We start from the raw sequence: 143,842 nt of genomic DNA on the forward strand, positions 1-143,842 counted from the left end.
ACAAAGGTTTTATCACAGCTTGCTTTAAGCTGGCTGGAAATATGCCTTCCCGGAGGGAGGCATTAACCACCACCTTAACTCACTCGGCCAATCCCCCTCTGGCCTCCTTTAGAAGCCAGGATGGGCAGGGGTCTAGGATGCATGTGGTAGGTCTCATTCCTCCAAGCACCTTGTCCACATCCTCGGTTTGATCCAATTGAAATGAATCCATCAAAATTGGACAAGCAGCTGCTCGTGTTACATCCTCAGAGACTGCCGTTAATATGGTGTCCAGTCCAGAGCGGATCAAAGCGACTTTGTCTGCAAAGAACTGAGCAAAGGCTTCACAGCGAGCTGCCGAGTCATCAGGGCACCCATCCAAAGTGGATGTATAGGATGTGGGCAAGCTTCCCCTGTACAAAAGCTTCAACCCTTAAGACCTTCCTGGGGAGAAAGGTCTTAAGAGTCTCCAAAGAATTTCCAGGAAAACAGCCCTAAAGACCAAAGAACTCCAGCTGGAGAACATCTACTGCCTTGCTGGTAGGTCCACTCGGCGTTCGAGACGCAGTTCGACCCGGTAGCGGAGCCCACCTCAGTAAGGGTTAGATTACAGTCAGCCTGGGAGAAGTTAAAACGGGGATTTTCCTTTAAAGAAGAAGTTATTGAAGACAGTTGCCTGTCCTTCGTGGGCAAGATTAGGAATTCACCAGTTGCCTAAAAGCTTGGAATCATTTGCTTAACTTTACTGAAGACAAGAGAAGTTTCTGTTTGATTGTTCATTCATAAAAGACTTTGTTGGACTTCTCAAGCCATCTGAAGACTGTTTGTGGTGGAAACCTCTGAGAACTTCTCTTTAGGCCCCCTGGCTTCCCGCTGGGCAAAGGTTGCACACCCTGTTCGAAAGACAATTATTTACAGGCCCAGCGCACGACAGAACAGTAGTGAAGCAACCAAGTTGGGGGGGGGGGGGAGGGATGTTGAATGCTCTCATTAAGGAGGCCAGACTTGGTGGAGGTGGTTGACAAGGGCGGAGCTGCAGGCTATGGAAGGCTGCTCTGCCCTCTGCTGTGCTCTTGGCTTCAGCATGAGCTAGGAAGCAGGTTTCAACCCCCCCCCCCAGCGAAATTTTCAACCCCCCCCCCCCGAAAATTTCAACCCCTCCCAATTTTTTTTTCTGGCTACGGCCCTGCTACTTTGTCAGTGTTGATGTGGAGATTGTCTGGTTTGCCAACTCTGGAACAGGCAACATATCATTGTCCTTCTTTAAGGATCCCTTTCAAATCTATGATACTACATCTCTGCGTGTGTGAATCATATCTATCCATCTATATCTATGGCTGGATGGCTCTTCATCAGGAGGGCTTTGATTACGTTTTCTTGCCCTGGTGAAGGGAGTTGGCCTGGGTGGCCTTAAGTATGGTAGTTCTGTGTGGGAATTTTGGGAACACCTCAGCAAGCGAGAGTCCAAAAGTGGCAGGCTCAAACCCAGAACCTCAACCAATGGCTGATACCAAATGAGAGACTCCCTCCTGGGCACACAGAAGACTGGGTTTTGCAGTTAGTTGCAACAATCATAGAATCATAGAATCAAAGAGTTGGAAGAGACCTCCTGGGCCATCCAGTCCAACCCCATTCTGCCAAGAAGCAGGAATATTGCATTCAAATCACCCCTGACAAATGGCCATCCAGCCTCTGCTTAAAAGCTTCCAAAGAAGGAGCCTCCACCACACTCCGGGGCAGAGAGTTCCACTGCTGAACGGCTCTCACAATGTAGCTGTGTAGTTTTTGCATAAACTATTATGAACATCATCACACTAGGGAATGAATCCGCTTTAAATCCGGTTTCTGCCTCCTGCAGAATTCTGGGGTTTGTAGTTTAGGGAGGAGTCTTGAAAAGCCTCACTAAACTACAAATCCCAGGATTCTGCAGGAGGCAGAAACCGGATTTAAAATGGATTGTGATAAAGTAGTGTCGAAGGCTTTCATGGCTGGAATCACTAGGTTCTTGTGGGTTTTTCCGGTCTATATGGCCATGTTCTAGAGGCATTTCTCCTGACGTTTCGCCTGCATCTATGGCAAGCATCCTCAGAGGTAGTGAGGTCTGTTGGAATTAGGACAATGGGTTTGTATATCTGTGGAATGGCTAGGGTGGGGCAAAGAGCTCTTCTCTGCTGAAGCTAAGTGTGAATGTTTCAGCTGATCACCTTCATTAGCATTTGAAGGCCTGCCTGAGCCTGGGAAAATCTCTTGCTGGGAGGTGTTAAGATGTGCCTGGTTGCTTCCTCTCTGTTGTTTTGCTATAGAGGACAATTGTGGACAATTTCAACAGAAAGGAAGAGACCATGAAAATGAACAAAATCTGGCTACCAGTATTAAAAAACTCTAAAATTACAACAGCAAAACAGCAGAGAGGAAACAACCAGGCACAGATTAACACCTCCCAGCAAGAGATTTTCCCAGGCTCAGGCAGGCCTTCAAATGCTAATAAAGGTGGTCAGCTGAAACATTCACACCTAGCTCCAGCAGGGAAGAGCTCCTTGCCCCACCCCAGCCATTCCACAGATATATAAACCCATTGTCCTAATTCCAACAGATCTCACTACCTCTGAGGATGCTTGCCATAGATGCAGGCGAAACGTCAGGAGAGAATGCCTCTAGAACATGGCCCTATAGCCCGAAAAAACCCACAAGAACCTTGTGATAAAGTAGGTTTGTAGTAGTACGACCCTTTCCCTTGCAATGCATTGCACACCATGCAACAGCACGCCTCTCTGCTTCTGCGTAGTTCTACCCAGTCAAAGCCCCGCCCTTCCCAAAACTACAAATCCCAGAGTGCACCTCGGCTGACCCCGCCTCTTCCGCTTTGCTCGCTCGCGTGGGGTGCATCTGCAGCCGGAGCAAGAGAAAGGTAAGCAAGCCCAATACAGAGACCACTAGTGAGTGACCTTGCAATGGGAGATCCCTTCCTCCTCCCAAGGGAAGCCCTTCCATTGAATCCTAGAGTTGGAAGGGATCCCCAAGGGCCATCCAGTCCATCCCCATTGTGTTAGAAAGGACACCATCAAAGCCCTCCCAATAGATGGCCAGCCTGTTGGAAAGAGCAAGCCTCTACTAGTTTGTATATTATTCAGATGGCTCATTGTATTGTATATGTGTGTGTTGGTATGCAGTTTTCCTTAACTCTTACGTTGTGAGAGGAGCTGCAGACCATATGATCAGATCTGGGACTATTCAGAGCTCAGACTCCATTTTTTAGAAACTGTATGAGTTACAGAAGTCAATAGAAACATAATGCTTTAGTGACTCCATTAGACTCTCAGACCTATACTTTGGACAATATGCTAATAATATAATATATTGTGTTGCTATGAGTTTTCCAGGCTGTCTGGCCATGTTCCAGAAGCATTCTCTCCTGATGATTGAGGTACAAAGGAAGGCCGAAACTAAGACAAGTCAAACCCGCATTTTGGACTTTAGGAGAGCTGATTTCCAAAAAATGAAGGAAACGCTGAGCAGCATTCCGTGGACACAGATACTAAAAGACAAGGGAGTTACGGATGGATGGGAATTTCTCAAGAGTGAAATACTCAAGGCGCAATTGCAAACTGTGCCAACAAAGAGAAAAAATAGGACAAGTGCAAAGAAGCCAGAATGGATGTCCAAAGAACTTCTAACTGTGCTAAGACACAAAAGAGACATGCACAAGAAGTGGAAAAAGGGAGAAATCACCAAAGAAGAATTCAAACAAATAGCCAACACCTGTAGGGAAAAGGTCCGCAAGGCTAAAGCAAAAAACGAGCTCAGACTTGCCAGGGACATTAAAAACAATAAAAAGGGCTTCTATTCTTATGTCAGTAGAAAAAGGAAAAACAAGGAGGCCATAGGACCTCTTCGAGGAGAGGATGGGGCAATGCTGACAGGGGATAGGGAAAAGGCAGAACTACTTAATGCCTTCTTTGCCTCGGTCTTCTCACAAAAAGAGAGTCTTCAACCTCAGCAAGATGGAGTGGATGAGGGTTTGGAGGACATTCAACCCCAAATTGGGAAAGAAGTCGTCCAGGAATACCTGGCCGCTCTTAATGAGTTCAAGTCCCCAGGGCCAGATCAACTACACCCAAGAGTATTGAAGGAACTAGCGGAAGTCATTTCGGAACCATTGGCAACCATCTTTGAGAGTTCTTGGAGAACGGGAGAAGTTCCAGCAGATTGGAGGAGGGCCAATGTGGTCCCAATCTTCAAGAAGGGAAAAAAGGATGACCCAAACAACTACCGTCCGGTCAGCCTCACGTCGATACCGGGCAAGATTCTGGAAAAGATTGTTAAGGAAGTGGTCTGCAAACACTTAGAAACAAATGCAGTCATCGCTAATAGTCAACATGGATTTATCAAAAACAAGTCATGTCAGACTAATCTGATCTCTTTCTTCGATAGAGCTACAAGCTGGGTAGATGCGGGGAATGCCGTGGATGTAGCATACCTGGATTTCAGTAAGGCCTTCGACAAGGTCCCCCATGACCTTCTGGCAAGGAAACTTGTCCAATGTGGGCTAGGCAAAACTATGGTGAGGTGGATCTGGAATTGGTTAAGTGGACGAACACAGAGAGTGGTCACTAATGCTTCCTCTTCATCTTGGAAAGAAGTGACAAGTGGAGTGCCGCAGGGTTCCGTCCTGGGCCCGGTCCTGTTCAACATCTTTATTAATGACTTAGATGAAGGGCTAGAAGGCAGGATCATCAAGTTTGCAGACGACACCAAATTGGGAGGGATAGCCAATAGTCCAGAGGACAGGAGCAGAATTCAAAACGATCTTGACAGATTAGAGAGATGGGCCAAAACTAACAAAATGAAGTTCAACAGCGACAAATGCAAGATACTCCACTTTGGCAGAAAAAACGAAATGCAAAGATACAGAATGGGTGACGCCTGGCTCGAGAGCAGTACGTGTGAAAAAGATCTTGGAGTCCTCGTGGACAACAAGTTAAACATGAGCCAACAATGTGACGTGGCGGCAAAAAAAGCCAATGGGATTTTGGCCTTCATTAATAGGAGCATAGTGTCTAGATCTAAGGAAGTAATGCTACCCCTCTATTCTGCTTTGGTTAGACCACATCTGGAATATTGTGTCCAATTCTGGGCGCCACAATTCAAGAGAGATATTGACAAGCTGGAATGTGTCCAGAGGAGGGCGACTCAAATGATCAAGGGTCTGGAGAACAAGCCCTATGAGGAGCGGCTTAGGGAACTGGGCATGTTTAGCCTGAAGAAGAGAAGGCTGAGAGGAGATATGATAGCCATGTATAAATATGTGAGAGGAAGCCACAGGGAGGAGGGAGCAAGCTTGTTTTCTGCTTCCTTGGAGACTAGGACGCGGAACAATGGCTTCAAATTACAAGAGAGGAGATTCCATCTGAACATTAGGAAGAACTTCCTGACTGTGAGAGCCGTTCAGCAGTGGAACTCTCTGCCCCGGAGTGTGGTGGAGGCTCCTTCTTTGGAAGCTTTTAAACAGAGGCTGGATGGCCATTTGTCAGGGGTGATTTGAATGCAATATTCCTGCTTCTTGGCAGGGGGTTGGACTGGATGGCCCATGAGGTCTCTTCCAACTCTTTGATTCTATGATTCTATGATTCTATGATTCTATGACGTTTCTCCCACATTTATGGCAGGCATCCATAGAGGTTGTGAAGTGTATACATACTAGATGCTATGGTAATCTATATAAATAAATATAATATTATAATGTAGTACAATTAGATTGTTATTATTATTACTAGCTTTACCCGCCACGCGTTGCTGTGGCCAACTTTCTCTCCTTCTTTCACTCCTTCCTTCATTTCCTTTTCTTCTTTCCTTTCTTCCTTCTCTACCTGTTTACTTCCTTCCTTAGCTTTTTGCTCCCATCCTTCCTTCTCTTTATTTCTTTCCTTCCCTCCCTCTTTCTCTCCTTCTTTCTCTTCTTCCTTTGCTCCGTCTTTCCTCCCCTTTTTCTTTCCTTCCCTCCCTCTTTCTCTCCTTCTTTCTCTTCTTCCTTTCCTCCGTCTTTCCTCCCTTTTTTCTTTCCTTCTCTCCTTCCTTCTCTTCCTCTTTCCTTCCTCCTCCCTTTTTATTTTCCTTCCTCTTTCTCTCCTTTCTTCCCTCTCTATCTCTTTCCTTCCTTCCTTCGCTCTGTAGTTCCATGCTTCCTTTTCTTTCTTTCTTTCTTTTCTTCCCTCCCTTTCTCTTCTTCCTTCACTTTTTACCCTCTCTTCCCCTTCCCAAATTCCCCTTCCTTTCTTCCTTTTGACACCTTCCCTTCCCTTTCTTCTTTTTTTCTATCTTTCTTTCCTTTCCTCCTTCCTTCCTTTCTCCCTTCTTTCCCATCCTCCTTCTCTCTCTTTATTCTTTCTTTCCTACCTTTTTATATATATATAGATTACTATAACAGTATAGTGCAATATAGTAATATATAATACTGATATTGTACTATGTACTATGCTAATAATATAATATATTGTATGAAAATATATCTTGTAAGCCGCTCTGAGTCCCCTTCAGGGTGAAAAGGGCAGCACATAAATGCCGTAAATCTATATAAATAAAAATGTAATGTTTGTTTGTGGGATTGACATAACTCAAAATCCACTGGACGAATAGACACCAAATTTGGACACAAGGCACCTAACAACCCAATGTATGTCCTTCACTCAAAAAATTGATTTTGTCATTTGGGAGTTGTAGTTGCTGGGATTTATAGTTCACCTACAATCGAAGAGCATTCTGAACCCCACCAACAATGGAATTGAACTAAACATGGCATACAGGACTTCCATGACCAACAGAACACACTGGAAGGTTTTGGTGGGCATGGACCTTGAGTTTGGGAGTTGTAGTTCGTGGAATTCAGAATGCTCTTTGATTGTAGGTGAACTATAAATCCCAGCAACTACTATTCCCAAATGTCAAGGTCTATTTCCCTTAAACTCCATCTGTGTTCATATTTGGGCATATGGAATATTCGTGCCAAGTTTGGTCCAGATCCATCATTGTTTGAGTCCACAGTGCTCTCTGGATGTAGGTGAACTACAACTCCCAAACTCAAGGTCAATGCCCACCAAACCATTCCAATGTGTTCTGTTGGTCATGGAAGTCCTGTATCCCATGTTTGGTTCAATTCCATCATTGGTGGAGTTCAGAATGCTCTTTGATTGTAGGTGAACTATAAATCCCAGCAACTACTACTCCCAAATGTCAAGGTCTATTTCCCTTAAACTCCATCTGTGTTCATATTTGGGCATATGGAATATTCGTACCAAGTTTGGTCCAGATCCGTCATTGTTTGAGTCCACAGTGCTCTCTGGATGTAGGTGAACTACAACTCCCAAACTCAAGGTCAATGTCCACCAAACACTTCCAGTTTTTTCTGTTGGTCATGGGAGCCCTGCGTGCTAAGTTTGGCCCAATTCCATCATTGGTGGAGTTCAGAATGCTCTTTGATTGTAGGTAAACTATAAATCCCAGCAATGACAATTACCAAATGACAAAATCATTTGTTTTTTTTGAGTGGAGGACATACATTGGGTTGTTAGGTGTCTTGTGTCCAAATTTGGTGTCAATTCCCCCAGTGTTTTTTGAGTTCTTATGGTATCACGGCTTTCGATACCATCGATCATGGTATCCTTCTGGGTCGCCTCTCTGGGATGGGTCTCGGGGGCACGGTTTTGTCGTGGCTTCGGTCCTTCCTGGAGGGACGAACCCAGATGGTGAAACTGGGAGATGCCTGCTCGGACCCCTGGCCTTTGACCTGTGGGGTCCCGCAAGGCTCTATTTTATCTCCCATGCTCTTTAACATTTACATTAAACTGCTGGGAGAGGTCATCCAGAGTTTTGGAGTTGGGTGCCATCTCTACACAGATGACACACAACTCTACTACTCATTTCCACTGAACTCCAAGGAAGCCCCTCGAGTGCTGGACGAGTGCCTGGCCGCTGTGTCTATCTGGATGAGGAGGAACAAGCTGAAGATCAATCCCGACAAGACAGAGGTCCTCCTGGTTGATCGCAAACCGGATCGGGGTATAGGGTGGCAATCTGTGCTGGACGGGGTTACACTCCCCCTGAAGCCACAGGTCCACAGTTTGGGAGTCCTCTTGGATTCATCACTTACGCTTGAGGCTCAGGCGTCAGCGGTGTCCGGGAGGGCTTTTGCACAATTAAGACTCGTGCGCCAACTGCGACCGTACCTCGCAAAGGCTGATCTGGCCGGGGTGGTCCATGCCTTAGTCACCTCTAGATTGGACTACTGTAATGCGCTCTACGTGGGGCTGCCCTTGAAAACGGTTCGGAAGTTCCAACTGGTCCAACGGGCAGCAGCCAGGATGTTAACTGGGGCCCATTACAGAGAGAGGCCAACCCTCCTGTTCAAGGAGCTCCGCTGGCTGCCGTTTATTTTCCGAGCCCAATTTAAGGTGCAGATGCTTACCTACAAAGCCCTGAACGGTTTGGGACCACCCTACCTGCGAGACCGCATCTCCGTTTATGAACCCACGCGCTCATTTCGATCATCCGGAGAGGCCCTGCTTGTGATTCCACCTGCGTCACAGGTGCGTTTGGTGGGGACGTGAGACAGGGCCTTTTCCGTGGTGGCCCCCCGACTCTGGAACACCCTCCCCAAAGATCTTAGACAGGCCCCTACACTGGCAGTCTTTAGAAAGAACTTGAAGACCTGGCTGTTCCGATGTGCCTTCCCCGAATAAGAATCTCCAACAACAAGTCCCAGAAGCACTTTACTAGAATTGAGATTGCCACACACCGCACACTGCACTTACACTATAATCCTTGCATATCACCTGTCACATCAGCACTTTTAATCTTGTACCCATTACTCTGGCCCGTCCCAGTTTTATAGTGTCTTGTTGTATTAGGTTCTTGTGGGTTTTTTCGGGCTATAGAGCCATGTTCTAGAGGCATTTCTCCTGACGTTTCGCCTGCATCTATGGCAAGCATCCTCAGAGGTAGTGAGGATGCTTGCCATAGATGCAGGCGAAACGTCAGGAGAAATGCCTCTAGAACATGGCTCTATAGCCCGAAAAAACCCACAAGAATCTTATTTATTTATTTATTTTTTATTAATACACTTGTATACCGCTAATATCTCAGCCTAAATCGGCGACTCATTGCGGTTTACAACACTTAAAAAACAACAATATTCAGATTAAAAACATAAAACACATATACAGTACACAGTATTGGGCCACCAATACAGACCAATGCATCTCTTAACTAAAATCATAATCCAATTTCGTTGTCTGTGATTGCCAGTCCTTGATCATCAACTTCATCGCACCGGATTAGCCGAATGCTTGTTCAAACATCCATGTCTTCAGTCTTTTTCGAAATACCATCAGCGAGGAGGCTGATCTTATCTCTATAGGGAGGGCATTCCAAAGCCGCAGGGCCACCACAGAAAAGGCCCTGTCTCTCGTTCCCGCCAGCCGCACCTGTGAAGCAGGTGGAATGGAGAGCAGGGCCTCCCCCGAAGATCTTAGGGTCCTGGTGGGCTGATAGGCCGAGATACGTTCGGATAGATATGTTGGGCCGGAACCGTTTAGGGCTTTAAAGGTCAACACCAGCACTTTGAATTGGGCCCGGTAGCAGATCGGCAGCCAGTGGAGCTGGTGCAGCAGAGGAGTTGTATGCTCCCTGCGCCCTGCTCCTGTTAGTACCATGGCTGCCGCCCGTTGGACTAGTTGGAGCTTCCGAGCCGTCTTCAAAGGCAACCCCACGTAGAGAGCGTTGCAGTAGTCAAGACGGGATGTAACCAGAGCGTGGACTACCGTGGCCAAGTCAGACTTCCTAAGGTACGGTCGCAGTTGGCGCACGAGTCTTAACTGTGCGAATGCTCCCCTGGTCACCGCCGAAACCTGGGGTTCCAGGCTCAGCGATGAGTCCAGGATCACACCCAAACTGCGAACCTGCATCTTCAGGGGGAGTGCGACCCCATCCAACACAGGCTGTAACCCTATACCCTGTTCGACCTTGCAACTGACCAGGAGGACCTCTGTCTTGTCTGGATTCAGTTTCAATTTGTTCGCCCTCATCCAGACCGTCACAGCGGCCAAGCACCGGTTCAGGACCTGGACAGCCTCCTTAGTAGCAGGTGGAAAGGAGTGACAGAGTTGGACATCGTCTGCGTACAGATGACATCGCACTCCGAAACTCCGGATGATCTCGCCCAGCGGCTTCATGTAGATGTTAAACAACATGGGGGACAGTATTGAACCCTGAGGAACCCCACAAGACAAACCCTTGTTGTATTGTTTATTGCTTGTTGTTTAATATTGCTTTAACTGATTTTAATTTACTTTAGGTGTTGTATTGTTATGTTGTGTTTTGAGGCCTTGGCCTTTGTAAGCCGCATCGAGTCCTTCGGGAGATGCTAGCGGGGTACAAATAAAGTTTAATAATAATAATAATAATCACAAACGAACATTACATTTTTATTTATATAGATAATATTATATTATTTTAATATTATTATAATAATATATTATTATGAGATATAATATTTATATATTATATAAAATAAATAAATAGATAAAATATTATTACCAAAGTGATATTGTTAAAGGACATACCTGACAGTTTCCACTCTCTATCCCACATGGTAGGTGTTACCTCTGAGCCTACCCTGCAATATTGTGGATGGCAACGCAATGGCTAACCTTCTCCCCTTTTTGCCAGGAGCCATGAGGCTATCGGCCGTCCTTGCCATGGCTGAGAAATTCGTGCCGTGGCCTGGCTACCGCTACGGCATGAACCGGCCCGGATCCTTCGCCGACAAGATCAAGAACCCCCCTGGGACTCGACGGAAGAAGATCTTTGTGGAGCCCTTGAAGGAGGAGGACTGGAAGGTCTTCAAGGGTGACATGGTGAGTCTCTCGGGGGCCTTCCTGCTTTGGCCACAACGTTCTTGCACATATCAGAGTTGCACTGAGTTAGATGTGGGAAGTGGAGGTTGGACTGCTACCACACTCTCTTCAAGGTGCATCCATTTCTGCCTGCAGGTCCAGATCTTGAAAGGGAAGGATACCGGCAAGCAAGGCCAGGTGGTGCAGGTCATCAAGGAGCGGAACTGGGTCGTCCTGCAGGGCCTGAACGTGGTGAGTGGGCAGCAGATGGAGGATGGAGTTAAGCGGGAAAGGGAGGGACAGTAGGGATGATTGTCTGCATTATTATCAGGGATGCAAAATGCATTAATTGAGGCATCAGTAGGTTCAATGTTTTTGAATATTTACATCAAACTGTAATTTAAGATAAGACCGTCCAACTCAGATTAAACTATTATTCTAACCTTCTTCAAGGAAAATGTGCTTCCGTACCATTCCAATGATAATAAAGAGAGTAAAATGATGGAATTGTAATAATAATAATAATAATAATAATAATATAACAATAATAAATAGAGTAAAATAATAAATGTAGTATAACAATAATAATAAATTAAAATAATTAATATAATAATAAATAGAGTAAAATAATATAATAATATAATATAATAATAAATAGAGTAAAATAATATAATACTATAATATAATAATAAATAGAGAAAAATAATAATAATAATAAATAGGGTAAAATAAATGTAATAATAAAGGGTAAAATAAAGGGTAAAATAATAAATGTAATAATAGAGTAAAATAATAAATGTAATAATAATAGAGTAAAATAATAAACATATAATAATAAATTAATAATAATAAATAATAAATAAATAAATAATAAATAAATTAATAATAATAAATTAAAATAATTAATATAATAATAAATAGAGTAAAATAATAAACGTAATAATAATAATAAATAGAGTAAAATAATAAATGTAATATAATAACAACAATAATAAATTAAATTAATTAATATAATAGAGTAAAATAATAAATAATAACAATACGAGTAAAATAATATGTGCAATAATAATAATAGAGTAAAATAATAAATGCATTAATAACAATAATAATAAAGTAAAATAATAAATGCAATAATAATAAGAGTAAAATAATACATGCAACAACAATAATAAAATAATAAATGTAATACAAATAATAATAGAGTAAAATAATAAATGTAATAATAATAGTTAATGAGCAGAATAATAAACATAATAATAATAGAGTAAAATAGTAAAATAATAAATAATTTTGACTTGCGTATAAGCCGAGGAGGGGCTTTTTCAACCTAAAAAGGGGCTGAAAAACTCGGCTTATACATGAATATATGCAGTAGATTCAAGTAAATACAGTAATAGAGTTGAAAGAGACAAAATGGGCCCCTGCCCTGCAGAAAAAGCTCACTCAAATAATAATAATTAATTAATAAAAAAATGAATTTATATCCCACCACCATTTCCCTGAAGCACTCCAAAGTGCAGCACGCATAAAATACACAATACATTAGCATATAAAAACATGACAATCCACATTTACACAACGATTTTACATAAAACGAGACATAAACCCTTACTAATAAGATTTAAAATCTGTGGATATAAAATAAGCTGTATTAAATTGACCTATTGCTTATTGTTTGCCTCCAAACCCAAATGTGTGTGTGTGGTGTTTTTTTTTTCATATTGAGTTTTCTTCCCACAACAGCCTTACGAGGTAGTCCAGGCGTCACCGAGAGAGTGTTGAGACTGAATGGGAACTCGAACCTGAGTTGCCTTTGCTTTTAGTACGATGGGGAGATAGGAAAAGAGCTGCCAAAGGGTGTGCAGGGGAGATGGGTGAGAGACTGTGTTTGGCGATCAGAGCTTCCCTGTCCGCTGTGGCTGATGGGCTTTGTAGTCTCGCACCCTCAGGTCTCATCCCAGCTCTCTTTCTCCCCCAGCATTACCGCTACCTGGGAAAGACCAGCACCCACCCGGGGATCTACATACCCAGCGAAGCCCCACTGCTGCTGCGAGAGGTAGCCCTCATCGATCCCACAGACAGGTATGAATCTGGGTTGCTGCGTGTTTTCCGGGCTGTCTGGCCATGTTCCAGAAGCATTCTCTCCTGATGTTTCACCAACATCTATGGCAGGTATAACGAAGCCTCTCACCAAAAAGCTTCTTTTAGCAGGGAGAAGGAACAGGGAATTCTGAAATAGTGAATCCCACAAGCTACCAACAATTATAAGGAATTTCAAACTAAGGATCACACTACTGTGCCATCAATTACAAGGAATATCACAGGAGGGAAATTGCTGCTGCGTTTTATTATAGTTAACACTTTACAACAGCCTGTGTGCGAACGTCATTGGTATTTAAACCCTCTGAAGAAAATAAACACTATAGTAAGGGTGTCAGAAGGGTGTTACTAAGTATCCTCTCCACACATATAACTCAGCCTGAACACTAAACAATAAGGTGGCAGCGTACCCAATTGAAGAAGCCTTTTGAAATCCTCTCAGTTCAGACGTCATTCAAATATATCTATACACAGTTATATCTCCCTGTTTTATCAATTTCCCTCCTGTGATATTCCTTGTAATTGGTGACACAGCGATGTCACCAATTCTACATCAATTGTACATGATAAAACAGGGAAAGATATAACTGTGTATAGATATATTTGAATGACGTCTGAACTGAGAGGTTTTCAATCATGGAAGACGATCTTACTCGGTTTTCAAAAGGCTTCTTCAATTGGGTATGCTGCCACCTCATTGCTTAGTGTTCAGGCTGAGTTGTATGTGTGGAGAGGATACTTATTAACACCCTTCTGACTGTTACTATAGTGTTTATTTTCTTCAGAGGGTTTAAATACCAATTACATTCACACAGGCTGTTATAAAGTGTTAACTATAATAAAATGTTTATTTAACAGGCTTAAACTCTTCTGGTACAAATGTGTAATGGTTTCTGTAAGTTAATGGCACAAAAGCTTTTGGTTACGTTTGATGTACAATTGGTGACACCGCTGTGTCACCAATTACAAGGAATATTACAGGAGGGAAATTGATGAAACAAGGAGATATAACTGTGTATAGATATATTTGAATGACGTCTGAACTGAGAGGATTTCAAAAGGCTTCTTCAATTGGGTACGCTGCCACCTTATTGTTTAGTGTTCAGGCTGAGTTGTATGTGTGGAGAGGATACTTAGTAACACCCTTCTGACTGTTACTATAGTGTTTATTTTCTTCAGAGGGTTTAAATACCAATGACGTTCACACAGGCTGTTATAAAGTGTTAACTATAATAAAACATTTATTTAACAGGCTTAAACTCTTCTGGTACAAATGCGTAATGGTTTCTGTAAGTTAATGGCACAAAAGCTTTTGGTTACGTTTGATGCACAATTGGTGACACCGCTGTGTCACCAATTACAAGGAATATCACAGGAGGGAAATTGATAAAACAGGGAGATATAACTGTGTATAGATATATTTGAATGACGTCTGAACTGAGAGGTTTTCAAAAGGCTTTCAATTGGGTACGCTGCCACCTTATTGCTTAGTGTTCAGGCTGAGTTGTATGTGTGGAGAGGATACTTAGTAACACCCTTCTGACTGTTACTATAGTGTTTATTTTCTTCAGAGGGTTTAAATACCAATGACGTTCACACACAGGCTGTTGTAAAGTGTTAAATATAATAAAACGTTTATTTAACAGGCTTAAACTCTTCTGGTACAAATGCGTAATGGTTTCTGTAAGTTAATGGCACAAAAGCTTTTGGTTACGTTTGATGTACAATGCTTAGATGGATACTGGGTTCAAATCTAGAGTTAACAAACAAGAGATTATCTCAGGAAACTAATCTCTGATCATAGAATCATAGAATCAAAGAGTTGGAAGAGACCTCATGGGCCATCCAGTCCAACCCCCTGCCAAGAAGCAGGAATATTGCATTCAAATCACCCCTGACAAATGGCCATCCAGCCTCTGCTTAAAAGCTTCCAAAGAAGGAGCCTCCACCACAATCTGGGGCAGAGAGTTCCACTGCTGAACAGCTCTCACAGTCAGGAAGTTCTTCCTAATGTTCAGATGGAATCTCCTCTCTTGTAGTTTGAAGCCATTGTTCCGCGTCCTAGTCTCCAAGGAAGCAGAAAACAAGCTTGCTCCCTCCTCCCTGTGGCTTCCTCTCACATATTTATACATGGCTATCATATCTCCTCTCAGCCTTCTCTTCTTCAGGCTAAACATGCCCAGTTCCCTAAGCCGCTCCTCATAGGGCTTGTTCTCCAGACCCTTGATCGTTTTAGTTGCCCTCCTCTGGACACATTCCAGCTTGTCAATATCTCTCTTGAATTGTGGTGCCCAGAACTGGACACAATATTCCAGATGTGGTCTAACCAAAGCAGAATAGAGGGGTAGCATGACTTCCTTAGATCTAGACACTATGCTCCTATTGATGCAGGCCAAAATCCCATTGGTTTTTTTTGCCGCCACATCACATTGTTGGCTCATGTTTAACTTGTTGTCCACGAGGACTCCAAGATCTTTTTCACACGTACTGCTCTCGAGCCAGGCATTGTCCCCCATTCTGTATCTTTGCATTTCATTTTTTTCTGCCAAAGTGGAGTATCTTGCATTTGTCACTGTTGAACTTCGTTTTGTTAGTTTTGGCCATTCATCTCTCTAATCTGTCAAGATCGTTTTGAATCCTGCTCCTGTCCTCTGGAGTATTGGCTATCCCTCCCAATTTGGTGTCGTCTGCAAACTTGATGATCCTGCCTTCTAGCCCTTCATCTAAGTCATTAATAAAGATGTTGAACAGGACCGGTGATCATTCCAAACCAAATTCCCACTTTCTGGAATCTAGTCAAACCACCTTGATCTAGCCTTTCTCAGGAATAAAAGAAACAGACCATAAGCAAGGTCCTGTTCCCACTGTCAGTATTCCTGGCTAATTCCTATAGCCCTTGAATACTACAAAAGATTAACCCAATTCTCCTATCCAATTGTGAACACCAACTGACTTATTTATTTATCGTGTCATCTGCAACCAGAACATTGTACTACATTTCTAACAGAACAAAACAAACAAACAGATAAAAAAACACAAATTTTGCAAACTTGGTAGCTGATTAAATGTCCTTTGACCAGTATCTGGCCACTTGGAGTGCCTCTGGGGTTGCCGCAAGACGGTCCTCCATCGTGCATGTGGCAGGGCTCAGGTTGCATTGCAGTAGGTGGTCAGTGGTTTGCTCTTCTCCACACTCGCATGTCGTGGATTCCACTTTGTGGCCCCATTTCTTAAGATTGGCTCTGCATCTCGTGGTGCCAGAGCGCAGTCTGTTCAGCACCTTCCAAGTCGCCCAGTTTTCTGTGTGCTCAGGAGGGAGTCTCTCATTTGGTATCACCCACGGATTGAGGTGCTGGGTTTGAGCCTGCCACTTTTGAACTCTCGCTTGCTGAGGTGTTCCAGCGAGTGTCTCTGTAAATCTTAGAAAACTATTTCTAGATTTAAGTCGTTGACGTGCTGGCTGATACCCAAACAAGGGATGAGCTGGAGATGTCTCTGCCTTGGTCCTTTCACTATTGGTTGCTACTTCCCGACGGATGTCAGGTGGTGCAATACCAGCTAGACAGTGTAATTTCTCCAGTGGTGTAGGGCGCAGACACCCTGTGATAATGCGGCATGTCTCATTAAGAGCCACGTCCACTGTCTTAGTGTGGTGAGATGTGTTCCACACTGGGCATGCATACTCAGCAGCAGAGTAGCACAGTGCAAGGGCAGATGTCTTCACTGTATCTGGTTGTGATCCCCAGGTTGTGCCAGTCAGCTTTCGTATGATATTGTTTCTAGCACCCACTTTTTGCTTGATGTTCAGGTAGTGCTTCTTGTAGGTAAGAGAAGCGACCAGCATTGCAACTCATTGCCTTAAATGGACGACAAGGGATGTTGCTTGGATTTTGTCGAATGCTGTTGCTCTTTGTGCAGATATGGAAGTGGGGTGAAAGGGGGTCTAACTTGAAGAAGTAATCACTTGGACCCTTTTGTTTGCTTTCTATCATTTCCCCCCTCTCCAGAAAGCCTACAGAAGTGGAATGGCGCTACACGGAAGAAGGGGAGCGAGTGCGAGTCTCTCTCAGGACGGGCCGGATCATCCCCAAACCGGTGGAACAACGGGAGGACGGCATTATCCCAGAGCAATGGAAAGGTGAAGGAGGGGCCTTAAAGGTGGAGTGGGAGCCGGTGGAGTGTTTCTTTGAGTCTCCTTGCAGGATATAATTAAACATAAACATAAAAAAACAACTTGTGGGGGTGGATCCAGGATACCATCCACTTCCCCCTAACACAGCAATTCTCAACCTGGGGGTCGCAAACCCCAGAGGGGTCGCTTGGCCATTTTGGAGGGGTTTTAAGTCCTTTCTGCTGTTTTATTTTGGGGGGGGGTATGTGTAATGGTCACTCATTGGTCTGTTAGGAGAGTTGTGTCCAAATTTCGTGTCATTTTGTCCAGTGGTTTTTGAGTTACGTTAATCCCACAAACGAACATTACATTTTTATTTATATAGATTATTATTATTATTATTATTATTATTATTATTATTATTACTTCTATTAGGGGGGTGGGTACTTTCCCACATCCATTCCCACATCCATCCCCACATCCATTTCCATCAATGCTATGAGAACTGGTGGAACGTGGTAGGGGAAAATGCTTCTGGAACATGGCCAGACAGCCCAGAAAACTCACAGCAACCCTATTATTATTATTATTATTATTATTATTATTATTATTATTATTACATCATGTTATATTATTATATTATACTACTTTAGAGATAAAAAGTCCCGAACGCACACCTTCAGAGTGCAAAGATGGGTTCATGTTTTTGTCTCTTTTCCCCTACTACGTGCCACCAAGACGTGGGCGAAATGTCAGGAGAGAATGCTTCTGGAACATGGCCAGACAGCCCAGAAAACTCACAGCAACCCTATTATTATTATTATTACATCATGTTATATTATTATATTATACTACATTATATAATAATAATAATAATAATAATAATAATAACAACTTCTATTAGGAGGGAGTGGGACTTTCCCACATCCATCCCCACAAGTTGTTTTCCATCAATGCTATGAGAACTATCACCTTAAGAGATAAAAAGCCGTAAACGCTCGCCTTCAGAGTGCAAAGATGGACTCATGTTCCTGTCTGTTTTCCCCTACCACGTTCCACCAAGACATGGGCGAAATGTCAGGAGATAATGCTTCTGGAACATAGCCAGACAGCCCAGAAAACTCACAGCAACCCTATTATTATTATTATTATTATTATTATTATTATTATTATTACATTATATTACATTATACAATAATAATAATAATAGTAACTTCTATTAGGAGGGAGTGGGTATTTTCCCAAATCCATCCCCACAAGTTGCTATGAGAACTATCACCTTAGAGATAAAAAATCACCTTCAGAGTGCAAAGATGGGCTCATGTTTTTGTCTCTTTTCCCCTACCACGTTCCACCAAGACGTGGGTGAAATGTCAGGAGAGAATGCTTCTGGAACATGGCCAGACAGCCCAGAAAACTCACAGCAACCCTATTATTATTATTATTACATCATGTTATATTATTACATTATACTACATTATACAATAATAATAATAATAATAATAATAATAATAATAATAATAACTTCTATTAGGAGGGAGTGGGTACTTCCCCACATCCATCCCCACAAGTTGTTTTCCATCAATGCTATGAGAACTATCACCTTAGAGATAAAAAGTCACCTTCAGAGTGCAAAGATGGGCTCATGTTTTTGTCTCTTTTCCCCTGCTGCGTTCCACCAAGATGGCCCCAAGGACACCTCGGTGGAGGACGCCTTGGAGAACACCTACACCCCATCCTTGAAGACATTCCAAGAGGAAATCATGGAGATGAAGGGGATCGTGGAGACGCGGCGCTTCCGGAAGTCCTACTGGTATTAGCACTCCTCTTCCGCCTCCCCGACCGGGACGGTCACGCTTTGGACCTCGAGACTGCTCAGGAGCTCCATCCTTGAAGGCTCTTCTCCTTTTCTCCTCCGAGTCTCTATTCCCCAGGATGGAAATTATACCAGTAGTCTCCCATATTTCAGCCTGGAGTTTTATCAACGGGAAGTTGTGCCTTTTGTAAAAATAGAGTCTGGATCATCCAGGGAGAAGTATGCTCTAATACGGATTTCCAGGAGGCCTCTCTCGGAAGAGGAGATGTTTCAGAAGTCCAGACCTAACTAGGTCTAGCTATTCGTGTCCCTTCACTTGGACATCTTCCACAGGGAGAGGGAAGGAAACTCTTCGTCGTCTGTATTACGTTTCCATTGCCAAGGAGGGAGAATGCAGCAAAATAAAAATAGATACCAATAAAATTACATTAATTGAGTAGTTTTTGAATATTTACATAAAACTGTCATTTAAGATAAGACTGTCCAGCTCTTATTAAACCATTATTCTAACCTGCGTCAATATAAATGTACTTATGTATCCTTCCAATAATAATAATAATAATAAAGAGAATAGAATAATGTAATAATAATAATAATAATAATAATAATAATAATAGAGTAAAATAATGGAAATCTAATAGAGTAAAATAATAATAACAGTAATAATATAGTAAAATAATAATAATAGAGTAAAATAATAATAAAAGTAATAATAGAGGATTGTGGCACAGCTGGCTGAGTGTCAGCTGCATTAAGATCACTCTGACCAAAAGGTCATGAGTTCGAAGCCAGCCCGGGTTGGAGTGGGTTTCCAACCAATTGTGTAGCCTGTTGTCGACCTTTGCAACCCGAAAGACAGTTGCATCTGTCAAGTAGGAAAATTAGGTACCACCTTAAAGTGTGGGGAGGCTAAATTAACTGATTTATGAGGCCATAAAGAAGACTCCAGCAAAGCATTCCAGCGGGGAAGCATGCGGGGAATGCGGAAGTGCTTCATCAGCGTCGCAGATGGACGAGGAAAGCAACAGCTCCCCTGGCGGCCAAAATTGGCATTGAATGTTTGCCATATATGTGTACACTGTAATCCGCCCTGAGTCCCCTGCGGGGTGAGAAGAAGGGCCGGAATATAAAAGCTGTAAATAAATAAATAATAGAGTAAAATAATAAATGTAATAATAAAAAGAGAAAAATAATAAATATAATAATAGAGTAAATAATGGAAATGTAATAATAATAATAATAATAATAATAATAATAATAATAATCTTTATTTATACCCCGCCACCATCTCCCCAATGGGGACTAGGAGCGGCTTACATGGGGTCAAGCCCAGGACAACATATTACAGCAAAATAAAATCAAAACATAAACAACAAGCAACATAATCAAAATTACATAGACGAAAAAAAGGAAAAAAAAGTATAAACTTCCACGATGCCAGGCCTCGCGCGGAGGCTTCCTGGCCTGCTTTGCACTGTCGAGAGAGTCCCCTTCCACACAGCTGAATGAAATCCCACATTGTCTGCTTTGAACTGGATTATCTGTGTCCACACAGCCAGATAATCCACTTCAGTGTGTATTTTATGCAGCTGTATGGATGGAGCCCCAGATAATTATTTATTTATTTTATTTATTTGCTTTATTTCTATACCGCGTTTCTCAACCTATAATAGGTGACTCAATGCGGTTTACACAATATTAATTACCACAACAATAACAATTAAAACACAGCATACCCAATAACAAACACACAACCATTCATACAGTGCCTCGATCGCAACCAAGATCCAGTCTCATATCCTTATACCGTTCCTATGTTCAGTTTACCGTCATTCTGTGTACAATTGCGCTGATTAGCCAAACGCTTGCTCAAAAAGCCAGGTTTTGAGCTTCTTCCTAAATGCCAGCAACGAAGGGGCCTGTCTGATGTCGCTTGGTAGGGCATTCCATAACCGAGGGGCCACCACCGAGAAGGCCCTGTCTCTCGTTCCCGCCAACCGTGCCTGTGACGCAGGCGGAACCGAGAGCAGGGCCTCCCCGGACGATCTTAATGTCCGTGTCGGTTCATAGGAGGAGATGCGTTCGGAGAGGTAGGTGGGGCCGGAACCGTTTAGGGCTTTGTAGGCTAATGCCAGCACCTTGAATTGTGCCCGGTAGGGAATTGGCAGCCAGTGGAGCTGGCTCAACAGAGGAGTGGTATGCTCCCTGAGAGCTGCTCCTGTTAGCAACCTGGCTGCCGAGCGCTGGACCATCTGGAGCTTCCGGGCAGTCTTCAAGGGCAGCCCCACGTAGAGCGCGTTGCAGTAATCTATGCGGGATGTGACCAGAGCGTGGACTACCGTGGCCAAGTCCGACTTCCCGAGGTACGGGCGCAGCTGGCGCACGAGCCGAAGCTGTGCAAATGCTCCCCTGGCCACCGCTGAGACCTGAGGCTCCAGGCTCAGCGATGAATCCAGGGTCACACCCAAGCTGCGAACCTGCGTCTTCAGGGGGAGTGTAACCCCGTCCAACACAGGCTGTAACCCTATGCCCCGTTCGGCCTTTCGACTGACCAGGAGTGCCTCTGTCTTGTCTGGATTCAACTTCAATTTGTTCACCCTCATCCAGTCCGACACAGCAGCCAAGCACCGGTTCAGGACCTGAACAGCCTCCTTAGAAGTAGGTGGAAAGGAGTGACAGAGTTGGACATCATCTGCGTACAGATAACACCGCACCCCGAAACTCCGGATGATCTCTCCCAACGGCTTCATGTAGATGTTAAACAACATGGGGGACAGTATTGAACCCTGCGGGACCCCACAAGACAAAGGTTGTGAGGACGAGCAGCTGTCCCCCATCAACACCTTCTGGGTACGACCCTCTAGGAAGGACCCGAGCCACTGTAAAACAGTGCCACCAAGGCCCATTCCCGCGAGGCGTCCCAGAAGGATACCGTGGTCGACGGTATCGAAGGCCGCTGAGAGATCCAGCAGGACCAACAGGGACACACTCCCCCTGTCGAGCTCTCTGCGGAGATCATCCACTAAGGCGACCAGGGCTGTCTCGGTACCATGTCCCGGCCTAAAGCCAGACTGTGCCGGATCCAGATAATCAGTGTCTACCAAGAATACCTGGAGTTGTGAGGCCACCACACGTTCCAGGACTTTGCTCAAAAAGGGAAGATTGGAAACAGGCCGATAGTTGACGAATTGAGTGGGGTCTAGTGATGGTTTTTTCAACAGCGGTTTTATTACAGCTTGTTTTAAGCTGGCTGGAATATTGCCTTCCCGAAGGGAGGCATTAACCACCACCTCCACCCACTCGGCCAATCCCCCTCTGGCCTCCTTTAGAAGCCAGGATGGGCAGGGGTCTAGGATGCATGTGGTAGCTCTCATTCCTCCAAGTATCTTGTCCACATCCTCGGGTTTCACCAATTGAAATGAATCCATCAAAATCGGACAAGCAGATGCTCGTGTTACATCCTCAGAGACTGCCGTTAACGTGGTATCCAGGCCAGAGCGGATCAAAGCGACTTTGTCCGCAAAGAACCGAGCAAATGCTTCACAGCGGGCCGTCGAGTTGTCAGGGTTCCCATCCAGAGTGGTGGGGTTCAATAGCCCTCTGACAACTCGAAACAACTCCGCCGGACGGTTCTTTGCGGACGCAATATTGGCCGCAAAGAAAGCTTTCTTTGCCGCCTTTATTGCCACGGCATATGCCCTTAATAGGGCAACAAACCGTGTTCGATTTAACTCGCTCGGGTCCGAACGCCACACGCGCTCTAGTCTCCTCTTCCTTCGCTTCATCGCTGCCAGCTCCTCGTTGAACCAAGGTGCTGGTTTAGCTCGGCTACTTGAGAGGGGACGTTCCGGAGCAATCGTGTTTATGGCCCTAGTCATCTCCCCATTCCAGAGAGACACCAGGGCTTCAACAGAATCACCAACCGAGGTGGCAGGAAAATCCCCAAGAGCCGTCAGGAATCCGTTCGGATCCATAAGCCTCCTGGGGCGGACCATCTTAATGGGTCCCCCACCTCTGCAGAGGTTGGAAGGTGTGGTGAGTCTAATAACCCAGTCCCCTTCCACACAGCTGAATGAAATCCCACATTGTCTGCTTTGAACTGGATTATCTGTGTCCACACAGCCAGATAATCCACTTCAGTGTGTATTTTATGCAGCTGTATGAAAGGGGACCCAGATAACCCAGTCCCCTTCCACACAGCTGAATGAAATCCCACATTGTCTGCTTTGAACTGGATTATCTGTGTCCACACAGCCAGATAATCCACTTCAGTGTGTATTTTATGCAGCTGTATGGATGGAGCCCCAGATAACCCAGTCCCCTTCCACACAGCTGAATGAAATCCCACATTGTCTGCTTTGAACTGGATTATCTGTGTCCACACAGCCAGATAATCCACTTCAGTGTGTATTTTATGCAGCTGTATGGATGGAGCCCCAGATAACCCAGTCCCCTTCCACACAGCTGAATGAAATCCCACATTGTCTGCTTTGAACTGGATTATCTGTGTCCACACAGCCAGATAAACCACTTCAGTGTGTATTTTATGCAGCTGTATGGATGGAGCCCCAGATAACCCAGTCCCCTTCCACACAGCTGAATGAAATCCCACATTGTCTGCTTTGAACTGGATTATCTGTGTCCACACAGCCAGATAATCCACTTCAGTGTGTATTTTATGCAGCTGTATGGATGGAGCCCCAGATAACCCAGTCCCCTTCCACACAGCTGAATGAAATCCCACATTGTCTGCTTTGAACTGGATTATCTGTGTCCACACAGCCAGATAATCCACTTCAGTGTGTATTTTATGCAGCTGTATGGATGGAGCCCCAGATAACCCAGTCCCCTTCCACACAGCTGAATGAAATCCCACATTGTCTGCTTTGAACTGGATTATCTGTGTCCACACAGCCAGATAATCCACTTCAGTGTGTATTTTATGCAGCTGTATGGATGGAGCCCCAGATAACCCAGTCCCCTTCCACACAGCTGAATGAAATCCCACATTGTCTGCTTTGAACTGGATTATCTGTGTCCACACAGCCAGATAATCCACTTCAGTGTGTATTTTATGCAGCTGTATGGATGGAGCCCCAGATAACCCAGTCCCCTTCCACACAGCTGAATGAAATCCCACATTGTCTGCTTTGAACTGGATTATCTGTGTCCACACAGCCAGATAATCCACTTCAGTGTGTATTTTATGCAGCTGTATGGATGGAGCCCCAGATAACCCAGTCCCCTTCCACACAGCTGAATGAAATCCCACATTGTCTGCTTTGAACTGGATTATCTGTGTCCACACAGCCAGATAAACCACTTCAGTGTGTATTTTATGCAGCTGTATGGATGGAGCCCCAGATAACCCAGTCCCCTTCCACACAGCTGAATGAAATCCCACATTGTCTGCTTTGAACTGGATTATCTGTGTCCACACAGCCAGATAAACCACTTCAGTGTGTATTTTATGCAGCTGTATGGATGGAGCCCCAGATAACCCAGTCCCCTTCCACACAGCTGAATGAAATCCCACATTGTCTGCTTTGAACTGGACTATCTGTGTCCACACAGCCAGATAATCCACTTCAGTGTGTATTTTATGCAGCTGTATGGATGGAGCCCCAGATAACCCAGTCCCCTTCCATACAGCTGAATGAAATCCCACATTGTCTGCTTTGAACTGGATTATCTGTGTCCACACAGCCAGATAAACCACTTCAGTGTGTATTTTATGCAGCTGTATGGATGGAGCCCCAGATAACCCAGTCCCCTTCCACACAGCTGAATGAAATCCCACATTGTCTGCTTTGAACTGGATTATCTGTGTCCACACAGCCAGATAATCCACTTCAGTGTGTATTTTATGCAGCTGTATGGATGGAGCCCCAGATAACCCAGTCCCCTTCCACACAGCTGAATGAAATCCCACATTGTCTGCTTTGAACTGGACTATCTGTGTCCACACAGCCAGATAATCCACTTCAGTGTGTATTTTATGCAGCTGTATGGATGGAGCCCCAGATAACCCAGTCCCCTTCCACACAGCTGAATGAAATCCCACATTGTCTGCTTTGAACTGGATTATCTGTGTCCACACAGCCAGATAATCCACTTCAGTGTGTATTTTATGCAGCTGTATGGATGGAGCCCCAGATAACCCAGTCCCCTTCCACACAGCTGAATGAAATCCCACATTGTCTGCTTTGAACTGGATTATCTGTGTCCACACAGCCAGATAAACCACTTCAGTGTGTATTTTATGCAGCTGTATGGATGGAGCCCCAGATAACCCAGTCCCCTTCCACACAGCTGAATGAAATCCCACATTGTCTGCTTTGAACTGGATTATCTGTGTCCACACAGCCAGATAATCCACTTCAGTGTGTATTTTATGCAGCTGTATGGATGGAGCCCCAGATAACCCAGTCCCCTTCCACACAGCTGAATGAAATCCCACATTGTCTGCTTTGAACTGGATTATCTGTGTCCACACAGCCAGATAATCCACTTCAGTGTGTATTTTATGCAGCTGTATGAAAGGGGACCCAGATAACCCAGTCCCCTTCCAAACAGCTGAATGAAATCCCACATTGTCTGCTTTGAACTGGATTATCTGTGTCCACACAGCCAGATAATCCACTTCAGTGTGTATTTTATGCAGCTGTATGGATGGAGCCCCAGATAACCCAGTCCCCTTCCACACAGCTGAATGAAATCCCACATTGTCTGCTTTGAACTGGATTATCTGTGTCCACACAGCCAGATAATCCACTTCAGTGTGTATTTTATGCAGCTGTATGGATGGAGCCCCAGATAACCCAGTCCCCTTCCACACAGCTGAATGAAATCCCACATTGTCTGCTTTGAACTGGATTATCTGTGTCCACACAGCCAGATAATCCACTTCAGTGTGTATTTTATGCAGCTGTATGAAAGGGGACCCAGATAACCCAGTCCCCTTCCACACAGCTGAATGAAATCCCACATTGTCTGCTTTGAACTGGATTATCTGTGTCCACACAGCCAGATAATCCACTTCAGTGTGTATTTTATGCAGCTGTATGGATGGAGCCCCAGATAACCCAGTCCCCTTCCACACAGCTGAATGAAATCCCACATTATCTGCTTTGAACTGGATTATCTGTGTCCACACAGCCAGATAAACCACTTCAGTGTGTATTTTATGCAGCTGTATGGATGGAGCCCCAGATAACCCAGTCCCCTTCCACACAGCTGAATGAAATCCCACATTGTCTGCTTTGAACTGGATTATCTGTGTCCACACAGCCAGATAATCCACTTCAGTGTGTATTTTATGCAGCTGTATGAAAGGGGACCCAGATAACCCAGTCCCCTTCCACACAGCTGAATGAAATCCCACATTGTCTGCTTTGAACTGGATTATCTGTGTCCACACAGCCAGATAATCCACTTCAGTGTGTATTTTATGCAGCTGTATGGATGGAGCCCCAGATAACCCAGTCCCCTTCCACACAGCTGAATGAAATCCCACATTATCTGCTTTGAACTGGATTATCTGTGTCCACACAGCCAGATAAACCACTTCAGTGTGTATTTTATGCAGCTGTATGGATGGAGCCCCAGATAACCCAGTCCCCTTCCACACAGCTGAATGAAATCCCACATTGTCTGCTTTGAACTGGATTATCTGTGTCCACACAGCCAGATAATCCACTTCAGTGTGTATTTTATGCAGCTGTATGGATGGAGCCCCAGATAACCCAGTCCCCTTCCACACAGCTGAATGAAATCCCACATTATCTGCTTTGAACTGGATTATCTGTGTCCACACAGCCAGATAAACCACTTCAGTGTGTATTTTATGCAGCTGTATGGATGGAGCCCCAGATAACCCAGTCCCCTTCCACACAGCTGAATGAAATCCCACATTGTCTACTTTGAACTGGATTATCTGTGTCCACACAGCCAGATAAACCACTTCAGTGTGTATTTTATGCAGCTGTATGGATGGAGCCCCAGATAACCCAGTCCCCTTCCACACAGCTGAATGAAATCCCACATTGTCTACTTTGAACTGGATTATCTGTGTCCACACAGCCAGATAAACCACTTCAGTGTGTATTTTATGCAGCTGTATGGATGGAGCCCCAGATAACCCAGTCCCCTTCCACACAGCTGAATGAAATCCCACATTATCTGCTTTGAACTGGATTTCTGAGCCCACACAGCCAGATAATCCACTTCAGTGTGTATTTTATGCAGCTGTATGGAAGAGGCCTCAGAGAACCCAGTCCCCTTCCACACAACTCAAGTTTGGTCCAATTTAATTGTGGTTGGATTTCAGAATGCTCTTTGATGGCTGGGGAACTAAACACCCCAAGTCCCAAATGCCAAGATCTATTTTTCCAAAATCTCTCCAGTGTTTTCTGTTGGTCGTGAGAGTTCTGCAGGCCAAGTTTGGTCCAATTTAATTGTTGGAGTTCAGAATGCTCTTTGATGGCTGGGGAACTACATCCCAATAACTCCCAAATGCCAAGGTCTATTTTCCCCAAACTCCACCAGTCTTCAGATTTGGGCATACTGAGTATTTGTGCCAAGTTCTGTCCAGATCCATAGTAATTTGGGTTCACAGTGCTCTCTGGATGTAGGTGAACTACCTCTCCCATAATTCACTATCAATTCCTCCCAACCCCCTCCAGAGCTTTGAGATGGTAGAACAGAAGCTCTCCGAAGCTCTAAGTGCTCTTACTGCCTATTACAGGAAAAACCATCTGATCCCTAATCCATCTAAAACACAGACATGCGCCTTTCACCTTAAGAACAGACAAGCATCCCGAGCTCTGAGGATTACCTAGGAAGGAATCCCACTGGAGCATTGCAGCACACCCAAATACCTGGGAGTCACTTTGGACCGTGCTCTGACCTACAAGAAGCACTGCCTGAACATCAAACAAAAAGTGGGCGCTAGAAACAACATCATACGAAAGCTGACTGGCACAACCTGGGGATCACAACCAGACACAGTGAAGACATCTGCCCTTGCGCTATGCTACTCTGCTGCTGAGTATGCATGCCCAGTGTGGAACACATCTCATCACACTAAAACAGTGGATGTGGCTCTTAATGAGACATGCTGCATTATCACGGGGTGTCTGTGACCCACACCACTGGAGAAATTACACTGCTTAGCCGGTATTGCACCACCTGACATCCGCCGGGAAGTAGCAGCCAATAGTGAAAGGACCAAGGCAGAGACATCTCCAGCTCATCCCCTGTTTGGGTATCAGCCAGCACGTCAACGACTTAAATCAAGACATAGTTTTCTTAGAACTACAGAGACACTCGCTGGAACACCCCAGCAAGCGAGAGTCCAAAAGTGGCAGGCCCAAACCCAGCACCTCAATTCATGGGTGATACCAGATGAGAGACTCCCCCCTGGGCACTCAGAAGACTGGGCGACTTGGAAGGCGCTGAACAGATTGCGCTCTGGCACCACGAGATGCAGAGCCAATCTTAAGAAATGGGGCTACAGGGTGGAATCCTCGGCATGCGAGTGCGGAGAAGAACAAACCACTGACCACCTGCTGCAATGCACCCTGAGCCCTGCCACATGCACGATGGAGGACCTTCTTGCGGCAACCCCAGAGGCACTCCAAGTGGCCAGATACTGGTCAAAGGACATTTAACCAAATACCAAATTTACAAAATCTGTGTGGGTTTTTTTCTTTCTTTTTTTTCTTTTTCTTTTTAATCTCTGTGTTTGTTTTGCTCTGTTGGAATTGTAATACAATGGTTGCTGATGACACGATAAATAAATAACCCCCTCCAGTATTTTCTATTGGTCATTAGGGTTCTGTGTGCCAAGTTTGGTCCTGGTCTGTATTTCGGGGGGGGGGGGGGGTGTCTCAGTGGTCTCTGGAAGTCAGAGCTGCATCGGTTGAAGGTACTTCACATCCCATCATCCGTTGCCCACACTCCCCCAAACATATTGTTTTTGTGATTAATCACTATGCTTTAATTATGTTCAATTTGTAACAATGAAAATGCATCCTTCATATCAGACATTTACATTACATTTCATAACAGTAGCAAAATTACTGTTATGAAGTAGCAACGAAAATGTGGTGGGGGTCACAACAACATGAGGAACTTTATTTATTATTATTATTATTATTATTATTATTAACTTTATTTGTACCCCGCGAGCATCTCCCGGAGGACTCGATGCGGCTTACACAGGCCGAAGCCATAAACACAATACAATAGGAAACATAACAACAATAAACAAGCAAATTTATTATTATTTATTTATTTATTACTTGCACTTATTTACCGCCACTCTCAGCCCAGGGGGCGACTCGTGGCGGTGAACAACAACATAGAAAAGACAATTTACAGTAATCAGAACAATACATAACATGCTACTACTACTTGACATATACTTATACTAAAAATCCGCTTCGTCATATCATGGGTCATAGTCAGTCTCATAGTCGTGGTCCATTCCGGTCATCATTGCCAAGATATAGCACTCAGTTAAAGGCCAACTCGAAGAGCCATGTTTTCAGGCTCTTACGAAAGGCCATAAGGGAGGGCGCCTGTCTAACTTCAGCAGGGAGGGCGTTCCACAGCCGGGGGGCCACCACCGAGAAGGCCCGCTCTCTCGTCCCCGCCAGGCGTGCCTGTGAGGCAGACGGGATCGAGAGAAGGGCCTCCCCGGATGATCTCAAGGTCCTCGTGGGCTCGTAGGCCAAGATGCGGTCTGCAAGGTATTTTGGGCCGGAACCGTTTAGGGCTTTGTAGGATAGTACCAGCACCTTAAATTGGGCCCGGTAGCAAATCGGCAGCCAGTGGAGCTGGGACAGCAAGGGCGTTGTGTGCTCCCTACGCCCTGCTCCTGTTAACAACATGGCTGCCGCGCGCTGGACTAGCTGGAGCTTCCGGGCCGTTTTCAAGGGCAGCCCCACGTAGAGAGCGTTGCAGTAGTCGAGGCGGGATGTGACCAAAGCGTGTACCACCGTGGCCAAGTCAGACTTCCCAAGATACGGGCGCAGCTGGCGCACGAGCCTGAGCTGTGCAAAACAAATCAAATCAAAATTAACAATACAACAGCAACTATACATCAGGACATATTAAAACTGGTTCGGCCGGTGAGAGGTACAAGGTTAAAAGTGCTGAAAAAATGGTAGGAGGGGCGTCGGGGATTAAAGTATGGTGTGCAGCAATATTAACTGTGCTAAAGTGCTATTAGGACTTGGGATGGGGGTTCCTAATCCGGGAAGGCACAATGGAACAGCCAAGTTTTCAGATTCCTTCTGAAAACTGCTAGTGTGGGGGCCTGTCGGAGATCTTTTGGGAGGGCGTTCCAGAGTCGGGGGGCCGCTACGGAGAAGGCCCTGTCCCGCGTCCCCACCAAACGCGCTTGCGACGTAGGCGGGATCACGAGCAGGGCCTCCCCAGATGATCGAAGCGAGCGTATAGGTTCGTAGATGGAGATACGGTCACGCAGGTAGGGTGGTCCCAAACCGTTTAGGGCTTTATAGGTAAGCACCTGCACCTTGAATTGGGCTCGGAAGATGAAAGGCAGCCAGTGGAGCTCCTTGAACAGAGGGGTAGACCTCTCTTGATAATGAGCTCCAGTTAGCATTCTGGCTGCTGCACGTTGGACCAGCTGCAGTTTCCGAGCCGTCTTCAAGGGTAGCCCCACGTAGAGCGCATTACAGTAGTCCATTCTAGAGGTGACCAAGGCATGGACCACCCCGGCCAGATCAGCCTTCACGAGGTATGGTCGCAGTTGGCGCACGAGTCTCAGTTGCGCAAAAGCCCTCCCGGATACCGCCGACACCTGAGCCTCAAGTGTAAGCGAAGAATCCAGGAGGACACCCAAACTGCGGACCTGAGGTTTCAGGGGGAGTGTAACCCCGTCCAACACAGGTAACCACCCTATACCCCGATCCAGCTTACGATCGACCAAGAGGACCTCTGTCTTGTCGGGATTGATCTTCAGCTTGTTCCTCCTCATCCAGGTCGACACAACGGCCAGGCACTTGTCTAGCACCTGAGAAGCCTCCTTTAGGGGTCACGGCATTAGAAAGGTTGAGAACCACTGGTATAAACACAGTAACAAAATAACATTCCAATAAACACATAATAATAAAGTAAAATAATAATAAAAAGAGAAAAATAATAAATGTAATAAAATAATAGAGTAAAATAATGGAAATGTAATAACAGTAATAATCGAGTAAAATAATAAATAAAAATAATAGAATAAAATAATGGAAATCTAATAATTACAGTAATAATAGAGTGAAATAATAAAAGTAAAGTAATAATAACTAGAGTAAATTTATTTATTTATTTATTTGCTTTACTTCTATACTGCCTTTCTCAGCCGAATGGCGACTCAAGGCGGTTTACACAGTAAAGATCAACACAACAGCATCAAAAGGCAATTAAAACACATTATACAAACATATCAATTCAAAAACAATCATTATCATAGACGTGCGCCTCAGCAAACGAATCAGAATCCGCAATCATAATCCTTTATACCAATTCCTATGTTCAGTTGTACCATCTTACTGTATTTCGTTGCACTATTTAGCCAAACACTTGTTCGTAAAGCCAAGTCTTGACCTTCCTCCGGAATGCCAGCAGTGATGGGGCCTGTCTGATGTCCACAGGTAGGGTGTTCCACAGCCGAGGGGCCACCACCAAGAAGGCCCTGTCTCTCGTCCCCGCCAAGCGCGCCTGCGATGCGGGCGGGACCGAGAGCAGGGCCTCCCCAGACGATCTTAATGTCCTAGTCGGTTCATAGGAGGAGATGCGTTCGGAGAGGTAAGTAGGGCCAGAACCGTTTAGGGCTTTATAGGCTAAAGCCAGCACCTTGAATTGTGCCCGGTAGCAAATTGGCAGCCAGTGGAGCTGGCGCAACAGAGGAGTGGTGTGCTCCCTGAGTGCCACTCCTGTTAGCAACCTGGCTGCCGAACGTTGGACCGTTTGAAGCTTCCGAGCAGTCTTCAAGGGCAACCCCACGTAGAGAGCGTTGCAGTAGTCTAAGCGGGATGTAACCAGAGCGTGGACTACCGTGGTCAAGTCAGACTTCCCAAGGTACGGTCGCAGCTGGCGCACGAGTTTTAACTGTGCAAATGCTCCCCTGGTCACCGCCGAAACCTGGGGTTCCAGGCTCAGCGATGAGTCCAGGGTCACACCCAAGCTGCGAACCTGCTCGGCCTTGCGACTGACCAGGAGTACCTCTGTCTTGTTTGGATTCAATTTCAATTTGCCGCTCCTGTTAGCAACCTGGCTGCCAAACGTTGGACCATTTGAAGCTTCCGAGCAGTCTTCAAGGGCAACCCCACGTAGAGAGCGTTGCAGTAGTCTAAGCGGGATGTAACCAGAGCGTGGACTACCGTGGCCAAGTCAGACTTCCCAAGGTAAGTAAAATAATAAATGGAATAATAAAAGAGAAATAATACATGTAATTACAATAATAAATACAGGAAAATAATAAATGTAATAATAGAGTAAAATAATAAATGGAATAATAAATAGAGAAAAATAATAAATGGAAAAATAATAGAGTAAAATTATAAATAAACTAGGTGTAGCCATTCATGTCCCTTCACCTAGGCATCTTCCATAGGGAAAGGGAAGGCAACTCTCCTTCATCTGTATTGCGTTTCCATTGCCAGGTCTCTGAGATCGGATCCTGCCTTAGCCTTTGCCGCTAGCAGCACCAGGTTTCTGGGGGAGAAGTGGGGGTCGAACAGAGGGAGGAGCTCACAGTGGAAACCTGTGGGAGGCAACACACCAGTGGTCAAGGTCCTCAGCAGGTCACTCCTTCCTCCTGGTCATGGATGGAAGTGAGCCCCGCTAGAACAACCAGTGACCTCTCCAAGCCCACCCCCCCACCCCCCCAAATCCAGGCTCACCTTGCTCTTGCAGGTAGATCATGCGGTCAAGCAGCAGGAGGGTCTCCACCACAGGCGCCAGGAGCAGGGCAAGGCTGAAGAAGGCTACCACCTTCTGCTCTTGGGCCAACATGGCCGCTAAAGATTCAGGCAGCACGTGGGCTAGGCTGGGCTCCATCCCCAGGCGCTCCAAGCCAAGGCGGGCATACCTGCAAAAGGGGAGAGGAGTTGGAGCGAGAGTTGAGACCACTTCCAAAGATGAACAGTTTAGTGATAAACCGTTACCTTATATACCGTATATAGGTATATAAGGTAACCTATAGTCCCCTGACATTAAGTCCAGTCATGTCTGACTCTGGGGTGTGGTGCTCATCTCCATTTCTAAGCCGAAGAGCCAGCGTTGTCCGTAGACGCCTCCAAGGTCATGTGGCCGGCATGACTGCATGGAGCGCCGTCTACTCACATTTGCATGTTTTCGAACTGCTAGGTTGGCAGAAGCAAGGGCTGACAGCGGAAGCTCACGCCGCTCCCCGGAATCGAACCTGCGACCTTTCGATCAACAAGCTCAGTAGCTCAGTGCTTTAACCCACTGCGCCACCGGGGGCTCCATATATACGCTAGTATAAACCGACCCTAGACCACACCTGGAATATTGTGTCCAATTCTGGGCACGACAATTCAAGAGAGATATTGACAAGCTGGAATGTGTCCAGAGGAGAGCGACTAAAATGATAAAAGGTCTGGAGAACAAGCCTTATGAGGAGCGGCTTAAGGAGCTGGGCATGTTTAGCCTGAAGAAGAGAAGGCTGAGAGGAGATATGATAGCCATGTATAAATATGTGAGAGGAAGTCACAGGGAGGAGGAGGGAGAAAACTTGTTTTCTGCTTCCTTGGAGACTAGGACGCGGAACAATGGCTTCAAACTACAAGAGAGGAGATTCCATCTGAACATGAGGAAGAACTTCCTGACTGTGAGAGCCGTTCAGCAGTGGAACTCTCTGCCCCAGAGTGTGGTGGAGGCTCCTTCTTTGGAAGCTTTTAAGCAGAGGCTGGATGGCCATCTGTCAGGGGTGATTTGAATGCAATATTCCCGCTTCTTGGCAGAATGGGGTTGGACTGGATGGCCCATGAGGTCTCTTCCAACTCTTTGATTCTATGATTCTATGATTTATACATGGCTATCATATGTCCTCTCAGCCTTCTCTTCTTCAGGCTAAACATGCCCAGATCCTTAAGCTGCTCCTCATAGGGCTTGTTCTCCAGACCCTTGATCATTTTCGTCGCCCTCCTCTGGACACATTCCAGCTTGTCAATATCTCTCTTCAATTGAACATAGGATATTTTTCTTGGCTGCTGTGTTAAGGTCTGAATCCCGCTCCACCCTGTTTCTGGCCCAAACAAACCTATCTCAGACTTTGCACCTGAACATTTTCCAGGGTCTCCCTCAATGGGCTGCAGTGGCTACCCAAACTCCACCCTGGCCATTCTGCTGACCCAAAGGGCCAGCAAAGCCATCGCATGGACTCACTCTTGGAAGGAGAGTGTGTGGACCTTCTTGATGGTCTGGACCCCCAACCGCTTCTTGCTTGGGTCCGCAGCCCGAATCACCACCTCCAGCGCGGCACGGAAGCAGTGGGTCCGGAGCGTGGGGCTCTGATGCCGGAGCCGCTGGACGTAGTCCTCAATGGCATGGCAGGCCACTTCACGGGCCTTGTAGGAGAGCCGATATCCTGGCAGGGAGGAGACCCAACTGCTCAGTGGGTAGCCCCATTCGGAGGGCTGGGGGCCAGGAGCAAGGGCCAACTCATCTTCTGTGGTGAGCTTCATGTAGCAGCAACCGACTGAGGTGATGCCCACTACTTGTGGGCAGCGGGCAAAATACCGCAAAAGGGCCACACTCAGATCACCGCAGGCATGGAGTCCAGTGAGGAGGAGGTTATGGAGTCTAACAAGAGAGTCACTTGGCTCCTCTATGAAGCCCGCATCTTCTTGGGCAGCTTCTGCTCTTCTTTCACAAAGCACTACAGCAGGTGGGCATCCTTCCTTTTCAAAGTCTGTGTCCAAAGCTGACCATTTAGGGGGCACTCCAGCTGCTCCTCCTTCGCGACTTCGGTCCTTCCCAGGCTGCAGCAAGCGCACAAACTCTGGCCACGGTGCCCTGGGATCAACCCAGCCTACCACGTGGCATGGCGCTTTGTGAGAGATGCCATCTTGAGCCTGCAAGAAGGAGAGAGAAATAGAGTCAAGGGCCGCACCTGAATCTGACAATACCTGGGCAAGGCCAGGCACTCTTTGGCACAAGCTGGAATGTGTCCAGAGGAGGGCGACTAAAATGATCAAGGGTCTGGAGAACAAGCCCTATGAGGAGCGGCTTAGGGAACTGGGCATGTTTAGCCTGAAGAAGAGAAGGCTGAGAGGAGATATGATAGCCATGTATAAATATGTGAGAGGAAGCCACAGGGAGGAGGGAGCAGATCAGGGGTCTGGAAAACAAGCCCTATGAGGAGCGGCTTAAGGAGCTGGGCATGTTTAGCCTGAAGAAGAGAAGGCTGAGAGGAGATATGATAGCCATGTATAAATATGTGAGAGGAAGCCACAGGGAGGAGGAGGGAGCAAGCTTCCTTTCTGCTTCCTTGGAGACTAGGACGCGGAACAATGGCTTCAAACTACAAGAGAGGAGATTCCATCTGAACATGAATCATAGAATCATAGAATCATAGAGTTGGAAGAGACCTCCTGGGCCATCCAGTCCAACCCCATTCTGCCAAGAAGCAGGAATATTGCATTCAAATCACCCCTGACAGATGGCCATCCAGCCCCTGTTTCAAAGCTTCCAAAGAAGGAGCCTCCACCACACTCCGGGGCAGAGTTCCACTGCTGAACGGCTCTCTCAGTCAGGAAGTTCTTCCTCATGTCCTCTCTTGTAGTTTGAAGCCATTGCTCCATTGCGTCCTAGTCTCCAGGGAAGCAGAAAGGAAGCTTGCTCCCTCCTCCTCCCTGTGACTTCCTCTCACATATTTATACATGGCTATCATATCTCCTCTCAGCCTTCTCTTCTTCAGGCTAAACATGCCCAGCTCCTTAAGCCGCTCCTCATAGGGCTTGTTCTCCAGACCCCTGATCTGCTCCCTCCTCCCTGTGGCTTCCTCTCACATATTTATACATGGCTATCATATCTCCTCTCAGCCTTCTTTTCTTCAGGCTAAACATGCCCAGCTCCTTAAGCCGCTCCTCATAGGGCTTGTTCTCCAGACCCCTGATCTGCTCCCTCTTCCCTGTGGCTTCCTCTCACATATTTATACATGGCTATCATATCTCCTCTCAGCCTTCCCTTCTTCAGGCTAAACATGCCCAGCTCCTTAAGCCGCTCCTCATAGGGCTTGTTCTCCAGACCCCTGATCTGCTCCCTCCTCCCTGTGGCTTCCTCTCACATATTTATACATGGCTATCATATCTCCTCTCAGCCTTCTCTTCTTCAGGCTAAACATGCCCAGCTCCTTAAGCCGCTCCTCATAGGGCTTGTTCTCCAGACCCCTGATCTGCTCCCTCCTCCCTGTGGCTTCCTCTCATAGAATCATAGAATCATGAGGAAGAACTTCCTGACTGTGAGAGCCGTTCAGCAGTGGAACTCTCTGCCCCGGAGTGTGGTGGAGGCTCCTTCTTTGGAAGCTTTTAAGCAGAGGCTGGATGGCCATCTGTCAGGGGTGATTTAAATGCAATATTCCTGCTTTTTGGCAGAATGGGGTTGGACTGGATGGCCCATGAGGTCTCTTCCAACTCTTTGATTCTATGATTCTATGGCTCAAGAGACATCTAAAGCCTGTCGAGGAATAATTCCCCCCCCTAGCAGAAACCATTTAATAAAAGTACTCAGTGATCCAGAGGGAAGAATTAAATAAATTAAATAAACCAAAGGTGTTACATTTCTAGATAATAATAATAATAATAATAATAATAATAATAATAATACACCGCAATGAGTCGCCCCTGGGCTGAGAATTGCGGTATATAAGCGAAGTAAATAAATAAATAAATAAATAATGGGTTGTCGGTTTTTTCGGGCTATATTTATTTTTATTTATTTACGACATTTATATGCCGCCCTTCTCACCCCGAAGGGGACTCAGAGCGGCTTACAAGATATATATACATACAATATATTATTAATTGTCGAAGGCTTTCATGGCTGGAATCACTAGGTTCTTGTGGGTTTTTTCGGGCTAGTTAGGTGTGAATGTTTAGCTGATCACCTTCATTAGCATTTGAAGGCCTGCCTGAGCCTGGGAAAATCTGTTGCTGGGAGGTGTTAATCTGTGCCTGGTTTTTTCCTCTCTGTTGTTTAGCTGTTATAATTTGGGTCACACCGTCTACAGAAAACCCACACACACAGATAGATATCTACATAAAAACTCCAACCATCACCCAAGTCAAAAAAGAAGCACCATTAAAGCTTTGGCAGACCGTGCAAGAAGAATCTGCGAAGCCCACCTTCTCCTCCAAGATGAACTGAACCACCTCAACCGGGCTCTCCAGGCCAATGGAGACTCCACCTCAGACATCAGAAGAGCTGCAAGACAACCGAGAAGAAGCCACGAGAGTCAAGATGAAGATCCACCCAGAGGAAAAGTGTTCCTGCCAGACATCAAGGGAACCACTGACTGCAGAGGGAAGCTGATGAGGAAACACAACATACACACAATCTACAAACCCACCAAGAAAATCCAACAAATGCTACGTTCAGCAAAGGACAAGAGGGATCCTCTCACCTCTGCAGGAGTCTACCGTGGACCATGCAGCTGTGGACAAGTCTACAGAGGGACCACCAAACACAGCAGCATTGCCCAGACACGCATCAAGGAACATGAAAGGCACTGCAGACTACTCCAACCAGAGAAGTCAGCCATAGCAGAGCACCTGATGAACCAGCCTGGACACAGCATATTATCTGAGAACACAGAAATGCTGGACCACACCAACAACCACCATGTCAGACTACACAGAGAAGCCATTGAAATCCACAAGCATGTGGACAATTTCAACAGAAAGGAAGAGACCATAAAAATGAACAAAATCTGGCTACCAGTATTAAAAAACTCTAAAATTACAACAGCAAAACAACAGAGAGGAAACAACCAGGCACAGATTAACACCTCCCAGCAACAGATTTTCCCAGGCTCAGGCAGGCCTTCAAATGCTAATGAAGGTGATCAGCTAAACATTCACACCTAACTGCAGCAGAGAAGAGCTCTTTGCCCCACCCCAGCCATTCCACAGATATATAAACCCATTGTCCTATTTCCAACAGACCTCACTACCTCTGAGGATGCTTGCCATAGATGCAGGCGAAACGTCAGGAGAAATGCCTCTAGAACATGGCTCTATAGCCCGAAAAAACCCACAAGAACCTAATATATTATTAACATAGCACAATATCAGTTTTAAATATTGCTACATTGCACTATATCAATTATACTGTAATATTATTAGTAATATTACATGTAATATAAATATATAATTATAATATCATATTATTATTAGTAGTATTATATTGCATTACATTACAATATTATAAATATTGGTCTAGAGGCATTCTCTTCTGACGTTTTGCCTGCATCTATATGGCAAGCATCCTCAGAGGTAGTGAGGTGGATGCTTGCCATAGATGCAGGTGAAACGTCAGGAGAAAATGCCTCTAGTCCATGGCCATATAGCCCAAAAAAACCTACAACAACCCAGTGTTTCCGGCCATGAAAGCCTTCGACAATAATAATAATAATAATAATAATAATTCTGGCAGCCCAAGAACAAGCCATTCGAACCAATGCCAGCAAGGCCAGACAACAGATCCCAAATGTAGACTCTGCAAGGAAGCAGATGAAACAATAGATCCCATCCTCAGCTGCTGCAGGAAGATCGCACAGACAAACTACAAGCAGAGGCACAACACAGTTGCTCAGATGATTCATTGGAACTTGTGCCACAAATACCATTTGCCTGTGACAAAGAACTGGTGGGATCACAAGCCGGAAAACATTACAGAGAATGAACACGCCAAATTTATTTATTTATTTCGGGCACTTCTACTCCGCCCTTCTCAACCCCCAAGCGGGGACTCAGGGCGGCTTACAACCGGCACAATTCGATGCCAACAATTCAACAGATAAAATACATAACAACAGTAGCCACAATAGTTAAAAACAATCAATTAATACAATAACAACTAAAAAGCCAATCTAGTGGCCAAATGTTCACCAAGTTCTAAAATCCATAAGTCCATTCAGCATTACCATAGCCCTTTCCAAATTCTGGTCATCATTACCTTGTCAGTCTGCCAGATTACCCAAAGGCCGGGTCCCATATCCATGTTTTCAGCTTCCTTCTGAAGGAGAGGAGGGATGTTGATGACCTAATTTCCCCGAGGAGTGAATTCCACAGGCGAGGGGCCACCACTGAGAAGGCCCTGTCCCTCGTCCCTACCAACCTCACTTGTGATAGAGGCTGAGCCGAGAGCAGAGCCTCCCCAGAAGATCTTAAACTCTGAGATGGGAAATGGAAGGAGATACGTTCGGACAGGTACGCTGTGCCCCTGGGACTTCCAGATTCAGACAGACAGAGTTTTGGAGCACAATACTCCTGACCTCACAATCATGTTAAAAAACAAAGTATGGATCGTCAATGTCGCAATCCCAGGCGACAGCAGGATTGCAGAGAAACAACAGGAAAAGCTGACATGATATGAGGATTTAAAGATGGAACTGCAAAGACTCTGGTAAAACCAGTAAAGCTGGTCCCAGTGGTGATCGGCACACTGGGTACAGTGCCTAAAGACCTTGGCCTGCACTTAAACACAATAGGCGCTGACAAAATTACCATCTGCCAGCTGCAGAAGGCCATCTTACTGGGATCTACACGCATTATTCACCGATACATAACACAGTCCTAGACACTTGGAAAGTGTCCGACATGTGATCCAATTCAACAACCAGCAGAGTGTCTGCTGTGGACTCATCTTGTTGTGTTTCAAATAATAATAATAATAATAATAATAATAATAATAATAATAATAATGCACTTTATTTATATTCCACTCTATCTCCCCAAGAGGACTCAGAGCAGATTATAGTATACACTAGTCATGGATAGAGCTGCGTCAGATTACTCGTTACTCATAATAATTTCATTAAAGTTTATTTATTTATTATTATTTATTTATTTATTTACAGCTTATATATTCCGCCCTTTTCACCCCGCAGGGGACTCAGGGCGGATTACTGTGTACACATATATGGCAAACATTCAATGCCAGTTTTGACCTACAACATATACAGACATAGACAGAGGCTATTTAACTTTTTCTGGCCACCAGGGGAGCTGTCGCTTTCATTGTCCATCTGTGACACTGATGAAGTACTTCCGCATTCCCCGCATGCTTCCCCGCTGGAGTGCTTTGCTGGAGTCTTTCTTTACGGTCTCATAAATTAGTTAATTTAGCCTCCCCATACTTTAAGGTTGTGCTGTCGCGCACTGGGCTCCTATAAAAAACTATAAACAGGACTTAATTTCTGTGAGCCCAACAGGACGCCGGGGTTGTCTCAGAAAGAGTTTTTTTGGGATTTTCCAGAAAAGATGGGCTTCAAAGTCTTTAAAGATGCAACAAAATCTTTATTATTGAACAAATAACAAGGCTTCAACTACTGACTTCAAGGTTTTCTTATCAAACTATTAGCTTTCTTGATCTTGCCCCCAAGGGCAAGCAACTGTTCCTTCACGGACGGGAAAATCCCCGACCTCTCCCTGGGCAATCTGTCTTCTCTTTTGTTGGCGTGGGGCCCCTACACCCGGTCCAAAATGCTTTATGGTTTCTGCGAAGGGCTCTTACGAAAACAGAGTCCGGTGCAGAACTTCCAGGAGGAAGATGTTCACTTCCCAGTGATGGCTGGCTGAAGCGCTGTGGGACTGGATCCCTAGCAAGAGCTGCGAGGCTGCAAGTTCCTCAACAAACTGTAAAGTCCTCAGCAAAGGCTGTGCTGAGACTGTATATCCCTGGCCAAGCTATGGGGCTATTTCTCCCCGGCCAAGCTGTAAATGATGAAGTCTTTTACAGGAGGTCCTGGTTTAAGTCCTGTAACAAAGACTTCTCTGTGTGGACTAACTCAAAATGGCTCCTGTTCCCTCCAAAACTCAAAAAGGGGCGGGACAAGGGAACCTAACTATTATTGACAGGTGGCTTGCCCTATGATTGCAGCCAAAAGAAGCCACCTATTTGCAGGGTCCCTGAAACTTAGGACTGCAATAAACATTAAATGCAAAAGCAAACAGAAATGGAGCTCCTGGTACAACTGTACCACAGGTAGGTACCTCCTGGTACAACTGTACCACAAAGGTGGTACCTAATTTTCCTACTTGACAGATGCAACTGTCTTTCAGGTTGCAAAGGTCGACAACAGGCTACACAATTGGTTGGAAACCCACTCCAACCCGGGCTGGCTTCGAACTCATGACCTTTTGGTTAGAGTGATCTTAATGCAGCTGACACTCAGCCAGCTGCGCCACAATCCCGGTGCAAAAAGTTACCTTTTTGAAGTGATTTCAAAGCATTTTAAGAACCCGGAAGTCCCTTTGCCCTTCCAAAGCTTTCTCTGCCATTTTTGTTCCGACTCAGGAAGTGAGTCGGAAATTATTCAGTGTATTTTCAGCCCTCTGGCCTGCTGGGAGGCTGAAAGGCTCCTTGCAACACAGACCCTCATATCAGACTTACTCGGCTGCAGTTCTCCCTGTCTATTCTCTGCCCCATCTTTGGATCCTCACCTGAGTGCCGTTGCAATCTTTCTCCAACGCTTGAAGTAACTCCTGGTCAAACTTGGTAGCCTGACTGGCCAGCCGGGCATCACCCTCGAGCGCAGTGACTGGCAGATTGAGACCAAAGGCCAGGAAGCGGGAGAGATGGCCCTGGCAGGGCAGAAAAGGGAATACAGTTATTATTTTATTTATTTTATTTACTGCACTTGTAGACCGCCGTTCTCAGCCCTAGGGCGATTCACGGCGGTGTACAACATGTAAAAACAGGTACAATTTACAGCATAAGCAATATCACAACAACATTAAACAACATCACTATCAATAATACAATTACACTAAATCATTCGCGACGTCTCATTGTTGAATCACAATCCAAATCTCGTTATCCATGTTCCGTTCCAATCGTCATTGCCAGTTATTGCAGCACTTACTCAAACGCCTTCTCAAACAACCACGTCTTTAGTCTCTTGCGGAATGACATAAGGGAGGGCGCCAGTCTGATGTCCACAGGGAGGGTGTTCCACAGCCGGGGGGCCACCACCGAGAAGGCCCTATCCCTCGTCCCTGCCAGGCGTGCCTGTGAGGCAGGCGGGATCGAGAGAAGGGCCTCCCCGGACGATCTCAAAGTCCTCGTTGGCTCGTAGGCCGAGATGCGGTCAGACAGGTATTTTGGGCCGGAACCGTTTAGGGCTTTGTAGGCCAACACCCGCACCTTGAATTGGGCCCGGTAGCAAATCGGCAGCCAGTGGAGCTGGTACAACAAGGGCATTGTATGCTCCCTGCGTCCCGCTCCTGTTAGTAACATGGCTGCCGCGCGCTGGACTAGCTGGAGCTTCCGGGCCGTCTTCAAGGGCAGCCCCACGTAGAGAGCATTGCAGTAGTCAAGGCGGGATGTGACCAGAGCGTGTACTACCGTGGCCAAGTCAGACTTCCCAAGGTACGGGCGCAGCTGGCGCACGAGCCTGAGATGTGCAAATGCTCCCCTGGTCACCGCTGAAACCTGGGGATCCAGGCTCAACGATGAATCCAGGATCACAACCAAGCTGCGAACCTGTGCCTTCAAGGGGAGTGCGACCCCATCCAGCACAGGCTGTAACCCTATACCCTGTTCGGCCTTGCGACTGATCAGGAGTACCTCTGTCTTGTCTGGATTCAATTTCAATTTGTTCACCCTCATCCAGACCGTCACAGCGGCCAGGCACCGGTTCAGGACCTGGACAGCCTCCTTAGTAGCAGGTGGAAAGGAGTGACAGAGTTGGACATCATCTGTGTACAGATGACACCGCACCCCGAAACTCTGGATGATCTCACCCAGCGGCTTCATGTAGATATTAAATAGCATGGGGGACAGTATAGAGCCCTGTGGAACCCCACAAGTCAAAGGATGTGGTGTTGAACAGGTGTCCCCCAATAACACCTTCTGGGTGCGGCCCTCCAGAAATGACCGGAGCCACTGTAGCACAGTGCCCCCGAGGCCCATTTCCGCAAGACGCCCCAGAAGGATACCGTGGTCGACGGTATCGAAGGTCGCTGAGAGGTCCAGGAGCACCAACAGGGACACACTCCCCCTGTCTAGCTCCCGGCGCAGATCATCCACTAAGGCGACCAAGACAGTCTCAGTTCCATGTCCCGGTCTGAAACATCTCACACCATGTAGGGTTTTAAAAGAGGCTGACTAGTTGTGTCGGACTTTTCCACAATCGAGAACCTCAAATGAGGCCTAGTTGAGATATTTTTGAGAAAAGCTGCCAGTACCCCCAAGACCAACTGCTCAGGGAAAATCACGAGATACTTGGAGACTGCAACAAAGACGAAAGACGGGAGGGCAGCACTTGCAGCAAGCACACCACACACAAGATGGAGAACAAAGGACAAAACTACAAGGCAAAGCTGTGACTACAAGGCAAAGCTTTTATCTTGAGTTTCATAAAACAAAGTTACACACGCAGAAATCCAAACAGGATCTTTTAAACCTTTTGATTCTCCCTTCCTTCTACAGCACTCTAAACACTATAGAGGCCAATTAACTATTATCCTTAAAGAGGTATCTTTCATATAACAAACAGTTCCCAATTCTCTTCCTTCCTTCCCCCTTCAAAACTCCTAACCCTTCTTCCACATCAAGCTCCTAACTAACACACCCTCCTAATTAACACACCCTAACTAACACACCCTCGCACACAGGGCCAGGCCAGACAGTAGGGAGTTACTACTGTATTTTATATTTTGCCTTTGCTGCCTCCAATTATTTATTAAAGGTTTCTTTTGTTACTACCAGTTTATTATTTTATAGGTCACCTCCTTCAATTGAATGTCTTAAAAGCCACATGAAGACTTCATTTGGAATAACACAGGAATATGTTGTTTATTTGGAACAGTCAATATGCATAATGGTTATTATTTAGTATTTATTATTATTTAAAACTTTTATATCCCGATCTTCTCAACCTCCGTAGAGGATTCAATGCTAATGGTACAATCTAAAAACATCATATAATAACGAGTTAAAATACATATCAATTAAAATTACAAATAAGCCAAATTGCCAAGATAAAATCATGTTTCAATTAACTTGTCAGGCATTACTTCTTACAGAGGATGGTACTTTTATCTCGAGTTTCTTAAAACAAAGTTACATGCGCAGAAATCCAAACAGGATCTTTTAAACCTTTTGATTCTCCCTTCCTTCTACAGCACTCTAAACACTATAGAGGCCAATTAACTATTATCCTTAAAGAGGTATCTTTCATATAACAAACACTTCCCAATTCTCTTCCTTCCTTCCCCTTTCAAAACTCCTAACCCTTCTTCCACATCAAGCTCCTAACTAAGTATAAAATGCCTGCCTCAGCTTCTTCTCTATGCCTCTGGCTCCACAGTTCATAGAATCATAGAATCAAAGTGTTGGAAGAGACCTCATGGGCCATCCAGTCCAACCCCCTGCCAAGAAGCAGGAATGTTGCATTCAAAGCACCCCTGACAGATGGCCATCCAGCCTCTGTTTGAAAGCTTCCAAAGAAGGAGACTCCACCACACTCCGGGGCAGAGAGTTCCACTGCTGAACGGCTCTCACAGTAGAATCATAGAACCATAGAATCAAAGTGTTGGAAGAGACCTCAAGGGCCATCCAGTCCAACCCCCTGCCAAGAAGCAGGAATATTGCATTCAAATCACCCCTGACAGATGGCCATCCAGCCTCTGTTTAAAAGCCTCCAAAGAAGGAGCCTCCACCACACTCCGGGGCAGAGAGAGGGTTCAAGAGAGATATTGACAAGCTGGAATGTGTCCAGAGAAGGGCGACTAAAATGATCAAGGGTCTGGAGAACAAGCCCTATGAGGAGCGGCTTAAGGAGCTGGGCATGTTTAGCCTGAAGAAGAGAAGGCTGAGAGGAGATATGATAGCCATGTATAAATATGTATAAATATGTGAGAGGAAGCCACAGGGAGGAGGGAGCAAGCTTGTTTTCTGCTTCCCTGGAGACTAGGACACAGTGGAACAATGGCTTCAAACTACAAGAAAGGAGATTCCATCTGAACATGAGGAAGAACTTCCTGACTGTGAGAGCCGTTCAGCAGTGGAACTCTCTGCCCTGGAGTGTGGTGGAGGCTCCTTCTTTGGAAGCTTTTAAACAGAGGCTGGATGGCCATCTGTCAGGGGTGATTTGAATGCAATATTCCTGCTTCTTGGCAGAATGGGGTTGGACTGGATGGCCCATGAGGTCTCTTCCAACTCGTTGATTCTATGATTCTATGATTCTATGATTATGCATTTTCTAATGGGACTATTCATTTTTTAAAAAAACCAAAAAAGTAAGACTGTATTTTCCCTAAGAAATAGCATTACACATTACCAAACTGATATTACCAAACTTCACAAAACAAACAATGCCTTCTCAAATAACCCGGGCACCGCCTGGTCCCCAAGCTAGTAAATAAATAAATTTCATCAACCAATCAGACTGCACTTCTAGATAAGAGGCTGCCTGAAGGCTCCACCCCTCGGCTCTCCATAGCTTTCATAAGCCGGACCTGTTTTCTGCCTTTTACACCAACCCTTGAAGGTAGGCCAATCCATTACAGAGACCTACCTGCCCGGAACCCACATCGACAACATGGCGGCACCCAGTGAGATCGCTCAGCCTCTTCACCACCTGCAGGGAAGAGGAAACATCTGCCGTGATGAATCTCCTTCAACTGGGAGAAGAAGGAAACAGGGATTGGGGGTGATCACATACAGAGGCATTGGTAGCTCCCCTTCCTTAAGGAGCCCTGAGAGTGCCATCTCAGGTCAAAGGACTCTCGCACCTTGTTTTCCCTTGCTGCTGACCCACAGCAGGCAGATGTGATGCTTCTGCCTCGGCCCATGCAGAGCCCCTACCTGCCCCAGCTGTTGGATTTCGTGTTGCTTCTTGGGCTTGACATGCTTCCGGAAGAGGGGGTGCAGCCTGGCGCTCTGGCAGGGGTTCTCCTGGAACTCTTCTGGCCTCCCAAGCCCCACGGTGCCCCCTTGCCCCTTGGCTCTTCTAGGGAATGTCAAAGAGTGAGCGGTGGCTTTGAAGGCCAGCAGTGAGAGTGGCCAAACGGAGCTGTAGCTGGATGACAAGAGAGTCAATACATAGAGGGGAAGCTCTTACAGCCAGAGAAGGGAAGGAGACAACAAGTGGGGTGGGGGTCATAGAGGGGCTCCTTGCTCCAGTATAAAGACGGAACAGTCCCCTTGGCTTGGAACTCAGTTGCACATATTTATCGTGTCAGAAGCAAATTGAGAATACAGTTATATGAGGGTTGAATGAAAAGTAATGCCTCCACCTTTGTAACTCCTCAACAGATGGCAGTACTGGTATGCGGCAGGTACTGGCTTGTTCAGTAGACTCTCCTCTATTGTTCCATTTTGGCGGGAAGCCTTAGCATTGAATGGTTGTGTTGTTAAAGTGCGAAGTATGGAACCCTGTGCAGACGGTCGCTCAATGCGACTTAAGCAAGGTGCAGTCATTTAATTCTTGACAGCAGAAGGTGTCACCCCAAAGGAGATTCATCAGAGAATGCAAGCTGTTTATGGGGATTCTGTTGATGTGAGTACTGTGCATCGTTGGGCAAGTAAGATGTTGTGATGGGAACATCTGACTTGCATGACAAACAAAGTTGGACGTCCTGTGACAGCAACCACCGAGTTTCACAAGCAAAAGGTTGACAGATTGATTCAGGACAATAGTCGTATCACTCAGAGAGAAATTTCAAGCATAATCGGAATTTCACAAGAACGTGTGGGTCACATTATTGCTCTGCCTGGCTATCGGAAGATCTGTGCACAATGGGTTGTGGAAACAGAGTGTTGACTTCTTCCGTGACGGCTTCAGAAAACTTGTTAATCGTTGGCAGAAATGTATCCAATTGTTTGGTGATTATGTGGAAAAGTGAATAGTGGTAGTTAAAGAGCACATTCTAAGGATTATTTCTGCATTTGATTTATTAAAATATTCCCATCCAAACCCAAGTAGCGAAGGTGGAGGCATTACTTATCATTCAATCCACATAATTTTGGGACCTTCAATACTACAACAGGAGCCCCCAGTGGCGCAATGGGTTAGAATCATAGAATCATAGAATCAAAGAGTTGGAAGAGACCTCATGGGCCATCCAGTCCAACCCCATTCTGCCAAGAAGCAGGAATATTGCATTCAAATCACCCCTGACAAATGGCCATCCAGCCTCTGCTTAAAAGCTTCCAAAGAAGGAGCCTCCACCACACTCCGGGGCAGAGAGTTCCACTGCTGAACGGCTCTCACAGTCAGGAAGTTCTTCCTAATGTTCAGATGGAATCTCCTCTCTTGTAGTTTGAAGCCATTGTTCCGCGTCCTAGTCTCCAGGGAAGCAGAAAAGAAGCTTGCTCCCTCCTCCCTGTGGCTTCCTCTCACATATTTATACATGGCTATCATATCTCCTCTCAGCCTTCTCTTCTTCAGGCTAAACATGCCCAGTTCCCTAAGCCGCTCCTCATAGGGCTTGTTCTCCAGACCCTTGATCATTTGAGTCGCCCTCCTCTGGACACATTCCAACTTGTCAATATCTCTCTTGAATTGTGGTGCCCAGAATTGGACACAATATTCCAGATGTGGTCTAACCAAAGCAGAATAGAGGGGTAGCATTACTTCCTTAGATCTAGACACTATGCTCCTATTGATGCAGGCCAAAATACCATTGGCTTTTTTGCCGCCACATCACATTGTTGGCTCATGTTTAACTTGTTGTCCACGAGGACTCCAAGATCTTTTTCACACGTACTGCTCTCGAGCCAGGCATTGTCCCCCATTCTGTATCTTTGCATTTCATTTTTTCTGCCAAAGTGGAGTATCTTGCATTTGTCACTGTTGAACTTCATTTTGTTAGTTTTGGCCATTCATCTCTCTAATCTGTCAAGATCGTTTTGAATTCTGCTCCTGTCCTCTGGACTATTGGCTATCCCTCCCAATTTGGTGTCGTCTGCAAACTTGATGATCCTGCCTTCTAGCCCTTCATCTAGGTCGTTAATAAAGATGTTGAACAGGACCGGGCCCAGGACGGAACCCTGCGGCACTCCACTTGTCACTTCTTTCCAAGATGAAGAGGAAGCATTAGTGAGCACTCTCTGTGTTCGTCCACTTAACCAATTACATATCCACCTCACCGTAGTTTTGCCTAGCCCACATTGGACTAGTTTCCTTGCCAGAAGGTCATGGGGGTCCTTGTCGAAGGCCTTTCTGAAGTCCAGGTACGCTACATCCACGGCATTCCCCGCATCTACCCAGCTTGTAGCTCTATTGAAGAAAGAAATCAGATTAGTCTGGCATGACTTGTTTTTAAACCCTTGTGCTGGCAGGACTGCTGACCGAAAGGTCAGCGATTCAAATTCGTGGAGTTCCTGAATTCAGGGTGAGCTCTCATCTGTCAGCTCCAGCTTCACATGCAGGGACATGAGAGAACCCATCCCACAGGATGAGAAAACCAAAACATCCAGTCAACGTTCCCTGGGTGACGTCCTTGCAGGAGGCCAATTCTCTCACCTCAGAAGCGACTTGCAGTTTCTCAAGTTGCTCCTGACACAGAAAAATACTCCTTTACATCTTTACGCAGGGTGTGTATGTATGTGTGTATATATATAGAGGGGGGGGGAGTAAGCCGCTCTGAGTCCCCTTCAGGGTGAGAAGGGCGGCATATAAATGTCGTAAATAAATAAACACAATATGTAATGAAAGGGCAAGGTGTGCTGGGTTGACAGGACCTATAAAGCTTACCTGGCCTCTGGGGTGGTCCTGTTTTCCAGCAAGAGAGCAGCCAACTGTGGGGAGCTGAGACCATCCAGAGCCGCCTGCCAGGAAAGAGGGAGGCTGCCCCACAAGCTGTCTGTGAAAAACTCCTGCAAGACAGAAAGAAAACAGAGGCAGCAAAGAAGATGGAGGTGGCGTCCCAAAGGCCCACCACTCTCCAACCCCCAAACGACGTGACATACGTACAATGATGTAGGCATCCGCAATGTGGTTGTAAAGGGAGAGGAAGCGAGTAATGTCTGCCGCTAAGCGTTTCTGCTCCTCCAGCGAGGTCTTCATGGCAGAAGCCCACTGAAAACAAGGAAAGAGGGTCTACGAGAGGACAAAGAAATGCTAAGGCGAAAGAAGCCACCCAGAAGGTCCCATGCCATGTATATATGTGTGTGTGTATATATAGTTGCAATATATATGTCCAATACTATTTGCACATAGGTCCCATTCCATATATGTGTGTGTGTTTGTATATAGTTGCAATATATATGTCCAATACTATTTGCACATAGGTCCCATTCCATATATATGTGTGTGTTTGTATATAGTTGCAATATATATGGATGTGGATATATAGTTGCAATATATATGTCCCATACTATTTGCACATAGATTCCATACCATATATGTGTGTGTGTGTGTATAGTTTCAATATATATGTCCCATACTATTTGCAAATAGGTCCCATTCCATATATATGTGTGTGTTTGTATATAGTTGCAATATATATGGATGTGGATATATAGTTGCAATATATATGTCCCATACTATTTGCACATAGATTCCATAACATATATGTGTGTGTGTGTATAGTTTCAATATATATGTCCCATACTATTTGCAAATAGGTCCCATTCCATATATGTGTGTGTGTTTGTATATAGTTGCAATATATATGGATGTGGATATATAGTTGCAATATATATATCCCATACTATTTGCACATAGATTCCATACCATATATGTGTGTGTGTGTGTGTGTATAGTTTCAATATATATGTCCCATACTATTTGCACATAGGTCCCATTCCATATATGTGTGTGTGTTTGTATATAGTTTCAATATATATGTCCAATACTATTTGCACATATGTCCCATTCCATATATATGTGTGTGTTTGTATATAGTTGCAATATATATGGATGTGTATATATAGTTGCAATATATATGGATGTGTATATATAGTTGCAATATATATGTCCCATACTATTTGCACATAGATTCCATACCATATGTGTGTGTGTGTGTGTATAGTTTCAATATATATGTCCAATACTATTTGCACATAGGTCCCATTCCATATATATGTGTGTGTTTGTATATAGTTGCAATATATATGGATGTGGATATATAGTTGCAATATATATGTCCCATACTATTTGCACATAGATTCCATACCATATATGTGTGTGTGTGTGTATAGTTTCAATATATATGTCCAATACTATTTGCACATAGGTCCCATTCCATATATATGTGTGTGTTTGTATATAGTTGCAATATATATGGATGTGTATATATAGTTGCAATATATATGTCCCATACTATTTGCACATAGATTCCATACCATATATGTGTGTTTGTGTGTGTGTATAGTTTCAATATATATGTCCCATACCATTTGCAAATAGGTCCCATTCCATATATGTGTGTGTGTTTGTATATAGTTGCAATATATATGGATGTGGATATATAGTTGCAATATATATGTCCCATACTATTTGCACACTCCAGCAAAGGATCACCGCCTTGTCGGGGCGCTGGAGCTTGAGCACCTCAATGATGTCATGAGCGAAACCGTGAAGGGCCACCCAAGACGGGACGGTTGTGGCAGAGAGGTCAGACCAAGCGTGATCCCTGGGGAAGGCAATGGCAAACCACTCCAGTATCCTTGCCAAGAAAACTAAATGGACCAGTACAACCAGAGATATGTCGGTATGCCATTGGAAGATGGGACTCCCAGGTCGGAAGATGGCCAAAATGCTACTGGGGAGGAGCAGAGGATAAGTTCAACTAGCCCCAGATGTGATGACGCAGCTAGCTCAAAGCCGAAAGGAAGGCTAGCGGCCGACGGTACTGGAGGCGAACGACGAATCCGATGCTCTAAAGATCAACACACCATAGGAACCTGGAATGTAAGATCTATGAGCCAGGGCAAATTGGATGTTGTTATTGGTGAGATGTCAAGACTAAAGATAGACATTCTGGGGGTCAGCGAACTGAAATGGACTGGAATGGGCCACTTCACATCAGATGACCACCAGATCTACTACTGTGGACAAGAGGAACATCGAAGAAATGGAGTAGCCTTCATAATTAATAAGAAATTTGCTAAAGCGGTGCTTGGATACAACCCAAAAAATGACAGAATGATCTCAATTCGAGTGCAAGGAAAGCCTTTCAACATCACAGTGATCCAAATATACGCCCCAACCACAGCTGCTGAAGAAGCAGAAGTAGATCAGTTCTATGAAGATCTGCAGGACCTACTGGATAATACACCAAAAAGAGACATTATTTTCATTACAGGAGACTGGAATGCCAAGGTGGGAAGTCAAATGACAACTGGGATCACAGGCAAGCATGGTCTGGGAGAACAAAATGAAGCGGGACGCAGGCTGATAGAATTTTGCCAGGAAAACTCGCTGTGTATTACAAACACTCTCTTCCAACAACCTAAAAGACGGCTTTATACATGGACCTCACCAGACGGTCAGCACCGAAATCAGATTGACTACATCCTTTGCAGCCAAAGGTGGCGGACATCCATCCAGTCGGTGAAAACAAGACCTGGGGCTGACTGTAGCTCAGATCACGAACTTCTTATTGCCCAATTTAGAATAAAACTAAAGAGATCAGGGAAAATACACAGACCAGTTAGATATGATCTCACTAACATTCCTAGCGAATATACAGTGGAAGTGAAGAACAGATTTGAAGGACTAGATTTAGTAAACAGAGTCCCAGAAGAACTATGGACAGAAGTCCGCGACATTGTTCAGGAGGCGGCAACAAAGTACGTTCCAAAGAAAAAGAAAACCAAGAAGGCAAAATGGTTGTCTGCTGAGACACTGGAAGTAGCCCAAGAAAGGAGGAAAGCAAAAGGAAACAGTGAAAAGGGGAGATATGCCCAGTTAAATGCGCAATTCCAGAGGTTAGCCAGAAGAGATAAGGAACTATTTTTAAATAAGCAATGCATGGAAGTGGAAGAAGACAACAGAATAGGAAGGACAAGAGACCTCTTCCAGAAAATTAGAAACATTGGAGGTAAATTTCAGGCAAAAATTGGTATGATAAGAAACAAAGATGGCAGGGACCTAACAGAAGCTGAAGAGATCAAGAGAAGGTGGCGAGACTATGCAGAAGATCTGTATAGGAAGGATAACAATATCGAGGATAGCTTTGACGGTGTGGTGAATGAATTAGAACCAGACATCCTGAGGAGTGAGGTTGAATGGGCCTTAAGAAGCATTGCTAACAACAAGGCAGCAGGAGACGACGGGATCCCAGCTGAACTGTTTAAAATCTTAAAAGATGATGCTGTCAAGGTGATGCATGCCATTTGCCAGCAAATATGGAAAACACAAGAATGGCCATCAGACTGGAAAAAATCAACTTATATCCCCATACCAAAAAAGGGAAATGCGAAAGATTGCTCAAACTTCCGTACAGTGGCCCTTATTTCTCATGCCAGTAAGGTAATGCTCAAGATCCTGCAAGGAAGACTCCAGCAATACATGGAGAGAGAGTTGCCAGATGGTCAAGCTGGGTTTAGAAAAGGCAGAGGAACCAGAGACCCGATTGCCAATATCCGGATGCTGGAGAATGGAGAAAGGCAGGGAGTTTCAGAAAAACATCTACTTCTGCTTCATTGACTATTCTAAAGCCTTTGACTGTGTGGATCATAATAAATTGTGGCAAGTCCTTGGTGGGATGGGCATCCCAAGCCCCCTTCCCTCTCTCCTGAGGAATCTGTACAAGGACCAAGGAGCAACAGTCAGAACTGAACACGGAACAACAGACTGGTTCAAGATTGGGAAAGGCGTCCGGCAAGGCTGCATCCTCTCACCCAACCTTGTTAACTTGTATGCAGAACACATCATGCGAGGATGTGCGGGGCTGGATGAATGCAAAGCTGGGGTGAAAATTGCTGGAAGAAACATTAACAACCTCAGATATGCAGATGACACCACTCTGATGGCCGAAAGCGAGGAGGAGCTGAGGAGCCTTCTAATCAAGGTGAAAGAAGAAAGCGCAAAAGCCAGGTTGCAGCTAAACGTCAAAAAAACCAAGATTATGGCAACAAGAATGATTGACAACTGGAAAATAGAGGGAGAAACCGTGGAGGCCGTGACAGACTTTGTATTTCTAGGTGCAAAGATTACTGCAGATGCAGACTGTAGCCAGGAAATCAGAAGACGCTTCCTTCTTGGGAGGAGAGCAATGTCCAGTCTCGATAAAATAGTGAAGAGTAGAGACATCAGACTGGCAACAAAGATCCATTGCCTAGTCAAAGCCATGGTCTTCCCTGTAGTCACCTACGGATGTGAGAGCTGGACCTTAGGGAAGGCTGAGCGAAGGAAGATCGATGCTTTTGAGCTGTAGTGCTGGAGGAAAGTGCTGAGAGTGCCTTGGACTGCGAGAAGGTCCAACCAGTCCATCCTCCAGGAAATAAAGCCCAACTGCTCACTGGAGGGAAAGATACTAGAGACAAAGTGGAAGTCCTTTGGCCACATCATGAGGAGACAGGAAAGCCTAGAGAAGACAATCATGCTGGGGAAAGTGGAAGGCAAAAGGAAGAGGGGCCGACCAAGGGCAAGATGGATGGATGGCATCCTTGAAGTGACTGGACTGACCTTGAAGGAGCGGGGGGTGGTAACGGCCGACAGGGAGCTCTGGCGTGGGCTGGTCCATGAGGTCACGAAGAGTCGGAGACGACTGAACGAATGAACAACAACAACAATAATAATAATAATAATAATAATAATAATAATAATAACTTCTATTAGGAGGGGGTGGGTACTTTCCCACATCCATCCCACAAGTTGCTATGAGAACTATCACCTTAGAGGTAAAATGTCACCTTCAGAGTGCAAAGATGGGCTCATGTTTTTGTCTCTTTTCCCCTACCACGTTCCACCAAGACGTGGGCGAAATGTCAGGAGAGAATGCTTCTGGAACATGAAAACTCACAGCAACCCTATTATTATTATTATTATTATTATTATTATTACATCATTACATTATCTTATACTACATTATATAATAATAATAATAATAATAATAATAATAACTTCTATTAGGAGGGGGTGGGTACTTTCCCACATCCATCCCACAAGTTGCTATGAGAACTATCACCTTAGAGGTAAAAAGTCACCTTCAGAGTGCAAAGATGGGCTCATGTTTTTGTCTCTTTTCCCCTACCACGTTCCACCAAGACGTGGGTGAAATGTCAGGAGAGAATGCTTCTGGAACATGAAAACTCACAGCAACCCTATTATTATTATTATTATTATTATTATTATTATTATTACATCATTACATTATCTTATACTACATTATACAATAATAATAGAAGTTATTATTATTATTATTATTATTATTATTATTATTATTATTATTACATCATTACATTATCTTATACTACATTATACAATAATAATAATAATAATAATAATAATAATAACTTCTATTAGGAGGGAGTGGGTACTTTCCCACATGCATCCCCACAAGTTGCTATGAGAACTATCACCTTAGAGGTAAAAAGTCACCTTCAGAGTGCCAAGGTTGGCTCATGTTTTTGTCTCTTTTCCCCTACCACGTTCCACCAAGACGTGGGTGAAATGTCAGGAGAGAATGCTTCTGGAACATGAAAACTCACAGCAACCCTATTATTATTATTATTACATCATGTTATATTATTACATTATCTTAGAATCATAGAATCAAAGAGTTGGAAGAGACCTCATGGGCCATCCAGTCCAACCCCCTGCCAAGAAGCAGGAATATTGCATTCAAATCACCCCTGACAGATGGCCATCCAGCCTCTGCTTAAAAGCTTCCAAAGAAGGAGCCTCCACCACACTCCGGGGCAGAGAGTTCCACTGCTGAACGGCTCTCACAGTCAGGAAGTTTTTCCTAATGTTCAGATGGAATCCAGCCTCTAATAGTTATACTACATTATATAATAATAATAATAATAAGTTGCTATGAGAACTATCACCTTAGAGGTAAAAAGTCACCTTCAGAGTGCAAAGATGGGCTCATGTTTTTGTGTCTTTTCCCCTATCATGATCCACCAAGACGGCCCTAAGGACACCTCGGTGGAGGACGCCTTGGAGAACACCTACACCCCGTCCTTGAAGACATTCCAAGAGGAAATCATGGAGATGAAGGGGATCGTGGAGACGCGGCGCTTCCGGAAGTCCTACTGGTATTAGCACTCCTCTTCCGCCTCCCCAACCAGGACGGTCACGCTTTGGACCTCGAGACTGCTCAGGAGCTCCATCCTTGAAGGCTCTTCTCCTTTTCTCCTCCAAGTCCCCGTTTCCCAGGATGGAAATTATACCAGTACTCTCCCATATTTCAGTCTGGAGTTTTATCAACGGGAAGTTGTGCCTTTTGTAAAAATAGAGTCTGGATCATCCAGGGAGAAGTATGCTCTGATACGGATTTCCAGGAGGCCTCTCTCGGAAGAGGAGATGTTTCAGAAGTCCAGACGTAACTAGGTCTAGCCATTCGTGTCCCTTCGCCTGGACATCTTCCATAGGGAGATGGAACTTTCCTTTGTCTGTATTACGTTTCCATTGCCAAGGATGGAGAATACAGCAAAATAGAAATAGATACCAATAAAATTACATTAATTGAGGCATCAGTAGGTTAAATACTTGAGTATAAGACGAGAATATAAGCCTAATTTTACCACAAAAATCTAGAAAAATGTATTTACTCGAGTATAAGCCGAGGATGGGAAATGCAGCAGCTACTGGGAAATTGCAAAATAAAATAGATACCAAAAATTACATTAATTGAGTCGTTTTTGAATATTTACATAAAACTGTAATTTAAGATAAGACTGTCCAACTGTCCAACCATTATTCTAACCTGCTTCAATGTAAATATGCTTACGTATCCTTCCAATAATAATAATAATAATAATAATAAAGGGAATAGAATAATGTAATAAAAATAATAATAATAGAGTAAAATAATGGAAATCTAATAATAACAGTAATAATAGAGTAGAATAATAAATGTAATAATAATAGAGTAAAATAATAAATGTAATAACAAATAGTTTTTAAATGTAAATAAATGTAATTAATAAATATTATTAATAACTATAATAATAATAATAATAGAGTAAAATAATGGAAATGTAATAACAACAGTAATAATAGCATAAAACAATAAATGTAATGATGATAATAATGGGTAAAATAATAAAATAATAATAAATACAGAAAATATAATAAATATAATAATAGAGTCAAATAATGGAAATGTAATAATAACTAATAATAATAGTAATAATAAACTTTATTTATACCCCGCCACCATCTCCCCAATGGGGACTCGGAGCAGCTTACATGGGGCCAAGCCCAGACAACATATTACAGCAAAATAAAATCATAGAATCAAAGAGTTGGAAGAGACCTCTTGGGCCATCCAGTCCAACCCCATTCTGCCAAGAAGCAGGAATATTGCATTCAAATCACCCCTGACAAATGGCCATCCAGCCTCTGCTTAAAAGCTTCCAAAGAAGGAGCCTCCACCACACTCCGGGGCAGAGAGTTCCACTGCTGAACGGCTCTCACAGTCAGGAAGTTCTTCCTAATGTTCAGATGGAATCTCCTCTCTTGTAGTTTGATCAAAACATAAACAACAAGCAACATAATCAAAATTACATAGAAGAAAAAAAGTATAAACCCAGTAACAAAATAACATTCCAACAAATACATAATAATAATAAAGTAAAATAATAAATGTAATAATAATAAAAAGAGAAAAATAATAAATGTAATAAAATAATAGAGTAAAATAATGGAAATCTAATAATAACAATAATAATAATAGAGCACCAGGATTGTGGCGCAGCTAGCTGAGTGTGTAGCCTGTTGTCGACCTTTGCAACCCGAAAGACAGCTGCATCTGTCAAGTAGGAAAATTAGGTACCACCTTAAAGTGTGGGGAGGCTAAATTAACTGATTTATGAGGCCATAAAGAAGACTCCAGCAAAGCACTCCAGCAAAAGCATGCGGGGAATGCGGAAGTGCTTCATCAGTGTCTCAGATGGGCGACGAAAGCGACAACTCTCCTGGCGGCCAGAAAAAGTTAAATAGCCTCTGTGTATGTCTGTATATGTTTGTATGTCAAAAATTGGCATTGAATGTTTGCCATATATGTGTACACTGTAATCCGCCCTGAGTCCCCTGCGGAGTGAGAAGGACGGAATATGAAAGCTGTAAATAAATAAATAAATAAATGAGTAAAATAATAAATGTAATAATAATAGAATAAAATAATAACTGTAATAATGATAGGGTAAAATAATGGAAATGTAATAACTAATAATAGCATAAAACAATAAATGTAATAATAATAATAATAATTATAATAATAATAATAAACAGTAAAGTAATAAAAGTGATAATAACAAATAGAGAAAAAATAATAGAGTCAAATAATGGAAATATAGTAATAACTAATAATAAAGTAAAATAATAAATGTTAATAATAATAGAGTAAAATAATAAATGTAATAATAATAAAAAGAAGAAAGTAATAAATGTAATAAAATATTAGAGTAAAATAATGGAAATGTAATAATACCAATAATAATAGCATAATTGTATTGTTTTAATCTGTTGCTGTAAACCACTCCGAGCCAAATTGGGAGTAGCGGTATACAAGTTAAATAAATATAAATAAATAAATAAATAAAACAATAAATGTAATAATAATAAACAGTAAAATAATAAAAGTAATAATAAATAGAGAAAATAATAAATATAATAATAGAGTAAAATAATGGAAATGTAATAATAACTAATAATAATAATAATCTTTATTTATACCCCGCCACCATCTCCCCAATGGGGACTCGGAGCAGCTTACATGGGGCCAAGCCCAGGACAACATATTAAAGCAAAATAAAATCAAAACATAAACAACAAGCAACATAATCAAAATTACATAGAAGAAAAAAAGTATAAACACAGTAACAAAATAACATTCCAATAAACACATAATAATAAAGTAAAATAATAAATGTAATAATAAAAAGAGAAAAATAATAAATGTAATAATAATAAAAAGAGTAAAATAATACATGTAATAAAATAATAGAGTAAAATAATGGAAATGTAATAATAACAGTAATAACAGAGTAAAATAATAAATGTAATAAAAATAATAGAATAAAATTATGGAAAGGTAATTACAGTAATAATAGAGCACCAGGATTGTGGCGCAGCTGGCTGAGTGTCAGCTGCATTAAGATCACTCTGACCAAAAGGTTCAGAGTTCGAAGCCAGCCCGGGTTGGAGTGAGTTTCCAACCAATTGTGTAGCCTGTTGTCGACCTTTGCAACCCGAAAGACAGTTGCATCTCTCAAGTAGGAAAATTAGGTACCACCTTTAAAAAAAGTGTGGGGAGGCTAAATTAACTGATTTATGAGACCATAAAGAAGACTCCAGCAAAGCATTCCAGCGGGGAAGCATGCGGGGAATGCGGAAGTGCTTCATCAGCGTCGCAGTTGGACGATGAAAGCGACACCTCCCCTGGCGGCCAGAAAAAGTTAAATAGCCTCTGTGTATGTCTGTATACGTTGTAAGTCAAATTGGCATTGAATGTTTGCCATATATGTACATTGTAATCCGCCCTGAGTCCCCTGCGGGGTGAGAAGGGCAGAATATAAATACTGCAGATAAATAAATAATAGAGTAAAATAATAAAAGTAAAGTAATAATAATAATAATAATAATAATAATAACTAGAGTAAAATAATAAATGTAATAATAAAAGAGAAATAATACATGTAATTACAATAATAAATATAGTAAAACTAGCTGTACCCTGCCACGCGTTGCTGTGGCCCACCTTACCTCCCTCTTTCTCTCCTTCTTTCCCTCATTCCCTTTTCTTCTTTCCTTCTCTCCTTCCTTCCTTCTCTTCCTCCTTCCTTCTTCCTTTTTTCTTTTCCTTTCCTTTCTCTTCCTTCCTTTTCTGCCTCTTTCCTTCCTTCCTTTGGTTTTTGTTTCCATTCTTCCTTTTTCTGGCCTTCCTTCCCCGCTCTTTCTCTTCTTCCTTCACTATCTCCTTCCATTTCTTTCCTTATCTCCTTCCTTCTTTCTCTACCCATTTCTTTCCATCCCGCTTCATTTCCTCTTTCTCTCTTTTTTTCCTTCTCTACCTCTTTCCTTCTTTCCTTCACTCTGCTTCCATGTTTCCTTCTCTGTTTCCTTCCTTCGATGTTTTTCCTCTTCCTTGATTGAGCCTGCTGCGGGGAAGGAAGGGGGCATGTCTTACCGGAGGGGGGGGTGGGAGGAGGGAAGGATTGAGTCAGCGAGGGAAGGGGTGGGGGGCGAAGGAAGGGGGCGTATCACGTGGGCGGGGTTAGATGAAGGAGGGGGAGGAGGGATGGTTTTGACAGGGTGGGAAGCGGCGTGGCGGGAGGATGGGGGCGTGACTTGCGCGGAGGGAGCGTTGGCCGGCAGGTGCGCGCACCAGGGAAATTGCGGCTGCGCATGCTCAGTTGTTTTGTCGTTTTGTGAGTGTGTTGTTGCGTTGTTTTTTATTTTGATTCAATATGTTTGTACCTTGTAGGTTGAGGTAGGTGCATGGGAATTTTGGTTAATTTTTGTTGGGGTGTTTTTGAGTTTTGCTGTCCCGTTGGACGCCACTTACAGATTTATAGATATAGATAATAAATGTAATAATAGAGTAAAATAATAAATGGAATAATAAATAGAGAAAAATAATAAATGGAATAATAATAGAGTAAAATTATAAATAAACTAGGTGTAGCCATTCATGTCCCTTCACCTGGGCATCTTCCATAGGGAAAGGGAAGGCAACTCTCCTTCATCTGTATTACGTTTCCATTGCCAGGACTCTGAGATCGGATCCTGCCTTAGCCTTTGCCGCCAGCAGCACCAGGTTTCTGGGGGAGAAGTGGGGGTCGAACAGAGGGAGGAGCTCACAGTGGAAACCTGTGGGAGGCAACACACAAGGGGTCAGGGTCCTCAGCAGGTCACTCCTTCCTCCTGGTCATGGATGGAAGTGAGCCCCGCTAGAACAACCAGTGACCTCTCCAAGCCCACCCCCCCCCACCCCCCAAATCCAGGCTCACCTTGCTCTTGCAGGTAAATCATGCGGTCAAGCAGCAGGAGGGTCTCCACCACAGGCGCCAGGAGCAGGGCAAGGCTGAAGAAGGCCACCACCTTCTGCTCTTGGGCCAACATGGCCGCTAAGGATTCAGGCGGCACGTGGGCTAGGCTGGGCTCCATCCCCAGGCGCTCCAGGCCGAGGTGGGCATACCTGCAAAAGGGGAGGGGAGTTGGAGCGAGAGTTGAGACCACTTACAAAGATGAACAGTTTAGTGATAAACTGTTACCTTATATACCGTATATAGGTATATAAGGTAACCTATAGTCCCCTGACATTAAGTCCAGTCATGTCTGACTCTGGGGTGTGGTGCTCATCTCCATTTCTAAGCCGAAGAGCCAGCGTTGTCCGTAGACACCTCCAAGGTCATGTGGCCGGCATGACTCCTTGGAGCGCCGTCTACTCACATTTGCATGTTTTCGAACTGCTAGGTTGGCAGAAGCTAGGGCTGACAGCGGAAGCTCACGCCGCTCCCCAGAATTGAACCTGCGACCTTTCGATCAACAAGCTCAGTAGCTCAGTGCTTTAACCCACTGCGCCACCGGGGGCTCTGTATATACGCTAGTATAAACCGACCCTAGACCACACCTGGAATATTGTGTCCAATTCTGGGCACCACAATTCAAGAGAGATATTGACAAGCTGGAATGTGTCCAGAGGAGAGCGACTAAAATGATAAAAGGTCTGGAGAACAAGCCCTATGAGGAGTGGCTTAAGGAGCCCGGCATGTTTAGCCTGAAGAAGAGACGGCTGAGAGGGGATATGATAGCCATGTATAAATATGTGAGAGGAAGCCACAGGGAGGAGGGAGCAAGCTTGTTTTCTCCTTCCTTGGAGATTAGGACGCGGAACAATGGCTTCAAACTACAAGAAAGGAGATTCCATCTGAACACGAGGAAGAACTTCCTGACTGTGAGAATCGTTCAGCAGTGGAACTCTCTGCCTCGGAGTGTGGTGGAGGCTCCTTCTTTGGAAGCTTTTAAGCAGAGGCTGGATGGCCATCTGTCAGGGGTGATTTGAATGCAATATTCCTGCTTCTTGGCAGAATGGGGTTGGACTGGATGGCCCAGGAGGTCTCTTCCAACTCTTTGATTCTATGATTCTATGACCTGAATATAAGCTGAAGCTCCTAAGGTAAAGGTTTAATAATAAATGTAATAATAATAGAGTGAAATAATAAATGTACAAACAATAAATAGAATAAAATAATAAATATAATAAGAGTAAAACAATACATGTAATAATAATAGAGAAAAATAATAAATGTAAATGTAATAATAAAAGTAAATAGAGTAAAATTATAAATATAATAATAATAACAACAATAATAATAGTAAAATAATAACCTTGACACAAGTATAAGCCAAGGGGGGCTTTTTCAGCCTAAAAAGGGGGCTGGAAAATTTGGTTTATTTTCAAGTATGATCAAAAACCCTGATCGGCTCCATTCATCTCCACAAGTAAATTAGAATCATAGAATCAAAGAGTTGGAAGAGACCTCATGGGCCATCCAGTCCAACCCCATTCTGCCAAGAAGCAGGAATATTGCATTCAAATCACCCCCGACAGATGGCCATCCAGCCTCTGTTTAAAAGCTTCCAAAGAAGGAGCCTCCACCACATTCCGGGGCAGAGAGTTCCACTGCTGAACGGCTCTCACAGTCAGAAAGTTTTTCCTCATGTTCAGATGGAATCTCCTCTCTTTTAGTTTGAAGCCATTGCTCCATTGCGTCCTCATCTCCAAGGAAGCAGAAAACAAGCTTGCTCCCTCCTCCCTGTGGCTTCCTCTCACATATTTATACATGGCTATCATATCTCCTCTCAGCTTTCTCTTCTTCAGGCTAAACATGCCCAGCTCCTTAAGCCGCTCCTCATAGGGCTTGTTCTCCAGACCCCTGATCTGCTCCCTCCTCCCTGTGCCTTCCTCTTACATATTTATACATGGCTATCATATCTCCTCTCAGCCTTCTCTTCTTCAGGCTAAACATGCCCAGCTCCTTAAGCCGCTCCTCATAGGGCATGTTCTCCAGACCCCTGATCTGCTCCCTCCTCCCTGTGGCTTCCTCTCACATATTTATACACGGCTATCATATCTCCTCTCAGCCTTCTCTTCTTCAGGCTAAACATGCCCAGCTCCTTAAGCCGCTCCTCATAGGGCTTGTTCTCCAGACCCCTGATCTGCTCCCTCCTCCCTGTGGCTTCCTCTCACAGAGAAGGCTGAGAGGAGATATGATAGCCATGTATAAATATGTGAGAGGAAGCCACAGGGAGGAGGGAGCAAGCTTGTTTTCTGCTTCCCTGGAGACTAGGACGCGGAACAATGGCTTCAAACTACAAGAGAGGAGATTCCATCTGAACATGAGGAAGAACTTCCTGACTGTGAGAGCCGTTCAGCAGTGGAACTCTCTGCCCCGGAGTGTGGTGGAGGCTCCTTCTTTGGAAGCTTTTAAGCAGAGGCTGGATGGCCATTTGTCAGGGGTGCTTTGAATGCAAAATTCCTGCTTCTTGGCAGAATGGGGTTGGACTGGATGGCCCATGAGGTCTCTTCCAACTCTTTGATTCTATGATTCTATGATTTATACATGGCTATCATATGTCCTCTCAGCCTTCTCTTCTTCAGGCTAAACATGCCCAGCTCCTTAAGCCGCTCCTCATAGGGCTTGTTCTCCAGACCCTTGATCATTTTCGTCGCCCTCCTCTGGACACATTCCAGCTTGTCAATATCTCTCTTCAATTGAACATAGGATATTTTTCTTGGCTGCCGTGTTAAGGTCTGAATCCCACTCCACCTTGTTTCTGGCCCAAACAAACCTATCTCAGACTTTGCACCTGAACATTTTCCAGGGTCTCCCTCAATGGGATGCAGTGGCTACCCAAACCCGCTCTGGCCATTCTGCTGACCCGAAGGGCCAGCAAAACCATCACATGGACTCACTCTTGGAAGGAGAGAGTATAGACCTTCTTGATGGTCTGGACCCCCAACCGCTTCTTGCTTGGGTCCGCAGCCCGAATCACCACCTCCAGCACGGCACGGAAGCAGTGGGTCCGGAGCGTGGGGCTTTGATGCCGGAGCCGCTGGACGTAGTCCTCAATGGCATGGCAAGCCACTTCGCGGGCCTTGTAGGAGAGCCGATGTCCCGGAAGGGAGGAGACCCAACTGCTCAATGGGTAGCCCCATTCGGAGGGCTGGGGGCCAGGAGAAAGGGCCGCCTCATCTACTGTGGTGAGCTTCATGTAGCAGCAACCGACTGATGTGATGCCCACTACTTGTGGGCAGCGGGCAAAATACCGTAAAAGGGCAACACTCAGATCACCGCAGGCATGGAGTCCAGTGAGGAGGAGGTTATGGAGTCTAACAAGAGAGTCACTTGGCTCCTCTATGAAGCCCCCATCTTCTGGGGCAGCTTCTGCTCTTCTTCCTTCACGATGCACTACAGTGGGTGGGCATCCTTCCTTTTCAAAATCTGTGTCCAAAGCTGACCGTTTAGGGGGCACTCCAGCTGCTCCTCCTTCGCGACTTTGGTCCTTCCCAGGCTGCAGCAAGCGCACAAACTCTGACCACGGCGCCCTGGGGTCAACCCAGCCCACCACGTGGCATGGCGCTTTGTGAGAGATGCCATCTTGAGCCTGCAAGAAGGAGAGAGAAATAGAGTCAAGAGCCACACCTGAATCCGACAATACCTGGGCAAGGCCAGGCACTCTTTGGCACAAGCTGGAATGTGTCCAGAGGAGGCGACTAAAATGATCAAGGGTCTGGAGAACAAGCCCTATGAGGAGCGGCTTAGGGAACTGGGCATGTTTAGCCTGAAGAAGAGAAGGCTGAGAGGGGATATGATAGCCATGTATAAATATGTGAGAGGAAGCCACAGGGAGGAGGGAGCAAGCTTGTTTTCTGCTTCCCTGGAGACTAGGATGCGGAACAATGGCTTCAAACTACAAGAGAGGAGATTCCATCTGAACATGAGGAAGAACTTCCTGACTGTGAGAGCCGTTCAGCAGTGGAACTCTCTGCCCCGGAGTGTGGTGGAGGCTCCTTCTTTGGAAGCTTTTAAGCAGAGGCTGGATGGCCATCTGTCAGGGGTGATTTGAATGCAATATTCCTGCTTCTTGGCAGGGGGTTGGACTGGATGGCCCATGAGGTCTCTTCCAACTCTTTGATTCTATGATTCTATGGCTCAAGAGACATCTAAAGCCTGTCGAGGAATAATTTCCCCCCCTAGCAGAAACCATTTAATAAAAGTACTCAGTGATCCAGAGGGAAGAATTAAATAAATTAAATAAACCAAAGGTGTTACATTTCTGGATAATAATAATAATAATAATAATAATACACCGCAATGAGTCGCCCCTGGGCTGAGAATTGCGGTATATAAGCGAAGTAATATAATATAATAATAATATAATATAGTATAATAATATAATATAGTATATTGTATATACATATAATATTTATAATATTATAATGTAATACAATATAATACTAGTAATAATAATTCAATATTATAATTATAATTATATATTTAATTACATGTAATATTACTAATAATATTACAATATAATGGTATAGTGCAATATAGTAATATATACTGATATTGTACTATGCTAATAATATAATATATTGTATGAAAATATATATTGTAAGCCACTCTGAGTCCCCTTCGGGGTGAGAAGGGCGGCATATAAGCGCCATAAATAAATAAATAAATAAATAAATAAATAATGGGTTGTCGTTTTTTTCGGGCTATATTTTTTTTTTATTTACGACATTTATATGCCGCCCTTCTCACCCCAAAGGGGACTCAGAGCGGCTTACAAGATATATATACATACAATATATTATTAACATAGCACAATATCTGTTTTAAATATTGCTATATTGCACTATATCAATTATACTGTAATATTATTAGTAATATTACATGTAATATAAATATATAATATCATATTATTAGTAGTAGTATTATATTGCATTACATTACAATATTATAAATATTGGTCTAGAGGCATTCTCTTCTGACGTTTCGCCTGCATCTATATGGCAAGCATCCTCAGAGGTAGTGAGGTGGATGCTTGCCATAGATGCAGGTGAAACATCAGGAGAAAATGCCTCTAGTCCATGGCCATATAGCCCGAAAAAACCAACAACAACCCAGTGTTTCCGGCCATGAAAGCCTTCGACAATAATAATAATAATAATAATAATAATAATAATAATAATGTGTCCAGAGGAGGGCGACTAAAATGATCAAGGGTCTGGAGAACAAGCCCTATGAGGAGCGGCTTAGGGAACTGGGCATGTTTAGCCTGAAGAAGAGAAGGCTGAGAGGAGATATGATAGCCATGTATAAATATGTGAGAGGAAGCCACAGGGAGGAGGGAGCAAGCTTGTTTTCTGCTTCCTTGGAGACTAGGACGCAATGGAGCAATGGCTTCAAACGACAAGAGAGGAGATTCCATCTGAACATGAGGAAGAACTTCCTGACTGTGAGAGCCGTTCAGCAGTGGAACTCTCTGCCCCGGAGTGTGGTGGAATCTCCTCTCTTCCAACTCTTTGATTCTATGATTCTAAAATTCTGGCAGCCCAAGAACAAGCCATTCGAACCAATGCCATCAAGGCCAGACAACAGATCCCAAATGTAGACTCTGCAAGGAAGCAGATGAAACAATAGATCCCATCCTCAGCTGCTGCAAGAAGATGGCACAGACAGACTACAAGCAGAGGCACAACACCGTTGCTCAGATGATTCATTGGAACTTGTGCCACAAATGCCATCTGCCTGCGACAAAGAACGGGTGGGATCACAAACCGGGAAAAGTTACAGAGAATGAACACGCCAAATTTATTTATTTATTTATTTTGGGCACATCTACCCCGCCCTTCTCAACCCCCAAGCGGGGACTCAGGGCGGCTTACAACCGGCACAATTCGATGCCAACAATTCAACAGATAAAATTCATAACAACAATAGCCACAATAGTTAAAAACAATCAATTAATACAATAACAACTAAAAAGCCAATCTAGTGGCCAAATGTTCACCGAGTTCTAAAATCCATAAGTCCATTCAGCATTACCATAGCACTTTCCAAATTCTGGTCGTCATTACCTTGTCAGTCTGCCAGATTACCCAAAAGCCTGGTCCCATATCCATGTTTTCAGCTTCCTTCTGAAGGAGAGGAGGGATGTTGATGACCTAATTTCCCCGGGGAGTGAATTCCACAGGCGAGGGGCCACCACTGAGAAGGCCCTGTCCCTTGTCCCTACTAACCTCACTTGTGATAGAGGCGGGGCTGAGAGCAGAGCCTCCCCAGAAGATCTTAAACTCTGAGGTGGGCCATGGAAGGAGATACATTCGGACAGGTACGCTGGGCCCCTGGGACTTCCGGATTCAGACAGACAGAGTTTTGGAGCACAATACTCCTGACCTCACAATCATGTTAAAAAACAAAGTATGGATTGTCGATGTGGCAATCCAGCCGACAACAGGATTGCAGAGAAACAACAAGAAAAGCTGACATGATATGAGGATTTAAAGATGGAACTGCAAAGACTCTGGCACAAACCAGTAAAGGTGGTCCCAGTGGAGATCGGCACACTGGGTACAGTGCCGAAAGATTTGGCCTGCACTTAAACACAATCGGCTCTGACAAAATTATCATCTGCCAGCTGCAGAAGGCCACCTTCTGCATGCATTATTCACCGATACATCACACAGTCCTAGACACTTGGGAAGTGTCCGACATGTGATCCAATTCAACAACCAGCAGAGTGTCTGCTGTGGACTCATCTTGTGTTTCAAATAATAATAATACACTTTTAAAATATTCCACTCTATCTCCCCAAGAGGACTCAGAGCAGATTATAGTATATACTAGGCATTGATATAGTATATACTAGGCACTTAATATATTTGTTATACATTGTTTTACAGCAGATACATATTATTCAATTCAACCTAACATGCTTTTGGCATCTAGTGTTCTTTTTCTGTTTATACATATTGTCTATCTCTCACCGCTGTACTCCCCAACCCCCACCCCCTCCCAAGCCACGGCTTTTACATATCATCTGTTCAAAATTTCAATTTTTGTGGAGGTAACTTTCCTTCTTTATTTTTTCATTCTTTTCCAATAAATTTTCTCCATACATCATCAAAATCACTTGGTTTCTATATACCTCTTTTAACTTTTAATATACATGTCAGCTTATCATTTATTGACATTTTCCATACTTCCTTATACCACTCCTCTATTTGTATATTTATTTCTATTTTCCAGTTCCTTGCTATAAGCATCTTTATCCTCTTTTTCAATTGTTTATTATTATATAATGATAATAAAGCTATACTAGGACTTCTTTCTATTTTAATATTCATTATATCTTCTATTTCTCTAAATACTTTCCCCCAAAAATTATTTACATATTTACATTGCCACCACATATGTATATATGTTCCTGGTTCTTGACACCCTCTCCAACAATTTTTTGAATAGTTTTTATTTATATGTGCTATTCTTACTGGGAGCTCTGGCGTGGGCTGGTCCATGAGGTCACAAAGAGTCGGAGACGACTGAACGAATGAAGAACAACAATTCTTACTGGTGTTAGGTACCATTTCCACATTAACTTATAATAATTTTCTTTAACTCGTATTGATAAGTATTTTTAGATGTCTTTGTCGCCATAATTGTTGCCACTCTGTTTCATTTATTTTTATCCCTAAATCTTCTTCCCAGACCTCCTTGAGGGTGTTATTTTTTGTTTTTCCTTTCTTTATTTCAATTATTATCTTATATATTTTACTAGTTATTCCTTTCAGATTTTCATGCTCCTCTACAACCCTTCCATTTTGTATTATTTGTTCAAATTGGTTAAGCTTACTTCCGTTTTTATTTTTCCCCCCCAATTTTTAAACCATTGTTCTAATTGTATACAATGGAACCATGTCAATTTTATTTCTCTAAATTCTTCCATAATCGTTTCCTTCTTCATTCCAACCTTTATCCAATCCCCTATTCTGTCTAAAATTTTTTCCTTTAACTTTTTATCCATTACTTTTTTTAAAAAAATGGAAATTTATTTTCCATTACAATTGTGGTTATTACTGATTCATCCGTTATTAACATTCTCCTATATTTGTTCCATACTTCTAATGTATTGCTGGGAGGCTCCTTCAACACAGACCCTCATATCAGACTTACTTGGCTGCAGTCCTTCCTGTCTGTTCCCTGCTGAAGCGAGGGAGAGAGATTATTTCCTCTTTTAAAAACTTCTATGCTGCCTTATACTGATTCAGTTTCTTCTTTTATATTGGCTGGGACTTTCTGTGTGCTGTTAAACCATTGTACTTTATATCACAGGCAATGAAACACTCTTGTGTATAACGAAGTAACAGTTTATTTATAACTTCTGGCTCCAACGCTTGTGGTTACATTTGTGTTCTGTTGCAATCTTGAGGCTTACAGTCAGTATCATTTACTTGGTTAACTTTTCTGAATAAACTATCAATGCTTCATATTCACAAACATGTTACTTGCTTTACACACTCTTGGCTGAATTATATTCTGAACTAAGGCAACACTAGCCTTCTTTATATTCCTTAAAACTCAAGCTCTATTTAACTAACTGCTTCTCTATATCAGAAGTCTTTAACACATCTTCATAACTGCTTATTTCTATCAGGCACTCAAAAACCAACTCTCCTCTTCACACACAGATTCCTAACTGTCGTTTTCAAACTCCCACACTCTAACTGCCTCTTTTAGAACCTTGGCTCCGCCCCTTTGGAATGTTCAGCTCTGCTCTCCCCAATTGTCATTTTGGCCTAGCAGCCTTTTCAAATCCTGGGCCTACACTAATCTGCATATGACCAATCGGCTTCACATATGCAAATGAATCCTATCTCTGCTGTTGCTACCCTGTCTGTACCTATTCTTCCCTATCTGCCATATGTAAACATAGAGCTATACACCAAAACTTTAACATAGAGTAGCAATTTCACTACACCTGCCCCATCTTTGGATTCTCACCTGAGTGCCGTTGTTGCAATCTTTCTCCAACGCTTGAAGTAACTCCTGGTCAAACTTGGCAGCCTGACTGGCCAGCCGGGCATCACCCTCGAGCGCAGTGACTGGCAGATTGAGACCAAAGGCCAGGAAGCGGGAGAGATGGCCCTGGCAGGGCAGAAAAGGGAGTACAGTTAGGAACATCTCACACCATGTAGGGTTTTAAAAGAGGCTGACTAGTTGTGCCGGGCTTTTCCGCAATCCAGAATGTCAAATTGAGATATTTTTGAGAAAACCTGCCAGTACCCCCAAGAGCACCTGCTCAGGGAAAATCATGAGATGCATGTAGACTGCAATAAAGACGAAGGACGGGAGGGCAGCACTTGCAGCAAGCACACCACACACAAGATGGAGAACAAAGGACAAAACTACAAGGCAAAGCTGTGACTACAAGGCAAAGCTTTTATCTTGAGTTTCATAAAACAAAGTTACACACGCAGAAATCCAAACAGGATCTTTTAAACCTTTTGATTCTCCCTTCCTTCTACAGCACTCTAAACACTATAGAGGCCAATTAACTATTATCCTTAAAGAGGTATCTTTCATATAACAAACAGTTCCCAATTCTCTTCCTTCCTTCCGCCTTCAAAACTCCTAACCCTTCTTCCACAACAAGCTCCTAACTAACACACCCTCCTAATTAACACACCCTAACTAACACACCCTCGCACACAGGGCCAGGCCAGACAGTAGGGAGTTACTACTGTATTTTATATTTTGCCTTTGCTGCCTCCAATTATTTATTAAAGGTTTCTTTTGCTACTACCAGTTTATTATTTTATAGGTCACCTCCTTCAATTGAATGTCTTAAAAGCCACATGAAGACTTCAGTTGGAATAACACAGGAATATGTTGTTTATTTGGAACAGTCAATATGCATAATGGTTATTATTTATTATTATTTAAAACCTTTATATCCCGATCTTCTCAACCTCTGTAGAGGGACTCAGACTGGCTTACAGCAAGGATTCAATGCTAATGGTACAATCTAAAAACATCATATAATAACGAGTTAAAATACATATCAATTAAAATTACAAATGAGCCAAATTGCCAAGATAAAATCATGTTTCAATTAACTTGTCAGGCATTACTTCTTACAGAGGATGGTACTTTTACCTTGAGTTTCTTAAAACAAAGTTACATGCAGAAATCCAAATAGGATCTTTTAAACCTTTTGATTCTCCCTTCCTTCTACAGCACTCTAAACACTATAGAGGCCAATTAACTATTGTCCTCAAAGAGGTATCTTTCATATAACAAACAGTTTCCAATTCTCTTCCTTCCTTCCTTCCCCCTTCAAAACTCCTAACTCTTCTTCTTCCACACCAAGCTACTAACTAAGTCAAAAATGCCTGCCTCAGCTTCTTCTCTATATCATCATATCATATTCATATTTAATTACTTATTAATCGCCCTTCATCCGAGAATGCTCTAGGCGATTTACAGCTAAATTGTAAAAGATAAAATACATACATACAGAATTTAAGAATTAACAGAGATCGAATGCTCTAGTAAAAAGCCAGGTCTTAAGTGCTAGAGTAAAAGGTCCTAAGTCATGCATTGCTCTCATGTAGGGCGGCAAGGAATTCCACAAGGCAGGGGCAGAAATAGAGAAAGCCCATCTGCGCCTGGTCCTTTCCAAGTGCACTTCTCTAGGACCCGGTATATGGAGTAAGTCATGTTGGGCTGGTCGTTGCGACCTCCGATGATGGGAGAAGGAGAGGCGGTCCCTAAGGTACGATGGACCCTGGCCGTAAAGAATTTTAAAGGTCAGAACTAACATCTTATACAGGCCACGGTACTCCGTTGGAAGCCAATGCAAATACCGCAACACGGGTGTTATATGGCATTTCATGGGCATTCTTGTGAGTAACCTGGCTGCCGCATTCTGAACAATACGGAGCTTTCGGGTTGTAGACATCGGAAGGCCAACATACAGGGCGTTGCAATAGTCCAGCCTAGACGTGACCGTGGCATGGATGACCATTGCCAGAGCCTTGTCAGATAGGTAGGGTGCCAGTTGCCTCGCTTGTCGTAGATGGAAATAGGCTTGTTTGCTGGCAGCAGTGACCTGAGCTTCCATTGTCAGCTGCGAATCCAGGACGACACCTAAGCTCTTAACAGTGGTTGATGGAGATAGGGCGGCACCAGCGAAGGTGGGTAACGGAGGAGTCAGACCTGCCGGGCGGCCATGCCAGAGAATCTCAGTCTTCGCTGGGTTCACCTTCAGTCTGCTAGCACGTAGCCAGTTCGACAGAGCCTCCAGACATTGGGTGAAATTGTCTGGAATTGATGTTGCTCCAAGCTCCAGGCATAGAAGGAGTTGGGTATCGTCCGCATATTGGTAGCAGTACAGACCGAAACTCCGAGCCAAACTAGCAAGGGGTCCAACATAGATGTTGAAGAGGAGAGGAGAGAGCATTGCACCTTGGGGGACCCCACATAGGAGGGGGGATCTATCGGAGACTTGATCCATGTACTCCACGCGTTGACTCTGGTTCCGGAGAAATGAGTTGAACCAATTGAGGGCCTGACCACAAACTCCGGACATGGCAAGACAGTGAATCATTAGATCATAGTCGACGGTGTCAAACGCTGCGGTAAGGTCGAGAAGCACCAGTAGCGCGGATCCACCGTTGTCAGACTGGTGACTGAGTTCATCCGTAATGGCAACCAGGGCTGTCTCCGTCCCATGACCCGGGCGAAAACCTGACTGGAAAGGGTCCAGGCCAGCTGTGTCATCCAGGAATTGTTGCAATTGTCCCAGTACAGCACGCTCTATCACCTTGCCTAAGAATGCCTCTGGCTCCGCATTTCCCTCCAATTTCATCAACCAATCAGACTGCACTTCTAGATAAGAGGCTGCCTGATGGCTCCACCCCTCAGCTCTCCATAGCCGCATTATCACGGGGTGTCTGCGCCCTACACCACTGGAGAAATTACACTGCTTAGCCAGTATTGCACCACCTGACATCCGCCGAGAAGTAGCAGCCAATAGTGAAAGGACCAAGGCAGAGACATCTCCAGCTCATCCCTTGTTTGGGTATCAGCCCACACGCCAACGACTTAAATCTAGGCATAGTTTTCTAAGATCTACAGAGACACTCGCTGGAACACTTCAGCAAGCGAGAGTCCAAAAGTGGCAGGCCCAAACCCAGTACCTCAACCAATGGCTGATACCCAGTGAGAGACTCTCTCCTGGGCACACAGAAGACTGGGTGACTTGGAAGGCACTGAACAGACTGCGCTCTGGCACTACGAGATGCAGAGCCAACCTTCAGAAATGGGGCTACAAAGTGGAATCCTCGGCATGCGAGTGTGGAGAAAAGCAAACCACTGACCACCTGCTGCAATGCAACCTGAGCCCTGCCACATGCACAATGGAGGATCTTCTTGCAGCAACACCGGAAGCACTCCAAGTGGCCAGATACTGGTCAAAGGACATTTAACCAACAACCAAACTCACAAGATGTGTATTTTTCTGTCTGTTTGCTTTGTTTTGTTAGAAATGTAATATATAATGGACTGGCTGCTCTGACACGACAAATAAAAAAAAAAAGCTTTAGTAAGCCGGACCTGTTTTCTGCCTTTTACACCAACCCTTGAAAGTAGGCCAATCCATTACAGAGACCTACCTGCCCAGAACCCACATCGACAACATGGCGGCACCCAGTGAGATCGCTCAGCCTCTTCACCACCTGCAGGGAAGAGGAAACATCTGCCGTGATGGATCTCCTTCAACTGGGAGGAGAAGGAAACAGGGATTGGGGGTGATCACCTACAGAGGCATTGATAGGTGCCCCTTCCTTAAAGAGCGCTGTGAGTGCCGCCTCAGGTCAAAGGACTCTCCCATCTTGTTTTCCCTTGCTGCTGACCCACAGCAGGCAGATGTGATGCTTCTGCCTCGGCCCATGCAGAGCCCCTTACCTGCCCCAGTCGTTGGATTTCGTGTTGCTTCTTGGGCTTGACGTGCTTCCGGAAGAGGGGGTGCAGCCTGGCACTCTGGCAGGGGTTCTCCTGGAACTCTTCTGGCCTCCCAAGCCCCACGAAGCCCCCTTGCCCCTTGGCTCTTCTAGGAAATGCCAAAGAGTGAGCGGTGGCTTTGAAGGCCAGCAGCGAGAGTGGCCAAACGGAGCTGTAGCTGGATGACAAGAGAGTCAATACATAGAGGGAAAGCTCTTAGAGCCAGAGAAGGAAAGGAGGCAACAAGTGGGGTGGGGATTGTAGAGGGGCTCCTTGCTCCAGTATAGAGAAGGAACAATCCCCTTGGTTTGGAACTCAGTTGCACGTATTTATTGTGTCAGAAACGAATTGAGAATACAGTTATACGAGGGTTGAAAGAAAAGTAAATGTCATAAATAAATAAAATAATAAATAATAATCCAGTTCAAAGGAGGTAATGTGGATTGGGTTGTTGTAGGTTTCTTCGGGCTATATGGCCATGGTCTAGAGGCATTCTCTCCTGACGTTTCGCCTGCATCTATGGTGACTACCTACTACCTCTGAGGATGCTTGCCATAGATGCAGGCGAAACTTCAGGAGAGAATGCCTCTAGACCATGGCCATATAGCCCGAAAAAAACTACAACAACCCAATGATTCCGGCCATGAAAGCCTTCGACAATAATGTGGATTATCGAATTTGATAATCTGGATCATATGGCAGTATAGAAGGGGCCTAAAATATACCCCAGTTTTAGAGATGTTTATATAAGGTGGGGAAGGGAGTCTGTAATTGAAGAAATATTACTAATAATATTACAATATAATGGCATAGTACAATATAGGTTTTTTTTGTCGTGTCAGAAACTGCAAGTCGCTTCTGGTGTGAGAGAATTGGCCGTCTGCAAGGACGTTGGCCAGGGGACGCCTGGATGATTAGATGTTTTTATCATCCTTGTGGGAGGCTTCTCTCATGTCCCCGCATGAGGAGCTGGAGCTGACAGAGGGAGCTCGTCCGTGCTCTCCCCAGATTTGAACTACGACCTGTCAGTTTTCAGTCCTGCCGGCAAAGGGGTTTAACCCACTGCTCCGCCGGGGGCTCCTAGGACAATATAGTAATATATAATACTGATATTGTATTATGCTAATAATATAATATATTGTATGTATATATATCTTGTAAGCTGCTCTGAGTCCCCTTCAGGGTGAGAAGGGCAGCATAGAAATGTCATAAATAAATAAATAAATACAATATGTAATGGAAGGACAGGGTGTGGTGGGTCTGTGGCAGCCGTTAGGGGGAAAATAAAATAATAAAGGGAAATCATAATAATCTAGAATAAAATTGAAGATTTTTGTTCCTACCTTGAATCTGAAAAGACCAGTTCTAATTTTGCAAGCACGCAAAACCCGCAGATGATTGACACGGGGTCAGGTTGCTCTATCCATGTTTGCTCTAGCCTGTTTATTCTAGCCAATGTTGACATAGATATTAAGTCAACAAGAGAATTTGGCAAGACAAAGAAATCAATAATATTGATCCAAGACTTGGAACATCTAAGGTCATATGGTGAGAGAGCGCCATCCTCTGACCACTTAATGTAAATAGCAGGCAATTTCAGACACGCTTTTATTTTAAGTGCATTCCTTCATGGTCTTCATATTAAGAAATAAGTTATAATGAAATAATTAAGGCTGGATTGATTAGGAGATTGCCTTGATCAAATCTTATGTTATAAGCATATAAAAGTTATAATTAAATTAGAGATTTAAAGGATTTGAACATATACGTGTCATATTAGAGTAACGGGTGAAAGTTGAGATAAGTTATATAACCGAGCAGATGTTTGGGGTCACAATGTGCCTGCCAAGACCTGATAAAGATGTCCTTGGCAACTATTATTATTATTATTATTATTATTATTATTACTTTATTTGTACCCCGCTAGCACCTCCCAAAGGATTTGATGCGGCTTACACTGGCCGGAGCCTCAAAACACAATACAACAAAACAATATCAAAGCAAATTAAAACAGTTAAGCAAAGTAAACAACAAACAATAACAATACATCAGGACACTTTAAAACTGGGCTGGCCAGAGTAGTGGGTACAGCATTAAAAATGCTGAAGTGGTGGAAGGAGTGTAGGATTATAAGGTAAGTGCACTGTGCGGCGTGCAATGATCTTGGTTCTACTAAAGTGCTTCTAGGACTTGGTATTGGGGTTCCTAATCTGAGAAGGCACATCGGAACAGCCAGGTTTTCAAATTCTTTCTGAAGACTGCCAATGTGGGGGCCTGTCTAAGATCTTTTGGGAGAGCGTTCCAAAGTCGGGGGGGGGGGCACCACAGAAAAAGCCCTGTCTCTTGTCCCCACCAAGCTCGCTTGCGATGCAGGCGGGATCACAAGCAGGGCCTCTCCAGATGACCGAAGAGAACGTGTGGGTTCGTAGACAGCGATGCGGTCACGCAGGTAGGGTGGTCCCAAACCGTTCAGGGCTTTGTAGGTGAGCACATGCACCTTGAATTGGGACCGGAAGATGAACGGCAGCCAATGGAGCTCCTTAAACAGGAGGGTTGACCTCTCTCTGTAATGGGCCCCGGTTAGCATCCTGGCTGCTGCCTGTTGGACCAATTGGAATTTCCGAGCAGTTTTCAAGGGCAGCCCTATGTAGAGCGCGTTGCAGTAATCCAATCTAGAGGTGACCAAGGCGTGGACCACCCCGGCCAGATCAGCCAACTATATATGAAAACACCTGTTAATGATTGTATTGTGTAAATGTCAGATCCTTTGTGCATAATGTCAGATCCTTTGTGTATAAAACAAGTAATTTTATGCTATAAAAACTGGAACAATTGCGACTTCAAAGTTGTGACAGACATTGGAACTGTTCATCCTATCCTCTGCGGAGATAGTAATAAATGCCTGGAAATCCGCCAAGCTGTCTCTCCATCTTCCTTCCTTCTCCAAAAGCACTCTAATGATCTCGGGTAATGTATATTCCGCAAAAGGTCAACAGGATCTATAAAGTTTACCTGGCCTCTGGGGTGGTCCTGTTTTCCAGCAAGAGAGCAGCCAACTGTGGGGAGCTGAGACCGTCCAGAGCCGCCTGCCAGGAAAGAGGGAGGCTGCCCCACAAGCTGTCTGTGAAAAACTCCTGCAAGACAGAAAGAAACCAGAGGCAGCGAAGAAGATGGAGGTGGCGTCCCAAAGGCCCACCACTCTCCAACCCCCAAATGACGTGACGTACAATGATGTAGGCATCCGCAATGTGGTTGTAAAGGGAGAGGAAGCGAGTAATGTCTGCCGCTAAGCGTTTCTGCTCCTCCAGCGAGGTCTTCATGGCAGAAGCCCACTGAAAACAAGGAAAGAGGGTCTACGAGAGGACAAAGAAATGCTAAGGCGAAAGAAGCCACCCAGAAGCATTCTTCATGCAATGTGTTGTCGAAGGTTTCCTTGGCCAGAATCACTGTGAGTTTTCCGGACTGTATGGCCATATTCTATAAGCATTCTCTCCTGGCATTTTGCCCACATCTATAGCAGGCATCTTCAAAGGTTGGGCTGTAGCACAGCTGGTAAATCACCAGCAGCGAGAGATCACTGCCGACCAAAAGGTTGCCAGTTCGAAGCCTGGGTTGGGGTGAGCACCCAACTGTCAGCCCAGCTTACTGTCCACCTAAGCAGCTTGAGAACTGTAAGTAGAGAAATTAGGTACCACTTAAAGTAGGTAAATTAGGTACCGCTTGAAACTTAATGGAGCCCCTCGTACAGCTGAGCTGCTGAACTTGCTGATCAAAAGGTTGCAGTGTCAAATCCGGCGTGAGCCCCTACTGTTAGCCCCAGCTTCTGCCAACCCAGCAGTTCAAAAACATGCAAATGTGAGTAGATCAAAAGGTACTTCTCCGGTGGGAAGGTAACGGCGCTCGATGCAGTCATGCCGGCCACCTTTACCATTATTATTATTATTATTATTATTATATTCAACAGGTACCACTTCTGCGGAAACGTAACAGTACTCCATACAGTCATGCCGGCCACATGACCTTGGAGGTGTCTACAGACAACGCCGGCTCTTTGGCTTAGAAATGGAGATGAGCACCAATCCCTGGAGTTGCACAGGACTGTCACGGGAAAATCTTTACCATTATTATTATTATTATTATTATTATTATAATCAACAGGTACCACTTCTGCGGAAACGTAACAGTCATGCTGGCCGCATGTCATGCTGTCATGCTGGCCACATGACCTTGGAGGTGTCTACGGACAACACTGGCTCTTTGGCTTAGAAATTGAGATGAGCACCAACCCCCAGAGTTGCATAGGACTGTCACGGGAAAACCTTTATCATTATATTATTATTATATTCAATAGGTACAACTTCTGCGGAAACATAACAGTGCTCCATGCAGTCATGCTGGCCACATGACCTTGGAGGTTGTCTATGGACAATGCCAGCTCTTCAGCTTAGAAAAGGAGATGAGCAAGTGTGAATGTTGTAATTGGCCAGCTTGATTAGCATTGAATGGCTTTGCAACTTCAAAGCGTGGCTGCTTCCTGCCTGGGGGAACCTTTTATTGGGAGGACAGTAAATAAAGATTTAAGGTTTTCCCCTGACATTAAGTCCAGTCGTGTCCAACTCTGGAGGTTGGTACTCATCTCCATTTGTAAGCTAAAGAGCCAGTGTTGTCTGTAGACACCTCCAAGATCATGTGGCCAGCATGACTGCATTCTCGCCGGAGTGGTACCTATTGATCTATTCACATTTGCATGTTTTCGAACTGCTACGTTGGCAGTAGATGGGGATAACAGTGGGAGCTCACCCCACTCCCCAGATTCAAAGCGACAGCAAGTTCAGCAGCTCAGTGGTGTAACCCGCTGTGCCACTAGGGGCTTCCAAGTAAATAAAGAGGTACACTCAAAACACAGGGGAATTCCAGACATGAAACAATCAGGGCCAGCTAACACCTCCCAACAAAGGATTCCCCCAGGCAGGAAGCAGCCAGGCTTTGAAGCTGCAATGCCATTCAATGCTACTCAAGGTGGCCAATGGCAAGATTCCCACTTGCCTCCAACAGACAAGAGTTCTTTCTTCCACCTAGTCATTATTCCACTGATATATAAACCCCATTTGCCTAGTTTCCAAAAGACCTCACAATAATAATAGTAATATAGTAATAATATAATAATAAAGTAATACAATATATAATATAATACTATAGAATCATAGAATCAAAGAGTTGGAAGAGACCTCCTGGGCCATCCAGTCCAACCCCATTCTGCCAAGAAGCAGGAATATTGCATTCAAATCACCTCTGACAGATGGCCATCCAGCCTCTGTTTAAAAGCTTCCAAAGAAGGAGCCTCCACCACACTCCGGGGCAGAGAGTTCCACTGCTGAACGGCTCTCACAGTCAGGAAGTTCTTCCTCGTGTTCAGATGGAATCTCCTCTCTTGTAGTTTGAAGCCATTGTTCCGCGTCCTAGTCTCCAAGGAAGCAGAAAACAAGCTTGCTCCCTCCTCCCTGTGGCTTCCTCTCACATATTTATACATGGCTATCATATCCCCTCTCAGCCTTCTCTTCTTCAGGCTAAACATGCCCAGCTCCTTAAGCCGCTCCTCATAGGGCTTGTTCTCTATCATATATAATAATAAATAATTATTAATAATAATAAATATAAGGTAATATAGTATAATATAGTATAATATAATATAATAGTAATAATAATATACAGTTGTTTATTTGCATGCGAAGCTGCCATTGGTGGGAGGAGGCCCCGCCCCTAAATAACAGTCCAAATGGGACTTCCATCCTCTATTGAATGAATGGGAGGGACCTAATGCGGGGACTCATATTTGCATACGAGGCTGCTATTGGTGGAAGGAGGAGGCCCCGCCCCCAAATAGCAGCTCCCAATGAGACTTCCATCCTCTCTTGAGTGAATGGATGGGGATACATATTTGCATACGAGGCTGCTATTGGTGGGAGAAGGAGGCCCCGCCCCCAAATAGCAGCTCCCAATGAGACTTCCATCCTCTCTTGAGTGAATGGAAGGGGATACATATTTGCATACGAGGCTGCTATTGGTGGGAAGAGGAGGCCCCGCCCCCAAAAGCAGCTCCCAATGAGACTTCCATCCTCTCTTGAGTGAATGGAAGGGGATACATATTTGCATACGAGGCTGCTATTGGTGGAAGAAGGAGGCCCCGCCCCCAAATAGCAGCTCCGAATGAGACTGCCATCCTCTCTTGAGTTAATGAAAGAGACCAAATGCGGGGACTCACTAGACCACCTCTCTCTCCCCTCTCCTTGTCCTAATGGTTCCGTCCCAAAGGCGCGCCTGCGCAGTCGCAACTTACAGCTTTCCCGGCTGCGTTCCTCGAAACACGTTTGGTCCTTCTCAGCTCCCTTCGCTTGAGGGCGGAAAAGGGACTTCAGTGGCAACTCTGTGAGAAAGCGGCGGCTAGAAGGAGGAGACAGGAGAAGGAGAGCGAGAGAGGAGCCTAGAGTGGCACCGTACTTCCGGTTTGGAGCGGAAACGGAAGCTGTCCAGACTCGTGTGGAGGAATGAGGCGAGGTGAGTTGGTTGCCGTGAATGGAGGGGGAAGCGAGGGCTGAGGGCCGCCCAGGGAAGAGAGTGTCGCTTCCCGATGAGCTCAGCGCCTGTCACAAAGCCTGCCCTGCCGCTTCTCCCCTCCTCAGGGCGGCTGCGAGCGGGAGAAGCGCGGGCCGAGCGGGTAAGCGAGCAGGAAAGGCCCAAGGCCAGCCCAGGCTGCTCCCAGAGGAGGCCAGGCGGGTAGATTGACAATCAGGACAATAGAAAAAGACCAACGCTCAGAAAAAAGGGGAAGGCTGGATGGCCATCTGTCAGGGGTGATTTGAATGCAATATTCCTGCTTCTTGGCAGAATGGGGTTGGACTGGATGGCCCTTGAGGTCTCTTCCAACTCTTTGATTCTATGAATTCCAGGCAGGAAACAATCAGGGCCAGCTTTTTTAAAATTTCGTATCAAAAGCATTGCATAAATTAGTATAAAACCGATACAAATAGATGGAGAGCAGTGGCTAAATATCTTTTGACCAAAAATGGACAAAAGCAACGACATTGTCTGTAGCCTCCAACAATTCCTCCTCTGTACATGAGGCAGGGCACAGTGGACAAGCATACAGGTGCAGAGTTGTCTGTTCTGCTCCTTACTTAGAATCATAGAATCAAAGAGACCTCATGGGCCATCCAGTCCAACCCCATTCTGCCAAGAAGCAGGAATATTGCATTCAAATCACCCCTGACAGATGGCCATCCAGCCTCTGTTTAAAAGCTTCCAAAGAAGGAGCCTCCACCACACTCCGGGGCAGAGAGTTCCACTGCTGAACGGCTCTCACAGTCAGGAAGTTCTTCCTCATGTTCAGATGGAATCTCCTCTCTTGTAGTTTGAAGCCATTGTCCCGCGTCCTAGTCTCCAGGGAAGCAGAAAACAAGCTTGCTCCCTCCTCCCTGTGGCTTCCTCTCACATATTTACCTCTCCGAACGTATTCTCCCCTACGTACCATCAAGACTACTAAGATCGTCTGGAGAGGCCCTGCTCTCGGTCCCACCGGCCTCGCAAGCACGCCTGGTGGGGACGAGGGACAGGGCCTTCTCGGTGGTGGCCCCGCGACTTTGGAACTCTCTCCCTCTGGAGGCCAGAACCGCCCCATCCATCCTAACATTCAGGAAACGGGTGAAGACGTGGCTGTGGAGTCAGGCCTTTGATGAATGAGACAACACCATAGGACCCTGGATGGAAGTTGATGTAGATCCGTCTTAATAGGACGACTGACCACTGTAGTTTTATATATAGTGTTTTTAAAGTTGTTTTTGTAATTGTGATATATGATATTTTAATGAGTGTATATGTTTTTATCGCTGGAAACCGGGCTGAGTCCCTCAATGAGGTTGAGAAGCTCGGTATAGAAAACTGTGAAATAAATAAATAAATATTTATACATGGCTATCATATCTCCTCTCAGCCTTCTCTTCTTCAGGTTAAACATGCCCAGCCGCTCCTCATAGGGCTTGTTCTCCAGACCCTTGATCATTTTAGTCGCCTTCCTCTGGACACATTCCAGCTTGTCAATATCTCTCTTGAATTATGGTGCCCAGAATTGGACACAGTATTCCAGGTGTGGTCTAACCAAAGCGGAATAGAGCATGGGGAGCATTACTTCCCTAGATCTAGACACTATGCTCCTCTTGATGCCAGCCAAAATCCCATTGGCTTTTTTTGCCGCCACATCACATTGTTGGCTCATGTTTAACTTGTTGTGCATGAGAACTCCAAGACTTTTTTCACACGTACTGCTCTCAAGCCAGGCATTGTCCCCCATTCTGTATCTTTGCATTTCGTTTTTTCTGCCTAAGTGGAGTTTCTTGCATTTGTCACTGTTGAAATAATAGAAGAGATTGCCTTTATAGTCTCTTCCAAGTCTATGACTATTTCCTCTTTTTCCTCTCTTCAGCCCAACACGATGTTGTGTCTCCTGTAGGGATTCCTCTTCCTGTCACCATAGAGAGGCACCCGCTGGTCACTTCCTCCCCATGCTGACGGCCTGCATCCAGAGGACACCATGTCGGATATCATTATCAACCTGGACAGCACCCTTCCCGCTACCGGGAAGAAGAACTCTGAGGCGGGCAATAAGAAGCACCAGCGCTTTATCCGCCGCCGGCATTTCTTAGAGAGGAAGGGATTCCTGAAGCAGAAGCAGATTCCCAAGCGGGATGCCTCCCACGGATGCCCAGGGCTGGACAGGGACAAGAAGAGGCAAAAATTGGACAGACAGGATGGGCCTGCTGGCAAGGGACTGAACAGCACATGCCAGGAGGAGGGCTCAACTTGCAGGCCGAAAACATTTCCTAAGGGGAATTCTGCGGCTTGTGGTGCCAAAGAGTCAAGCAACCAGGTCTGCCCGCCATCCGGGGACATTTCATCTTCGGGCAAAACTGGAAGCGGCTCAGCCAGGCACAATGGGACCCCGGGGCCCAACTGCAGCGCAAAGACGCTCCCGAGGGTGGACCTGCTGAGCGAGTATGAGAGCGGACTCTCCTTGGTCCCTGCAGCCGCTAAACCCAGCAAAATGGTGGCCATCGACTGCGAGATGGTGGGCACAGGGCCCGGCGGTCGGAACAGCGACTTGGCGAGGTGTAGCGTGGTCAGCTACCACGGCGACGTCATCTACGACAAGTATATCCGCCCGCCCAGCCCCATCACCAACTACCGGACAAAGTGGAGCGGTATCAGGAGGCATCACATGAACAACGCTGTGCCCTTCAAGATTGCCCAGAAAGAGGTGAGGGTAGAACAAGGCGGCCAACCAGCTAGTCTCATTTCCGGATTTCTGTCTCATTTAATATTTAGCACTTTTGAAGCTGCCTCCCAAACCTTGCCATTTTTTTTATTGTTTCCAATCATCCCCTACCACGCGTTGCTGTGGCCCAGTCTGGTAATCTGGAAAATAAGTAATGAGAAAGTGTTGGTTTCTAATATATGTAATTTCTTGATACTTGTGGGTAAACATTATTTCTTGTTGTTTCTTTGACAGTGTTGATGTGGAGATTGCCTGGTTGGCCTACTCTGGAACATGCAACATATCATTGTCCTTCTTTGGGGCTCCCTTTCAAATCTATGATACTATATCTCTCTCTCTGTGTGAATCATATATATCTATCTATATCTATGGCTTGATGGCTTTTTGTCAGGAGGGTTTTGATTACATTTTTTTGCCCTGGTGAAGGGAGTTGGACTGGGTGGCCTTAAGTATTTTCTGTTGGTCATGGGTATTCTGTGTGAGAAGTTTGCCCCAATTCTATCACTCGTTGGATTCGGAATGCTCTTTGATTGTAGGTGAACTATAAATCCTAGTAACTACAACTCCCAAATGTCAAGGTCTATTTCCCCCAAACTCCACCAGTGTTCACATCTTGGCATAATTGAGTATTCGTGTAGATTTTGGTCCAGATCCATCATTGTCTGAGTCCACAGTGATCTCTGGATGTAGGTGAACTGCAACTCCCAAACTCAAGGTCAGTGCCCACCAAACCCTTCCAGTATTTTCTGTTGGTCGTGGAAATCCTGTGTGCCATGTTTGGTTCCATTCCATCACTGGTGGAGTTCAGAATACTCTTTGATTGTAGGTGAACTATAAATCCCAGCAACTACAACTCCCAAATAACAAACTCAATTTTTTTGAGGGATGGTCACTCCTTAGGTTAGTAGATGTCTTGTGGCCAAATTTGGTGACAATTCGTGCAGTGGTTTTTGAGTTATGTTAATCCCACAAACTAACATTACATTTTTTTTAATTTATGTAATGTAATATAATATATTGTATATACATATAATATTTATAATATTATAATATAATGCAATATACTAATAATAATAATAATATGGTGTTATAATTATATATTTATATTACATGTAATGTTATTAACATTATTTATTTATTTACGACATTTATATGCCGCTCTTCCCACCCCGAAGGGGAATCAGAGCGGCTTGCAAGGTATATATACCTATAATATATTATATTATTAGCATAGTACAATATCAGCATTAAACTTTGCTACATTGCACCATACCACAATATCATAATATTATTAGTAATATTACATGTAATATTAATATATAATTATAATATTATATTATAATTAGTATTATATTGCATTACATTATAATATTATAAATATTATATGTATATACAATATATTATATTATATTATTAGAATAGCACAAGAGACAATTACAATAAAATGATATAGTACAATATAGTAATATTTAATACTGATATTGTAATATTCTAATAATTTAATATATTGTATGTATATATCTCTTGTAAGCCACTCTGAGATCCATTCGGGGTGAGAAGGGCGGCATATAAATGTCGTAAATGAATAAGAACCTCTCCCTCCTTTACTACCGTCTCTCCTTTCCAGATTCTTAAACTCCTGTCGGGGAAGATTGTCATCGGCCACGCCATCCACAACGACTTCAAGGCCCTCAAGTATTTCCACCCAAAATCCCTCACCAGGGACACCTCCAAAATCCCTCTGCTCAATCGCAAGGCTGGCTTCCCAGAGAATGAGTCGGCCTCCTTGAAACGCCTCACCAAGCAGCTCCTCCACAGAGATATCCAGGTAAAGCACCTGTCCGGTACATACAATTCCTTAGCAGGGATAGGCTTCGGCAAGAGACTAGGGATGTCCTATTACTGCTGCCAGTCAGCATTGACAGCCACCCATCTTCCCGAAAAGGAGATTGTTTTCCTGTGCGACATATCAAGGCAGCCTACTGTTTTTGTCCCATTGGCCCCTGGCTTTTTAAAGACCTTGTTTGTGTTTATGTGTGCCTTCAAGTTGTTCCTGGCAAGTGCCCTCAGCACAGATTGGGCACCTCTTTGTGGGTGAAACATGGTCTTCCAATAATAATACCCTATATATTCGAGTATAAGCCGACCTGAATATAAGCCGAGGCACTTACTTCTACCACAAAAAAAACTATTGAATTGAGTGTAAGTCGAGGGTGGGAAATGCAGCAGCTATGGGTATAGTTCAAAATAAAATGGATACCAATAAATTACATTAACTGAGGTATCAGTAGGTTAAATATTTCTGAATATTTACCCTATTTCAAAGAGAAACAGTAAACTAGCTTCTTAAGTAGAAAAGTAGGGTCAACAAAAATAATATGGTATCAATAATAATAATAATAATAATTTTAAAAAAAACTTCATTTGTGTCCCGCCCTATCTCCCCATGGGGACTCAGGCCGGCTTCGAACATAGTAACAGGCAAACATTCTGTTGAGATTAACTTCACAATTCAGCAGCAGATCAGTTGCACAACTTCCGCGCTTTCCAGTAGCTTCTTCCTACACAGTATTTTCAGTCAACTGCTCCCACAGCCTGCAGTCATTCTGGAACCTTTTACATACACTTGAGCACATGCCCGGCCATTGTCAGTTTTACCATTGTCTTTCCCCCAGTCTAGATGATATGACAAACTTACCACAGCACTCAGTTATATCTTGTCTTAGCAGACAGGTTCTTTTAATTACATATAGCCTTCGACGAACAACATCACAGCACAAGGAGAAATATACACTGTACACGACTTCCTTATATACAATTCTATACAATTACACATAGCAATCTCTGATTGGTTCCCAACTCATTAACTTAACTCAGACCTAGGATTACACCATTCACAATCACCTGGACTAGGCCAGAACACATTCCCCAAATGAAGTTCTATATACAGTTAATGCATGACTCAGTATTTCCAATAGAAGCCCATTAGCAGTGCATGACTCAGCTATATTACATTACAATACATTGTAAAACCTGACACATTCAATGCCTGTATAAACAATGCAGAGCTAGATATAGATCTATAATTATATATACTAATTTCACATATGCATTTCCCCCTTAAATGTTTACAAATACTCTCTATATATGTGCATTTCCCTCCTGCAATATTTAGAAGTACTATACATCTATATTCATATCTATCTATCTAGACATCTCTCTCTCTATATATCGCTAATAGGCATGTGCAATCCATGCTTCTAAATGGTTCTAAAGCACTTACAAAACTAAAACTCTGGTGGTGAAAACTAGGGGGCGCTGGTGCTTTGCTTCTACAATGTTGCTAAAGTTCTGGTGGTGAACATTTCAGAACTCTAACAAAACTTTCAAAATTTCGTTATTATTTCATTATTGATGATTTTTATGACAGAACCCATTAGTAACTGCCATTTATAATGACATTTTGAAAATTTTGTTAGAGTTCTGAAATTTTCACCACCAGAATTTAAGCTAATTTTAGCTTAGCTTAGGCCCGTAGCTTAGCTTAGCTTAGGCTTGTAGTTTAGTTTAGTTTAGGCCCGTAGCTTAGCTTAGCTTAGGCCCGTAGCTTAGCTTAGTTTAGGCCCGTAGCTTAGCTTAGTTTAGGCCCGTAGCTTAGCTTAGTTTAGGCCCAGAGCTTAGCTTAGCTTAGGCCTGTAGCTTAGCTTAGTTTAGGCCCAGAGCTTAGCTTAGTTTAGGCCTGTAGCTTAGCTTAGCTTAGGCCCAGAGCTTAGCTTAGTTTAGGCCCAGAGCTTAGCTTAGTTTAGGCCCGTAGCTTAGCTTAGTTTAGGCCCGCAGCTTAGCTTAGGCCCGTAGCTTAGCTTAGTTTAGGCCCTTAGCTTAGTTTAGGCCCGTAGCTTAGCTTAGCTTAGGCCCGTAGCTTAGCTTAGGCCCGTAGCTTAGTTTAGTTTAGGCCCATAGTTTAGCATAGCTTAGGCCTGTAGCTTAGCTTAGGCCCATAGCTTAGCTTAGTTTAGGCCCTTAGCTTAGCTTAGGCCCGTAGCTTAGCTTAGTTTAGGCCCGTAGCTTAGCTTAGTTTAGCCCCTTAGCTTAGCTTAGTTTAGGCCCTTAGCTTAGCTTAGGCGCTTAGCTTAGCTTAGTTTAGGCCCGTATCTTAGCTTAGCTTAGGCCCGTAGCTTAGCTTAGCTTATTTTAGGCCCGTAGCTTAGCTTATTTTAGGCCCGTAGCTTAGCTTAGTTTAGGCCCGTAGTTTAGCTTAGCTTAGGCCCGTAGCTTACCTTAGCGTAGCTTAGCTTAAGCACGTAGCTTAGCTTAGCTTAGACCTGTAGCGTAGCTTATCTTAGGCCCGTAGCTTAGCTTAGCTTAGCTTAGCTTAGCTTAGCTTAGGCACGTAGCTTAGCTTAGTTTACCGTAGGCCTGTAGTTTAGTTTAGGCCCGTAGTTTAGCTTAGCTTAGGCTCTTAACTTAGCTTAGCTTAGGCCCATAGCTTAGATTAGTTTAGGCCCATAGCTTAGCATAGCTTAGGCCCGTAGCTTACCTTAGCTTAGGCCCTTAGCTTACCTTAGTTTAGGCCCGTAGCTTACCTAAGCGTAGCTTAGCTTAGGCTCGTAGCTTAGCTTACCTTACCTTACCTTAGCTTAGCTTAGGCATGTAGCTTAGCTTAGGCCCGTAGTTTAGCTTAGCTTAGGCTCGTAGCTTAGGCCCTTAGCTTAGGCCCTTAGCTTAGCTTAGCTTAGTTTAGCAGAGCAACACAAATAAAAAAGACCTAAAGAAAAGTTCCATAGACAACGTCTGGATCAGTTGAGTCTGTATCCCAATTTCTCACTGATCCGGGGACTGCCTCGGATCAGCTGAGCAAGGCAGTGAAGGGACTTGGTGGGGTTTGGCTTGGGATGCTTCCTCCCTCTCTCAGCCTGCCTTTCTCTCCCCTCCAGGTGGGCCAGAATGGCCACTCCTCCGTGGAGGACGCCCGGGCCACCATGGAGCTGTACAAGGTGATTGAAGTGGATTGGGAGAGGCACCTGGCCAGCTGCCCACCTCAGGACTGATTCCCTCCGGAAGCCCTGAGGGACTTTGGCCAAGGAGCTCCCGGGAGATGGCTTGCCCCGGAGCCCCTGCAGGCAGGGTGGCAGCGCAGGACGGAAGGCCCTGCAAATCCGAAGAGGGGACGCGGGGTGGGGGGTGGGCAAGGAAAGGGTCCATTACATTGTTTCCACCCAAGGCCGGTGTTGGCTTGCTTCTCTGAGGACCACAAGGCCCAGAAGTCTGCAGCGATGCTATCAACCCCTGGGTTCTTTTCCTTGGAGGGAAGGCACTGCAGAATCAAACCTGGGTGGACCAGCTACTCCTCTTAACAACCAATTGTTTTTGGTTCTTAAACAATCACACATAAATGTGGAACAAGGGGACAACCCTTGAACCCATTTCTCAAGTGCTCTCCTTGGGCTCGCTGATGCTGAAACGTGCCTGGGAGCAACTCCTTCTGGTGCCTTTGTTTGGCCCAAATCAGGGCTTGGCCTCCGGCTTCGGTCTCCCTCTGGCTCAAGCTCCCTCCCTTTCAAAATGGGCTGTGTGGGTAAGCGCCATAGTTACTTTACTTACTTAGGCGATCCCTTGTTGTCCGGGATCCTGGCAGTGGGTACGGAGGTGACTGGAACCGTATTCTTCACCTGCATCTTCTCCCACAGTGAGGGCATCAATTTCTAGGTAGAAGGTGGTCCCGGTTGGGGTTCCTCTCGGAACGTTTCTCTCTTTTGCCCTCCATTTGTGCCTCTTCAATTTCTACAGCACTGCTGGTCACAGCTGACCTCCAGCTGGAGTGCTCAAGGGCCAGGACTTCCCAATTCTCCCTCGGTGTCTAGGCCACAGTTTTTAAGCTTATAATAATAATAATAAACTTTATTTCTACCCCGCTACCATCTCCCCAAGGGATTCGGTGCGGCTTATATGAGGCCAAGCCCAAAGTACATCAAACGAAACATCAATAAACACAACATCAATAAAACAGTCAATAAAATAATAATAATAATAATAATAATAACAACAACAACAACACTTTCATAGAATTATAGAATCAAAGAGTTGGAAGAGACCTCATGGGCCATCCAGTCCAACCCCCTGCCAAGAAGCAGGAATATTGCATTCAAATCACCCCTGACAGATGGACATCCAGCCTCTGCTTAAAAGCCTCCAAAGAAGGAGCCTCCACCACACTCCGGGGCAGAGAGTTCCACTGCTGAACGGCTCTCACAGTCAGGAAGTTCTTCCTAATGTTCAGATGGAATCTCCTCTCTTGTAGTTTGTACCCCGCTACCATCTCCCCAGGAGCCCCCGGTGGCGCAGTGGGTTAAAGCACTGAGCTGCTGAGCTTGTTGATCAAAAGGTCGCAGGTTCGATTCCAGGGAGCGGCGTGAGCTACCGCTTTCAGCCCTAGCTTCTGCCAACCTAGCAGTTCGAAAACATGCAAATGTGAGTAGATCAATAGGTACCACTCCGGCGGGAAGGTAAGGGCACTCCATGCAGTCATGCCAGCCACATGACCTTGGAGGTGTCTACGGACAACGCCAGCTCTTCGGCTTAGAAATGGAGATGAGCACCACACCCCAGAGTCAGCCATGACTGGACTTAATGTCGGGACTACCTTTACCTTTACCTTTACCATCTCCCCAAGGGACTCGGTGCGGCTTATATGAGGCCAAGCCCAAAGTATATCAAACAAAACATCAATAAACACAACATCAATAAAACAGTCAATAAAATACAAATAATAATAATAATAATAGTAATAACACTTTATTTGTACTCCGCTACCATCTCCCCAAGGGACTCGGTGCGGCTTACATGAGGCCAAGCGCAAAGTATATCAAACAAAACATCAATAAACACAACATCAATAAAACAGTCAATAAAATAATAATAATAATAACACTTTATTTGTACCCCGCTACCATCTCCCCAAGGGACTTGGTGCGGCTTACATGAGGCCGAACCCAAAGTATATCAAACAAAATATCAATAAACACAACATCAATAAAACAGTTAATAAAATACAAATCATATAAATCACATAAACAAAAAAACAATATTTATTTATTTACCTTACTTATATACCGCTGTTCTCAGCCCGAAGGCGACTCACAGCGGTTCACAACAAATACGAACAGCAAAAATTCAGTGCTACAGTATAGAAACAGTTAACAACCTAACACATTACACAATTAATAAACAGTTACTACAATACCCATTCACTGTCGTCTCGTCATCAAAAACATGTTCCAGGTCCGTCATCCATTGTTCCATTCCAGTGTTCATTAACTAATTATTGGAACGCCTGCTCAAACAGCCAGGTCTTCACTTTTTTGCGGAATACCATTAGAGATGGTGCTAGTCTAATGTCCGTAGGAAGGGCGTTCCACAGCCGAGGAGCCACCACCGAGAAGGCCCTATCTCTCGTTCCCGCCAGCCGAGCTTGAGAAGCAGGCGGGATCGAGAGCAGGGTCTCCTTGGAAGATTTCAAAGTCCTGGTGGGTTCATAGGCAGAGATGCGGTCGGATAGGTAGCTTGGGCCGGAACCGTTTAGGGCTTTAAAGGCCAACACCAGCACTTTGAATTGAGCCCGGTAGCAGATCGGTAGCCAGTGGAGTTGGCGCAACAGGGGGGTTGTATGCTCCCTGCGCTCCGCTCCTGTTAAAATCAATAGTGACATAAACAATTTTAAAAATGGCCGGGCCAAATGTAATAGATTAAAATTGAAAATGTGCTGACGTGAACAAGGTAATATATAACTAAGATAGGATTTTTCGGAGAGAAATGAGCACAGTCCATCCTAAGTCAGTAGTAAAGTGCATTATTATTTATTTATTTAAAACACTTATATTCCGCCCTTCTCACCCCGAAGGGGACTCAGAGTGGAACACAACATATACAGGGTAAACATTCAATGCCTGGGTACAATACATAAACATTAAAAAAACATTTATCTAAATATTAAAATACACCATTAAAAATAACACAATTTAAAGGTTCTTGTGGGTTTTTTCGGGCTATAGAGCCATGTTCTAGAGGCATTTCTCCTGACGTTTCGCCTGCATCTATGGCAAGCATCCTCAGACCTCACCTCACTGCCTCTGAGGATGCTTGCCATAGATGCAGGCGAAACGTCAGGAGAAATGCCTCTGGAACATGGCTCTATAGCCCGAAAAAACCCACAAGAACCTAGTGCTTCCAGCCATGAAAGCCTTCGACAATACATTAACACAATCTAAAGCCATCCTAGCCATCCGCATCAAATCCAATTGGCCCTGTCATCATCAACCAGGCACAGATTAAAACCTCCCAGCAACAGATTTTCCCAGACTCAGGCAGGCCTTCAAATGCTAATGAAGGTGATCAGCTAAACATTCACACCTAACTGCAGCAGGGAAGAGCTCCTTGCCCCACCCCAGCCATTCCACAGATATATAAACCCATTTTTCCTACTTCCAACACACCTTCTCAACCTCTGAGGATGCTTGCCATAGATGCAGGCGAAACGTCAGGAGAAATGCCTCTAGAACATGGCTCTATAGCCCGAAAAAACCCACAAGAACCTAATCATTCCCATTGTTGCTTCATTGCCCTGTCCCGAAGGCTTGGTCCCACAGCCATGTTTTTACCATCCTTCTAAGGGACAGGAGGGAGGGGGTTGACCTGATCTCACCAGGAAGGGAGTTCCATAGCCGGGGAGCAATCACCGAGAAGGCCCTGTCTCTCGTCCTCAGCAATCGCGCCTGTGACAATGGCGGGACAGAAAGCAGAGCCTCCCCGGAGGATCTTAATGTCCGCGATGGTACATAGAGGGAGATGCGTTTGGACAGGTAATTTGGGTTTTTTGCCCATGCTCTCTTACATATATTGGCCAAACAAGCAGACAAGTTAAACAACGGATCATCGAACACAAGAGCAAAATTAGAAATCATTCCGCTGATTCAATTTCTCCAAGCAGTCATGCCGGCCTCATGACCTTAGAGGTGTCTATGGACAACGCCGGCTCTTAGAAATGGAGATGAGCACCAGAGTCCCTGAGTCGGACACAATTAGATGAAACAAGATGAAACCTTTACCTATCGTACAAAAACCTCTTTATCTGCTGTGTCCGCTTTCCCTTGGTATCTCTTTGTTTTCTCTTTCTTTTTGGTGCCTGAACTGTATTTCTCAATGCCCTAAAGTGCTAGAAATTGGGGAAAGTGATGGAAAATTCCTTGGCAGGGAAGAGTTCTTATTTGGGAAGCAAAGTCTCTCGTTTGCCTTATCCTCCGCGTCGCAAGGCGGGAGGAGGCTTGTGTCTCTTAGGGCAGAAAACAAGCACCGCTAATTCACTTGCCCCAAATTCTGCCTTTTGTTCCGAAAGCGCATTTGGTCATCAAACAAAACGCTGTTTGAAAGAGGAGCGTTGAAAACGAATGCTTTTGGCGCCTAGGCGGCAAACCGGTTTCGTAGATGGCTCCGAAGGCTCTCCTACAACAAAAGGCCTTCTCCCTGGGTGTCATTTTGCCTGATTTTTGTCTGAGTTGGATGGGGACTGCTTTTAAAAAAGGAGATTAAATGTTTGACCATTTGCCACCTTTTGGTGCTTCTGTTGGTGGGCCACTTCTCCTCCTGACTGGTTTAAACACACTCTGGAGCAGTGTTTCTCTACCTGGGGGTTGGGAACCCTGGGGAAGTCATGAAGGGGTTTCAGGGTGTCAACAAAGACCATCTGAAAAGACATATTTCTGATGGTCATAGGCAGAAAAGCCTGAAGATCTCTCCGCCTGTCCTACTCTTCCTTTTTGGAAACAGACTGCAAATCCTCCCACTAAAAGACCTGTTTCTGAAACTCCAAGTGGGGAGGAGAGAGCAGGCGTGCACCGCATGTGTGAGTGAGGGGGAGCATGCGAGGCTGGAGGGAGGCTCATGCCAGCAAATCCCTCTCGGCCAAGGGGAGGGCTGTTTCTGAGACTCCAATTGAGGAGGGGAGAGCAGGCGTGAACCGCATTCATGAGTGAGGCTGGAGGGAGGCTTGTGCCAGCAAATCCCTCTCAGCCAAGGGGAGGGCTGAGACTCCCAAGTGAGGAGGGGGGAGCAGGCGTGCACCGCATGTGTGAGTGAGGGGGAGCATGCAAGGCTGGAGGGAGGCTCATGCCAACAAATCCCTCTCATCCAAGAGGAGGGCTGTTTCTGAGACTCCAATTGAGGAGGGGAGAGCAGGCGTGCACCGCATGTGTGAGTGAGGGGGAGCATGCGAGGCTAGAAGGAGGCTCCTGCCAGCAAATCTCTCTCAGCCAAGGGGAGTGCTGTTTCTGAGACTCCAAGTGAGGAAGGGAGAGCAGGCGTGCACCGCATGTGTGAGTGAGGGGGAGCATGCGAGGCTGGAGGGAGGCTCATGCCAGCAAATCCCTCTCAGCAAAGGGGAGGGCTGTTTCTGAGACTCCCAAGTGAGGAGGGGAGAGCAGGTGTGCACCGCATGCATGAATGAGGGGGAGCATGCGAGGCTGTAGGGAGGCTCATGCCAGCAAATCCCTCTCAGCCAAGGGGAGGGCTGTTTCTGAGACTCCAAGTGAGGAAGGGAGAGCAGGTGTTCACCACATGTGTGAGTGAGGGGGAGCATGCGAGGCTGGAGGGAGGCTCATGCCAGCAAATCCCTCTCATCCAAGGGGAGGGCTGTTTCTGAGACTCCCAAGTGAGGAGGGGAGAGCAGGCATGCACTTCATGTGTGAGTGAGGGGGAGCATGCGAGGCTGGAGGGAGGCTCCTGCCAGCAAATCCTTCTCATCCAAGGGGAGGGCTGTTTCTGAGACTCCCAAGTGAGGAGGGGAGAGCAGGTGTGCACTGCATGCGTGAATGAGGGGGAGCATGCGAGGCTGGAGGGAGGCTTATGCCAACAAATCCCTCTTGGCCAAGGGGAGGGCTATTTCTGAGACTCCAAGTGAGGGGGGGAGAGCAGGCATGCACTGCATGTGTGAGTGAGGGGGAGCATGCGGGGCTGGAGGGAGGCTCCTGCCAGCAAATCCTTCTCATCCAAGGGGAGGGCTGTTTCTGAGACTCCCAAGTGAGGAGGGGAGAGCAGGTGTGCACTGCATGCGTGAATGAGGGGGAGCATGCGAGGCTGGAGGGAGGCTTATGCCAGCAAATCCCTCTTGGCCAAGGGGAGGGCTATTTCTGAGACTCCAAGTGAGGAGGAGAGAGCAGGCGTGGACCGCATGTGTGAGTGAGGAAGAGCATGCGGGGCTGGAGGGAGGCTCCTGCCACCAAATCCCTCTCAGCCAAGGGGAGGGCTGTTTCTGAGACTCCCAAGTGAGGAGGGGAGAGCAGGTGTGCACCGCATGCATGAATGAGGGGGAGCATGCGAGGCTTTAGTGAGGCTCATGCCAGCAAATCCCTCTCAGCCAAGGGGCGGGCTGTTTCTGAGATCCCAAGTGAGGAAGGGAGAACAGGCGTGCACCGCATGTGTGAGTGAGGGGGAGCATGCGAGGCTGGAGGAAGGCTCCTGCCAGCAAATCCCTCTCATCCAATGGGAGGGCTGTTTCTGAGACTCCCAAGTGAGGAGGGGAGAGCAGGCGTGCACCGCATGTGTGAGTGAGGGGGAGCATGCGAGGCTGGAGGGAGGCTCCTGCCAGCAAATCCCTCTCAGCCAAGGGGAGGGCTGTTTCTGAGACTCCAAGTGAGGAAGGGAGAGCAGGCATGCACCGCATGTGTGAGTGAGGGGGAGCATGCGAGGCTGCAGGGAGGCTCATGCCAACAAATCCCTCTCATCCAAGAGGAGGGCTGTTTCTGAGACTCCAATTGAGGAGGGGAGAGCAGGCGTGCACCGCATGTGTGAGTGAGGGGGAGCATGCGAGGCTAGAAGGAGGCTCCTGCCAGCAAATCTCTCTCAGCCAAGGGGAGTGCTGTTTCTGAGACTCCAAGTGAGGAAGGGAGAGCAGGCGTGCACCGCATGTGTGAGTGAGGGGGAGCATGCGAGGCTGGAGGGAGGCTCATGCCAGCAAATCCCTCTCAGCAAAGGGGAGGGCTGTTTCTGAGACTCCCAAGTGAGGAGGGGAGAGCAGGTGTGCACCGCATGCATGAATGAGGGGGAGCATGCGAGGCTGTAGGGAGGCTCATGCCAGCAAATCCCTCTCAGCCAAGGGGAGGGCTGTTTCTGAGACTCCAAGTGAGGAAGGGAGAGCAGGTGTTCACCACATGTGTGAGTGAGGGGGAGCATGCGAGGCTGGAGGGAGGCTCATGCCAGCAAATCCCTCTCATCCAAGGGGAGGGCTGTTTCTGAGACTCCCAAGTGAGGAGGGGAGAGCAGGCATGCACTTCATGTGTGAGTGAGGGGGAGCATGCGAGGCTGGAGGGAGGCTCCTGCCAGCAAATCCTTCTCATCCAAGGGGAGGGCTGTTTCTGAGACTCCCAAGTGAGGAGGGGAGAGCAGGTGTGCACTGCATGCGTGAATGAGGGGGAGCATGCGAGGCTGGAGGGAGGCTTATGCCAACAAATCCCTCTTGGCCAAGGGGAGGGCTATTTCTGAGACTCCAAGTGAGGGGGGGAGAGCAGGCATGCACTGCATGTGTGAGTGAGGGGGAGCATGCGGGGCTGGAGGGAGGCTCCTGCCAGCAAATCCTTCTCATCCAAGGGGAGGGCTGTTTCTGAGACTCCCAAGTGAGGAGGGGAGAGCAGGTGTGCACTGCATGCGTGAATGAGGGGGAGCATGCGAGGCTGGAGGGAGGCTTATGCCAGCAAATCCCTCTTGGCCAAGGGGAGGGCTATTTCTGAGACTCCAAGTGAGGAGGAGAGAGCAGGCGTGGACCGCATGTGTGAGTGAGGAAGAGCATGCGGGGCTGGAGGGAGGCTCCTGCCACCAAATCCCTCTCAGCCAAGGGGAGGGCTGTTTCTGAGACTCCCAAGTGAGGAGGGGAGAGCAGGTGTGCACCGCATGCATGAATGAGGGGGAGCATGCGAGGCTTTAGTGAGGCTCATGCCAGCAAATCCCTCTCAGCCAAGGGGCGGGCTGTTTCTGAGATCCCAAGTGAGGAAGGGAGAACAGGCGTGCACCGCATGTGTGAGTGAGGGGGAGCATGCGAGGCTGGAGGAAGGCTCCTGCCAGCAAATCCCTCTCATCCAATGGGAGGGCTGTTTCTGAGACTCCCAAGTGAGGAGGGGAGAGCAGGCGTGCACCGCATGTGTGAGTGAGGGGGAGCATGCGAGGCTGGAGGGAGGCTCCTGCCAGCAAATCCCTCTCAGCCAAGGGGAGGGCTGTTTCTGAGACTCCAAGTGAGGAAGGGAGAGCAGGCATGCACCGCATGTGTGAGTGAGGGGGAGCATGCGAGGCTGCAGGGAGGCTCATGCCAGGAAATCCCTCTCAGCCAAGGGGAGGGCTGTTTCTGAGACTCCCAAGTGAGGAGGGGAGAGCAGGCGTGCACCGCATGTGTGAGTGAGGGGGAGCATGCGAGGCTGGAGGGAGGCTCCTGCCAGCAAATCCCTCTCAGCCAAGGGGAGGGCTGTTTCTGAGATTCCAAGTGAGGAGGGGAGAGCAGGCGTGCACCGCATGTGTGAGTGCGGGGGAGCATGCGAGACTGTAGGGAGGCTCATGCCAGGAAATCCCTCTCAGCCAAGGGGAGGGCTGTTTCTGAGACTCCCAAGTGAGGAGGGGAGAGCAGGCATGAACTGCATGTGTGAGTGAGGGGGAGCATGCGAGGCTGGAGGGAGGCTCCTGCCAGCAAATCCCTCTCCTCCAAGGGGAGGGCTGTTTCTGAGACTCCCAAGTGAGGAGGGGAGAGCAGGCGTGCACCGCATGTGTGAGTGAGGGGGAGCATGCGAGGCTGGAGGGAGGCTCCTGCCAGCAAATCCCTCTCATCCAAGGGGAGGGCTGTTTCTGAGACTCCCAAGTGAGGAGGGGAGAGCAGGCATGAACTGCATGTGTGAGTGAGGGGGAGCATGCGAGGCTGGAGGGAGGCTCCTGCCTGCAAACTCCTCTTCTCCAAGGGGAGGGCTGTTTCTGAGACTCCCAAGTGAGGAGGGGAGAGCAGGTGTGCACTGCATGTGTGAGTGAGGGGGAGCATGCAAGGCTGGAGGGAGGCTCCTGCCAGCAAATCCGTCTCAGCCAAGGGGAGGGCTGTTTCTGACACTCCAAGTGAGGAGGGGAGAGCAGGTGTGCACTGCATGTGTGAGTGAGGGGGAGCATGCGAGGCTGGAGGGAGGCTCATGCCAGCAAATCCATCTCAGCCAAGGGGAGGGCTGTTTCTGAGACTCCATGTGAGGAGGGGAGAGCAGGCGTGCACCGCATGCGTGAATGAGGGGGAGCATGCGAAGCTGGAGGGAGGCTCCTGCCAGCAAATCCCTCTCATCCAAGGGAGGGCTGTTTCTGAGACTCCCAAGTGAGGAAGGGGGAGCATGCGAGGCTGGAGGGAGGCTCATGCCAGCAAATCCTTTCAAGGCAAGAGAGTTCTGTGTGGGAAGTTTTGATGAATGCTATCATTGGTAGGGTTCAGAATGTTCTTTGATTGTAGGTGATTTATAAATCCTAGTAACGACAACTCCCAAATATCAAGGTCTGTTTTCCCCAAACTCCACCAAGGGGAAAGCTGTTTCTGAGACTCTCAAGTGGGCAGGGGAGAGCAGGTGTGCTTGGCACATAGCAGCATGGTGCACATGTGCCAGCGAGGGAGAGCGTGCAAGGCTGGAGGGAGTCTTGCACTAGCAAGGCTGTTTCTGAGACTCCAAGTGGGGCGGGGGGAGCAGGCGTGCACCGCCTGTGTGAGTGAGGGAGAGCATGCAAGGCTGGAGGGAGATTCATGCCAGCGAATCCCATCAAGGCAAGAGCGTTCCGTGTGGGAGGTTTTGATGAATGCTATCATTGGTGGGGTTCAGAATGCTCTTTGTAGGTGAAGTATAAATCCCAGCAACTACAACTCCCAAATGTTAAGGTCTATTCTCCCCAAACTCCACCAAAGGAAAGGCTGTTTCTGAGACTCCAAGTGGGTAGGGGAGAGCAGACGTGCTCTGCATGTGTGAGTGGGGGAGAGCGTGCAAGGCTGGAGGGAGGCTCATGCCAGCAAATCCTTTCAAGGCAAGAAAGTTCTGTGTGGGAAGTTTTGACAAATGCTCTCATTGGTGGCGTTCAGAATGCTCTTTGATTGTAGGTGAACTATAAATCCTAGCTATTACAATTCCCAAATGTCAAGGTCTATTTTCCCCACACTCCACCAAGAGGAAGGCTGTTTCTGAGACTCCAAGTGGGGAGGGAAGAGTAGATATGCACCACATGGGTGAGTGAGGGAGAGCATTTGAGGCTGGAGGGAGGCTCATGCCAGCAAATCCCTCAAAGTGGGCAGGGGAGAGCAGGCTTGCTTGGCGCATAGCAGCATGGTGCGCATGTGCAGGCGAGGGAGAGCATGCAAGGCTGGAAGGAGTCTTGCACCAGCGAGTCCTTTCAAGGCATGGGGGTTCTTTGTGGGACGTTTGACCCAATTCTATCATTGATGGTGTTCAGAATTCTCTTTGTAAGTGAACTATAACTCCCAAAGGTCAAGGTCTATATTCCCCTAACTCCAGCACTATTCCCATTTGGCCATATTGAGTATTTGTTCCAAGTTTGATCCAAATCCATCATTGTCTTTGAGTCCGCAACCCTTCCAGTGTTATCTGTTCGTCATGGGAGTCCTGTGTGCCAAGTTTGGTTCATTTCCATCGTTGGTGGAGTTCAGAATGCTCTTTGATTGTAGGTGAACTATACATCCTAGTAACTACAACTCGCATATGTCAAGGTCTATTTTCCCCCAAGAGTGCCTCAAGAGCGCCCCTGGGCAAAATCAACTATACTGCAAATGCTTACTTTGCGTAATGGGTTGAGCCGCCCCTGGTGACAATACAATGATGGGTGTTTTCTGTTCGTCATGGGAGTCCTGTGTGTCAAGTTTGGTTCATTTCCATCATTGGTGGAGTTCAGAATGCTCTTAGATTGTAGGTGAACTATAAATCCCAACAACTACAACTCCCAAATGTCAAGGTCTATTTTCCCCAAACTGCACCAGTATTCATTCCAAGTTTGGTCCAGATCCATTATTTTTTGTGTCCACAGAGCTCTCTGGATGTAGGTGAACTACAACTTCCAAACTCAAGGTCAATGCGAACCCAACCCTTCCAGTATTTTCTTTTGGTTGTGGGAGTTCTGTGTGCCAACTTTCGTTCAATTCCATCATTGGTGGAGTTCGGAACACTTTCATTGTAGGTGAACTATAAATCCCAGCAAGTACAACCCCAAATGACAAAATCAATCTCTCCCCCAACCCCACTAGTATTCAAATTTGGGTGTATTGGGTATTGGTGCCAAATTTGGTCCAGTGAATGAAAATCCATCCTGCATATCGGATATTTACATGACGATTCATAACAGGAGGAAAATTGGGTTGTTGTAGGATGCTTGCCATAGATGCAGGCGAAATGTCAGGAAAGAATGCCTCTAGAACATGGCCATATAGCCAATGTATCTTTGCATTTCATTTTTTCTGCCAAGATACTCCACTTTGGCAGAAAAAATGAAATGCAAAGATACAGAATGGGGGACGCCTGGCTTGAGAGCAGTACGTGTGAAAAAGATCTTGGAGTCCTTGTGGACAACAAGTTAAACATGAGCCAACAATGTGATGTGGCGGCAAAAAAAGCCAATGGGATTTTGGTCTGCATCAATAGGAGCATAGTGTTGTCTAGATCTAAGGAAGTAATGCTACCCCTCTATTCTGCCTTGGTTAGACCACACCTGGAATATTGTGTCCAATTCTGGGCACCACAATTCAAGAGAGATATTGACAAGCTGGAATGTGTCCAGAGGAGGGCGACTAAAATGATCAAGGGTCTGGAGAACAAGCCCTATGAGGAGTGGCTTAGGGAACTGGGCATGTTTAGCCTGAAGAAGAGAAGGCTGAGAGGAGATATGATAGCCAAGTATAAATATGTGAGAGGAAGCCACGGGGAGGAGGGAGCAAGCTTGTTTTCTGCTTCCTTGGAGACTAGGACGCGGAACAATGGCTTCAAACTACAAGAGAGGAGATTCCATCTGAACATGAGGAAGAACTTCCTGACTGTGAGAGCCGTTCAGCAGTGGAACTCTCTGCCCCGGAGTGTGGTGGAGGCTCCTTCTTTGGAAGCTTTTAAGCAGAGGCTGGATGGCCATCTGTCAGGGGTGATTTGAATGCAATATTCCTGCTTCTTGGCAGAATGGGGTTGGACTGGATGGCCCATGAGGTCTCTTCCAACTCTTTGATTCTATGATTCTATGAAAAAACCTACAACAACCCAGTGATTCTGGCCATGAAAGCCTTCGACAATTCATAGTACCAGAATTACAGTTATGAAGAAAATAATATTATGATTGGGGGGTCACCACAACATGAGGAACTGTATTAAGGGGTCACGGCATTAGGAAGGTTGAGAAATATTGATAGGAAGGATGGAGACGAGGGGGCTTTGGTGCCGCCAGGGGGTGCCCTCAACCCGGCTTTAGGGAATCTGGCTTCGGAAAGGAGGCCGCCAAGGAACTGTGTGCCAGACAAAAGCATTTAACAGTGAAATATGGTCTTTGTCTTGGAACCAAAAGGCGGGGAAGGGGAGCACCTCCATGATGCAGTGGTCCCTCGTGGGGCTTTCCTTCAAGACGGCTCAGAGTGTGGTCCTCACCCTCCCTCTTGCAACAGAAAGCCAACCTTTTCATTTAAGTTTGCCCCCTTTAAAAAAAATACTTTTAAATTCAGGAATGGAAATGGAAGGAAACACACAATAGCTTTATTTTCATGTATTTACTGTGTGGATCATAACAAATTATGGCAAGTTCTTGGTGGTATGGGGAATCATAGAATCCTAGAGTTGGAAGAGACCTCATGGGCCATCCAGTCCAACCCCATTCTGCCAAGAAGCAGGAATATTGCATTCAAAGCACCCCTGACAGATGGCCATCCAGCCTCTGTTTAAAAGCTTCCAAAGAAGGAGCCTCCATCATGCTCCGGGGCAGAGAGTTCCACTGCTGAACGGTTCTCACAGTCATGATCAGAGGTATCTACGGACAACAAACATGGAATATGGAACAAAAGCTCCTCCCTATAGAATCATAGAATCAAAGAGTTGGGAGAGACCTCATGGGCCATCCAGTCCAACCCCATTCTGCCAAGAAGCAGGAATATTGCATTCAAAGCACCCCTGACAAATGGCCATCCAGCCTCTGCTTAAAAGCTTCCAAAGAAGGAGCCTCCACCACACTCCGGGGCAGAGAGTTCCACTGCAACAGACCTCACAACCTCTGAGAATGCCTGACATAGATGTGGGCGAAACATCAGGGGAGAATGCTTTTGGAAAAATAATAATAGTAATAATAATAATAACAATGATAATGATAAACTTTATTTATACCTCACCACCATCTGCAGCCCAGAAAACTCACAGCAACCCAGAGATATCCCTGAAAGCCTTCGACAATAGACCTCACAACCTCTGAGGATGCCTGCCATAGATGTGGGCAAAACATCAGGGGAGAATGCTTCTGGAACATGGCCGTGCAGCCCAGAAAACTCACAGCAACCCAGTGATATCCATGAAAGCCTTCGACAACAGACCTCACAAGCTCTGAGGATGCCTGCCATAGATGTGGGCAAAACATCAGGGAAGAATGCTTCTGGAACATGGCTATGCAGCCCAAAAAACTCACAGCAACACAGTGATATCCATGAAAGCCTTCGACAACAGACCTCACAACCTCTGAGGATTCCTGCCATAGATGTGGGCAAATTATTAGGAGAAAATGCTTCTGGAACATAGTCGTGCAGCACAGAAAACTCACAGCAACCTAGTGATATCCATGAAAGCCTTCGACAACAGACTTCACAAGCTCTGAGGATGCCTGCCATTGACAACAGACCTCACAACCTCTGAGGATGCCTCCCATAGATGTGGGCGAAACATCAGAGGAGAATGCTTCTGGAACATGGCCAGACAGCCTAAAAAACTCACAGTGATATTCATGAAAGCCTTCAACAACAGACCTCACAAGCTCTGAGGATGCCTGCCATAGATGTGGGCGAAACATCAGGAGAAAATGCTTCTGGAAAATGGTTGTGCAGCCCAGAAAACTCACAGCAACCCAGTGATATCCATGAAAGCCTTCGACAACAGACCTCACAACCTCTGAGGATGCCTGCCATAGATGTGGGAGAAATGTCAGGGGAGAATGCTTCTGGAACATGGCTAGACAACCCAAAAAACTCACAGTGATATTCATGAAAGCCTTCGACAACAGACCTCACAACCTCTGAGGATGCCTGCCATAGATGTGGGTGAAACGTCAGGGGAGAATGCTTCTGGAACATGGCTAGACAACCCCAAAAACTCACAGTGATATTCATGAAAGCCTTTGACAACAGACCTCACAACCTCTGAGGATGCCTGCCATAGATGTGGGAGAAATGTCAGGGGAGAATGCTTCTGGAACATGGCTAGACAGCCCAAAAAACTCACAGTGATATTCATGAAAGCCTTCAACAACAGACCTCACAAGCTCTGAGGATGCCTGCCATAGATGTGGGCGAAACATCAGGAGAAAATGCTTCTGGAAAATGGTTGTGCAGCCCAGAAAACTCACAGCAACCCAGTGATATCCATGAAAGCCTTCGACAACAGACCTCACAACCTCTGAGGATGCCTGCCATAGATGTGGGAGAAATGTCAGGGGAGAATGCTTCTGGAACATGGCCAGACAGCCCAAAAAGCTCACAGCAACCCAGTGATTCCAGCCATGAATGCCTTCGACAACACAAACTCCGAATAGACACTGCCTTCCTAACACCTCTTTTGCTCCGCCGACTTCTCCATAGGTTTCTCACGAGGGCCTCGACCTTTTCTATCCAAAATGCCAAAATGTTATCCTTCTTACTCATTCCGCGCCTGCCTTTGCTTTTCTGCTCGCAAGGAGGCTCGGGATAATAAAACAGAAACAAAAGGCTGCAAAAAATGTGGAAACGAGCTAAGAACACAAAGCACAGCTGGGGCCTGGAGACCGGCTCATTATGCTCGCGAAAATGCCAACATCAGCAAGAAGGGAAAGGAGACGGTTTCTGCGCCGAAAGGAGAGCCAACATTGCGTAATGGTTGGAGCATTTGGCCAGGCTTGGAGACCAGGGTTCAAATCCCTGCTCAGCCCGGGAAAATGCACCGGCCGACCTTAGATGAGTCACACTTTCTCGGCCGCTGAGGGAAGCAAAGGAAATCCCCTTCCAGTCTAGATCCATATGGTCTTTTGCGTATGGTCTTGCAGTGGCACAGCGGGTTAAACTGCTGAGCTGCTGCACTTGCTGACCAGAAGGTAGGCAGTTCAAATTCATGAAACAGGGTGAGATCCTGCTGTTAGGCCCAACTTCTGCCAACTTGGCAATTCGAAAACATGCAAATGTGAGTAGATCAATAGGTACTGCTTCAGCGGGAAGGTAAGGGCACTCCATGCAATCATGCCAGCCATATGACCTTGGAGGTGTCTATGGGCCGCTGTTAGTCCTAGCTCCTGCCAACCTAGCAATTCAAACACATGCAGATGTGAGTAGATCAATAGGTACTGCTTCAGCGGTACTAAATGCAATCATGCCAGCCATATGACCTTGGAGGTGTCTACAGGCCACTGTTAGTCCTAGCTCCTGCCAACCTAGCAATTCAAAAACATGCAAATGTGAGTAGATCAATAGGTACTGCTTCAGTGGGAAGGTAAGGGCACTCCATGCAATTATGCCAGCCAAATGACCTTGGAGGTGTCTATGGGCCGCTGTTAGTCCTAGCTCCTGCCGACCTAGCAATTCGAAAACATGCAAATGTGAGTAGATCAATAGGTACTGCTTCAGTGGGAAGGTAAGGGCACTCCATGCAATCATGCCGGCCACATGACCTTGGAGGTGTCTACGGGCCACTGTTAGTCCTAGCTCCTGCCAACCTAGCAATTCGAAAACATGCAAATGTGAGTAGATCAATAGGTACTGCTTCAGCGGGAAGGCAACAGCACTCCATGTAATCATGCTGGCTACATGACCTTGGAGGTGTCTACGGGCCACTGTTAGTCCTAGCTCCTGCCAAGCTACAACAACAACAAAACTTTATTTATATACCACTCTATCTCCCCAAGGGGACTCAGACTGGTTTCCAAGTAATATAAACAATACATACAGGAAAAAATGGCATAAACATAAAATTAACAAAACAATATAAGCATTAAACCTAGCAATTCAAACACATGCAAATGTGAGTAGATCAATAGGTACTGCTTCAGCGGGAATGTAATGGCACTCCATGCAATCATGCCGGCCATATGACCTTGGAGGTGTCTATGGGCCACTGTTAGTCCTAGCTCCTGCCAACCTAGCAATTCAAAAACATGCAAATGTGAGTAGATCGATAGGTACTGCTTCAGCGGGAAGGTAACGGCACGCCATGCAATCATGCCGGCCATATGACCTTGGAGGTGTCTACGGGCCGCTGTTAGTACTAGCTCTTGCCAATCTAGCAATTCGAAAACATGCAAATGTGAGTAGATCAATAGGTACTGTTTCGGCGAGAAGATAAACAATAGGTACTGCTTCAGCGGGAAGGTAAGGGCACTCCATGCAATCATGTTGGCCATATGACCTTGGAGGTGTCTACGGGCCGCTGTTAGTCCTAGCTCCTGCCAATCTAGTAATCTGAAAACATGCAAATGTGAGTAGATCAATAGGTACTGCATCAGCGGGAAGGTAACTACAAGAAAGGAGATTCCATCTGAACATAAGGAAGAACTGCCTGACTGTGAGAGCCGTTCAGCAGTGGAACTCTCTGCCCCAGAGTGTGGTGGAGGCTCCTTCTTTGGAGGCTTTTAAACAGAGGCTGGATGGCCATCTGTTGGGGATGCTTTGAATACTGCAAATGTGAGTAGATCAATAGGTACTGCTTCAGCAGGAAGGTAAGGGCACTCCATGCAATCATTCCGGCCATATGACCTTGGAGGTGTCTACGGGCTGCTGTTAGTCCTAGCTCCTGCCAATCTAGCAATTCGAAAACATGCAAATGTGAGTAGATCAATAGGTACTGTTTCAGCGGGAAGGAGATTCCATCTGAACATAAGGAAGAACCTTACTGTGAGAGCCGTTCAGCAGTGGAACTCTCTGCCCCGGAGTGTGGTGGAGGCTCCTTCTTTGGAGGCTTTTAAACAGAGGCTGGATGGCCATCTGTCGGGGGTGCTTTGAATGCAATATTCCTGCTTCTTGGCAGAATGGGGTTGGATTGGATGGCCCATGAGGTCTCTTCCAACTCTATGATTCTATGACTAATGGCACTCCATGCAATCATGCCGGCCACATGACCTTGGAGGTGTCTACGGGCCGCTGTTAGTCCTAGCTCTTGCCAACCTAGCATTTCGAAAACATGCAAATATGAGTAGATCAATAGGTTCTGCTTCAGCAGGAAGGTAAGGGCACTCCATGCAAACATGCCATCCATATGACCTTGGAGGTGTCTATGGGCCGCTGTTAGTCCTAGCTCCTGCCAACCTAGCAATTTGAAAACATGCAGATGTGAGTAGATCAATTGGTACTGCTTCAGTGGGAAGGCAATGGCACTCCATGTAATCATGCCAGCCACATGACCTTGGAAGTGTCTACGGGCCGCTGTTAGTTCTAGCTCTTGCCAACCTAGCAATTCGAAAACATGCAAATGTGAGTAGATCAATAGGTACCGTACCGCTTCGGCAGGAAGGTAACGGCAGTCTGCGGTCATGCCAGCTACATGACCTTGGAGGTGTCTATGGACAACACTGGCTCTTTGGCTAGGAAATGGAGATGAGCACCACCGTTCAGAGCCAGACATGAAGGGGAAGCTTTTACCTTTATCTGTGTTTGTCTTTTGTTGTTTCTAGGCACTGAATGTTTGCTTTTGTGTTTTATTGTATACTGGAATCCACCCTTAGTCCCCTTGAGGAGATACGGCGGAATACAAATAAATAATAATAATTATTATATATTAATAATAATAATAATATTGGAGCCCCCGGTGGCGCAGTGTGCTGCTGAACTTGCTAATCGAAAAGTCGCAGGTTCGAATCCAGGGAGCGTCATGAGCTCCCGCAGTTAGGCCCAACTTCTGCCAATCTAGTAGTTCGAAAACATGGAAATGTGAGTAGATCAATAGGTATCGCTCCGGCGGGAAGGTAAGGGTGCTCCATGCAGTCATGCTGGCCACATGACATTGGAGGTGTCTGCAGACAGCTTAGAAGTGGAGATGAGCACCAACCCGCAGAGTTGCACAGGACTGGACTTAATGTCAGGGGAAAACCTTTACCATTATTATTATTATTATTATTATTATTATTTTCTTCCAAGGCACTTAAATAAACATAATGTAACTTAGCACAAGTTATAGGACTTGAATGGAAAGGAATGGCTACAGCTCTCCTGCATCTTGGGAGAGATCATCCGGAGTTTCGGGGTGCGGTGTTATCTGTACGCAGATGACGTCCAACTCTGCCACTCCTTTCCACCTACTACTAAGGAGGCTGTTCAGGTCCTGAACCGTTGCTTGGCTGCTGTGTCGGACTGGATGAGGGCTAACAAATTGAAATTGAATCCAGACAAGACAGAGGCACTCCTGGTCAGTCGCAAGACCGAACAGGGTATAGGGTTACAGCCTGTGTTAGACGGGGTTACACTCCCCCTGAAGACGCAGGTTCGCAGCTTGGGTGTGATCCTGGACTCTTCGCTAAGCTTGGAACCCCAAGTTTCGGCGGTGTCCAGGGGAGCATTTGCACAACTCAAACTTGTGCGCCAGTTGCGCCCGTACCTCGGGAAGTCTGACTTGGCCACGGTAGTCCACGCTCTGGTTACATCCTGGATTGATTACTGCAACGCGCTCTACGTGGGGTTGCCCTTGAAGACTGCCCGGAAGATTCAGATGGTCCAGCGCTCGGCGGCTAGGTTACTAACGGGAGCGGCATTCAGGGAGCATACCACTCCTCTGTTGAGCCAGCTCCACTGGCTGCCAATCCGCTACCGGGCACAATTCAAGGTGCTGGCTTTAGCCTATAAAGCCCTAAACGGTTCCGGCCCTGCTTACCTCTCCGAACGCATCTCCACCTATGGACTAGGACATTAAGATCGTCCAGGGAGGCCCTGCTCTCGGTCCCGCCTGCGTCGCAGGCGCGGCTGGCGGGGACGAGGGACAGGGCCTTCTCGGTGGTGGCCCCTCGGCTATGGAATGCCCTACCCGCAGACATCAGGCAGGCCCCTTCATTGCTGGAGTTCCGGAGGAAGGTCAAGACGTGGCTCTATGAACAGGCGTTCGGTCAACAAGGCAACTGAACTCATGAAGACGGTATAAATGAACAAAGGAATGGTAGAAGGATTATGAGAACGGAATCTGATTTTTACTGAGGCGTTGATGACTACGTTGTGTTGTCTTGTATTGTTTGTTGTGTATGTTGTGTTTTAACTAATTGTTATTGTTATATAAATTGCATTGTAAACCGCATTGAGTCGCCGAAAGGCTGAAAAATAAAATAAAAATAAAGCAAATAAATAATAAATAAATCTTCCATATGCCCATCCTTGCCTGAACTGGCACCAAATGGACCATCAGTGTAGGATGAATGGGAATTGTAGTCAGCCCACCTAGAAAACAAGACGAAGGAGGCTGTGGCTGTTGTCACGCACACACATACTGCTTCCAGTGAGCCTGCCTTTTCCAGTAATGACTTCCCTGTCTGGCTCAGAGCCCAAGCCTGTCACCTTCCAGCAAAAGACCAAGGAGTGGGAGGTGAAGGAGGAGAACAACTTCCTTCCTTGTTTCTGCAGCAGGAAGTCATAGAAATGACAAACGGCTTCGGGTCATTGGAGCAGTAAGAGGGGCCCCCAACGGTGTGCCAAGAAAAGCCAACGAGGGAACGAACCAGGGGTCCTGGGGGCGTTTTGCAATGTTGGGTGTTGTTTTGTCTGGTTTTTTCGTGTCAGGAGCGACTTGAGAAACTGCAAGTTGCTTCTGGTGTGAGATGTGGCCATCTGCAAGGATTTTGCAGAGGGGATGCCCGTATATTTTACCATCCTGTGGGAGGTTTCTCTCATGTGCCCGCATGAGAAGCTGGAGCTGACAGGTGGGAGCTCACCCTGCTCCCTGGACCTTTCAGCCTCAATCCATGTCTGTCTTCCAAAAGAGAGGGCCTGATCCTTGTTCCCCTTGAGACTGAGGATCCACCACTGCTGGCATTGTTTTGTGGTGGTTTGCTGACCCAAAAGTGGCATTATGTGGGTCTCAGCAGCCACACCAGCCTCGCTGGGCTAGAGCTGGGCAAAACAGCTTCAATAACAACAACAACAACAACAACAACAACAGTAACATTTTCCTAGTTCCAACAGACCTCACTACCTCTGAGGATGCTTGCCATAGATGCAGGCGAAACGTCAGGAGAGAATGCCTCTAGACCATGGCCATACAGCCCGAAAAAAACCTACAACAACCCAATAATAATAACAGATTATTTATATTCTGCCCTTCTCCCCGTGGAGACTCAGAGTGGATTACAGTGTAAACAGATACTGGCAAACATTCAGTGCCTTGTTACAATACAATGAGACACATAAACAAAGGCAAAGGCTTCTCCTTTCATTTCCGGCTTTGGAGACGGTGTTCATTTTTGGCTCTGGGGGAGGTGCTGCTCTCATTTTCCAACTGTTGTCATCTCCTGGCCTGTGTTGTCATCTCCTGGTCGTGTGACTGGCATGACTGCTTGGAACGTCTTAGCCTTTCCTGGTAAAGCGGTACCTATTTATCTACTCACATTTGCATGTTTTCAAACTTCTAGATTGGCAGGACCTGGGCTCAGAGTGAATTACCATATAAACAGATACTGGCAAATATTCAGTGTCTTATTACAATGCAATGAGACACACAAACACAAACAAAGGCAAAGGCTTCTCCTTTCATTTCCAGCTTTGAAGGTGGTGTTCATCTCTGGTTCTGGGGGAGGTGATGTTCTCTACTTCCAAGCCAAGGAGCCTTTTATGCCTTTCCTGCTGAAGTGGTAGCTATTTATCTACTCACATTTGCATGTTTTCAAACTGCTAGGTTGGCAAGACTTGGGCTCATAGTGTAAACAGATACCAGCAAACATTCAGTGCCTTGTTACAATACAATGAGGCACACAAACACAAACAAAGGCAAAGGCTTCTCCTTTCATTTCCGGCTTTGGAAGCGGTGCTCATCTCTCGCTCTGGGGGAAGTGCTGTTATCCATTTCCAAGTTGGAAACATGTAAACAGATACCGGCAAACATTCAGTACCTTGTTACTATACAATGAAACACACAAACAAAGGCAAAGGCTTCTCCTTTCATTTCCGGCTTTGGAGACGGTGCTCATCTCTGGCTCTGGGGGAAGTGCTGTTTCCCATTTCCAAGTTAGAAACATGTAAACAGATACCAGGAAACATTCAGTGCCTTGTTACAATACAATGAGGCACACAAACAAAGGCAAAGTCTTCCCCTTTCATTTCCGGCTTTGGAGGCGGTACTCATCTCTGGCTCTGTGGGAAGTGCTGTTTTCCATTTCCAAGTTGGAAACATGTAAACAGATACCGGGAAACATTCAGTGCCTTGTTACAATACAATGAGGCACACAAACAAAGGCAAAGGCTTCCCCTTTCATTTCCGGCTTTGGAGGCGGTGCTCCTCTTTGGCTCTGGGGGATGTGCTGTTTTCCATTTCCAAGTTGGAAACATGTAAACAGATACCGGCAAACATTCAGTGCCTTGTTACAATACAATGAGACACACAAAGGCAAAGGCTTCTCCTTTCATTTCCAGCTTTGGAGGCGGTGCTCATCTCTGGCTCTGGGGGAAGTGCTGTTTTCCATTTCCAAGTTGTAAACATGTAAACAGACACCGGCAAACATTCAGTGCCTTGTTACAATACAATGAGACACACAAACACAAAGGCAAAGGCTTCCCCTTTCATTTCCGGCTTTGGAGGCGGTGCTCATCTCTGGCTCTGGGGGAAGTGCTGTTTTCCATTTCCAAGTTGGAAACATGTAAACAGATACCAGCAAACATTCAGTGCCTTGTTACAATGCAATGAGACACACAAACAAAGGCAAAGGCTTCTCCTTTCATTTCCAGCTTTGAAGGCGGTGCTCATCTCTGGCTATGGGGGAAGTGCTGTTATCCATTTCCAAGTTGGAAACATGTAAACAGATACCGGCAAACATTCAGTGCCTTGTTACAATACAATGAGGCACACAAACACAAACAAAGGCGAAGGCTTCCCCTTTCATTTCCGGCTTTGGAGGCAGTGCTCATGTTTGGCTCTGGGGGAAGTGCTGTTTTCCATTTCCAAGTTGGAAACATGTAAACAGATACCAGGAAACATTCAGTGCCTTGTTACAATACAATGAGGCACACAAACAAAGGTAAAGGCTTCCCCTTTCATTTCCGGCTTTGGAGGCGATGCTCATCTCTGGCTCTGGGAGAAGTGCTGTTTTCCATTTCCAAGTTGGAAACATGTAAACAGTTGGAAACGGCAAACATTCAGTGCCTGGTTACAATACAATGAGGCACACAAACACAAACAAAGGCTTCCCCTTTCATTTCCGGCTTTGGAGGCGGTGCTCATCTTTGGCTCTGGGGGAAGTGCTGTTTTCCATTTCCAAATTGGAAACATGTAAACAGATACTGGCAAACATTCAGTGCCTTGTTACAATACAATGAGGCACACAAACAAAGGCAAAGGCTTCCCCTTTCATTTCCGGCTTTGGAGGCGGTGCTCATCTTTGGCTCTGGGGGAAGTGCTGTTTCCCATTTCCAAGTTGGAAACATGTAAACAGATACCAGGAAACATTCAGTGCCTTGTTACAATACAATGAGGCACACAAACAAAGGCAAAGGCTTCCCCTTTCATTTCCGGCTTTGGAGGCGGTGCTCCTCTTTGGCTCTGGGGGATGTGCTGTTTTCCATTTCCAAGTTGTAAACATGTAAACAGACACCGGCAAACATTCAGTGCCTTGTTACAATACAATGAGACACACAAACACAAAGGCAAAGGCTTCCCCTTTCATTTCCGGCTTTGGAGGCGGTGCTCATCTCTGGCTCTGGGGGAAGTGCTGTTTTCCATTTCCAAGTTGGAAACATGTAAACAGATACCAGCAAACATTCAGTGCCTTGTTACAATGCAATGAGACACACAAACAAAGGCAAAGGCTTCTCCTTTCATTTCCAGCTTTGAAGGCGGTGCTCATCTCTGGCTATGGGGGAAGTGCTGTTATCCATTTCCAAGTTGGAAACATGTAAACAGATACCGGCAAACATTCAGTGCCTTGTTACAATACAATGAGGCACACAAACACAAACAAAGGCGAAGGCTTCCCCTTTCATTTCCGGCTTTGGAGGCAGTGCTCATGTTTGGCTCTGGGGGAAGTGCTGTTTTCCATTTCCAAGTTGGAAACATGTAAACAGATACCAGGAAACATTCAGTGCCTTGTTACAATACAATGAGGCACACAAACAAAGGTAAAGGCTTCCCCTTTCATTTCCGGCTTTGGAGGCGATGCTCATCTCTGGCTCTGGGAGAAGTGCTGTTTTCCATTTCCAAGTTGGAAACATGTAAACAGTTGGAAACGGCAAACATTCAGTGCCTGGTTACAATACAATGAGGCACACAAACACAAACAAAGGCTTCCCCTTTCATTTCCGGCTTTGGAGGCGGTGCTCATCTTTGGCTCTGGGGGAAGTGCTGTTTTCCATTTCCAAATTGGAAACATGTAAACAGATACTGGCAAACATTCAGTGCCTTGTTACAATACAATGAGGCACACAAACAAAGGCAAAGGCTTCCCCTTTCATTTCCGGCTTTGGAGGCGGTGCTCATCTTTGGCTCTGGGGGAAGTGCTGTTTCCCATTTCCAAGTTGGAAACATGTAAACAGATACCAGGAAACATTCAGTGCCTTGTTACAATACAATGAGGCACACAAACAAAGGCAAAGGCTTCCCCTTTCATTTCCGGCTTTGGAGGCGGTGCTCATCTCTGGCTCTGGGGGAAGTGCTGTTTCCCATTTCCAAGTTGGAAACATGTAAACAGATACCAGGAAACATTCAGTGCCTTGTTACAATACAATGAGGCACACAAACAAAGGCAAAGGCTTCCCCTTTCATTTCCGGCTTTGGAGGCGGTGCTCATCTCTGGCTCTGGGGGAAGTGCTGTTTTCCATTTCCAAGTTGGAAACATGTAAACAGATACTGGGAAACGTTCAGTGCCTTGTTACAATACAATGAGACACACAAACACAACAAAGGCAAAGGCTTCCCCTTTCATTTCCGGTTTTGGAGGCAGTGCTCATGTCTGGCTCTGTGGGAAGTGCTGTTTTCCATTTCCAAATTGGAAACATGTAAACAGATACCGGCAAACATTCAGTGCCTTGTTACAATACAATGAGGCACACAAACAAAGGCAAAGGCTTCCCCTTTCATTTCCGGCTTTGGAGGCGTTGCTCATCTTTGGCTCTGGGGGAAGTGCTGTTTCCCATTTCCAAGTTGGAAACATGTAAACAGATACCAGGAAACATTCAGTGCCTTGTTACAATACAATGAGGCACACAAACAAAGGCAAAGTCTTCCCCTTTCATTTCCGGCTTTGGAGGCGGTACTCATCTCTGGCTCTGTGGGAAGTGCTGTTTTCCATTTCCAAGTTGGAAACATGTAAACAGATACCGGGAAACATTCAGTGCCTTGTTACAATACAATGAGACACACAAACACAACAAAGGCAAAGGCTTCCCCTTTCATTTCCGGTTTTGGAGGCAGTGCTCATGTCTGGCTCTGGGGGAAGTGCTGTTTTCCATTTCCAAGTTGGAAACGTGTAAACAGATACCGGCAAACATTCAGTGCCTTGTTACAATACAATGATACACACAAAGGCAAAGGCTTCTCCTTTCATTTCCAGCTTTGAAGGCGGTGCTCATCTCTGGCTTTGGGGGAAGTGCTGTTATCCATTTCCAAGTTGGAAACATGTAAACAGATACCGGCAAACATTCAGTGCCTTGTTACAATACAATGAGGCACACAAACACAAACAAAGGCGAAGGCTTCCCCTTTCATTTCCGGCTTTGGAGGCAGTGCTCATGTTTGGCTCTGGGGGAAGTGCTGTTTTCCATTTCCAAGTTGGAAACATGTAAACAGATACCAGGAAACATTCAGTGCCTTGTTACAATACAATGAGGCACACAAACAAAGGTAAAGGCTTCCCCTTTCATTTCCAGCTTTGGAGGCGATGCTCATCTCTGGCTCTGGGAGAAGTGCTGTTTTCCATTTCCAAGTTGGAAACATGTAAACAGTTGGAAACGGCAAACATTCAGTGCCTTGTTACAATACAATGAGGCACACAAACAAAGGCAAAGGCTTCCCCTTTCATTTCCGGCTTTGGAGGCGGTGCTCATCTTTGGCTCTGGGGGAAGTGCTGTTTTCCATTTCCAAATTGGAAACATGTAAACAGATACCGGCAAACATTCAGTGCCTTGTTACAATACAATGAGGCACACAAACAAAGGCAAAGGCTTCCCCTTTCATTTCCGGCTTTGGAGGCGGTGCTCATCTTTGGCTCTGGGGGAAGTGCTGTTTCCCATTTCCAAGTTGGAAACATGTAAACAGATACCAGGAAACATTCAGTGCCTTGTTACAATACAATGAGGCACACAAACAAAAGCAAAGGCTTCCCCTTTCATTTCCGGCTTTGGAGGCGGTGCTCATCTCTGGCTCTGGGGGAAGTGCTGTTTCCCATTTCCAAGTTGGAAACATGTAAACAGATACCAGGAAACATTCAGTGCCTTGTTACAATACAATGAGGCACACAAACAAAGGCAAAGGCTTCCCCTTTCATTTCCGGCTTTGGAGGCGGTGCTCATCTCTGGCTCTGGGGGAAGTGCTGTTTTCCATTTCCAAGTTGGAAACATGTAAACAGATACCAGGAAACATTCAGTGCCTTGTTACAATACAATGAGGCACACAAACAAAGGTAAAGGCTTCCCCTTTCATTTCCAGCTTTGGAGGCGATGCTCATCTCTGGCTCTGGGAGAAGTGCTGTTTTCCATTTCCAAGTTGGAAACATGTAAACAGTTGGAAACGGCAAACATTCAGTGCCTTGTTACAATACAATGAGGCACACAAACAAAGGCAAAGGCTTCCCCTTTCATTTCCGGCTTTGGAGGCGGTGCTCATCTTTGGCTCTGGGGGAAGTGCTGTTTTCCATTTCCAAATTGGAAACATGTAAACAGATACCGGCAAACATTCAGTGCCTTGTTACAATACAATGAGGCACACAAACAAAGGCAAAGGCTTCCCCTTTCATTTCCGGCTTTGGAGGCGGTGCTCATCTTTGGCTCTGGGGGAAGTGCTGTTTCCCATTTCCAAGTTGGAAACATGTAAACAGATACCAGGAAACATTCAGTGCCTTGTTACAATACAATGAGGCACACAAACAAAAGCAAAGGCTTCCCCTTTCATTTCCGGCTTTGGAGGCGGTACTCATCTCTGGCTCTGGGGGAAGTGCTGTTTCCCATTTCCAAGTTGGAAACATGTAAACAGATACCAGGAAACATTCAGTGCCTTGTTACAATACAATGAGGCACACAAACAAAGGCGAAGGCTTCCCCTTTCATTTCCGGCTTTGGAGGCAGTGCTCATGTTTGGCTCTGGGGGAAGTGCTGTTTTCCATTTCCAAGTTGGAAACATGTAAACAGATACCAGGAAACATTCAGTGCCTTGTTACAATACAATGAGGCACACAAACAAAGGTAAAGGCTTCCCCTTTCATTTCCGGCTTTGGAGGCGATGCTCATCTCTGGCTCTGGGAGAAGTGCTGTTTTCCATTTCCAAGTTGGAAACATGTAAACAGTTGGAAACGGCAAACATTCAGTGCCTGGTTACAATACAATGAGGCACACAAACACAAACAAAGGCTTCCCCTTTCATTTCCGGCTTTGGAGGCGGTGCTCATCTTTGGCTCTGGGGGAAGTGCTGTTTTCCATTTCCAAATTGGAAACATGTAAACAGATACTGGCAAACATTCAGTGCCTTGTTACAATACAATGAGGCACACAAACAAAGGCAAAGGCTTCCCCTTTCATTTCCGGCTTTGGAGGCGGTGCTCATCTTTGGCTCTGGGGGAAGTGCTGTTTCCCATTTCCAAGTTGGAAACATGTAAACAGATACCAGGAAACATTCAGTGCCTTGTTACAATACAATGAGGCACACAAACAAAGGCAAAGGCTTCCCCTTTCATTTCCGGCTTTGGAGGCGGTGCTCATCTCTGGCTCTGGGGGAAGTGCTGTTTCCCATTTCCAAGTTGGAAACATGTAAACAGATACCAGGAAACATTCAGTGCCTTGTTACAATACAATGAGGCACACAAACAAAGGCAAAGGCTTCCCCTTTCATTTCCGGCTTTGGAGGCGGTGCTCATCTCTGGCTCTGGGGGAAGTGCTGTTTTCCATTTCCAAGTTGGAAACATGTAAACAGATACTGGGAAACGTTCAGTGCCTTGTTACAATACAATGAGACACACAAACACAACAAAGGCAAAGGCTTCCCCTTTCATTTCCGGTTTTGGAGGCAGTGCTCATGTCTGGCTCTGTGGGAAGTGCTGTTTTCCATTTCCAAATTGGAAACATGTAAACAGATACCGGCAAACATTCAGTGCCTTGTTACAATACAATGAGGCACACAAACAAAGGCAAAGGCTTCCCCTTTCATTTCCGGCTTTGGAGGCGTTGCTCATCTTTGGCTCTGGGGGAAGTGCTGTTTCCCATTTCCAAGTTGGAAACATGTAAACAGATACCAGGAAACATTCAGTGCCTTGTTACAATACAATGAGGCACACAAACAAAGGCAAAGTCTTCCCCTTTCATTTCCGGCTTTGGAGGCGGTACTCATCTCTGGCTCTGTGGGAAGTGCTGTTTTCCATTTCCAAGTTGGAAACATGTAAACAGATACCGGGAAACATTCAGTGCCTTGTTACAATACAATGAGACACACAAACACAACAAAGGCAAAGGCTTCCCCTTTCATTTCCGGTTTTGGAGGCAGTGCTCATGTCTGGCTCTGGGGGAAGTGCTGTTTTCCATTTCCAAGTTGGAAACGTGTAAACAGATACCGGCAAACATTCAGTGCCTTGTTACAATACAATGATACACACAAAGGCAAAGGCTTCTCCTTTCATTTCCAGCTTTGAAGGCGGTGCTCATCTCTGGCTTTGGGGGAAGTGCTGTTATCCATTTCCAAGTTGGAAACATGTAAACAGATACCGGCAAACATTCAGTGCCTTGTTACAATACAATGAGGCACACAAACACAAACAAAGGCGAAGGCTTCCCCTTTCATTTCCGGCTTTGGAGGCAGTGCTCATGTTTGGCTCTGGGGGAAGTGCTGTTTTCCATTTCCAAGTTGGAAACATGTAAACAGATACCAGGAAACATTCAGTGCCTTGTTACAATACAATGAGGCACACAAACAAAGGTAAAGGCTTCCCCTTTCATTTCCAGCTTTGGAGGCGATGCTCATCTCTGGCTCTGGGAGAAGTGCTGTTTTCCATTTCCAAGTTGGAAACATGTAAACAGTTGGAAACGGCAAACATTCAGTGCCTTGTTACAATACAATGAGGCACACAAACAAAGGCAAAGGCTTCCCCTTTCATTTCCGGCTTTGGAGGCGGTGCTCATCTTTGGCTCTGGGGGAAGTGCTGTTTTCCATTTCCAAATTGGAAACATGTAAACAGATACCGGCAAACATTCAGTGCCTTGTTACAATACAATGAGGCACACAAACAAAGGCAAAGGCTTCCCCTTTCATTTCCGGCTTTGGAGGCGGTGCTCATCTTTGGCTCTGGGGGAAGTGCTGTTTCCCATTTCCAAGTTGGAAACATGTAAACAGATACCAGGAAACATTCAGTGCCTTGTTACAATACAATGAGGCACACAAACAAAAGCAAAGGCTTCCCCTTTCATTTCCGGCTTTGGAGGCGGTGCTCATCTCTGGCTCTGGGGGAAGTGCTGTTTCCCATTTCCAAGTTGGAAACATGTAAACAGATACCAGGAAACATTCAGTGCCTTGTTACAATACAATGAGGCACACAAACAAAGGCAAAGGCTTCCCCTTTCATTTCCGGCTTTGGAGGCGGTGCTCATCTCTGGCTCTGGGGGAAGTGCTGTTTTCCATTTCCAAGTTGGAAACATGTAAACAGATACCAGGAAACATTCAGTGCCTTGTTACAATACAATGAGGCACACAAACAAAGGTAAAGGCTTCCCCTTTCATTTCCAGCTTTGGAGGCGATGCTCATCTCTGGCTCTGGGAGAAGTGCTGTTTTCCATTTCCAAGTTGGAAACATGTAAACAGTTGGAAACGGCAAACATTCAGTGCCTTGTTACAATACAATGAGGCACACAAACAAAGGCAAAGGCTTCCCCTTTCATTTCCGGCTTTGGAGGCGGTGCTCATCTTTGGCTCTGGGGGAAGTGCTGTTTTCCATTTCCAAATTGGAAACATGTAAACAGATACCGGCAAACATTCAGTGCCTTGTTACAATACAATGAGGCACACAAACAAAGGCAAAGGCTTCCCCTTTCATTTCCGGCTTTGGAGGCGGTGCTCATCTTTGGCTCTGGGGGAAGTGCTGTTTCCCATTTCCAAGTTGGAAACATGTAAACAGATACCAGGAAACATTCAGTGCCTTGTTACAATACAATGAGGCACACAAACAAAAGCAAAGGCTTCCCCTTTCATTTCCGGCTTTGGAGGCGGTACTCATCTCTGGCTCTGGGGGAAGTGCTGTTTCCCATTTCCAAGTTGGAAACATGTAAACAGATACCAGGAAACATTCAGTGCCTTGTTACAATACAATGAGGCACACAAACAAAGGCAAAGGCTTCCCCTTTCATTTCCGGCTTTGGAGGCGGTGCTCATCTCTGGCTCTGGGGGAAGTGCTGTTTTCCATTTCCAAGTTGGAAACATGTAAACAGATACTGGGAAACGTTCAGTGCCTTGTTACAATACAATGAGACACACAAACACAACAAAGGCAAAGGCTTCCCCTTTCATTTCCGGTTTTGGAGGCAGTGCTCATGTCTGGCTCTGTGGGAAGTGCTGTTTTCCATTTCCAAATTGGAAACATGTAAACAGATACCGGCAAACATTCAGTGCCTTGTTACAATACAATGAGGCACACAAACAAAGGCAAAGGCTTCCCCTTTCATTTCCGGCTTTGGAGGCGTTGCTCATCTTTGGCTCTGGGGGAAGTTCTGTTTTCCATTTCCAAGTTGTAAACATGTAAACAGACACCGGCAAACATTCAGTGCCTTGTTACAATACAATGAGGCACACAAACACAAACAAAGGCAAAGGCTTCCACTTTCATTTCCGGCTTTGGAGGCGGTGCTCATCTCTGGCTCTGGGGGAAGTGCTGTTTTCCATTTCCAAGTTGGAAACATGTAAACAGACACCGGCAAACATTCAGTGCCTTGTTACAATACAATGAGACACACAAACAAAGGCAAAGGCTTCCACTTTCATTTCCGGCTTTGGAGGCGGTGCTCATCTCTGGCTCTGGGGGAAGTGCTGTTTTCCATTTCCAAATTGGAAACATGTAAACAGATACCGGCAAACATTCAGTGCCTTGTTACAATACAATGAGGCACACAAACAAAGGCAAAGGCTTCCCCTTTCATTTCCGGCTTTGGAGGCGGTGCTCCTCTTTGGCTCTGGGGGATGTGCTGTTTTCCATTTCCAAGTTGGAAACATGTAAACAGATACCGGCAAACATTCAGTGCCTTGTTACAATACAATGAGGCACACAAACAAAGGCAAAGGCTTCCCCTTTCATTTCCGGTTTTGGAGGCGGTGCTCATGTCTGGCTCTGGGGGAAGTGCTGTTTTCCATTTCCAAGTTGGAAACATGTAAACAGATACCGGCAAACATTCAGTGCCTTGTTACAATACATGAGGCACACAAACAAAGGCAAAGGCTTCCCCTTTCATTTCCGGTTTTGGAGGCGGTGCTCATGTCTGGCTCTGGGGGAAGTGCTGTTTTCCATTTCCAAGTTGGAAACATGTAAACAGATACCGGCAAACATTCAGTGCCTTGTTACAATACAATGAGGCACACAAACAAAGGCAAAGACTTCCCCTTTCATTTCCGGCTTTGGAGGCGGTGCTCATCTCTGGCTCTGGGGGAAGTGCTGTTTTCCATTTCCAAGTTGGAAACATGTAAACAGACACCGGCAAACATTCAGTGCCTTGTTACAATACAATGAGACACACAAACAAAGGCAAAGGCTTCCACTTTCATTTCCGGCTTTGGAGGCGGTGCTCATCTCTGGCTCTGGGGGAAGTGCTGTTTTCCATTTCCAAATTGGAAACATGTAAACAGATACCGGCAAACATTCAGTGCCTTGTTACAATACAATGAGGCACACAAACAAAGGCAAAGGCTTCCCCTTTCATTTCCGGCTTTGGAGGCGGTGCTCCTCTTTGGCTCTGGGGGATGTGCTGTTTTCCATTTCCAAGTTGGAAACGTGTAAACAGATACCGGGAAACATTCAGTGCCTTGTTACAATACAATGAGACACACAAACACAACAAAGGCAACGGCTTCCCCTTTCATTTCCGGTTTTGGAGGCAGTGCTCATGTCTGGCTCTGGGGGAAGTGCTGTTTTCCATTTCCAAGTTGGAAACATGTAAACAGATACCGGCAAACATTCAGTGCCTTGTTACAATACAATGAGGCACACAAACAAAGGCAAAGGCTTCCCCTTTCATTTCCGGTTTTGGAGGCGGTGCTCATGTCTGGCTCTGGGGGAAGTGCTGTTTTCCATTTCCAAGTTGGAAACATGTAAACAGATACCGGCAAACATTCAGTGCCTTGTTACAATACAATGAGGCACACAAACAAAGGCAAAGACTTCCCCTTTCATTTCCGGTTTTGGAGGCAGTGCTCATGTCTGGCTCTGGGGGAAGTGCTGTTTTCCATTTCCAAGTTGGAAACATGTAAACAGATACCGGCAAACATTCAGTGCCTTGTTACAATACAATGAGGCACACAAACAAAGGCAACGGCTTCCCCTTTCATTTCCGGCTTTGGAGGCGGTGCTCATCTCTGGCTCTGGGGGAAGTGCTGTTTTCCATTTCCAAGTTGTAAACATGTAAACAGACGCCGGCAAACATTCAGTGCCTTGTTACAATACAATGAGGCACACAAACACAAACAAAGGCAAAGGCTTCCCCTTTCATTTCCGGCTTTGAAGGCGGTGCTCATCTCTCGTTCTGGGGGAAGTGCTGTTTTCCATTTGAGAAGTTGAGAAGCCTGCATTGTCACCTCCTGGTCGTGTAACCAGCATGACTGCTTGGAGCATCTTATGCCTTTCCACCTGCGGTCTCTATTTCCAATAGGTGACTCAGGAGCTGTCCAAAGAGGTCAGTGCTACAACTTTCCTTGTTTCCTCCCTGGAATCTGGTAGGCTGCTTCTGAAGCTGGAGGCTTCATTTCATAGCCATCGCAGCTGCTTTTTGGCGCTTGTTACACTTCCCTCTCCTTTCCCTGGCACAGGGAAGCATGCCCTGGGCCTCTGCCATCCCGCCGCACCCTCCCATTTTCCCGGGAATTGTCCCCAGTGCGCACTGAAAGCCCAGACGCCATGGGGGCAGGAGGCTGGCTTTTGTGCATTCAGACTTTCTAGGGGCCAGGCAGAGTTCAGAGATAAGAGTGTGTGTGTATGTGCAAAGAGTGGCACCTGTAAAAGCCTCCACCGGTGAGTGCCCAGCGTCTTCCATAGAATCGTAGCGTTGAAGGACCATCCAATCCAACCTCATTATGCCAAGCAAGTATACTCAATCAAAGCACTCCTGACAGATGGCCACCCAGCCCACCCAGGAGATGCAAGTGGGCTCTGATGCAGCATATTCCACTACTGAACAGTTCTTACCATTAGTTCTTCCTAATGTTTAGGTGGAATTTCTTTTCCTGCCATTTGAATCCATTGTGTGTCCCAATCTCTTGAGTAGCAGAAAACAAGCCTTGCCTCTCTCTCATTGGCTGTCATATCCTTTCTCAACCTTCTCTTTGTTGGGCGAGTGGGCTTATTAACAAAAGACCCCCCCCCCCTCATAAAAGTACAGCAGGGTAACTTAGCACCAACACCAGTAGCCCAAAGTGATAAAAGGAACAAAAGCACTCAGACCAATGTTATCTTTTCCATAGGAGGCTTTTCTTTATAGTAAAATAATATGGTTGCGCTATTTACAAGAACAAGGTTTCCATAACACGAAGAAAGTTCCTTCTTTATTTCCACGCTGGGTTTCTTTCTCATGCAAATAAACAACTTCACTCTCACAGAGCCTCTTCTCACACCAAAGTTACACAGTAGTTTTTTTTACACACAGCAGCCTGCACACTGGAGCTTTACACGATGGCCTTCAACCTGGAGCATCTTCTCACCAAAGCTTCTCACACCAGGGATTCACACACTGAGGCCTATTAACACACTGAGGCGTTTCTCCCACTGAGGCCTTCTCACCCTGACGGCGGTCTCAGACTGCTTCTCACACCAGACCTTCCACACACAGAGGCCTACTAACACACTGAGGCTTTCTCCCACTGAGGCCTTCTCACACTGAGGGCTTTCTGACTGCTTCATACACCAGGCTTTCCCACACATCACACTGAGGCTTTCCCCCACTGAGGCCTTCTCATGCTGTCTCAGACTGCTCCATACACCAGACCTTCCCACACTGAGGCCTACATCACACTGAGGCTTTCCCCCACTGAGGCCTTCTCATGCTGACGGCTGTCTCAGACTGCTTCTCACACCAGGCCTTCCACACACAGAGGCCTACTAACACACTGAGGCTTTCTCTCACTGAGGCCTTGTCACACTGAGGGTTCTCAGACTGCTTCATACACCAGGCCTTCCCACACTGAGGCCTACATCACACTGAGGCTTTCCCCCACTGAGGCCTTCTCATGCTGACTGCTGTCTCAGACTGCTTCTCACACCAGGCCTTCCACACACAGAGGCCTACTAACACACTGAGGCTTTCTCTCACTGAGGCCTTGTCACACTGAGGGTTCTCAGACTGCTTCATACACCAGGCTTTCCCACACATCACACTGAGGCTTTCCCCCACTGAGGCCTTCTCATGCTGACGGCTGTCTCAGACTGCTTCTCACACCAGGCCTTCCACACACAGAGGCCTACTAACACACTGAGGCTTTCTCCCACTGAGGCCTTCTCATGCTGTCTCAGACTGCTCCATACACCAGGCCTTCCACACACAGAGGCCTACTAACACACTGAGGCTTTCCCCCACTGAGGCCTTCTCATGCTGTCTCAGACTGCTTCATACACCAGACCTTCCCACACTGAGGCCTACCTCACACTGAGGCTTTCCCCCACTGAGGCCTTCTCATGCTGACGGCTGTCTCAGACTGCTTTTCACACCAGGCCTTCCACACACAGCAGCCTACTAACACATTGAGGCTTTCTCCCACTGAGGCCTTCTCACACTGAGGGCTCTCAGGCTGCTTCATACACCAGGCCTTCCCACACTGAGGCCTACATCACACTGAGGCTTTCCCCCACTGAGGCCTTCTTACACTGACCAATTCTCCAAGCTTCATGGCTCCAGACAGAGCCTGATGGTGGTCCCTCTCAGGGATGGGGAGAGACTTGGTGGGTTATCCTGGGAGCCATAGGTAAAGGTAAAGGTTTTCCCCTGTCTTCTTCTTAGGCGATCCCTCATTGGCCGAGTAGGATAGTCTTCCAGGATCAGTATTCTTGTGGGTCCGTAGGTGACTGTGGAGCCCTAATCTTGATCTGCATCTTCTTCCACAATGAGGGCATTGGTTTCCAGGTGGAAGGCAGTCTCGGTCGGGGTTGGCTTGACACGCCTTCCTCTTGGCACGTTTCTGTCTTTCACCCTCCATTTGTGCCACTTCATATTCTGCAGCACTGCTGGTCACAGCTGACCTCCACTGGAACGCTCAAGGGCCAGGGCTTCCCAGTTCTCGGTGTTTATGCCAGAGTTTTTAAGGTTGGCTTTCAGTCCATCTTTCAATCTCTTTTCCTGCTCACCAACATTCTGTTTTCGGTTCTTGAGTTCAGAGTAGAGCAACTGCTTTGGGAGATGGTGGTCAGGCATCTGGACATTAAGTGCAGTCGTGTCCGACTCTGGGAGTTGGTGCTCATCTCCATTTGGAGAACAAGCCCTATGAGGAGCGGCTTAGGGAACTGGGCATGTTTAGCCTGAAGAAGAGAAGGCTGAGAGGGGATATGATAGCCATGTATAAATATGTGAGAGGAAGCCACAGGGAGGAGGGAGCAGATCAGGGGTCTGGAAAACAAGCCCTATGAGGAGCGGCTTAAGGAGCTGGGCATGTTTAGCCTGAAGAAGAGAAGGCTGAGAGGAGATATGATAGCCATGTATAAATATGTGAGAGGAAGCCACAGGGAGGAGGGAGCAGATCAGGGGTCTGGAAAACAAGCCCTATGAGGAGCGGCTTAAGGAGCTGGGCATGTTTAGCCTGAAGAAGAGAAGGCTGAGAGGAGATATGATAGCCATGTATAAATATGTGAGAGGAAGCCACAGGGAGGAGGGAGCAGATCAGGGGTCTGGAAAACAAGCCCTATGAGGAGCAGCTTAAGGAGCTGGGCATGTTTAGCCTGAAGAAGAGAAGGCTGAGAGGGGATATGATAGCCATGTATAAATATGTGAGAGGAAGCCACAGGGAGGAGGGAGCAGATCAGGGGTCTGGAAAACAAGCCCTATGAGGAGCGGCTTAAGGAGCTGGGCATGTTTAGCCTGAAGAAGAGAAGGCTGAGAGGAGATATGATAGCCATGTATAAATATGTGAGAGGAAGCCACAGGGAGGAGGGAGCAAGCTTGTTTTCTGCTTCCTTGGAGACTAGGACGCGGAACAATGGCTCCAAACTACAAGAGAGGAGATTCCATCTGAACATTAGGAAGAACTTCCTGACTGTGAGAGCCGTTCAGCAGTGGAACTCTCTGCCCCGGAGTGTGGTGGAGGCTCCTTCTTTGGAAGCTTTTAAGCAGAGGCTGGATGGCCATTTGTCAGGGGTGATTTGAATGCAATATTCCTGCTTCTTGGAAGGGAGTTGGACTGGATGGCCCATGAGGTCTCTTCCAACTCTTTGATTCTATGATTCTATGATTCTATGATTTTGGTGCCAGAGCGCAACCTGTTCAGTATCTTCCAGGTTGCCCAGTTTCCGTGTGCTCAGGAGGGAGTTTCTCATCCGGTCTTAGCCACTAATTGAGGTTCCAGGGTTCAGCCTGCCACTTTTGGACTCTTGCTTGCTGAGGTGTACCTGCGAGCATCCCTATAAGATCAGTGTTTCTCAACCTGAGGGGGTCGTGAGGGGGTTGTCAGAGGGGTCACCAAAGACTATCAGAAAACACAGTATTTCCTGTTGGTCATGGGGAAGAGGAGATTCCATCTGAACATGAGGAAGAACTTCCTGACTGTGAGAGCCGTTCAGCAGTGGAACTCTCTGCCCCGGAGTGTGGTGGAGGCTCCTTCTTTGGAAGCTTTTAAGCAGAGGCTGGATGGCCATCTGTCAGGGGTGATTTGAATGCAATATTCCTGCTTCTTGGCAGAATGGGGTTGGACTGGATGGCCCATGAGGTCTCTTCCAACTCTTTGATTCTATGATTCTATGATTTCTAAGCCAAAGAGCCAGTGTTGTCCATAGACACCCCCAAGGTCATGTGGCCAGCATGACTGCATGGAGCACTGTTACGTTTCCGCCAGAGCGGTATCTATTGATCTACTCACATTTGCATGTTTTTGAACTGCTAGGTTGGCAGAAGCTGGGGCTAACAGTGGGAGCTCACGTCACTCCCCTGTGACTTCTCGGTCAGCGAGTTCAGCAGCTCAGCGGTTTAACCCACTGCGCCACCGGGGGTTCCTGGAGCCATCATCCCAGCCAATTAATCTTTTTCTGGTTTTCTGGTTCCCTGCTTCTCATCTAGCCTTTGGCTGCTCAACGCCCTCCCGGGCTTCTGCTGTCATTAAGAAGGCTGGGCAATATCTGCCCACCCTGCAGGGATGTTGAGTGGCAAGGCAGGAGCTCAAGCACAAGCGCCACCTGTGCCCGCCTCCCTCCTTTCGCTCCCAGACACAACGCCCGCCAGCTGCTTATCCAGCTGGGAAAGAGGTAGCTGCCCAGACCTGCCTTGCTTGGGTGCCTACCTGCCTGCCCGCTCTTCCCCTCTCCGCCCCTTCTGTGAACCTGAGTGGGTGCCCAAGGCCTTCGAAGCAAAGCCATGGGGAAAAGATACAACAGAGGAGCCAAACAAAGGCCGCACAAAGACACTGAAGGAGGAAGGGGCAGAGGGTCGCCTTGCCCGGGCGCCTGTCTGCCTGTGGGAACCTGCCCTTGATCCAGGAAGGGAAAGGACCACACATGCGATTAATTGAAGGGGGATCGCAGTGGGGATTGAGGGTGGCTTGGTCTCCTGGCCAGCCTGCAGGAGAGGCCCTATAATTAGGACTGGGCCTGGAGCCGTCTCAGGTTGACGGAGATAAGCTGGGAACCAGGACGGGATGAATTAATACCAGCTGGAAGATTCAAGCGCACCTCCCCTGCTACACAAGGAAGGCCAGGGATGCAGCAGAGAGCGAATGTTGTGTTTTGGAACCCCACCTTCATAGAATCATAGAATCCAAGAGTTGGAAGAGACCTCATGGGCCATCCAGTCCAACCCCATTCTGCCAAGAAGCAGGAATATTGCATTCAAATCACCCCTGACAAATGGCCATCCAGCTTCTGCTTAAAAGCTTCCAAAGAAGGAGCCCCCACCACACTCCGGGGCAGAGAGTTCCACTGCTGAACGGCTCTCACAGTCAGGAAGTTCTTCCTCATGTTCAGATGGAATCTCCTCTCTTGTAGTTTGAAGCCACTGTTCCGCGTCCTAGTCTCCAAGGAAGCAGAAAATAAGCTTGCTCCCTCCTCCCTGTGGCTTCCTCTCACATATTTATACATGGCTATCATATCTCCTCTCAGCCTTCTCTTCTTCAGGCTAAACATGCCCAGCTCCTTAAGCCGCTCCTCATAGGGCTTGTTCTCCAGACCCTTGATCATTTTAGTCGCCCTCCTCTGGACACATTCCAGCTTGTCAATATCTCTCTTGAATTGTGGTGCCCAGAATTGGACACAATATTCCAGGTGTGGTCTAACCAAAGCAGAATAGTGCATGGGTAGCATGACTTCCCTGGATCTAGACACTAGGCTCCTCTTGATGCAGGCCAAAATCCCACTGGCTTTTTTTGCCGCCGCACCACATTGTTGGCTCATGTTTAACTTGTTGTCCACGAGGACTCCAAGATCTTTTTCACACGTACTGCTCTCGAGCCAGGCCTCATCACCCATTCTGTATCTTTGCATTTCATTTTTTCTGCCAAAGTGGAGTATCTTGCATTTGTCACTGTTGAACTTCATTTTGTTAGTTTTGGCCCTTCATCTCTCTAATCTGTCAAGATCGTTTTGAATCCTGCTCCTGTCCTCTGGACTATTGGCTATCCCTCCCAATTTGGTGTCGTCTGCAAACTTGATGATCCTGCCTTCTAGCCCTTCATCTAAGTCATTAATAGAGATCCTGAGCAGGACCGGGCCCAGGACGGAACCCTGCGGCACTCCACTTGTCACTTCTTTCCAAGATGAAGAGGAAGCATTAGTGAGCACTCTCTGTGTTCGTCCACTTAACCAATTACAGATCCACCTCACCGTAGTTTTGCCTAGCCCACATTGGACTAGTTTCCTTGCCAGCTGGAAGATTCAGGCGCACCTCCCCTGCTACACAAGGAAGGCCAGGGATGCAGCGGAGAGCGAATGTTGTGTTTTGGAACCCCACCTTCAAAGGGGCCGAGGTGGTGGACGCCAAGCCAAGGACAACAGGGAGGAGCGTGGAAACACTGCCCTCCTGGAAAGCTCTCATGAAGCCGGTTGCCAAAGGAAAGAGGGCCGGGCACATTCTTCTCCGCCGTTGGGTCCTGTTGTGTTCTGTGCGTTTTGCAAAAGAGGCAAGGCCAGTGGTCTTGCCCTAGGTCCTTCCCAGAGGAGAGCAATGCCGCAGCTTGGTGTGCTGCTAACAAAGGCGGCAGTGCCATTGTCCCTTGTGCCAGGAGTGTGCCAACGGGCAGGCAATGGCTGTGTCTTTCCTCCAGTAGAGATGGGGAATTGAGCAGTTGGAAAGGTCCTGGTGGGCATGCAGTCCAACCCCATTCTGCCAAGACGCAGGAAAATCTCATTCAAAGCACCCCCGACAGATGGCCATCCAGCCTCTGTTTAGAATCATAGCATCATTGAGTTGGAAGAGATCTGATGGGCCATCCAGTCCAAAGCCATTCTGCCAAGACGCAGGAAAATCTCATTCAAAGCACCCCCGACAGATGGCCATCCAGCCTCTGTTTAGAATCATAGCATCATTGAGTTGGAAGAGATCTGATGGGCCATCCAGTCCAAAGCCATTCTGCCAAGACGCAGGAAAATCTCATTCAAAGCACCCCCGACAGATGGCCATCCAGCCTCTGTTTAGAATCATAGCATCATTGAGTTGGAAGAGATCTGATGGGCCATCCAGTCCAAAGCCATTCTGCCAAGACGCAGGAAAATCTCATTCAAAGCACCCCCGACAGATGGCCATCCAGCCTCTGTTTAGAATCATAGCATCATTGAGTTGGAAGAGATCTGATGGGCCATCCAGTCCAAAGCCATTCTGCCAAGACGCAGGAAAATCTCATTCAAAGCACCCCCGACAGATGGCCATCCAGCCTCTGTTTAGAATCATAGCATCATTGAGTTGGAAGAGATCTGATGGGCCATCCAGTCCAAAGCCATTCTGCCAAGACGCAGGAAAATCTCATTCAAAGCACCCCCGACAGATGGCCATCCAGCCTCTGTTTAGAATCATAGCATCATTGAGTTGGAAGAGATCTGATGGGCCATCCAGTCCAAAGCCATTCTGCCAAGACGCAGGAAAATCTCATTCAAAGCACCCCTGACAGATAACCAACCAGCCTCTATTTAGTATCATAGGATGATTGAGTTGGGCCATGCAGTCCAACCCCATTCTGCCAAGACGCAGGAAAATCTCATTCAAAGCACCCCTGACAGATAACCAACCAGCCTCTATTTAGTATCATAGGATGATTGAGTTGGGCCATGCAGTCCAACCCCATTCTGCCAAGACGCAGGAAAATCTCATTCAAAGCACCCCTGACAGATAACCAACCAGCCTCTATTTAGTATCATAGGATGATTGAGTTGGGCCATGCAGTCCAACCCCATTCTGCCAAGACGCAGGAAAATCTCATTCAAAGCACCCCTGACAGATAACCAACCAGCCTCTATTTAGTATCATAGGATGATTGAGTTGGGCCATGCAGTCCAACCCCATTCTGCCAAGATGCAGGAAAATCTCATTCAAAGCACCCCTGACAGATGGCCATCCAGCCTCTGTTTAGTATCATAGGATGATTGAGTTGGGCCATGCAGTCCAACCCCATTCTGCCAAGACGCAGGAAAATCTCATTCAAAGCACCCCTGACAGATGGCCATCCAGCCTCTATTTAATATCATAGGATCATTGAGTTGGGCCATGTAGTCCAACCCCATTCTGCCAAGATGCAGGAAAATCTCATTCAAAGCACCCCCGACAGATGGCCATCTAGCCTCTGTTTAGTATCATAGGATGATTGAGTTGGGCCATGTAGTCCAACCCCATTCTGCCAAGACGCAGGAAAATCTCATTCAAAGCACTCCCGACAGATGGCCATCCAGCCTCTGTTTAGAATCATAGGATCATTGAGTTGGAAGAGATCTGGTGGGCCATGCAGTCCAACCCCATTCTGCCAAGACACAAGAAAATCACATTCAAAGCACTCCCAACAGATGGCCATCCAGCCTCTGTTTAGAATCATAGGAGCATTGAGTTGGAAGAGATCTGGTAGGCCATCTAGTCCAAAGCCATTTTCCAAGACACAGGAAAATTTCAACAGAAAGGAGGAAAGAGTGAAAATGAACAAAATCTGGCTACCAGTATTAAAAAGCTCTAAAATTACAACAGCACAACAACAGAGAGGAAACAAACAAGGACATCTAATCACCTCTCAACAAAAGTTTGCTCTAGACACTGTCAGGCCATTATATGCTAATCAAGGTGGTCAGTTGAAACATTCACACCTAGCTCCAGCAGACAAGAGTCCTTTGTCCCAGCCTGCTCATTCCACAGATATATAAACCCTTTTTTCCTAGTTCCAACAGACCTCACTACCTCTGAGGATGCTTGCCATAGATGCAGGCGAAACGTCAGGAGAGAATGCCTCTAGACCATGGCCATATAGCCCGAAAAAACCTACGACAACGCAGGACAATCTCATTCAAAGCACTCCCGACAGATGGCCATCCAGCTTCTGTTTACAATCATAGGATCATTGAGTTGGAAGAGATCTGGTGGGCCATCCAGTCCAAAGCCATTCTGCCAAGAAGCAGGAAAATCACATTCAAAGCACTCACGACAAATGGCCATCCAGCCACTGCTTAAAGACCTCCTAAGGAGCCTCCACCACACACTGGGGCAGAGTTCCACTGCTGAACAGCTCTCCTTACAGTCAGGAAGTTCTTCCTCATGTACAGGTGGAATCTCCTAGTTTGACTTTGTGCCTGAGTCTGTGGTGCCTGAGCCTACACCACACTCCAGGGAAGAGAGTTTCACTACTAAACAGCTCTCACAGTTAGGAAATTCTTCCTAATGTTCCTAACATTCTCACTTGTCTCCAACAGACAAGAGTCCTTTCTCCCACACCTGACATTATTCCACTTTTCCTAGTTTCCAACAGACCTCACAGCCTCTGAGGATGCCTTCCGTAGATGTGGGTGAAACATCAGGAGAGAATGCTTCTGGAACATGGCCAGACAGCCCAGAAAACTCATAACAAGTGGGTGATTCTGGCCATGAAAGCCTTCAACAACAGACCTCACAACCTCTGAGGATGCCTGCCATAGATGTGGGTGAAATGTCAGGAGAAAATGCTTCTGGAACATGTCCAGACAGCCCAGAAAACTCACAAGTGGGTGATTCCGGCCATGAAAGCCTTCAACAACAGACCTCACAAGCTCTGAGGATGCCTGCCATAGATGTGGGTGAAATGTCAGGAGAGAATGCTTCCGGAACATGGCCAGACAGCCCAGAAAACTCACAACAAGTGGGTGATTCCAGCCATGAAAGCCTTCAACAACAGAACTCACAAGCTCTGAGGATGCCTGCCATAGATGTGGGTGAAATGTCAGGAGAGAATGCTTCCGGAACATGGCCAGACAGCCCGGAAAACTCACAACAAGTGGGTGATTCCAGCCATGAAAGCCTTCAACAACAGACCTCACAAGCTCTGAGGATGCCTGCCATAGATGTGGGTGAAATGTCAGGAGAGAATGCTTCTGGAACACGTCCAGACAGCCCAGAAAACTCACAACAAGTGGGTGATTCCGGCCATGAAAGCCTTCGACAACCGACCTCACAAGCTCTATCAAGGTCTATTTTCCCCCAAGAGCGCCTCAAGAACGCCCCAGGACAAAGTCAACTATACAGCAAATGCTTACTTTGCGTAATGCTTGAGCCGCCCCTGCCCTCATGAGGAGCTGGAGCTGATAGAGGGAGCTCATCCACCTCTCCCCAGATTCGAACCTGCGACCTGTCGGTCTTCAGTCCTGCTGGCTCAGGGGTTTAACCCACTGCCCCACTGGGGGCTCCATATGAATACTGGTGCAGCCGGCCATAGATGCCATAGATGTGGGTGAAATGTCAGGAGAAAATGCTTCTGGAACATGGCCAGACATCCCAGAAAACTCACAAGAAGTGGGTGATTCCGGCCATGAAAGCCTTCAACAACAGACCTCACAAGCTCTGAGGATGCCTGCCATAGATGTGGGTGAAATGTCAGGAGAGAATGCTTCCGGAACATGGCCAGACAGCCCAGAAAACTCACAAGAAGTGGGTGATTCCGGCCATGAAAGCCTTCAACAACAGACCTCACAAGCTCTGAGGATGCCTGCCATAGATGTGGGTGAAATGTCAGGAGAGAATGCTTCCGGAACATGGCCAGACAGCCCAGAAAACTCACAACAAGTGGGTGATTCTGGTCATGAAAGCCTTCAACAACAGACCTCACAAGCTCTGAGGATGCCTGCCATAGATGTGGGTGAAATGTCAGGAGAGAATGCTTCCGGAACATGGCCAGACAGCCCAAAAAACTCACAGCAACCCAGTGATTCCAGCCATGAAAGCCTTCGACAACCGACCTCACAAGCTCTATCAAGGTCTATTTTCCCCCAAGAGCGCCTCAAGAACGCCCCAGGACAAAGTAAACTATCCAGCAAACGCTTACTTTGCGTAATGCTTGAGCCGGCCCTGCCCTCATGAGGAGCTGGAGCTGATAGAGGGAGCTCATCCATCTCTCCCCAGATTCAAACCTGCGGCCTTCAGTCCTGCTGGCTCAGGGGTTTAACCCACTGTGCCACCGGGGGCTCCATATGAATACTAGTGCAGCCTGCCATAGATGCCATAGATGTGGGTGAAATGTCAGGAGAGAATGCTTCTGGAACATGGACAGACAGCCCAGAAAACTCACAAGAAGTGGGTGATTCCGGCCATGAAAGCCTTCAACAACAGACCTCACAAGCTCTGAGGATGCCTGCCATAGATGTGGGTGAAATGTCAGGAGAGAATGCTTCCGGAACATGGCCAGACAGCCCAGAAAACTCACAAGAAGTGGGTGATTCCGGCCATGAAAGCCTTCAACAACAGACAGCCTGGAACAACAGACCTCACAAGCTCTGAGGATGCCTGCCATAGATGTGGGTGAAATGTCAGGAGAGAATGCTTCCGGAACATGGCCAGACAGCCCAGAAAACTCACAACAAGTGGGTGATTCCGGCCATGAAAGCCTTCAACAACAGACCTCACAAGCTCTGAGGATGCCTGCCATAGATGTGGGTGAAATGTCAGGAGAGAATGCTTCCGGAACATGGCCAGACAGCCTGGAAAACTCACAACAACCTGGTGATTCCGGCCATGAAATCCTTCGACAACACATCTTCTCTCAACCCCTTCCAAGGAAAACTTCCACCCTTGTGTTTCCTTCATAGGTGTTTGTGCAACTTTAACATAAGCAGCATCGGGGTTCTTCAACTCATCTGGACCTTTTGAAGGAGGATGGATGTCTCCAAGGGAGGGGCCCAGGGACATGTGTTATTGGAGACACCGCCTGCTTAATCCAAAAGAGAAGCAGGAGGGAAAGTGTTGGGGGAGAGAAAGAGAGAGAGAGAAAGAGAGAGCAGGCCGAGGGTCCTTTGTGTAACATAAAACCTTCCCTGGTTGTGTTACCCCTGGAAGACCTTCATTAAACTACAAAGGAGGAATGCTTCCCAAACAAGGACCAGGCGGGTGGAGGAACCGTTCCCCCCCCCCAAGAGTTGTGGGTATTTGGGGAAGGGGTGGAATGTGGGGAGGTTGAAGGGGTGAGGAAGCCATTAAAGCGAGTGGGGGGACAACCAAGGGGGTGGGGCGAGGGGAGCGCTTGAGCTTTTGTGTCTGGCCTCGATTTGGAGGCAATTAAACCTGAAAGTTTACAACCCAGGTTATATAAATGGCCAATCGTTAAAAAAAGTTTTTTTATGTCTCTGGAAATTGGAAGCAGGCGCAGTCGGGGCCCTGTCCTGGGGGCAGATGGAGGGGCCATGGGAATGAAGGCAAAGCCCCTTCCCCTTTGAAGGAGGCCGAGGAACCCCTGCACCCCGGAATTTATTTTTCCTTGCTGAGCAGCAGAAAGTGGAACTGGAGGGAGTCAGGTCCAGACTGAAGTTACTATATTTCCACATTCAAAGAGAGGCAATCTCTAAGTTACATAGAGATTTCCTCTCTTTGAATGTGGAAATATAGTCCCTTGTGTTGACCAGCAGACCGCTCAAACTCTGAGTCTAACCCCCTGCCAAGAAGCAGGAGGAGATTCCAGGAGGAGATTCCATCTGAACATTAGGAAGAACTTCCTGACTGTGAGAGCCGTTCAGCAGTGGAACTCTCTGCCCCGGAGTGTGGTGGAGGCTCCTTCTTTGGAAGCTTTTAAGCAGAGGCTGGATGGCCATTTGTCAGGGGTGATTTGAATGCAATATTCCTGCTTCTTGGCAGGGGGTTGGACTGGATGGCCCATGAGGTCTCTTCCAACTCTATGATTCTATGATTCTAAGCAGGAAAATTGCATTCTTCATCATCATCATCATCATCATCATCTTCCCTGACATTAAGTTCAGTCATGTCTGACTCTGGGGTGTGGTGCTCATCTCCATTTCTAAGCCGAAGAGCCAGCGTTGTCCGTAGACACCTCCAAGGTCATGTGGCTGGCATGACTGTATGGAGTACTGTTACGTTTCCGCAGAAGTGATACCTGTTGAATATAATAATAATAATAATAATAATAATAATAATAATAATGGTAAAGGTGGCCGGCATGACTGCATCGAGCGCCGTTACCTTCCCACCGGAGAAGTACCTTTTGATCTACTCACATTTGCATGTTTTTGAACTGCTGGGTTGGCAGAAGCTGGGGCTAACAGTAGGGGCTCACACCAGATTTGACACTGCAACCTTTTGATCAGCAAGTTCAGCAGCTCAGCTGTACGAGGGGCTCCATTAAGTTTCAAGCGGTACCTAATTTATCTACTTTAAGTGGTACCTAATTTCTCTACTTACAGTTCTCAAGCTGCTTAGGTGGACAGTAAGCTGGGCTGACAGTTGGGTGCTCACCCCAACCCAGGCTTCGAACTGGCAACCTTTTGGTCGGCAGTGATCTCTCGCTGCTGGTGATTTACCAGCTGTGCTACAGCCCAACCTTTGAAGATGCCTGCTATAGGTGTGGCCGGCATGACTGCATGGAGCGCCGTTACCTTCCCGCAGGAGCGGTACCTATTTATCTACTCACATTTGCATGTTTTCGAACTGCTAGGTTGGCAGAAGCTAGGGCTGACAGCGGAAGCTCACGCTGCTCCCCGGAATCGAACCTGCAACCTTTCGATCACAAGCTCAGCAGCTCAGTGCTTTAACCCATTGCGCCACCGGGGGATCCATCTTTAATTGAATTTAATTTAATTTAATCATCATCTTTAATTACTTATTAATCGCCCTCCATCCGAGATGCTCCAGGCGATTTACAATGCAGAAATAATACAGGATGAAACACATACATACAAATATTAAAATTAGCATGGGTCAAATGCTCTAGCAAAAAGCCAGGTCTTAAGTGCTAGGATAAAATGCCCTGAGTCACGCATGGCTCTCAAATAGGGAGGCAAGGAATTCCATAAGGCAGGAGCAGAAACAGAGAAGACCCTGCATCTGGTGCTTTCCAAGTGCACTTCCCTAGGACCCGGTAAATAGAGCAAATCGTGTTGGGATGGTCGTGGCGACCTCCGATGATGGGAGAAGGAGAGACGGTCTCTAAGATACAATGGACCATGGCCATATAAAGTTTTAAAGGTCAGGGCCAGCATCTTATACAAACCATGATACTCCATTGGGAGCCAGTGTAGATGCCGCAGCACTGGTGTTATATGGCATTTCATGGGTGTTCTTGTGAATAACCTGGCTGCAGCATTCTGAACAATACGGAGCTTTGGGGTCGTAGAAATAGGAAGGCCAACATACAAGGCGTTACAATAGTCCAGCCTAGATGTGAAGGTGAACCCAGCGAAGACTGAGATTCTCTGGCATGGCCGCCCGGCAGGTCTGACTCCTCATTACCCACCTTCGACGGTGCCGCCCTATCTCCATCAACCACTGTTAAGAGCTTAGGTGTCGTACTGGATTAGCAGCTGACAATGGAAGCTCAGGTCGCTGTTGCCAGCAAACAGGCCTTTTTCCATCTACGACAAGCGAGGCAACTGGCACCCTACTTATCTGACGAGGCTCTGGCAACGGTCATCCATGCCACGGTCACATCTAGGCTGGACTATTGCAACGCCCTGTATGGTGGCCTTCCGATGTCTACGACCCGAAAGCTTCGTATTGTTCAGAATGTGGCAGCCAGGCTACTCACAAGAACGCCCATGAAATGCCATAGAACACCAGTGCTGCAACATTGACATTGGCTTCCAACTGAGTACTGTGGCCTGTCTAAGATGCTAGTTCTGACCTTTAAAACTCTTTCCGGCCAGGGTCCATCGTACCTTAGGGACCGCCTCTCCTTCTCCCATCATCGGAGGTCGCAACGACCAGCCCAACATGACTTACTCCATATACCGGGTCCTAGAGAAGTGCCCTTGGAAAGGACCAGGCGCAGGTGGGCTTTCTCTATTTCTGCCCCTGCCTTGTGGAATTCCTTGCCGCCCTACATGAGAGCCATGCGTGACTTAGGGCCTTTTACTCTCGCACTTAAGACCAGGCTTTTTACTAGAGCATTCAATCTCTGTTGATTTTTAATTTTTGTATGTATGTATTTTATCTTTTATAATTTAGCTGTATATCGCCTAGAGCAGTGGTTCTCAACCTTCCTAATACAACCCCTTAGTACAGGTTCCCGCGTTGTGGTGACCCCCAACCATAACGTTATTTTCATTGCTACTTCTTTAATTTTGCTACAGTTGTGAATCGTAATGTAAATATCTGATATGCAGGATGTATTTTCATTCACTGGACCAAATTTGGCACAAATACCCGAAACTCCCAAATCTGAATACTGGTGGGGTTGGAGGGGATTGATTTTGTCATTTGGGAATGTTGGAATTGCTGGGATTTATAGTTCACCTAAAATCAAAGAGCCTTTTGAACTCCCTCAATGATGGAATTGAATCAAATTTGGCACACAGAATTCCCATGGCCAAGAGAAATACTGGGAGAGTCTGGTGGACACTGATCGTGAGTTTTTGGAGTTGTAGTTCACCTATATCCATAGAACACTCTGGACTCAAACAGTGATGGATCTGGATCAAACTTGGCACAGATAATCAATAAGCCCAAATGTGAAGACTGGTAGAGTTTGGAGAAAATAGACCTTGCTATTTGGGAGTTGTAGTTGCTGGGATTCATAGTTCACCTACAATGAAATAGCATTCCGAACCCCACCAATGATAGAATTGGACCAAACTTCCCACGCAGAACACCCATGACAAAGAGAAAATACTATGTTTTCTGATGGTCTTTGGTGACCCCTCTGACACCCCCTCGCCACCCCCACAGGGGTCCCGACCCCCAGGTTGAGAACCACTGGCCTAGAGCATTCTCGGATGGAGGGCGATTAATAAGTTATTAAATGATGATGATGATGATGATGATGATGATGACGATGGTGCTTTCCAAGTGCACTTCCCTAGGACCCGGTAAATAGAGCAAATTGCGTTGGGATGGTCGTGGCGACCTCCGATGATGGTAGAAGGAGAGACGGTCTCTAAGATACAATGGACTCTGGCCATATAACGTTTTAAAGGTCAGGACCAGCATCTTATACAAACCACGAGGCTCAATTGGGAACCAGTGTAGATGCCGCAGCACTGGTGTTATATGGCATTTCGTGGGTGTTTTTGTGAGTAACCTGGCTGCAGCATTCTGGACAATACGGAGCTTTCAGGTCATAGAAATAGGAAGGCCAGCATACAAGGCGTTACAATAGTCCAGCCTAGATGTGACCGTGGCATGGATGACTGTTGCCAGAGCCTCATCTGACAGGTAAGGTGCCAGTTGCCTCGCTTGTCGTAGATGGAAAAAGGCCTGTTTGCTGGCAGCAGCGACCTGAGCCTCCATCGTCAGCTGCAAATCCAAAACGACACCAAGGCTCTCAACGGTAGACGATGGAGATAGAGCAGCACCATCAAAGGTAGGTAGCGGATGGGTCAGACCTATCAGGCAGCCATGCCACAGGATCCCAGTCTTCACCGGATTCACCTTCAGTCTGCTACCACATAGCCAGTTCGACAGAGCCTCCAGGCATAAGGTGAAATTGTCAGGTATTGACATTACTCCAGGCTCCAAGCGCAACAGGAGTTGGGTGTCGTCCGCATATTGATAGCAGTCTAGGCCGAATCTCCGAGCCAAACTGGCAAGGGGTCTAACTCAGATGTTGAAAAGAAAAGGGGAGAGAATTGCACCTTGGGGTACCCTGCATAGGAGGGGGGAACTTTCGGAGACTTGGTCCATATATTCCACGCACTGACTCGTTTCGGAGGAATTAATGGAACCAATTGAGGGCCTGACCGCGAACTCCGGACATGGCGAGACGGTGGATCACTAAATCGTAGTCAACAGTGTCAAACGCTGCGGTAAGATCGAGAAGTACCAGAAGCGCCAATCCGCCTCTATCAGACTGACGACGAAGTTCATCTGTAATAGCAACCAGGACCGTCTCCGTCCCATGACCCGGGCGAAAACCTGACAGGAAAGGGTCCAGGCTGGCTGTGTCATTCAAAAATTGTTGCAATTGTCCCAGTACAGTCCGCTCTATCACCTTACCTAAGAATGGAAGATTTGAGACGGGACGATAATTGGCAATTCAAAGCACCCCCGACAGATGACCATCCAGCCTCTGTTTAAAAGCCTCCAAAGAAGGTGCCTTCATCACAGTCCACTGCTGAACAGCTCTCACAGTCAGAAGTTCTTCCTCATGTTCAGATGGAATCTCCTTTCCAAGGTGGTCAGTTGAAACATTCACGCCTAGCTCCAGCAGACAAAAGTCCTTTGTCCCATCCTGGTCTTTCCACAGATATATAAACCCATTTTCCTACTTCCAACAGACCTCACTACCTCTGAGGATGCTTGCCATAGATGCAGGCAAAACGTCAGGAGAAAATGCCTCTAGAACATGGCCATATAGCCCGGAAAACCTACAACAACCCAGTGATTCCTTCGACAATACATGGAATCTCCATTGTTCCACGCCCATCAACATGGCTAGACTGCTTGGAAAACTCACAACAACCCAGTGATTCCAGGCATTAAAGGCTTTGACAAGACAATTATTCAAATCACCCCTGACAGATGGTCATCCAGCCTCTGTTTAAAAGCTTCCAAAGAAGGAGCCTCCACCACACTCTCAGGCAGAGAGTTCCACTGCTGAACGGCTCTCACAGTTCTTCCTCATGTTCAGATGGAATCTCCTTTCTTGTAGTTTGAAGCCATTGTTCCGCGTCCTAGTCTCCAAGAAAGCAGAAAACAAGCTTGCTCCCTCCTCCCTGTGGCTTCCTCTCACATATTTATACATGGCTATCATATCTCCCCTCAGCCTTCTCTTCTTCAGGCTAAACATGCACAGCTCCTTAAGCCACTCCTCATAGGGCTTGTTCTCCAAACCCTTGATCACTTTAGTCGCCCTCCTCTGGACACATTCCAGCTTGTCAATATCTCTCAGGAGCCCAGGTGTGCCTCAGATGGGAAAATTCAAATACTTTTCTGGCATGGTTTTCAGTAATAAATTGGTTACCTTCTGCTGTAAAAATATGAAAATAGAGCATAAAGCCTTGATTAAATGATACACACCAAACTGACCAAGGCTTAACCCTTATTATCCAGCTTGGTGTCCTTGCCCTTAGCAAAGCTATAAGTTACTATCTCTAAAGTTACTATCTCACAAAAAGAAAGTCATCTTCAACCTCAGCAAGACGGAGTGGATGAGGGATTAGAGGACATCCAACCCCAAATTTGGAAAGAAGTCGTCCAGGAATACCTGGCCGCTCTTAATGAGTTCAAGTCCCCTTTCAGGACCAGATCAACTACACCCCAGAGTATTGAAGGAACTAGCGGAAGTCATCTCGGAACCATTGGCAACCATCTTTGAGAGTTCTTGGAGAACGGGAGAAGTTCCAGCAGATTGGAGGAGGGCCAATGTGGTCCCAATCTTCAAGAAGGGAAAAAAGGATGACCCAAACAACTACCGTCCGGTCAGCCTCACGTCGATACCGGGCAAGATTCTGGAAAAGATTGTTAAGGAAGCGGTCTGCAAACACTTAGAAACAAATGCGGTCATCGCTAATAGTCAACATGGATTTATCAAAAACAAGTCATGCCAGACTCATCTGATCTCTTTCTTCGATAGAGCTACAAGCTGGGTAGATGCGGGGAATGCCGTGGATGGAGCGTACCTGGATTTCAGGAAGGCCTTCAACAAGGTCCCCCATGACCCTCTGACAAGGAAACTAGTCCAATGTGGGTGAGGCAAAACTACGGTGAGGTGGATCTGGAATTGGTTAAATGGACGAACCCAGAGGGTGATTCTCACCAATGCTTCGTCTTCATCCTGGAAAGAAGTGACAAGTGGAGTGCCACAAGCAGGGTTCCGTCCTGGGCCCAGTCCTGCTCAGGATCTTTATTAATGACTTAGATGAAGGGCTAGAAGGCAGGATCATCAAGTTTGCAGACAACACCAAATTGGGAGGGAGAGCCAATAGTCCAGAGGACAGGAGCAGGATTCAAAACGATCTTGACAGATTAGAGAGATGAATGGCCAAAACTAACAAAATGAAGTTTAACAGTGACAAATGCAAGATACTCCACTTGGGCAGAAAAAACGAAATGCAAGGATACAGAATGGATGACGATACCTGGCTCGAGAGCAGTACATCTGAAAACGATCTTGGAGTCCTCGTGGACAAGTTAAACATGAGCCAACAATGTGATGTGGCGGCAAAAAAGCCAATGGGATTTTGGCCTGCATCAATAGGAGCATAGTGTCTAGGTCCAGGGAAGTCATGCTACCCCTCTATTCTGCTTTGGTTAGACCACACCTGGAATATTGTGTCCAATTCTGGGCACCACAATTCAAGAGAGATATTGACAAGCTGGAATGTGTCCAGAGGAGGGCGACTAAAATGATCAAGGGTCTGGAGAACAAGCCCTATGAGGAGCGGCTTAGGGAACTGGGCATGTTTAGCCTGAAGAAGAGAAGGCTGAGAGGAGATATGATAGCCATGTATAAATATGTGAGAGGAAGCCACAGGGAGGAGGGAGCAAGCTTGTTTTCTGCTGCCCTGGAGACTAGGAGGCAATGGAACAATGGCTTCAAACTACAAGAGAGGAGATTCCATCTGAACATGAGGAAGAACTTCCTGACTGTGAGAGCCGTTCAGCAGTGGAACTCTCTGCCCCGGAGTGTGGTGAAGGCTCCTTCTTTGGAAGCTTTTAAACAGAGGCTGGATGGCCATTTGTCAGGGGTGATTTGAATGCAATATTCCTGCTTCTTGGCAGAATGGGGTTGGACTGGATGGCCCATGAGGTCTCTTCCAACTCTTTGATTCTATGATTCTAAGGGGGGGGGGAGGTCATGTTCGACTTCAGGAGCAGTCAGGACGCACACTTGCAACTCTCTGGGCTTTGGAGGAAAAATCCAGCCAGAAGAGATGCAAGAGAGGCTGATGAAGTCATGCAAGAAATGGGAGGAGGTGCTGTTCTGCCAGGTCCAGACGCAAGGGAACTCAACGGCAGGGAAGGGGGTTCAAGTCATAACACTAAGGGGGACCCACCTTTCTGACAGCCCCCTTGGGTGCCTAGGGAAAGCCCTACCCTGCTCCACAATCTGGAGCACGGCCTTTGCATCCCATCTGTATGTGGGATCTGACTCAGTCGAAAGGGCTGGGGCCAAGAAGAGGAAAAGGCTGGTCCAGAGCCCATTCATTTCCCCTCCCGGAGCAAAGAGCTCGGAGCAGACTGAAGAGCGCTTGAAGGCCATCCAGGAAAACATGACTGTGCTTGATTCCCTGGGCACATTCATGCTTCTGAGCTCAGCTTGAGCGAGGGGTGAGCCTGCCAGCAGCTGGGCCGGAGACAGATGGAGGAAGCCAGGCGGCCCCTCCTGTCCTGGGCAGGTGCATGGCTCTTCCAGAGGGAGGCAAGGGGCCAAGAGGATCCCCTCCACCAGCAAAGAGCACGTGAGGCTGGCTGCTGTAGTGCGCCTTCACGTTATTTCTGACTTAGAATCATAGAATCATAGAATCAAAGAGTTGGAAGAGACCTCATGGGCCATCCAGTCCAACCCCATTCTGCCAAGAAGCAGGAATATTGCATTCAAATCACCCCTGACAAATGGCCATCCAGCCTCTGCTTAAAGGCTTCCAAAGAAGGAGCCTCCACCACACTCCGGGGCAGAGAGTTCCACTGCTGAACGGCTCTCACAGTCAGGAAGTTCTTCCTAATGTTCAGATGGAATCTCCTCTCTTGTAGTTTGATGCCATTGTTCTGTATCTTTGCATTTCATTTTTTTCTGCCAAAGTGGAGTATCTTGCATTTGTCACTGTTGAACTTCATTTTGTTAGTTTTGGCCCATCTCTCTAATCTGTCAGGATCGTTTTGAATTCTGCTCCTGTCCTCTGGACTATTGGCTATCCCTCCCAATTTGGTGTCAAACTTGATGATCATGCCTTCTAGCCCTTCATCTAAGTCATTAATAAAGATGTTGAACAGGACCGGGCCCAGGACGGAACCCTGCGGCACTCCACTTGTCACTTCTTTCCAAGATGAAGAGGAAGCATTAGTGAGCACTCTCTGGGTTTGTCCACTTAACCAATTCCAGATCCACCTCACCGTAGTTTTGCCTAGCCCACATTGGACTAGTTTCCTTGCCAGAAGGTCATGGGGGACCTTGTCGAAGGCCTTCCTGAAATCCAGGTGCGCTCCATCCACGGCATTCCCCGCATCTACCCAGCTTGTAGCTCTATCGAAGAAAGAGATCAGATGAGTCTGGCATGACTTGTTTTTGATAAATCCATGTTGACTATTAGCGATGACTGCATTTGTTTCTAAGTGTTTGCAGACCGCTTCCTTAACAATGTTTTCCAGACTTATGGAGATCCTATGGCAAAACAGTTCTCTCAACCAGGGAGCATTGCCACCATGAAGGACGACACGGTTGACACTTCCTTAAAGAATGTTGGAGGACAGGAAAAGAGATTTAAAGATGGGCTTAAAGCCAACCTCAAAAACTGGCATAGACACCGAGAACGGAAGCCTTGAGTGCTGTAAATGGAGGTCAGCTGTGACCAGCAGTGCTGCAGAATGTGAAGAGGCACGAATGGAGGGCGAAAGAGAGAAATGTGCCAAGAGGAAGGCGCATCAAGCCAACCCCGACCGGGACCACCTTCCACCAGGAATGCCCTCTTGACCTGCATCTACTCTTGACCTGCATCTTCTCACTGCGGGAGAAGATGCAGGTCATGAGTAGGGCTCCATAGTCACCTGCGCACCCACCACCAGAACACTGATCCTGGAAGACTATCCTACTCGAACAACGAGAGATCGCCTAAGCAAATAAGTAAATATATATCCCAGTGACTATAACTCCCAAATGTCAAGGGATTTATGGTTCACCTACAATCAAAGAGCATTCTGAACTCCACCAATGATGGAATTGAACCAAACTTGGCACCCAGAACTCCCATGAGCAACAGAAAATACTAGAAGGGTTTGACGGGCATTGACCTTGAGTTTGGGAGTTGTAGTTCATCTACATCGAGAGAGCACTGTGGACTCAAACGCTTTACTTTACTTAGGCGATCCCTCGCTTTCCGAGGATGATTGTCTTCCAGTGTTCTTGTGGGTCCGTATGTGGCTGTGGAGCCCTATTCTTGCTCTGCATCTTCTTCCGCAGTGAGGGCATCGATTTCCAGGTGGAAGGCGGTCTCGGTAGGAATTGGCTTGACTCGCCTTCCTCTTGGCATGCTTCTCCCTTTCGCCCTCCATTCGTGCCTCTTCAAATTCTGCAGCACTGCTGGTCACAGCTGACTCCAGCTGGAGCGGTCAAGGGCCAGGGCTTCCCAGTTCTCAGTGTCTATGCCAGAGTTTTTAAGATTGGCTTTGAGCCCATCTTTAAATCTCTTTTCCTGTCCACCGACATTCCGTTTTCCGTTCTTGAGTTCGGAGTAGAGCAATTGCTTTGAGAGACGGTGGTCGGGCATCCGGACAACGTGGCCAGTCCAGCAGAGTTGGTGGTGGAGGACCATCGCGTCAATGCTGGTGGTCTTTGCTTCTTCCAGCATGCTGACGTTTGTCCGCCTGTCTTCCCAGGAGATTTGCAGGATTTTCCGGAGGCAGAGCTGATGGAATCGTTCCAGGAGTTGCATGTGGTGTCTGTACACAGTCCACGTTTTGCAGGCATAAAGCAGGGTTGGGAGGACAATAGCTTTATAGACAAGCACCTTGGTATCCCTACAGATGTCCTGGTCCTCAAACATTCTCTGCTTCATTTGGAAAAATGCTGCACTCGCAGAGCTCAGGCGGTGTTGAATTTCAGTGTCAGTGTTGACTTTGGTGGAGAGGTGGCTGCCAAGGTAGCGGAAATGGTCAACATTTTCTAATGTTACACTATTAAGCTGTATCACTGGCATTGGAGAGGGATTGGCTGCTGTCTGCTGGAATAGGACCTTGGTTTTTTCAATGTTCATGAGCTTCTCATATGCTCCTGCAAAGGTGTTTAGAGTGGCTTGTAGATCTTCTTCTGAATGCACACAGACGATGTTGTCATCAACATACTGGAATTCTATAACAGATGTTGTTGTAACCTTGGTTTTGGCTTTCAGACTGCTGAGGTTGAATAGCTTGCCATCTGTCCGATAGATGAATTCCACTCCAGTGGGAAGCTTCCCATCAACAAGGTGAAGTATCATAACAATGAAGATGGAGAATAAAGTTGGGAGCATTGCCACCATGAAGGACAACACGTTTAACACTTCCTTAAAGAATGTTGGAGGACAGGAAAAGAGATTTAAAGATGGGCTTAAAGCCAACCTCAAAAACTGTGGCATAGACAGCGAGAACTGGGAAGCCGTGGCCCTTGAGTGCTGTAAGTGGAGGTCAGCTGTGACCAGCAGTGCTGCAGAATTTGAAGAGGCACGAATGGAGGGCGAAAGGGAGAAATGTGCCAAGAGGAAGGCGCATCAAGCCAACCTCGACCGGGACCGCCTTCCACCGGGAAACCAATGCCCTCACTGCAGGAGAAGATGTAGGTCAAGAGTAGGGCTCCATAGTCACCTACGCAGCCACTGCCAGAACACTGATCCTGTAAGACTATCCTACTCGGAAACCCTGGAAGACTATCCTACTCGGACAACGAGAGATCCGGACAACTGGGAAGCCCTGGAAGACTATCCTACTCGGACAACGA

General features: G+C 46.2%; 4 protein-coding genes across 10 annotated transcripts; 2 read left to right on the top strand and 2 right to left on the bottom strand.

Moving 5' to 3' along the window:
* The first annotated feature begins 2,806 nt into the window (after window positions 1-2,806).
* Window positions 2,807-55,910, top strand: MRPL24 (mitochondrial ribosomal protein L24). Of its 2 annotated transcripts, none has more exons than XM_067472428.1 (6): window positions 2,807-2,887; window positions 10,699-10,886; window positions 11,022-11,117; window positions 12,844-12,947; window positions 16,973-17,103; window positions 55,192-55,910. In XM_067472428.1, exons 2-6 carry the CDS (start codon window positions 10,704-10,706, stop codon window positions 55,326-55,328), a joined length of 651 nt encoding a protein of 216 aa, XP_067328529.1. In that variant the 5' UTR covers window positions 2,807-2,887; window positions 10,699-10,703; the 3' UTR covers window positions 55,329-55,910. The 2 variants fall into 2 exon arrangements, with proteins under 2 accessions (XP_067328529.1, XP_067328528.1); XM_067472427.1 differs by lacking the exon at window positions 55,192-55,910 and adding an exon at window positions 18,760-19,318.
* Window positions 32,077-79,732, bottom strand: LOC132764289 (methyltransferase-like protein 25B). 3 transcript variants are annotated; one of them, XM_067472425.1, is made up of 10 exons: window positions 79,644-79,732; window positions 76,534-76,638; window positions 76,319-76,440; window positions 73,271-73,484; window positions 72,979-73,041; window positions 69,305-69,448; window positions 63,211-63,902; window positions 60,242-60,429; window positions 59,935-60,101; window positions 32,077-32,307 (listed from the first exon to the last, which is right to left on the bottom strand). In XM_067472425.1, the coding sequence occupies exons 2-9, from the start codon at window positions 76,624-76,626 to the stop codon at window positions 59,983-59,985; spliced, it is 1,635 nt and encodes a 544-aa protein (XP_067328526.1). In that variant the 5' UTR covers window positions 76,627-76,638; window positions 79,644-79,732; the 3' UTR covers window positions 32,077-32,307; window positions 59,935-59,982. The 3 variants fall into 3 exon arrangements, with proteins under 3 accessions (XP_067328526.1, XP_067328527.1, XP_060614200.2); XM_067472426.1 differs by lacking the exon at window positions 32,077-32,307 and having other exon boundaries at window positions 59,821-60,101; window positions 76,534-76,659; window positions 79,644-79,731; XM_060758217.2 differs by lacking the exon at window positions 32,077-32,307 and having other exon boundaries at window positions 59,822-60,101.
* Window positions 32,316-49,214, bottom strand: LOC137097716 (methyltransferase-like protein 25B). The gene is made up of 8 exons (XM_067472429.1): window positions 49,083-49,214; window positions 48,864-48,985; window positions 45,971-46,184; window positions 45,681-45,743; window positions 41,602-41,742; window positions 34,322-35,010; window positions 32,815-33,002; window positions 32,316-32,675 (listed from the first exon to the last, which is right to left on the bottom strand). The coding sequence occupies exons 1-8, from the start codon at window positions 49,173-49,175 to the stop codon at window positions 32,548-32,550; spliced, it is 1,638 nt and encodes a 545-aa protein (XP_067328530.1). The 5' UTR covers window positions 49,176-49,214; the 3' UTR covers window positions 32,316-32,547.
* Window positions 79,733-79,762: 30 nt separating the features above from the next.
* Window positions 79,763-92,231, top strand: ISG20L2 (interferon stimulated exonuclease gene 20 like 2). 4 transcript variants are annotated; one of them, XM_060758219.2, is made up of 4 exons: window positions 79,763-79,861; window positions 81,783-82,613; window positions 84,259-84,459; window positions 87,566-92,231. In XM_060758219.2, exons 2-4 carry the CDS (start codon window positions 81,891-81,893, stop codon window positions 87,677-87,679), a joined length of 1,038 nt encoding a protein of 345 aa, XP_060614202.2. In that variant the 5' UTR covers window positions 79,763-79,861; window positions 81,783-81,890; the 3' UTR covers window positions 87,680-92,231. The 4 variants fall into 4 exon arrangements, with proteins under 4 accessions (XP_060614202.2, XP_060614204.2, XP_060614203.2 ...); XM_060758221.2 differs by having other exon boundaries at window positions 79,767-79,861; window positions 81,810-82,613; XM_060758220.2 differs by lacking the exon at window positions 79,763-79,861 and adding an exon at window positions 79,868-80,021.
* Window positions 92,232-143,842: the final 51,611 nt, after the last annotated feature.

This window comes from Anolis sagrei, chromosome 12 (assembly GCF_037176765.1).
Source record: "Anolis sagrei isolate rAnoSag1 chromosome 12, rAnoSag1.mat, whole genome shotgun sequence".
Lineage (NCBI taxonomy): Eukaryota > Metazoa > Chordata > Lepidosauria > Squamata > Dactyloidae > Anolis > Anolis sagrei.

Bases quoted from the DNA above. Each gene is read 5' to 3' on its own strand.
- MRPL24 (XM_067472428.1), top strand. From the start codon at position 10,704: ATGAGGCTATCGGCCGTCCTTGCCATGGCTGAGAAATTCGTGCCGTGG. The intron at 11,118-12,843 runs GTGAGTGGGCAG...TTTCTCCCCCAG, and splicing joins TCCTGCAGGGCCTGAACGTG to CATTACCGCTACCTGGGAAA. The intron at 17,104-55,191 runs GTGAAGGAGGGG...TGATCCACCAAG, and splicing joins TATCCCAGAGCAATGGAAAG to ACGGCCCTAAGGACACCTCG.
- LOC137097716 (XM_067472429.1), bottom strand. From the start codon at position 49,175: ATGAAGACCTCGCTGGAGGAGCAGAAACGCTTAGCGGCAGACATTACT. The intron at 46,185-48,863 runs GTAAGCTTTATA...CTTGTCATCCAG, and splicing joins AGGACCACCCCAGAGGCCAG to CTACAGCTCCGTTTGGCCAC. The intron at 32,676-32,814 runs GTGAGCCTGGAT...TGCCTCCCACAG, and splicing joins GATCTACCTGCAAGAGCAAG to GTTTCCACTGTGAGCTCCTC.
- LOC132764289 (XM_067472425.1), bottom strand. From the start codon at position 76,626: ATGAAGACCTCGCTGGAGGAGCAGAAACGCTTAGCGGCAGACATTACT. The intron at 63,903-69,304 runs GTGAGAATCCAA...TCCTTCTTGCAG, and splicing joins ATTGCAACAACGGCACTCAG to GCTCAAGATGGCATCTCTCA. The intron at 60,430-63,210 runs GTGAGTCCATGT...CCCCTTTTGCAG, and splicing joins TATACTCTCTCCTTCCAAGA to GTATGCCCACCTCGGCCTGG.
- ISG20L2 (XM_060758219.2), top strand. From the start codon at position 81,891: ATGTCGGATATCATTATCAACCTGGACAGCACCCTTCCCGCTACCGGG. The intron at 82,614-84,258 runs GTGAGGGTAGAA...TCTCCTTTCCAG, and splicing joins TCAAGATTGCCCAGAAAGAG to ATTCTTAAACTCCTGTCGGG. The intron at 84,460-87,565 runs GTAAAGCACCTG...TCTCCCCTCCAG, and splicing joins TCCTCCACAGAGATATCCAG to GTGGGCCAGAATGGCCACTC.